Raw genomic sequence first — 144,179 nt, 5'->3', positions numbered from 1 at the left:
GGACTCCCTTCTGTAGAAGTCAGTGACAAGAGAGTTTAAGCACTCATAAACTTCAAAAGAGTTATGTCCCACATACTCTCAACTATTTCCTGTGAGTTTCATCAGATAAAGTCTTCGTTTTTTTTTTTTCTTCTTCATTAAGTACGGGGGCATGCTGTTTATGCTGCACACTGTACGTCAGCATCTTTCAGAGGGTCTTCAGATGGTCTTCTTTGAACCGGGCCGAGAACACGCTCATCAGATTTTTTCGCTCAAGAGGGCTACAAAACACTGCTGGCTGACTGGCTCTGTTACTGCCATTGCATCACCTTGACTTCCCCACTTTAGACTATTTAATTGCTGCTCGTGCCTCGACTGTGAATGAGTGGGCCGGGCATCCATCATTGCTGCCTCGCTTTACGCTCAAGAGCCACTCAACACTTCTATGTTCATGCACGACTGTAAGAACGAGATGATGACTTACATTTAGAAATGTGGGACATGTTAAATGATAATTTACCTGAACAGGTTAAAAAGCAGAGTTAATTTGAGATAAAGTATAACAATTATTGACTCTTGCAGATTATTTTCCAGCTTTATTTTTGAGTCCAACCTCTCCTGTAATTTCCGATTTGCACTCATGTGTCCCTTAATTATCCGCACCTGTTCTTATTACACACCTGCCCCTGATTATCTCAGCAACTTGAATTATTTTTTGACAAACAGTTTTGACTCTGCCTGTGTCCGGTTTAAGATTTTTGCCTTTCCTCTATAACTTTTCTCTGACGAGCCTTCTTTAAACTTAATTTTGCTGCTTGTTTTTTCTTAGTCTCTCAGTGTCTAGTACCATTAACAAATATATTAGAATATCATACATTCATGACGACGGCCCAAAATCATAAAATCCTTAGAAAATAGATGGCTGGGATTCCGGTATCCTAATGGTTAGTGCATGCCCATGTTCAGAGACTATTGTCCTCATAGCAAGTACAGCCCGGGTTCAAATCCGACCTGTGGCTCTCCCTCTCTCTCTCTCGCTCTGGACTCTATCCAATGTCCTATCTCTAAATAAAGGCATAAAAAGCCCTCCCAAAAAATACACCTTTATTTGAACGCTTTTGTGCGTAAACTGAGCCCCTGCTTGGAAACTGAGGAAAACCTGTAGCTGTGTCAGTTGAGGTCGGGGGGGTCTGATACGAAGCAGGATTTGGGGTTATCAAAACAACGTCAGGGTTAACTTTGGGTTTTCAGTGCTCTGGAGGTAGAAGGTAGGTCACTTCTTGCAGGATCCAGCTTTGTGTGACTGTTCAGCCCAAAGATTCTCGGTTATGTTGAATTTGCTTCGTGGTTTAGGCCCCAGATTTGTGTTGACGGGGAATGCTTATGTACATTATATGTTTTGTGAGTGTTTACTGAGCTACTTTGTGTTCAACAGTAATGTGAGAGCTGTCAGAGGGGTCTTTCTATTGAATTTGAAAGCATAAAAATACAACTTTATTGATCCCTAGAGAGGAAATTTGGGCATTGCAGCAGCACAAAGACAAGTAGAGGTAGGTCATACAAACTAAAACTCTAAACAGAATAGAAAAATAAATATAAATAAATAGTAGAAATAAAAATAGAAGGTTTAAACAAGTAGAACATAAATGCTGAATTGCACTATTCAGGACAATTAAGACATTATGTGTAGTGAATGGCAGGACAGTAGGTCCCACTGCCTGACGCTCTCTGTTTTGCACCTTGGAATGAGGCATTGGCTGAAAGAGCTGCCCATCTGCCACAGTTAGTCATGCAGTAAATGAGAGGACTTATCAAGGGTGGCTATGATTCTGTCCCTCAAACTCCTCTCAGCAGTCTCCAAAGTGTCCAGATCTAGTCCAACTACAGAGCGTGTCTTCCACACCAGCTTCTAGTCAAAATAATTAGAATGTGCAATTTGTGAGCTTAAATGACTACAACCCATTTTCCATGATCATTGCCCAGCTTTTTAAGTGTATTTTTCTCATAGCCCAAGCTCATGTCTACCGCATGTGTCGTTTAGATCGTCTCCCCCGTCTCCCTGTTAGTACTCGTGTTCTTGCCGTAAGTGATCCCCACTGATATCGATCAAAGTGAAATGGCCTTTGACTTGAAGGTGGCGCTGAACCAGCAGTACATACCGCTGCTCTGTATTGATTACGGTCCCTCCCATACTTGTTTATTTAAGGCCTCTGGTGTGTTCACAGAGCAAGGCAATAACGGGCCAGACACACAGGGCGAGCATGTCAGAGCAGGTGAGGAGAGCTCAGGAGACCCCACGAGTGATTAAGCGTGATGCATTCAGTGTTGTCACGTATTGATCGCTCATGAAGCCACAGCAGAAAGATGTGTTGCCATAAATAACCAAGAACTAAATGTAAAAAAAACAACATATACATTTTAAGGATTTAATTTGCATGCTTGCATTTTGACTTTTTATACCATGCCCTTGCATACTTCAGTTTTAAATCCTAACCTATTTAACACTGCATCGTTCACATTAAGAGAAACTTTGCCGATATACTCCTCTCTAATCTAACACATACACATACTATATAAAAATATCACCAAACCAGGGTAGTGTATAGATAATTATATCTTCTAGAGAGAGTTACTGTAGCACACACTTTACCTTTTAAGATATTCTTTGTTCGCATAAATCTGAAAACAACATTTAAAATTTGGTAAACTGAAATCAGAAAACTCAAATAAAAGGCAGGGTTGGTAATTTTCTCCAGATACACTTTTTAAGATATTGGTTGAAATTGTCTTTAGGTCCTGACAGAGGGAGCACAGAGGGGAGGGGGTGGGTATGCTACTTTATAATGTCACAATTCACTTAGCAGATGCTTTTATCCAAAGCGACATACACCAGAGAGTAAGTACAACACTAAACCATTCATACACTGCCACTGAAGCAGCGGGAGCAATGCAGGGTTAAGTGTCTTGCTCAAGGACACATCGGACATGTTGCTCAGCTGGGGATCGAACCCTTGACCTTCCGGTTGAGAGGCGACTCTACCAACTGAGCCACAGCCGCCCATTTCCGAAAATGCTAGTTTCCAAAAACTACTAAACTTGCCTTTAAACTGATTAATCAGGACAGTTCTGATGAGTCTGCGAGCCGTTTCACAACATTAGAGACTTTTTTAAAGGAGGTATTCACACATCCAACTATCTTGTAGATCTACAGGACATCCAACTATCACTGAAGACTTATAAGAATAAATCTGTAAAACCCTCAAATGTTAATTGTGGCCAAACATCTGTAACAAGAACCCTAACAGGATTCCATTGCAGAGTGTCATGAGGGAAGAATCAGCTTAAGGTAGTTCTGATTCTTGTCGTCTGAGTCGGGTCATATTTGATAACAGATTATTTTTGTGCTCAGGAAGGATGTGTCAGAATTTTTGCATCACTGAGTTTTATTTTATTTTATTATTTCCTTGTTAATTGTTTAGCACCAATACACCAAGTCAAATTCCTTGTATGTGTAAATGTACTTGGCAATAAACCCCCGATTCTGACTCTGATTTACACTGCACACACAGCTCATTTCAAGCCTTCACTCTTGATTCCATTGGCTTCAATTAACAAGGATTATCCACACTTAAACCTGCTCTCCAAGCAAGTACTTTCCAGGGAGTCCTTAGTATCAACATTATAAAGGGATGTTGATGGGGGCAATTTGTATGATGCAAAGTGAAAGTGAAATGTTTTTAATAATTAACTGTATGGAATTATGATGAATTCTTATTCGTCATCCATTGCATGGTTGGATTTACAATGTGCAAGCCTGCATTTTGACATGGGTTTTACCACACGTAACACCACAACCTGACAGGGATTGTGTGTGATTCATCCTTTCACTCCAAGAAATCCTCATTTCAAGACATGTCTTACCAGCAGGTGCTTTTCCAGGTTATCACATAGGGCTGTCAACTATTGTGACATTCAATTACTCCTTCAGTGGCTGCCATCACAAAAGTGCCTTTCTGTGGCATAGTAGGTCACTCTATCCCTGCTCTGGTTGGCTGATTTCGAGCCCGGTCAAGAGAGCAAGTTTAGCAGGTTGAAATGAGACGCTGAGCACACCTGACAGGGATCACCAGTCTGGTGCGACGGGACTTTTCAGTTTTGCAGTTACAGGGAAAAGCTCTGTATACATGTGTTCTGGCTCCTGTGTGTGTTGCTCTGAACATTTGCAGTCCCTCAAGGTTCACAGAACACCGGAGTTAGTATTGTTAGCAAAAAGCAAACAATGGAAATGCTCAATAGAATAAAGTCCTTACTGTTGTCTAATAGCCATCATTGTGTCCATACCTTTTTCTTAACCATCTTCTAGTGTGAAGTTTCTGCCTGCTTCTTATTTGTATGTTTGCTTATTGATGCTGCAACGGTTTGGGTCCATGCCTCTTTGTTTTTGGGGTTTGTGACAGCGTTAGCCAGAAGTGCACAACCACAGTGCCTGGGGTTTCCACAATGCTCGTCGTTCATAATGAACTACACATCAACCTTCCAAAGCCCGGTTGTACGGCTACTATTTTATCATACATGAGCAAAAATAGTGTCCAAATGAACCCTAACGTAGCTGTTGAGTTGAGAGGCAGAAGGAAAGTAGGCGCTCGGTTACAGCCATCCAACCATGGCAGAAGCGCCACTCAAACTAGCGTCAGGGCTAAAAACAAGGCACCATGTAGTGACGTCGCTCCCCTAGTAACTTAGCAACACAGTACGTCTTAAAGGTCGTTCCACAATTTCAATTTACAATGCATAATGGACAGAGGACACACTCTCTATTTTTTTTAATCTCTGTTCACTTCTTCATTTCGTGGTGATAAACAATATGCTAATGGTAATGTTGATTTCTGTGAAATAGCAAAACTAGGGCAACTAATAGAATATGTGATTATATGGCTTTGGACTGATAAAACTGCTCTCCCAGTTTCTGTCCTTTGTGTTAATTAGATTTGTATAATGCTGAACCAGTGATGCATTAATACAGCATAAAGATGTGCTTCTGAGGCAAACAAGCTGCATTATCACACCTCCTGGGGCTTTGTCAGTACTAAGATTACATGTTTAACCATTTAAGTCAACATAATCCACGGAAGAGAGGTTATACAAGTTATAAACCAAAACCTAGATCTGACTTTAAAGGCTTTATATGCAATTTTTTGATCCAGCAGATGTCGCCCTTGAGCACCAGCATGAAACCAAAACAACTCGCGCTGCATTGTGGGTTAGCATGCTAATGCTAGCGATCTTTATTATGCTCGTATCTTCACACTGCACGTGAATTTGCCCGAAACAAGCGTGATCTTGAAACACAGTTAAGCAGTGAGTACAGTATGTTATTCTTCTTTTCTCTAGTCCCTCAATTAAACAACTTTTATTCGCGAGGGGAGGAGTCAGCCGTCGTGCCAGCAATGTCAACATACAGAAAAAAAACTTGGAAAACATCACAGACAGTGGGACTCGGGTGTTACACCCATTGTAGACAGTCATTACTCACAGAGTTATTTTCAGAGGATATACTTGATTTGTATTATATTTAAGTGTGAAAAATCGCATATAAAGCCTTTAAAAAAAGGAGCCCTCACATGAAAATGTTGTGTCCATTATGTAATTTTCACGAACATCACAGCTGTTACTTACACCCGACCTCCACCATCGGACTGTGTCACACCCGCAATACCGCCCTACGACCAGCAACCACCATCAAACTTTGTCGTCCCTCAACCACCGTCCGACAACCAGCCTCAAGCTTCGGACTGTGTCGTCCCAACCACCACCCAACGCCCAGCCACCACTGTGTTGTCCCCAAAATCACCGCCGTCCTCATTCATTCACGGCCTTCTCCGACCTCATCGACAAGGAAGTGTGAACAACAGGAACGCAAGGAATATAAAAGATAAGTCCTTCCAGCATATGGTCTTTTGTAAAGCGTCTCAAGATAACACTTGTTATGAATTGGCGCTATACAAGTAATGACTGATTGATTATTTGTGCTGTATAACCTCAGACTGTTTGATTTAAGGGCCAGTTATTGACAGGCGACTTCAGATTCCATAAGTAAACAGGAATCACTGTGTGAAAACTGTCAGCATGTTTTCTTACAGATTTACCTCAACATAGTGTGTTATGCTGAAAATGCTAATGGCTAAGGACTATCATCACCTGTCATATCGTGCTTAAATCAACCTCCAGCTTGGTAGAATTTGAGTTATCAAACCTTAGCTGGATGTGGCAGTGTGACACATTTGGTACAATCAACAAACACACATCTGATACCCGTATCAGAGCTCATTAGCTCTGAATAAGTGTGAGCTGAGTTATGTCACAAACTGTTTTTAATCAATCCAAAAATAGAGTAACAGCCGTGTTCATGTGAATTGTGTTGCTTGCCAACACTCGTCAGTCAGACGGACCGCAACTTTGAGACAAGTTAGCGTGTAAAAAGCTGTCATTTTTTTACCTCAGGAAAGCAGTTGTCGTTAAATGTTCCATTCTCATTTTGTTCCAAGTGCTTCATTTCCAAACAAGATGTCCATCGATGTGAAATAAAGACTCAGAGGGGCCAGAACTTATATTGAAGTACCAGTGTCCATTTCAATTTTGGCTCGATTTCAGTTCACAAATAGAAAGTCTTTTTTATTACGTCCTGAATTGATTATTGCACATCAGACATCTCTCAGTTAGAGGGTGAAGACGATGTCCTAATAAAGAGTGGCGTGTGGTGCCAAATATTTTAATTTCAGAGTTTCTCAAATGTTGCTTTCCATCCTCGCTGAAAGCAGAACAAATGTAAAGCTACCACAACACAAACCAACTGAGTTCAAAAAGATAATAGTAATGATAAAAGAGAGGTATGTAATGTGAATATGCAACAAAGCTGCAAAGGTTTAACTAAAATAAGACCATTTTGATCATCTGAGTTTGGCATGTTAGCATGATAACATTTGAAAACATTTTGGATTGAAACATGTAAAGTTATGGTCGCGCTATATAAAGACACCACAAAGCTAAGTTCATCCTGATTGGGGTGTGAATGAATGGATGTAAAAATCATGAAAATAGGAAAATACCAACCTTAATATTGGTGTTTATTGGGAATTAAATTTGTTTGGTTGAATCTATGACTGTATCTTTTTTCCATCAAACTTTAAAATGGTCGTATCAGCGTCTGGTATTGAGAATGATCAAAGTATCCAACATTTTGACATCCTTAAACAGACATATGAAATGCATTGCAACTTTTAATGTTTCACAAAGTGAGTTAAAATGGGCTGATTAAGAGAAATAGGAATAAGAGTAGCAGAAGGAGTGTGTGGGCTGGTCGTCAAGTAAGGCGGTAAAGGTTCTGTGGCGGGAAAGTTTAAAGCATAAGGAAAGAAGTGTGCAGGATGCTAGAGGAATGAAAAAATATAGAAAATACTTTTTGTTGACTTTTGTCTTTCCATTTCAAACCTACAGTTCACAATAGATCACATGCAAACTGATTCATCTAGAAACACAGTAGATTCTACATTAGAAGGTGTGTCACACTCGTTGGTGAGGACTAAATCAGAGTTTAATTGATGATGAGAGTTAAGGGCCTCATGTGGACGGGAAAAGTCTGCAGGCATCTGGTGGACAGGTGGAGAATGATTGGGTTGGGAGAAGAGGAAATGTGGCAGCAGGGGGGGAGAGATGACAGACAGAATGTGACAAAAGCTCTCTTTGATGTACGATATTTGGTTTCCAGTCATGTGCGATTGGGGACAAAAGGGTTTAGCTTTCAATACATTTGCAACATTTTTTTTTTTACAACTTGCTCCAAGTCCACAAGGTAGAGGAATTCTCTCTCTGTGGATTTTTAATTTTCATGCTTTTCTTCAAGATTACAAGATGTTTATATACCAGGTTGCTTCTACTCGTATTGGAAACTTGCTTTGATATACTCAAAGAACGTAACAGCTACAATTCTGCAGGTGAGGTCAAGTACCACATTTGCAAAATATTAAGTATAGTCACCACAGTAGAGTTTAGCATCAAAATACAACTTAATCTGTTCAGTGTTGGGGATGTTCATCCAAAACTCATAATTAGTTTTCATACAACCCAGTTCCTCAGTTACATTTTGTCAATTGAATTGCCTTCTTTGGCAAGGTAACCACTGGTTTGAAAAAAAAAAAAAAAAAAAGATTAAAATGGACGAACTAGAAGAACAAGCCATAATCCCTCTGTTGCATTGCAGACACTTCACCATAGTCTGCTATATCTCATACGCCCAGACGAACCCGGCACATTAAAAGCCTCTCTTGCCAATGTGTTCAGTAGTGACTCTCAACATGATGAGGTTTAAAGAAGTCATTCCTAGCTTTCCAAGCCCTTATAAAGCCTCTTCAGCCTACACAGTATTAAGATGACAAGCACTTGTATTTATAATACAACCCCCTCTAATTAAATGACACTAAATGTGTGAATCTGCTGGAGCATGCAGTTAGGCTAGCTTAGAGTACGTCAAAAGGGTGATGCTAATGTCAACCTGTGTGATGTCAAAACATGATGTTCACATTCTCTTTTCTAAAGTCTTGTAGTGGAGAAGGTAGTTATATTTAGGGTTTAAAGACTGGCTTCCATTAATGTGATTGAGGCTCTTGAGGAGATTTCCTCTGTTTTAAAATAGCTGCACACTGAAAACACAGCAGTGAAATAATGTGCTCAAATATTGCTTTAATGCAATGAAGCCATGCTTATTTGTGTAGGACAAAATAAGTGTTTCACTCAGCATGCGATCTCCTTTCTTGTATAAGTTTAAGGGAAGAGCAACATCATGAAGAGACATATCCTCCTAAAGGGAACCTTTCAAAATCAGTAGAGCTGTAAGAATATTACAGAAAGCGTTGCTCAGACAGAGGTTCTCTGCAGGTTTGATTTTGATTCAGTGGAATGAAGTTGTAAACCCACTTTGGTCAGGAAAGTTGAAACACAAAACACTTGAGAGCAGCAACAAAGTATTACCCTATCAACTTCTGTGTACTTCTCTAGGAAACTAAAGGATTTAAAAACAGACAGACCCCTGATACAGCAACACCTGAAAAATAAATACACGTGGTAAAAAAAAACTACTGACTTGTAGTCAATTTCAAGGCAGCCAGGTTACAAAGTATTTAAAGTTGAACCAGCAATTTTTTTTTACAGTGTACTGAACCACGTGAGCTAGAGGAAATGTTTATGTTATTATAATTAATTATATTTGTGGGGCGGCGGTAGCCTAGTGGTTGGTGCTCGCATTCCATGAATGGAGGCTGTAGTCCTCCAAGCGGGCAGCCCAGGTTCAAATCTGACCTGTAGCTCCCTTCCCACATGTCATTCTCCACTCACATTCTTCTGATTTCTGATTTGGTCCGATGTCCTATCTCTACAATAAAGGCGTAAAAAAGCCCAAATAAACCTTAAAGAATATATAAATAGAACATGATATTTACAATTTACAGTAAAAATGATACGATACATTTTATTATACCAAATGGAAAATTAGTTTTGGACAAGAATGCTGCAAACATTTGGCTGCCTCCACAGCACTATAATTAAGGAAAGCTTGATTTTGTATAAATGCCTTTACTATAGGATTTAAATGTTTGCAGTGGTGCACAGATGTTCTAGGCCTGCAGCAGTTTGCACATTATAAACACTGATCTCCTCTGATCATCAAGTGTATTTTTGCTCTTGACTCCCAATAAGAGATCATATCTTCTTGATGGCAGTATTAATAATACTGTTGAGCAGAGCTGAGAACAGTATTCTTATAGAGCCTATCAGCCATATTTAAGCTAGCTTTTACACTGACTCACACTGCATGAGTTCAGTCTTATATGATTAGTTAGTTGACATAAATGACTTGAACTTGTCCTTCCATATGTTTAAAAAAATCTTTAGAATGACTACCACCAGCCTCACAAAGCTCTCCTCAAACAACGTACGCCCAATGTAAGCACTCGTCAAAAGTATGACAGTGGGCTGTCACTGAATGGTCACTAAATTGCAGGAATTATTCCGTTCTCAGAAATGTGCTTCAGTGTGTTTGCAGGCAGACTGCTGACTCAACATCACCTGAAGGCCTCATGTCAACAACACTATAATGTCGGCAAAAATCTAACTTTACTCATTATTGCACTTTAAGGTTGGCTCATGCAACATGAATGCTTTCTCATGGGCTTAAATGTCACATATGCCTAAACTTGAAGTGCACAGAAATGCTACTATTTATAAGTAGCTGCCTGTTTTCAGCCATGATGTTGAAAAATTAAGCCAAACATTTTCCAAGGTACCTGTCTACCTTCCATTTGATGTCTTATTTCTCCTCCAAATCAAAACACCTCTTGAGAAACCAATGGGTGAAGTAACTGAGACTACGTCCATGTTGTTTTATACAGGGAGTCTATGGTATCTGTATATATTACTCTGCAATAACAGAAGTCTCACTTGCTCTGGAACATGTATTTTATAACCTACACATTTCAGGTGTAGCTTTACTGCATCAAATTGATTCTATAATTGCATTATTATTTGTTTTACTCAAATGTTTGTTCTTCAGAATCTCAAACCACAGACTGTATATAAAAAAAGTCTGATTAGCGTCACCCACTGGTTTCTGAAGGGCTATATTAGAAGCCCACCCGTGGTGGTTGCCATATTGGAAATGCTGAGTCTCCCAAACGTTCAGTAAACCTAAAAATAAAATTTAAAAAAACAGCTGGAACTGAGGCGGGCCTTTAGCCTCCTGACAAATCACTACAATGCCCCTAATTAAGCTTAACTTATATCCTTCATGAAATCAAAAAGGGTGAGTTTTTGTAACATGCTGAAAACACATTGATTTCAGACATTCAAATATGGGGTGTTTATGGGACTTTTAGGTCTTTTAGAGCCAGTCAGCCTTAAATGTCCTTTGAAGTAACTACAGTCTTTTGCTCTTCTGCATTGGCTTCATTTTTCCACACCAGTGCTTGCCGCTTGGGTCAACGTCTGAAACATCCATCCGAGCAGACAGCTTTAGCAGAGTTCAGCCACAGGGTCTGAAATCCCTCCTATCCATATCCTCCAAATGTCCAACCTGTGGGCACAGCACAGCAACCTAATGCAGTTACCAGCCAAATGTATTAAGTTGTGAGAGTATTCAGATTCTGAGCTCCACTTTCAAGTTGTCCATTATCTTAACTTTAACACATAACTACTGGAAATGCAAAATGAACAATGGCTTTGAAGAGAGGCAGTCGGAATGATTTTACAATTTATCCCATTTTACACTACTTAATCAAATATTCCTTAATTTTAAAGACCATCTTTTCATCAGCTTTGATCTTTAGTTTTCATTTGCATTTTACCAAAATCAGCAGAAACACTGAAGTTGGCACACACAATAAAAACAGGTGCTACAAAGTGTTAGGAGAGTCATAAATAGCAGCTCATGAAATATGGATGGTCTGGATTGTAGATGAGGAACACGCACCACCAGATGCCATTAATTTGGTCTGACGAAACTATCAATAGTAATAAAGTCAGCATCACAAACTACTTCTCTCAGCTTTCGTCAGCAGCCTGTTATCACAGAGAGCTGCTTCCTTCATTTCAAAAAGTAGGACAGGAAACATGGAAATATGATTTTGTAATTGGCTGTTCTCAACATTTTAAGAGATAGCAGCGAGCGGTAAAGTGATTACCTACATATCTCCATGGAACATTCTGTGTATTTCAGGACGTCGTGCATTGGAGCATATCAGGAAAAAGGCTTTGGAAATATAACATGACTGAAAAGGTTTTACGGCACAACCTGCTTTTTATTTTGACTTTCCTAAAATGTATTCTTTAGATATTAATATTGAAACTTCAACTTTAAATAAATTATCTTACATCATGCACTTACATTCAGGCCTTGCAATTCCTCGTTTGCCCACCAGTTGTTTGTGGCGCCACCTTTGTTTGTCACCTGATTACTCACCAATCCAATTGACCATGCCCCGGTTCTGTTCAGACTGCACTCACATTAAATCCTTCAGTGTGTCCACCTGCACTGTTTCTTTAAAGTGATTGATTGGGTTTTTGTTTCCAGACCTCAACAGCCCATTAGCATTGATTGGTTACAATGTAGGCATCAGAAACTGAGTGCAATGAAGCTCCATCAGCTTTCACTCCAACCTGACAAACAGCCAGTGGCTGCGAGTAGCAGCATGGATTCTCTGATGTACTCTGTCAATTGGATTTGATGCTGTCTCTTTGTGTTACATTCTTATTGACATAAAAAAAAACCTGGAAAATCTGAACTGCAGCAGTCAGAGCCTCCAGGTACATCTGTGGAAATCAGAATGGAAACCAATTCAAAATATCTGAAAATCTGTCTTTCCAAGCTTTCTCAAATCAATATGAGTACAATGGATGTGCCAAAATAACAATGGGTTTTGGCTGGTAGTCCGAACAAGGCCTGAGTTTTGACCTCTAGAAGGTACCTCTCTTTTGTTTGTCAGGTCGCCAGGCCAACTGAATAGGTTATGGCTCTTCCCTTTGGCAAAACCATGTTCTTTCAAACGGCAACGTTTTGACCAATCTCATTCTGCCTCTAACTTCAAGTTCAGACACTAAATATCTGAACGAAATGTAGAAAGGAGTGCTACTCAGACTCAAAAAAGGATGCACTGTAGGTTTGAGGTGCTCTTTGGATAGGGATGCAAACAGTCAAAAAAACAAAACAGAAAAAAACTCCAGGGCACCCTCTTCTCAAGAGTCTTTTGATTTTCTGATGAAGGCTTGATGCTGAAAAAGCATTGAAGTTTGTTTTTGAAGGTCCACATGACCGTGCCAGGAAGATAAAGGCATTTTAATTGTTTAAAAGAGAGTGCCTCAGAGTTTTTCTTGTTGGTTTTTAAAGACATAACATCTGAACTTTGAATTAACGCATGGGATTCATCTGAATACAGACATAATTTTATAAATGATCTTGTGCTAAATGCAATATAAACATTATAGCGGAAATAGCAATCACTCAAACAATCAATCAATTCAGTTTTATTTGTACAGCGTCAAAGCATATTCAATGATATATAAAAATACTTAACCAATCAGACCAAGCAGGTCTAGGCTACTTTGTTAGAGACCCAACATGAATTCAGCCCTATTGAGCACTGGCAACATTTACAGTGGCAAAGAAAAACATCCTTTTAACAGGGAGAAACTTCGAGCAGAACCAGACTCATGGTGAACAGCAATCTGCCGCAACTATGACCAATAATTAAAAAAGCGTTTGCATGTAAGACATACGGTCTGTCATAAAAATATAATAAAATAAAATATTTATAATCCATTTCGCAAGGCTTTTCTTTAAAGCTTATATCTGTTATTGTGTTACTTACTCATAAAGCATTATGTGTACAAATTTTACAAAGTTGCAAATTGCTGCAGGCCAAGTGTGACGACCCCTCCACACCTATTAGTGTTCCCGTGTTGCTGGTTCCGGTCAAGGCGGGGTCATAATCAGGGGAGCTACACAGTGTAGTCTTCATCCATATATTCTTCCTCTCTCGACAGACGTCTTCTCTCCTCTTGGTCTCACACCCTGTGTGAAGATCACAGCGTGGCTGTTTCTTTTTGTTTCACAATTTATTGTGTTGTAAATACATTTTGGTGTTATTTTGGGTATACCTCATCTGTAACACCTATTTTTGTTGCAGCCGAAGTGCCTGGTTGTAACACAAGCAGGATGTTTTCTTGTTAAGCTTGTATTTTCCTTGGTGTGTTATATTGTGATTTTCCTGTTTTATTGTCATTTCGCATTTTCACCTTTGTGTTTTAAATCAATATAAAGCTATATATTGTCAAGGATTGATAACGAACTGGACCCAAGTGCAGATGCTTTACAAAAACTATTTATTTTAACAACAAGACTAGATTAAAAATGTGCAACAAAAAGCCAAAGGGGGAAAACAAGGAGCCACAGGGAAACACTGGAAATTCTGACATAGACATACAAAATACACTCTCCTTACACCATACACACCAACAAACAACATACCACAATGAACTGACACAGAAGGGAAGAAACACAGAGACTAAATAGACACAGGGGTAATCAAACACAGGTGAGACTAATGACACAGGTGAAGACAATGAGGGCAATCACACTGGAGGGAAACACACAGAGGAAGGACTGAACACAAGACAAGAAACACTGAGGACAACTACAAAATAAATACATGAAACACTAAAGACACACAGAACTCAAGAATGAAACAAAACACACTAGAACATAAAGAAACACTAACTACTGAAATACAAAACTAAATAAGACCAAATCATGACAATATATAATAGTTTTGTGTAAGCAACCAAATGAATGGAGCATTCCTGTCCAAGACAAATCTTCTACTTAGTACACTATTCACCAATTTCACCAAACTACTCAAATCACCAAGTGAGCTTAAAAACACGTTTATGATCCTGCTGCAAAAGTTTTTTGTTCTTTAGATTATGAGCCTCTGGTATATAAATCATTTCCACCAACAATTGCTACATCTTCTATTTTTCCAATTTCATGCTCCATCTTTTGCACTCCCATAAATTCAATCAAATGACATCAGTATGGATGCACTATGCAACAAGTTAATGGAAAAGGATAAATGATGTCTTGCCTGATATTTGTGTGTCCTACGTAAGATCACTGGAAAGTATTTGGGAAGCATTTTGATCATTCCTTTTTTTCCCACACGCTAATGTTTTTGAAAATATATTGTGAAGGATTCTAATTGAAGAAGACTTTAATTGTAAATTAAAACACAATAAAAAAAAGGGGCCAAGATTCCACAATATATCAGCTGTTGACACAAACATTTAATTAACAGAAGCGGGGAGGGTTATTTTTCACACTGCCAAATGAATGCAGAGAGCAGAACATCATTCTTCTGCTGATCTCATTAACACCTTCACAGACATAGTTCCCAGAGTTCACCCTCAGAGAAAACAGAGCGCAGCTCACAGTACGTGAGGGTTCAATATTATGCAGCAATATTATGCATGCACTCTCCTTCTCATATCTGCAGTGGCTTTGCATAAGCCAAGCCACATCCTCCAGAGCTGAAGAATAAAGCTTACATATATACATGTATGCACAATTTGGAGTTTGGTCAACTTGAGTGAAAGGTGGATGCTGCAGGTGTCACCTCAGCTCATCAAACACAAAATAGGGATTTCTGTGCATCATAACCTGGGATATGGCTGAACTAAAATCGAGTAAAATAGCTCATCTGCCATGCAGCTGACCAATCAGCCACATATTGAGACCATTATAGCTTTGATAGCTTTGCGTCTCACTCTTCTACAGCACCAACTTCTCCTCCATAAAGCTATGTCCAATTCAAAGGGCTGCATCCTTTTACATCACAGCGGTGAAGGCATTCACATATCGAAGGCACAACTTCAAATGCGGCTGACAAATGTGTTCTTTTTTCCCATGGGGACAGCGGGTGATGCAAATAGGAAATCCTCTGTAGACCAGACCGTCTCATTTCAGGCTATGAAGGCTGGTCCTTCTGAAGGATGAATCCCTGAATTTCAGACAGAACTGTTGTCACTTTTCCCTCCAGAAAACCAAAATAGACATTGCCAAATGTTGCAGTCTAGAGGTGTGTCTCATTTCAGGGGGCTGCAGCCTATGAAGGACCTTGCCATCGTAGGCTGTGTAGACTGCTCAGATTCCCCGTTTGGGGGTCACCTCCTGTCCCTACCCTTACCCTATCATTACCCTGTCATTTTAAAGCGCCATCTGTTACAGCCAAACAATTCATCCGCAATAGATTTATGAAGACCACTCCACTGTTCTTAATCTTCATGCATGAGCAAACAAACTTAAGGGGAAATTAAATGTTAATAAACAAGACTTAGTGATTTATGAAGCTATAAGCCTACATGTCAAGATTCCTAATAGGACTTATGACTCTTTTTTTCCCTTTGCTTTCTATTTATTTTATTTAGGCTTTTGTTTCTTTAATTAACTCATGCTTATTCTCTTTGTTTAATGTATGCCATTTCATAACTGTAACATCACACTTTGATTATAGAAAAGTTTACAAAATAATTCAAGAAAATTGCTAGCGATGAATCTAGCGATACGCTGGGCCACCAAGTCCGGATGCACCGGATGGATCCTTCGTTGGACGTGGCTTGTATGCTGCATTTGAAGGAGCCTTCGAAATGGGACAGCATGCACCTTCAAATGCGCTCCCCAAGGGATGCAGCCTTTAATTTGGTACATATCCTTCAAAGAGGCAGTCAACAAACCAGTGAGTGATACCACGTTTGCTGAATCAATTACTTATACAGTCTGTGGTATAAATGTTGTTACAGCCAGTCTCTCTCTAGTTGTGTTCAATCCATCTTCATGCGTTTGTACGTTCCACTTTATCCTTCATGTTCTTTACAAGCCACAAATCTATGCGCCTTGAAAAAACTCTTTAAGATTTGCTGACACCACATCCATTACAGTCAATACCAATTTCAGAAGGTAATCAATATAAGCAGAAAGAGATAGCTCAACAAGCTTAACAGTGAAGGAGAATACTTTGTGAGGTGTGGGAACAAACCAAACATGGAATGAAACGATATTTCTCCCTATCATCTTGATGTCATGGTTTACGATATGGATCTGGTTCCCGGAGTCACTATAAATTTTCATCTATTTGCAATATAAAGCTTATTTTTTGAGTCCAATACAGCTGAAATAACTGCAGAAAATTGGTAGATGCTGTTAGTCAATCTAACTTCTTTCCCCTCGTCCTTTGAAGTCCCAAACTTGGAATTTGTAAAGGGGGAAAAATGTGTTTGTTGGTGAGTGCGACATGGCCGAGCTCAGCAGGCAGCAGACAGTGAGAGAGATGACATTGCTGGTGGAAATCAAAACCAATTACAGCCTGGGGATATTGGTTTTAGATGTTTTACAGGTGGGCAGCAGTGAGTGGGGAAAAGATGGCAGAAGAAAAGGGGTGGGATGGAGGGAGCGAGTGATGATCAGGATGGCAGAGGAAGGGAGTGAGCTCCTAGAAGCTTCTGTGAAAATCAGTGGCCCCCTGGGAGACCAGCTGAGCTCAATTACCAGGAGAATACAGTCGCAAAGGGAAGCCGAAAGGATACAGCATCGATCTGTCACACACTGACAGTGGGGAAGAGAGCGCAGGCGGAGAGGGTGGGAGGGAAGGAGGGGTGGGCGGCAGACTAGTGAGAAAAAAAGATGAAATTGGAAAAGGAGCGAGCCAGAACAAATAGTGCGGTTAAGGAAGGTAGGCGTAAGTGAGAAAAACTAATTCTGTTGTTTGAAGGAGGATTGTTCTTGCTTAAGTATGTGCATGTGCTGCATTTATAGTCTAAGACAGAATACTTTGTGTGTCTGTTTATTTAAATAAATGACCCATCTTCTTCCAGACTGCAGTGTTTATGGATAGAAAGAAAGCGTGTTCAATCTGATGCTGGTAAGAATGATACCCAAAATGTCAGTGTAAGTCTTAAAGGAATATACACAACTTTAAGGGCATATGTTTAGATCAAAACAATGCTCTAGTCAGAAACACCTCCTTCTTCTCCCAGTGGTCTGAATAAGTCTTACAACACAGAGAAAATTGCTCCGTTTCAAATTTGCATTTAAAGAGACACACACACCAAAACGGAGTGTTCTGAGAGAGCTGGTTTATACAGGGTCACAAACCTCCTCTGGTGCTTGATTCATGTTGTATTTTGACCAAAGCACAGTACAGATATTTAATTTAGACCACACGGGACTGTTTGAAAAGTTGGAAAAGGGGTTTAATATGTCCTCTTTAACATTTGTAAATGACACATTAAAAGTAGTTACCTCAGTTGATTGTTCATTTTACATTAAATTTGCGAGGTTTCTGTTACAAGCACTTCACTATCAGTTCTAAATACTGTGATTTTTCTTTCTACTGAAACTAATACAGAATTTTAATTAATACCAACGAAACTCTCCTTCAGTTCAGCAAGTTTCTATCATTTGCATAGCCTTTAATAATTAACATAACACTGGTAAAATACAATGAACAGTTATCATATGTACACCATGTAATTAAATCATATAACGGTACAAGCTGACTCTTATCTCATTAGCCATTCCTGCTACAGAAGTGACTTTTTCATGGTTTTATGAGCAACACTTTAATATTATCTGAATATATACATAATTCATGGGTCTTCCTGTTGCTGAATCTCTGTCACTTTAAGGTACAACTCTATGGTATATGTCAGTTGGTTCACTGTGCAAAGAACTCGTTTTAATGAAAACAGCTGCGTGCTTGTTATTGCACACAAAACAAATATTTTAGAAGAGATGGAACGCTTCTGAAAGCTGTCACAGGTATACACTGCAGTGATGTATAAGCATGTGTATGCAGCATGTAAATAAACTCTCAAAGCTCGATATGACCTTTAAAGGCAAATGGTATGTTCATATTGAAGATAATGTGGTCTGTAGAAATGAAAGGGGAAGGAAATTGGAAGGGAAAATTGTAATGCCGGCTGTGCAAGACAAAAATCTAAAACAGGGATCTTTATGAATTATGTAAAAGAGAAGCAGGATCAGAGCAGATCGCATTAAAATACAAGACTGCAGAGGGAAGGGGTGAGGAGACCACAGGCAAAAGATCTGAGAAGATGTAGATGTGGAGAGGTTGAGGGAGCAACAGTTAGTGGAATAAACAATTACTAAATGATTAGTTACTGCAGGCCTGCAACAAGTAAGTCCTCATCTGGAGGTTAAGTTCTTTAAATCTAAACATGTCTTGATTTATAAGTGCTTTCATTTTAGAAATTTGAACTTAAAGATACAATATGTAGATTCCACCACCAGGCTCTCTCAATCAATACTACAATAACAAAAGATGAAGTCGAGGCTGGCGGAGAACCATGGGAGGTCTCTCCGCTACTCTACTCTAGAAACAGACCTGAGGAAGAGAATATGTTTACCGACGATGTATCCAAGTATAATTTACATGACTTTTTTTTTTTATCACAGCAGCACATACAGCAACAATACGGCAGCTTTCAGCAGCAATTCCAGCTTCCTTATGTAGCGGTCTTTGACGTGACATCCGGTGTTTCCACGGCAACCATAAACATTTTGTCTGTCACTGTGGCTCATCATGGCAGCCCCCTCGACGCGACATGTCCCATACAACTTTAAAATTACGGATTTCTCTGGCTTTGATAACTGTTGGAAATATTTGAGGTAATGTAGTACTCAACAAAAAAATATATATATAACATAGGTTTAGGCAATTTTTTATTAATTTAGATATTTTAATAACAGTAAACATTGTCATAAAATTCTACATATTGTACGTTTAAAGTATGTAGAGTCCACATGTTAGTCTGTGAGTCTTAACCATAGACTGTATAAAACATGGAGGTAGTAAATGGTAAATGGACTTGAGCCAGTCTTCTAACAACTCAAAGCGCCTTTTACACTGCAGGTCACATTCCCCCTTTCACACCACATTCACTGATAACAGAGGCTTCCATGTAAGCTATCCATCAAGGCTACATGAACTATTCCCATTCATACACATTCACACGCCTGCAACACAGGAGCCGGATCAATTTGAGGTTCTGTTTCTAGCCCAAGAACACTTCAGTATTTGGGTTTCAGGAGCTTGGAATCGAACCCTTGACCATCCGTTTCGAGAGACGGCCGACTCTACTAATGATCCACAGCCGACTCAGCGATGTCTAACATTTGTTTGGGAAGAGGTGTTTTGAAGCTCAACAATGGTGGTCAACGTATTGAAAAAGCAATTTCTACCTGACCTTCAATCAACAAAGGAACGGGCAAGGAGGTGAAATGAAGTCGGAACTCAAACCTTGTGGCTACAATGTGCTCTCCTGTCAGTCAATGAATAAACCCTTACAAATGTTTATCCTGTATCCTGCAGAAATATCATAAAACAAGTCTTCCTTTTTTGCAAAGAAACTGACATTGTTGATGCTGATATGATGGAAACATTGCGAAGGTCTCTTTTTAGCCTTGGCTGCATTAACAGAGCTCTTGCTGCTGAATATGAGTGCGATGAGTTTGCTGTAATGCCTCTGGATGAGGATGGGGCTGAAGATCTACACCTGCCTGTTACATGTCTGTCTGCTGATTGGCCCACAAGAGCTGAAGGATGAATGTGACGTGCATCCTGCAATTATTTCCTGGACATCATTTTTTTTTAACAGAGATCCTTTCAGACAAATGAGCGCTTTCTATGCTTTATCATTCGCATTTGCTATCAGTGAATGTGGTGTGAAAGGGGGAATGTGACCTGCAGTGTAAAAGGCGCTTTGAGTTGTTAGAAGACTGGCTCAAGTCCATTTACCATTTACAGTACTACCTCCATGTTTTATACAGTCTATGGTTAAGACTCACAGACTAACACGTGGACTCTACATACTTTAAACGTACAATATGTAGAATTTTATGACACTGTTTACTGTTATTAAAATATGTGAATAATAAAGCATAGAAAGCGCTCATTTGTCTGAAAGGATCTCTGTTAAAAAAAAAAAGATGTCCAGGAAATATGCATGATACCTGCTAACTATAACAAGGGCCCAAACAGATCCCACCCCCGGTTCAGCTGTCATTTTTGTTCAGGAGCATTAGAGAGGCTGTAGAAATTGGAAGGATGCGCAGGAGAAATTAATTTCGCTAATTTAAAATGAATGGAGGTGTCGTCGCCGCAGGTGTTGGCTCCGGCTCATTTTCAGATGCAATTATTAGATTGGATCAGGAGGGTACGTGAGTAATCATTTGTGGAAAATCAGTTTTCACAGGATTGTGATGGCATCCTCTGTCTCAGTGGGCTAAAGCAGCAAGATATTCAATTGTTGACTCGTAGGAGACGGTCACACTTGATTGGTGACTGATCCCCTGCAGCATGTTTTTCTGGCTGTAATGAGGTTGTTTTTTTTATGCAGGCAAATACCAAAACTGTTTCTATTTGATTAGCTTTTTCAAAGTTCTTAAAATGTTTGCCTTCAGTTGGGATCATTGCAAAAATGCAACACACACACACACGCACGCACACACACACACACACACACACACACACACACACACACACACACTGTTCCAAATCTTTGAACTTCCAATCCAAAATTGTAGAAATAAAACTTTGAGATTCACTAAGAAAGTCTTTCTGAAGCTCTTCCAGAAACTCCAAAGTTCACTTAGTTCTTTTATTTTCTATCTCACTTTTTTTTTTTAAGCCTCTTGTGAATTTGGTTATTCTTCCTTTCAGTATTTTAAAACCTACTCTACACCAACAACAACAAATGGCATCATGATTAACTGTTTGATTTTTACAACGGAGATTTTGAGATTTAAGTCGTAATATTACGAGAATAGAGTTGTACCTTTACCAGATTAACTTAATTCTACATTGATCAGTAACACTTTAAATTAAGGTCACAGTAGTTGCCATTAACTCATTAACTTATGCTTATTAGCATGCTAATTATAGCACACTGGCTGCTAATTAGTCAGAGTTAAGCGCTTATTAGTATACCTTATATGGGCCATACTAAGCAAAGCATATTAAGATCATAATTCATGTTCAACAACTTCCTAACTTACTATCAATAATCAGTAATTATGAGGATATTGAGGGAAACCTCTTATTTAAAGGCCTATTAGCTTTAGAAAATGGTCATGCAGAATAAGGTACTAATAAGCCCTTATTAGCGACTAATAGTTAAGCCAGTATGCTACTAGTTAGCATGCCAATAAGGAACAATTTAATGGTCAATATGATGACCTTACGATAAAGTATTACCGATAGTTTGTATGCCAAGTGTGTGTAGTTCTGATAGACAAGCTAAAATTATTAACTTCAGCATCATTTCTTCTCATTCACATGGGAAACATTAGTGTCTTGTGAATAAACACTGGTTGAACATGTTTATACACTGTTTGCACATTATTTGCTAGATGTTAGTCCCTGTTTCTACAATGACTTGTATAAAAGATATTAAAGACACAAGAGTAGACTTTAATCTAAAAAGATACTCATTTAAAGATACAATATGTAGATTCCGCCCCACCGTGCTCTCAATCGATACTACAATTAAAAAAAGATGACGTCGAGGCTAGCAGGGAATCATGGGATTTCTCTTTGCTACCGTAAAAATACAACTGTAATCTCAAAAAATAAGACTTTCATCTCAAAATCTTGTTTTTTTTTTCCTTCAACATAGCCCTAATACTCAATACAAAGATTGATACTAAACAATCTCAGCCAGCTCCTTAACCACTTAATAATAATAGGTAATAATAGGAAATAGGTGGATGAAATGTTTTGGGAAGTAGAGTCCAGATGCTTTGTATGCAAATGTGTTTATTTGAGGATAAACTGCTTACAAAAAAATACAATAGCTTCACATTAAACTCCAATTTCAGGTAGGTATAACTCTGTTCTGAGACTTATGATCCTCATTACAGGCTTTATTACTTTCATACAATATTTTTCCTCTGAATACTCAGAGCTAATTCTTTTCCTCTTTAATCATTTTTTTGGGAGAAGAATTGAAGCCCATCAAATAAAGGCCTTTTTTTATTGGAGAAGAGAGCTCTCCCAGGTGTATAAATGTATTAGCTCCTGTTACACTGAGTTCTTTGGCCTCCTGCAGTGAGTCAGATTACCATTTACGGAGTGATGTAGACAGCCACTGATACCGTGGTATTCAGTTATCTTATTTGAAGACACGAGCCTTATTGCAAAGGTGTTTATTCATTGGTTTTGCCTCGAGGGCAACTTCGAATGTATGGACATTTGTTATGGGTGCAAAATATTCTTTACCACGCGGTTGTTAGGTTCAAGATGTGCTTGTTTTCATTCTGCTGAATTACGACTTTGACTATGATTCTTATTGTCTAATAAAGACAGGCTGTTTCAAGCACAGACTTTCTCTCCCCTGAATAAGTTTTAAAGTTTCAAGTTTGACATCTTTCTCATTTCCCTGTGTCTCTCTCTCGAGTAGATCTACTTTGCTTATTATTTTTTATATTCCTCTGCTGAAGAATCTCACAGTTCCCCAATCAAATCTATGCATATTTTTTTTGGAATATATACTTTATTTAAAGGAGCTGTATGTAACTCTGACACCTAGTGTTTAAAATGGGTACTGCAGTCCAAATTCAAAACATTAAAGAGAGCTGTCTCCCCCCCCCCCCCCCCCCCCCCCCCTCCTCTCCAGAGTCCATATGTATGCAAGTTGCCATGTATCAGACGCTGAAGCTTCAGTGTTTAGCCAGCTCTGCAACGCTCTGGAAACCTTCTTGCATTCTTACCTTGCACGCTTCCATCGCTGCAACAACCAAGGGGCGTCCAAAACGGCCATGTGGGGGAGCCTTAAAAAACTCTACCTTATCTGGTCAAACAAAAACAGACCATTCAGGACCGAAATCAAAACATACTGTAGATGGAGGACAAACTGGCTGCTGCATTGTTGTCAGAGAAGACAGCACTTCAACATGGCATGTTTCCTTAATGTCTAATTATATAGTAAGGTCATTTTATGATTTAATTCAGAAGATATCTTACATATTGCTCCTTTAAGGGGTTAATTTAAACAATTCAATGTGGCACAAAAATAGCCAGACTGTGTAGAAAGTCCCTTAATGACAGCAGCAGCTGGGCACCAATTAAGAGGACAAATGGGGCTTTTAACTTCATTGCTCATTAAAGAGCTAATCTCCCATCGCATATTAAAATAGCATTGTAACTGTTAAACCATTCTGTGCAGAGATAGTCTAACTGTCAGAGATTGATGAACATTAATACACAGCCACAGATGAGACAACACATCATCCCGCAAAGCACGCTCTACTTCATTTATCCCATCTTGATGCACAAATTACAGGGAATTTGGCCTTCAGCCTTTAAATCTGACATCCCAACACACCCATCTCCTAAACCAGACAGCTTCAATGGCTCTGACCGTGTACAAGCACAATGTAGTAGGAAGCATAACAGCTAGTGACAGTCCTGTCTAGTTTTCATTATGGTGTCCTCGGGAAAGAAGTAATTATGCGTGGAAGTAATGTGACATCTCCCGAAAAGGGCTGTAAGACTTTGAAGAACACTGTTTTCATGCACGGGCGGAACAAATGAAGTTTAAATCCGACAATGGGATCCCGAGCTTGTGCTGATAACACCAAGTGCAGTAAATGGGATGAGGTGCGGGGTATTTGTGTGGCACATAATTGGACTGGGAGCTTACTCAGGTTTATGTCAACAGAATGTGTCATTAACAATCACATTATTTAAAAAGTCCTGAATACATCACAAGCCGGGCTGCAGCAGGAGTCTGCAGTAAAAAAAAAAAATTGTAATGCGTGATTCAAGCCTCTCCGAAGACGAATGACTGTGCATTTTTTTTTTTATGTGTGCAATGCTTAGTCACAGAGTGCATGAGTGTGTCACACAGCCTAAAGCCAAGCTCTTTAACATTAAAGTGGAGAGACAATAACATATCATCCATACATTTTTTTGATTCACTCTCCTCTATGTGCTTTGTGGTACGCAGAAAAGGTCATGGGTCATTTATGTGTGTAATGTGATCATTAACATTTCGCATAGCCATTCCATGATGACTCCAAATGGACCATTTAAGAAGATATTAACAGACTCAGCCAGTGCCAACGACACATAGATGCACCCACTGTACAGTCACACAGGAGGAGATCTGTATCAGCTCTTGTTGGGATTATGTTTTGTCAAGAGAAAAAGAAGTAAAAGAGCAATTTTCATCTCTCTATGTGATAACATGACCCCCCCTCTGGCCTCTCTGTTCTTTGTTACCTTTTTTTTATCCTCCCCTCTTTAGCTCCTTCTGGACCAATTTCACATGGCAATAATTACAAAAACAGAAAGCATTTTGGAGCCTCTCAGCTCCTGGACAGTGGCAGATAAGAGAAGGGTTCTGAGCTGCATAATGGTCAGGATTAACCTCCCTCAAACTCTCTGGCTTCCCCTAAAAGCAGAAGGTGTTGACAGGAATGCAATGACTTCTATTACACAGCACATCACTTATTATGAACTCGAGTCACATTGCTGATACTGTTATTTGCCTGATGAGTGGTTTGACTGAACAGCATTTTAGCTGACGACAAAAGCAAACACAACTGTGAGTTGATTATTGATTCTTACCAGATCTGCCAAGGTTAGTAACAGCAGTGGTTTAAGATGCCATTAACATTTTAGATTCCATGAAAGTCTGTTTAAAAATGTATCCAATAGGGGCAATATTTAGGAAAGAAAGACACGTTTGTGCAAAATAAAAAAAGCCTGATGAATAATTAAAGGAATGATGAATACTAGAATCAATTGAATAATTGATTACCCTTTCAGCGTTATTTATCCCTCAAGTGCCAGAAAGTAGTGCTTAAATATGCAGATTACTCTGTACGCATGATGTCTTTTTCAATATGGGATTTGATTTCAGCCGTCGACTTCACTTGCCCCGACACTGGCATGTTATACCCCTGACTGTCATGTCTTTCTCACAGGGGTTGTGATCCAAAGTCATGCTAATAGTATGATCTCATTTTAAGCCAACATTGACCTTATTATGTGCGCCAAAATGAATGTAATTTATCTGTTTTAGTTAAAGGCATAATATGTGACTTTCAGAGTAGATGCACTTTAGCACCAGTCTCTCAGACCAAAACAAAGATTACCTTTGGCCACACCCCCTCTCTGTCCCTCAGCGCCCTGCCTCCCCTACTCCATCACCCCTTTCTCAGTGTTTCGAGTGAGTGCAGTCATGTGTTACACTGATCTCCATTCACATATGCAGCACAAAGCTGATTTTGGTTCTCATTTCTTTGAAGTATTGCAGACCAAATATAGGCTTTTTTTTTTTGCAATTTCGGAAGTCCGTTGATTCTCCTTCAATTGTACTCTTGCAATGAAACTCCACCATTGTGACTTCCCATGCAGCGTCTCTGAGTGGGTGGGACCATCTCTCTTCCCCAACATGATGGCAGGGCTAACAGTTGGACAGGGGGGGTTTAACAGTTTGTGGCCTCCAGGTTAACACAGTGCTGATAATAAAAACCCAGAGGGGAATTTTACTTCATTCTTGATTGATGATTCAACAATATATGTTGATGTATCTGCTGTATTCATTTTTGAAATGTGGCATGTTATACTTTTAAGATATGAAACTGAAACTGGGTTAGTAACATGATTCATAAGCTCTCCATTAAAGAACATAGCAGGTTTTCTTACCTCTGTCTCTCTTCAGATGCTTTATTACTTTACATTAAACATTATTACTTGAAAATGTGGCCAAATGGATATCAGTATAAGTATACCCACTGACAGACTGTTCCCCAGGATTAGCAAAATATCTCTCAGCAAAGAGAAACCAGCAGCAGAAAACATGTGTTTAAATAAATATCTAAAAGGGACGCCGGTAGACGAGTGGTTAGTGCGAGTGCCTCTTGTACAGAAGCTATAGATCTCCTAGCGGGCGGCCCAGGTTCAAATCCAACCTGTGTCTCCTTTCCTGCATGTCATTCCCATCGCTCTCTATCTCTCCAATTTCATGGCCCTATCCACTGTCCTATCTCTCATAATAAAGGCTTTAAAAGCCAAAAGATAAATCTTAAAAAATAGTTCAGCCATACCCCACTGATATTTGTTCAATATTTTGAATTCATACAGTATAAATCTAAAAATATTAGAAAGTGCACCACAAAATGTGGAGATACAAGGTTAGTCCTTGTGGTTGTTTGCATCTTATGCTTAATGGAACAGCATAATTCTGACTTATTTTTTATTCTGCACAGCGACTGAACATCTGCTCAGTGGAAACCAGGTTTCCACAACCAAGTTGAGAGTATAATCAATACAATCTGTGTTCAGTAAAAAATATCACAAAGTGCACCACAAAAATGTGAAAGACACAATTTAGTCCTTGTAGTCTTTTGCATCTTATGCTTAAAGGCTTTATATGTAGATGCCGATCCAGTAGATGTCGCCCTTGAGCACCAGCATGAAACCAAAACAACTCGCGCTGCATTGTTGTGTTAGCATGCTAATGCTGGCGATCTTTATTATGCTCGTATCTTCACACTGCATGTAAATTAACCCGAAATGACCGTGATCTAGAAACGCGGTTAAGCAGTGAGTACAGTATGTTATTCTTAAACAACTTTTATTCGCAAGGGGAGGAGTCAGCCGGCCGTCCCAGTGATGTAAACAAACTGAAGACAGGACTCGGAAAACTCAAAAAGTATCACAGACAGTGGGACTTTTCAGAGAATATACTTGATTTCTATTACATTTAATTGTGAAAAATATAAAGCCTTTAAAGGAAAAACAATTCATCATTTTGACTTCATTTCTATTTTAGATTTTCTGCACAGCGACTAAACATCTGCTCAGTGGAAACCAAAGGGGAAAATACAGTTGAGAGTTCCATCAATAAAATTTTTGATCATACATGCGCAGAGGTTTGTTGCTGATGTAGCACAGATACACACGAACCAATCCTCCATGTTTTTCTACAAGCTTCGTTGAATGTTGCAGATGGATGTTCAGTGTTTCCAGGAAACTGTCACAGGACTTTGTCTCTGACCTTGATCATTGACCCACAGATTGTTTCCAGAGACAAAGGACATGATGTACAGATAACCACCATGGGTGTGTTCTCTCTCTCTTTCTTACTCTCTCTCTCTCTCTTACTCTCTCTCTCTCTCTCTCTCTCTCTCTCTTACTCGCTCTTTCTCTCTCTGCTTAACGGTGAGGTCGATATTCACTGGTGCATGTCATTGTGTCTGGGGAAGGGAGACAAAGGTTAATGATGGGGTAAAGGGCGAAACCTTTCTCCCCTGTGTGCAGTTTGTTGGCTGGAGAGGAAACAGGAAAACACAACAGACAATAAATGTGTACAGTTTTGATCTCCTCTAAATGTTTGTGATAAACTGTTGCTTGGACCATGTATTTGATGTTAGGCTCACTGTGTTTGTGTTTTTGGGAACACATTGGCTAAACTTTTCTTTAACCTGTCCAAGTTGACTTTTTTTCTAAGATTGAGGAGCTTTGTTCTTCAAAGCACCTGTGCAGGATTTGTAAATGTTTATGAAACATCCTGAAATTAAAACTGATGTCTCTTTATGAGATATGAAAGCAAATCAGACCATCAGCGAGACTATTGTTATTTCTTAAGGTTATCATTAATGTTTAAAACTGCAGCCACAGAGAAGGTGTATAGCACACTGTAGAAACTGCCTTTGTTTACATTTTTTACATTAAAATTCATCATGAGCGATACATTTGCCTGTTCTGAGCAGGGCTGAAATAGAGGGGTTTATAGGCATGACCAAATACAGGATCAGAGTGGATTTTTTTTTTTTTACGAGAAACTTTACAGACATGTTTCGGGGCGCTCTGAGAATTAGTTAAACTGGTTAAAAAGGAGGATAATATGTGAACTTTAAATTATACTTCTGTAAAAACAAAATAAAAAATGTATATTTCACAAAAGACACAAGAAATCCAACTACAGCTAACTTTTACTAGGTGTCACAGTTTTTAACAATTAAATAAACCATTTATCAATGGTGGTAAATTTAAGATGACATTTTTAGTTGTTCATCATGTGTCTTGCCGTGTAAGCACTGGATATGTTGTAGTCAGGTTGAAAGAAAGACCAAGGTGTAGTTTACTGAAATATATCTGTTCTGTGTTAATGACTCCAGGGCTGCAGTGAAAGCAGACTCCAGCTGAAACTGTGATGCCTTTAATCCTCTGGAACCCGCTTCTCTCAGCAAAGAGAAACCAGCAGCAGAAAATCATTTTTCCACTGCACAAATCACCAACAAAGGCTTACATTTAGCTCAAGGCTCTGCGCAATGTACTCATGGAGGGCGTGAATTTGCGACACAGAGGGGCAGAGAGTACAAGAAAAAAACAAACATCAGTAGTTTGTCTGAAAAAAAGTTTCTATTTCATCTGCATTTTATAAAAACTCCATAACTCCAAGGTGACACAAACGTCCTGCATTTGATCAGCTTGTGTGTTAGCTGCCAGATCATGTTAGTTTTTTTTTGTGTACGCCTGGCTCCCCGAGTCGAAAACTTGATGTATCAACACAGAGGTTTTGGTGAAATTATACTTTGGATGCATTTTTTTGAATGTTAATTGAAATCAAATCCTGACTGATCCTGATGCCCTATAACACAGGATAAAATAAATGTATGAAGTTAATTTTGCTTCACCAAATTCTTTACCTCCATTTAGACACATGTAATTTGTTTGACTATCTATAAACTGTCTATTTACAGCCAGTTGAAAAAAAAAAATGTTGTTTTGTGTTTTTGGAAATGTAATTGTGGAGCAGGATAGCTGAGAAAAAAAAATCACCAGCAGATCATGAGTAGATGTCGCCTCTGTGTTCAAAAGTGAAGCCAGTATGAAAGTACATTAAACCTGCATTCATCGTGATGGCCAGCAGGGGGAGGCTGCAGTTAGACTACACAATAGTCAAATTGTATGAAACCAGATGGGTCAATGCCCCTTTACTGTACCTCAGTAAACATTGAGAGTTAATAGACTATATTTCTAATCTCAAATCTACATCAATACCACATGATTCCAAATAATGTCACTTTTGGTAAAATAAATATTTATTGGCAACATTTCGGTACGAGACCTTCATCAGGCAAGTCTAGTACCAAAACGTTGCCAATAAATGTTTGTTTGCAAGTTAGACAGTGTGCAGGAGTTTACCTTTAACTGTTTGATGGGCACATTGCTGTCCTACACACCAGTCTTACGAAATGGATGTGCAAAGGTTTATCCTATTTTGCTTCTGATAAATTTAAAATTAAAAGAAAAAAACATAATGCAGAACTTAATGCTTCAAACAGAGGCTCATAATCCATTTCTTTACTCTCTACGCTGTTCCTCCACCTTCCCACAAACTGTCATACAGTCACTGGACATTATATTTTTATCTGAGGAGACGTATAGGAAACAATAACCATCTTCTCCTTTTTGAATTTCATCAGACTGTCTATATTTTCACAGTGAGCTTTTTTTTCTTCTTTTTCTCTTAAACTCGCTGAGAATTATCTGAAGGGCTTGAGCACAATCCCACATTTCCAGAACTAAGATTTACCTCAGGCAAGGAGGTTATGTTTCTATCCATTTAATTAGTCTCCATCTGTCAATAGAATATCTCCGAAAACATTTGACAGTATTTCAGTGAGATTTGGCAGACTTATAGGCCTTGGGGCTAGAGAGGATCTCATTAAAGTTTGGTGTTGATCTGGGGTTTGTGCTATTAGATAAAATATATATCTATATGAAAATGAGTGACTAACATAGATATAGACATCATTCCAAATCCAGAGGGGGCATTTCAGGAGATGAAATCAATAAACTCAGACTAAAGATGGAAATGTTGTTTTTGAGAGAAAAAGGATGTTCAGTACCGGCCAATGTTTCTGCTCGAGTGCTTTTTTAGTTTGATTTGTCTCTGCAGCCTCCTCCAAATACCTATGGATGTTTTTCTGGTTCAGCTCAGTAATGCTGCTGGGATCAAACTGTATAAATGATTCAGAGTTTCTTATAGCTCTCAACCCAAACTATACTGCTTCCCCACAACACGGTGTGCACAGAAATACACCATAAACACACACACACACACACACACACACACACACACACACACACACGCACACACACACACACACACAAACATTCTCTGGCACTCCTAAACACACAGCAGCATCCCATAAGAACTGCATTCACTATTTAGAAGGCATCAGAGGTGCTTGCAGGCCTTTGTAGAAAATGAAACGCTGTCCCAAAATGGAAGTGGCTGTAAAAAAAAGAAAAAGAAAGAGTGTGCACTAAACTTCTACACTCCTAATGTATTGTTTTAATTGTTGTTCCGGGCAACTTCTGAGTGTCCCTCTCATTAGAGCCCTATGCACACCATTACACTGTGTGTAGGGAAAACAGAATTGGACATGCCTAGTTACCATCAGTAAGCTGTTATTGGACAATCACAGCGATGTGCTGGAGTTTATCAAACAGTCAATAACTCTTCTCTCTCAGGGCGTCAGAAGTCTATCTCAAAGAGATCTCAAAATCCCAACACACAACACAAAATCCTTGGCAAGAAACAAACAGGAATAAGAGGAACTGTGTTCATTTTCTTCTTTGTCTTGTCATCTCCAGCCAACACTACCCTTATTTTTAAAATGCAGTGCACCGAATTAAACAAAAGTTACTGAAACATTTAAACTATTATTTGACCTAAACTTGAAGCTAAATGTGAAATATATCAACAGGTCCTTCCTTCCTTCCTAACAATGTGAAACCTCAGATGTTGGAAAAACAAAGCCAATACATAGGTGCAAAACAAATGCAGTTCCTCGAGTGTCCACTAGAGGCTGGCTGCAGAAGCCAAGCAGTCCCCATCAAGTGCTGTGTAAAAATCCAATTTTTTCAACAAAAATAAACATGCTTACAGTCTGGTACAAAAGGGAATTTGGTATCAATAGCTCACTTCTTCACTGTACTGGGGATAAGTAGTTTGGCAGCACTCCCCTTCTGCAAACCGAAGCACATGTTTAACTGACGGTGCAAGGAGCCAATCACTTCTACTCAGATAAACAAACGCTTGTATAAAAAGCAGCACGATAATAACTATCACAACAGAATCCAGGTTTGACTAATTTTTTATTTGCAGCAAGAAGGAGTCCCCTGCCAGGCGGATACCTTTCTGTGTGGAGTTTGCATGTGCATATAGTATGTGGATACCTCCGGGTACTCCTGCTTCCTCCAGCAGTCCAACGAAATGCTTGTTAGGTTAATTGGTGACTCAAAATTGCCTGTAGGAATGTGAGTGTGGCTGGTTGACTGTCTCTATAGATAATGGATGGAAGGATGGATGTAGTATAACTTTATGGTTTGACCAAAGTCCCATCCGTTAACATAGAAGAAAAAGGGTTTATGACCTATACTGCAGGCAGCCAGCGGGTGGCGCTCAAAGTGTTTTGGCTTCATATCCGGGCAACTGTTTAGTTGTCTATCTTAATATAAAGTCTAAATGTTGCTGCCTAACTATGAACTATCTATATTAATCAATTTCTCTTTAAATGACTGTATCTCAATTGATAGATTGATTTTGATGATCATTGATTTTTAAAACCCCACGACCTTTCTCCCTCCATAAGGCCATAATTAGACAGCAGTGGTTTAACTATTTTGTCATTTAAGCAGACAACATTTACAGTTCATGTAGTGTCAAACTGACAGGATTATTAGGCCTTTATTCCAGTCTTCAGTGTGTATTTTTTATGTGTAAGCCTGTAATTTATACAGTCAAATAATTTCCTTTTTGCTAAAGAAAGGGAATAATACATCATACAGAGGTGGTGTCTTGACCTAGGAGGAAGGGCTTGGGACTTAGAGGAACCAAAGTCACCACCAACTCTGAAGTTTATTAGGTATATTGTTCAGTGTCACCCGTTTTGACTGCTGGTCATTGCACATGAGAAATGGCTATGTGATAGAATTGGAGAAGGACTGAGGGACCTCTATTGTAAAACCAACATGAGGATTCATATACCCCGTCCTTGGGGAACTTTGTGTGTGTGTGCATTTGTGTCACTAAGAAAAAGAAAAGGCATCTAGAAGTACGAGGACCATGTGTTGACAGAGCATCAAGCAGTGAGAAATTAAAAATCAATGTGTCCTCCTATCACCTACCATGTCCCCTTTCTTCTCTTCACACACACAGTGATGACCTGCGATCTCAAACACTGTTCATTATGAGGTACGAGTGGGGTCCCACGTCCCCACACAGCATCGACCTTGATTTCTTTCTGTGAAACGAATGATCAAACCTGGCGCTAACTGAAGGATCAAAATGAACCTCTGTAGAAAGCAAAGCATACAAATGAATCCACAGGCTCTTTAAAACAGAGTTTGAAACACGTTTGTATTAGTGATGTGTCTAAATGATTAAATGTCGTTTTCGTTGCTAGCTGACACAAGAAGTCGGTTAAATTTAATATTAAACTTTTTATTAATTCAGGCCTGCAATGTCAGTCAAATGTTGTGTCTAAGCTGCAAAAGCAGCCACCCACCCCTAGCTGGGGCTGTAGCTTAAGTGTATGGCTAGTGCCATTCTGCCATAATGCTAGACTTTTGATCCTAAACAAATCAGCACAGTGGACGGATGGTATCTCGTTTTGGAGAGCAGTTTGGCAGTATTTTGATCCAGAAAATGGAGATGGTATGTGGAAGCTTAAACCGCAACATGGGAGGACCATAGGTTGGCTGTGCTAGCTACTACGTTAGCCACAATGAGCAAACCAGTTTGACAATTTTTAACTTCAGACGCCAGATTCCACGTAAAGCCATGTTAAAACGTGTTTTTTTTTTTTTTTTTCTTTACAATAGGCTACTGTACTGTATGATGATGCAGCTACTTGCAAGCAGAATAACACCATTACAAATATTTCATATCTTAAAATATGCAGCTTTACAGCAGGAATGACATAGAGAGCTTTTTACACATAGCAGAACCAAAGCCTCATAACGTGCCTTAAGACTGATGGTTATGCCCCTTGATGAGTGTTAGTCCAACATCAATATCTCTTTTTAAACTTCTGGCCCAATCTTTGGGCTACTTGTTGCTACTTGTTCGCCAGCTATTTGCTAACTCTTAACTCTGATGTTTTCTGCTGTACATGTGTAGCATAAAATGTCTTAATCAGAGCGCACTGATGCTGCTGAAAACTAAATTTTGGTCCACAAAGGCTAAACAAAAAAAGATTGAAGCTAAAAAATACATGATTCATAGAGCTTTAAATTGAACAATAAACAAAGGAGGTAAAGCCTTCTGTTAGCCAGGACTTTTTTGTTAACTTAGAAAATATGAAAAATCCTCCTTTTATACATTTTGATGTCTGGTAATACTGAAAAATGTGCAGATTAAGAAAAGCCACTTATTCATTTTTAATGTAGTTATTGCAACCTTTGTTGTAATCTTATTCCTACAATCTTGATGTACTTGCTCCCTTCTGGCTGCTTTAATAGATTTCAGAAATACAAAGCTTTGAGAAATGGAGGACTACAGGATCCCATTTGTTGGAGTGCACCTGAAGAGGATTCCTCCTGTGAAAGTGGCCTCTCACACTGTGGAGGACATGAACTTTGGAAACTGTGAAAAGGCTCAAAAATCTACACAAAACCTCCCAAAGAACAGCCATGCCCCTGACTATTGTCAATCCTGCCCCCCTGCACTGCTCCTTGAGATGGAAAAAGGAAATACATGCAGTAAATTCCTTATTTCTGCTCGCTAGTAGGGCGCGACCTAACCATACACAGAGAATAAGATGCTCAAGTTCAGAGGTAAATACAAGAAGACGTACTTTACTGTATGACTGCCGAGGTAAATAATTCATTGAGATGTATCTCCTGACATGCAAATAACATCCTGAAACTCGTGACAACACCACAGACTCAAGAACATCGCATGTGCTGCAGTGATGTCAAAAAGCCGTTTTCACATATACACTCCTGAAAATATCTAGATCATTTCAGAAAGGACTGCTCCTGAGATTCTCCTGACCTGGCTGTTCACGTATGCTCCTCACGGCGGGAGACTATCCCTGTCAGACGGGAGGGGGGACGGGAAGTCTCCTGAGGTAAGACGTGAGGTAAAAAAAAAAACAACGCAGAACTAGCGGACAAAGCAACAGAGTCCGCTATACAACGCTGTAATGAGAATATTTGCCTTTATATCAATGCTATGTGTAGTCCAACATAATGACAACATATGCATATTCAGATCATAGTGCTCCTGTGTATACATTCTATACACACCTGCAGCCGTCCCAGTATATTAGCGTCACTCTCCCCTCCCATTGGCTCGAGGTGAATTCTCCAGAGAATATCCTGCGGCGTTCTCACATCAGCTCACTTGGACTTGCTGCGGAAAAATTACTAGTGGTCTGGCAGGAGAAATTAAGCTGTTTGCGTTCACATATACAGCAACTCCTGAAAATATCAGGAGATTTGTGTGAAAGTGCAAGTGTGAAAGCACTAAAAGTCACATTTAAAATTAAACATAATATAATTTATTATTTATTATATTTGGGGGTGTTAAGAGTGGATTTCTCTACAATATATTGGAGGCAAAAAGAATTATGGCCAACTATTAGTCATCTGAACCCTTCTAGCCTGCCTCTGTATTGACAGAAGGTAACAGATGGAGGAAGTAACACAAGCAGGAACAGAAAGCTCTTAAAGATATGAGTAATTGATAAAAAAAAAAAAAAAAAAAGGTAAGATAAATGGCACTTTGGTGCTGCTGTTGATGTGATTCTTTTTTGCTCCAATCACTGGACATTCAGGTCCAGACAACATGAAATAGCACTGAATCACCGGAGAGCAGAACAGAGAGTTAGACCAGCACTCACAATCTGGATTCCAGTGCATGCTGCAAAAGCCCTTTACGTGTTTAACTGATGCTTTGTAGAGGCCAACATACAACTTGTAAGTGGCTTTTTATTTACTGACGTAATGGGATAAGTTCAATCATATGATTCTGCCTTTATATCAGCCCAAAAAAATGTAAACTAGAAAGATTATTGTATTCAAAATGTCAGATCCTCAAACATCTGTTTTTCAGAGCTGTAATCAAGACGTGTTCTGTACAAGTTTTAGTTTCATGCAGTCACAGCTGCCCATCTTCCGGGAAAGGATGTGAGATGTGGTTAGTTTCAGAAAATAAAAGATTGTTAGAGGAATATTTTTAGCAGTTTTTAATTAGTTAGAATACAGAACACTGGCAACTATTAATCAACTATAATTTTGTTGTAAGTGGAAGAAGAATTTAAGATAGAAGATCAACTTTGTCCTACACAGTGAGACATTTGTCCTGGGCTCTTCATCCATGCTGCAGCCATAAAGAGACAACAATCAGCATCATTCCCATTAAACATAAAACAATGAACATTATTAAATAATGTCCAGACAAAATGTAAATAACATCATGTTCTTAAAATACCAGAGCAAAAAGGAAAAGACAAATTATAATCAACTGGCTATTTGTCTCATGTGCCACTACTTAAAAGCCGTGTGCAGTAGACACAGGGATAAATGCAAATGTTCTAACTGGTTCAGTCTGCAACAGAGAACGTAAGAAATGTAGCCGTTGTTGTAATCTGCTACAAAGACTGTCTACATGTGTACTCCATGTCAGTTCATTGTCAATAAAAACACTAAGATATTTATATGAGGAGACCTGTTCGATAGTTTGGTTGTGGATGACCTCAGGCCTGTGGTCACCGACTCTTCTCTGGGGTCAAACTCCATCTCCTCTGTCTTATTGACATTCACGACGAGATGGTTCTCCTCACACTGATTCACAAACCTTTTAATTGATCAAAAGGAGTCAGAAATGTCACAGTTGTTTTTCATTAGGGATAGAATTGCAGTGTCATCTTGGAATTTGATTATGTAATTGTTAGAATAAAAACTTCTGCACTCATCAGTATATAAAGAGAAATTAAGCTGTGAACTGACACAGCCCTGGGGGGCTCCTGCGCTCTTCTATAGGTTCAGATGAAGTGTCATTCACGCTGACCTGTTGTTTACGATTGGTTAAAAATGAATGATCCCATTAAATAATAAGAGGGTACACATCTAGGTAATTTAGCCTCTTAAATAAAAGAGGACATCCAAGGATACCAAGGCAACTATTTTCTCTAAAACAGTGTCATCATTATTGGCTGGGACAACGCCATGAGACAAAAGTGACAGGACCTTTAGGTCTATAAATGTAAGGTATGTTTAGCAATACAGTACAGTATGGTACAAAACAATGGGATATAATGTGATGTGAAATATGATAGACTCTTTTTTTGTCCACTTGGGAAAAATTGGTGAATGCATTTAATTGCCTATATAACAATTAAACTAATAGAAAATACAACAATTCACATGAAAACATAGAAGCACATATCAAAGTTAACCACAAACAAGGCGCGGCTGTGGGTCAGTTTGTATAGTCGGTCGTCTCTCAACCGATAAATTGGGGGTTCAATCCCTAGCTCCTGCAGCAACATGTCCGATATGTCCTTAACTCTGATTTGCTGTATGAATGAGACTATTCACTTCTGATGGTCACTTTACATAGCAACCTCTGCCAGCAGTGTGTGAAAGGGTAGGTGTGACATGTGGTGTAAAAGCGCTAAACAAGGTCAAGTCCATTTACCGTTTAACCTTATCCATATTGCACTAGATCTGACTGATTTCAGAGAAAAAGATGAGAAAAGACCAGAACACTGTGAAGCTATTGCACAACCCACACAGCCTTGAGAAACATTATTCAGAATTTTGATTGATTATTACTACTTAACAGGACATGATGCATTTATTATGTGATGTCATACAATAATAATAATAAAAGGAAGGGTTACTGTGACATCAATCTAATGCATCAATTCAAGCTTCCATGTATGCTCAAAACACAAAGTCAATTGGAAGAATTGAGATGATTAAAATCTGAGAAATTAAGTTTATTTGTACTTTTTGAAGGCTTTCACACATGAATTAATAATGGCATCTAGTACTATGCTGATGAGTATTTTTAACAACTGACCACAATGAATTGTTAATTCTAAGATTTAATGTGGAGGACTCTTTGAATTCTTATATCATTAAGTAATGGATGGTTTTGATGAAACCGTTTCTTTGTTGAAATATTTTCACAATTACCTGGATTCTCATTGTCATTGTGCACCCACTCTGTGTACTCTTAAAGTCACATGAACCAACATCGCCATCTAGTGGATGGAAAATAAACATGCAGTTTTGACAAACTATGATATGTATAACATTATTTACTAATTTAAATACTCATAACAAGGTCACCAAAACATATTGTACAGGTTAATACAATAAAAAGGTCAAAACATGTTGTTACTAGAATATTGAACATGAGTGACCTTTGACCCATTGTTACATGGCAAGTATTTTTAATCCAGTTATTACTAGCTTTGTGTTTTCTCTTTATTCTCCATTTTTCCCACTCACTGCTTATAATATCACTACAAAGCATGGGGGGACTAAAAGTTATTCTGCTTTAAATGGACACATATTCTGCTGTTCTGGTGTTGAATGCATGCAGCAGAATAATATACAAATGGTCACTACATGAAAGTAAAGTCGGGCGATGTTTAGGCCTAATTATAATAAGAGACAAATACGAGAGTGCATTTGAGGTCAGCCAGAGATGTGGAGGTCAGGCCCCTGAGGAGGGATTCCCTCCGTCGAGATCCTAATCCTATTAGGCTTGTTTAGGCCCTGTAGGTTAGTTATAATTGACGAACTACACCAACAAACCACAAACCCAAACATGAGCATAAACAAGCACTGCCTTTTCTGTTACCTTGAATTTAAAGCTTGTAGTTTGTTCTTAATTTATTTGAGATCTGTACACTCAGAATAGTATTTTAACTTCCCACAGGAACATGTATTTATACTAACGGCTTTAACTGCTGTGGCATGTTACTTTGGTTCATGCTTAAAACTTGAAATTACACATTTAATAAAGCTTTCTAATAAATCAGTGAAAATCCATGAAGTGATAACATGCATATAGCATGATAGCAAATAAGGATTCTTCTTTTCTTTCTCTTTGTTTGTTTTCTTTTTCTTGACAACTTGAAGACATGAATAGCAGAGGCACAGGATTCCTTTAAATCCTCTTAGGGTCACTCTGACTAAACCTCCTCTTGGTTCTAAACTTGGCCAACGATTGAGCTGATAATTTAAGATCCACCTTTTTGGTCGGCCTATAAACCTCCTTAACTCTCACGGTAGTTTGTCTCTCTGAGGCCTTTAGTGTGCATTTGATTTTTTACAAAAAATTGTACAATAGAAATTTGTGTGTCATGTGAAAAGGGTGAGGAACTAGCAGCAATACACTTGTAACAAGTAAAGGTGAAGGAAATAATCATAAAAGTCAGTCACAAAATGATCACATATGCAGGTCTCATACATTTTTATGACCACTAAAGCCTGGTTTACTTCGAGCTAAGCTGTAGTGGCGTTCTCCGTCCTGAGCACATACCTGTGCGGTGTTGTTTCTGCGTAACTCTGCAACACTCAACCTAAAAACGTTAGTTAGCAGTGTGATTTCAATGCCTGTTTCCGGTTCTGCCACATTCTCTGCTTGTTTGTGTACAGGAAACTACGGCGACTGAAATAGAGTGTAAAATGTTGGATTTAGAGCTGATGAATAGGGTTCTAGCATTTTCTTTATGCATAATTGTGCATATAGCAGCGATGTGGTAAATGTTGTAAATGCTGGAAATATGATGCTACCCAGCAGTCCAATCCCAGGTCTTGAGGTCTGTGTCATTTCGCCATGTCTTTACAATCCTGAGAAAGTGCTCATCGGGCTAAATGTAAGCTTCTAAATCGTTAAAGGGCTAAGCTAACGTACAGCGCATGCTACTGTGTAGATTTGATGAAGTATAAGTAAAGGCTTTACTGTGGGAATTATCAGGAGCCAATTTCTCAATTCAATCTGTATGTAATCCTTTTTAATTAAACTGGTTGTCTCATCGAGGTCAAAGTTTGTTTTTCTAGAGATCATATGAGCGCAGATTCAAACACAGAAAGTCTTACATTTGGTTTATTATGGCAGCAACTTTGGGATTAGGCCCTTTCAGATTTGGGATATGTTGCAGAAGACAGACTCTCTGAATTAGGCCTACAAATTTGTTAAATGTATTTCTAAATACAACTTTGGTTATGCAGAATATACTTTAAATGTGTGTCTGTATGTGCATGCATCTTTTAAGGATGGAATAGTCTCCATTTTTTGTATTCATCATTATTCACCCTTGTATGCACAAAGGAGTGCATCCGACATATAGGTGGAAACCCATTGCTACTGTAGGCTTCTCTGAGAAGCAGTCCTAAGTGTATCATTCTCTGTGCAGAAAGATTTAAGGATCAAGCCTTACGCAGCCATGTAATCAGATCAACAAAAGCAATAGTTTACATCAAGAAACTAATGCACCAGTGAAGTGACCACATACAGTAGGTAGTTCGCAACCTCTCGCAATGAACCTTTGTCTGCTGCCTAACATGAATCATTACGACGATATCCATCACTAATTTATCAGATTTGTGTCTGATACATGAGGCCAGAGATCATCTTCTAATGTGCCTCGTGTTGTGTAAGCTCTAATTTACTCTCGAGGGATTTCAATGTGGATCACTTTCTGAAAGCACTGCTCACTAACCAATGAGTCGCCAGCCGGGTTTTAAACTTTACACTTAGCATAATTAACTGACTACTGCTTTTTTTGTACAAGCACATTATTCATGGAAAGGTGAGAAATAAGCAATTAAACACATACTGTTGGCATAAATACTTCAGCAGGGTCACATTACAATAACTCAGGTATTTTAGGGCTTGTTTTGTATCATTTGTGCAACTACACAGAGAAAGACCGAAAAAAATTAAACATTCATGAGAGAACCTTTTTACCCAACATAATTGTATGGTTGTAGACGGAGCAGCTTTTATTTAGAGTTCAACTCAACTGTATTGAAATCATCTAAAGTGCAGACTGTAACCCCCTTTTAAAATGTAAGTACTCATCTAAGAGTGTGGTAAGACACTTAATGTCAGTCATTTCTCAATTGGATTGGATGCAAGATAATTGAGTTGAGTTAAACAGCAGCCAACAAGTTACCATCAATGATCCCCAAAAATGTATTCCACACTCATAGTTGATTTGAACACAATGAGGGAGCGACTGAGTCCACGGCTTCTATAGGACTTGTCTACGTGGCCTATTAGTACTCAGAGCTATTGCAATCTAATTAAAAGAGATTGATATGCCAGTCCCAAATTAGCCTGACCGAAAGCGTCTTAGTCCCTTAGTTTCTTTTTCAGGACACAAAAACAACACTACGACTAATTAGGGACAGCTATTGGTTTGGATACCAGCCATTTGGCAGATACATTTCACTGACTTGAAGCCACAACTGAGAGCTGTCAAAACAAACATAACTTACTCCTCTGGGAAAAGTTCATTTGTTACCTTTTTACAAGTTACCAAGACTGGCCAGGACAATCCCATATTTCATTTAATCTGTTTTTTAAGGCATGAAGATATATTCAGTCATAGGCTTGCATTAGTATGCAAAAAGTATGAAAATGCTAACATGCTGATGCTAAGCAGTGAAAATGTCCATAACCATTCTCACCATCTCAGATAAGCATATGGCTTTTCAGATGTAAATTGATATAGAATCATAATATAGAACGTATTTGAGAGCTTATTTTGTATGATGTCGTTCATTGTTTGTACATATTACTTTCTTTCCCTCTCCTTTTTTTAAGTTTTCTTTTCTTCTCTCTTTTTTATTTTTTATTTCACATTTCCGAAAATAAACTCAAACTCAACTCATAAAAGCTGTATTTCATAATTAGCCCTCAATGCAAAGTACAGCAGAGGCTCGCAGGGATGTCATCAATTATAATAGTTGTACAGTATACAGGGGTATGAATAACCAGGTTTCTCTGTGTCCATGTGAACACCATATCGCAAATATGATCAAAACCGGGTAACAGTATAACTGCGGTACTCAAGTCCATGTAAACGCAATGTTTGAAAATCTCTTGCATTTCTTAAAACATTGCACAGCATTGCTATTTAGTGGTGATATACCTATTTAGAATTGTTAGAAACAACCTCCAGACAAAACAACAATAAAGCTTTAGCTTTTTCAGCCTTTTTTTTCCTTCCCAATCCATTTTTTATGTTGTGATTTTTGTCCCCTAACACAGTGGTTCAAAACATTGCTCATTGGAGCCCCCTTTCTTGTATGTAAAAAAGATGATTTAAAAAGTGCATTGCAGTGAACATTACGTTCACTCATTCATTACAATTTGAATTAGAGTAGTGCTTTATAATAGTTTTAGATAAAACGCACAAATCTAATTTTGCTGACCTGAGAGCACACAGAACCTTGTACTCCCCTCCAGGGGCCCCATGTCACACTTTTGGATTTGAGATACTGTACCTTTAACTTGCATGTCGGAACAAAACCTGCACTGTGAGTTTGCTCTAGTCCTACATTTAGCTTCATTCCCAATGCACTCAGAGAGGAAACCTCTGCAATCTAATTCCAGAGTAATCCTGAGGCCACACTAATCACGTGGCTCAAACGTAAACTGTAGCTTTTGGATTTCACAGGGTATTAAAAAAAGACTAGAGTGTGAGATGTACGTTTCAAGTCAGGCCACTCCATAGTGGACTTTATCCAAAGGCTGCAGGAATGTGGACTGATAAATGAAAAGCCAACAATGGGACAAGCACAGCCAAAAGAGCACAGTGAGGAGATTGATATCATAGCAATTCAGGACATGTATAAAAAATTTGTGAATGAGTGCCCGAGTGGACGACTTTTTCTGCACGAGTTTAGGCGCTTTTTCGGTGTGGATCCTACAGGGGAAGCGTCTGACTATGCGGAGAACATGTTTCGAGCTTTTGACAACAATGGGGTGAGAGAGTAAAAGCTGTTGCAGCTTTGTGTTCTGTACTGTACCAAAATGTGACAAAAAATAACCCAGTTCTTACTCCCCCCCCACCCCTTCACATTTAACCAACCTTTCAGGACAATACCATTGATTTCCTTGAGTTTGTGGCAGCGCTTAATCTGGTTTTCCGGGGAAGTCTGGACCATAAACTGCGCTGGTCATTCAAGGTGTATGACAAAGACAACAACGGCTCCATAGACAGGAAAGAACTACGTTCAATAATCGATGTAAGTCTAATGAGATTTAAATAACAAAATGTCTTTTGGCTTTATGGATGCAACTACTTTTCTAAACTTCAAAAACTGTTCACAATCATTCTTTAAATCTACTTAATTTTGTAATTTTAGAAACTTTTATTTACTGAGTAAACTTATTGTAAACATGTTGATATTATAGTGAAAGAATGGGTGTTGCTAATGGCATTAACAACGGCTCTGTCAAGTGTCCCAGTAAGCTATGCCAGTGGCCAAATAAAACTCATCCATAGTGACTTCACCGAAAACATCTTCCCTCAATGAAATGTCTCTTTTGAATCTAACTGGATCCAAACATAAATCCATCTTAATATGGTTAACTTTCAGCCTTGAGACTTGACTTATAATCTAACAATGTTTACTCTCACCATTTAAATCAGTGTTCCCAGTATTTAGCAGGAGAGGTCAAGAAAAAAACATTTAAAAATGAAATATTCATATTAGATGTGGACAAGTCTGTTTCCCTCTGGACAGGATAGTGGAGTGTCTTTTAACTAGTCATGGCAGTTGTAACATTATGTCGATGTCTTGGCATTTAGCAACACGTTTTTTTTTCCAACAAACAATCACCTTGCTTTTTCCTAAACTACTCTGCGACCATAGAAGCATTTCATCTGTTGAGTGGTTGTACTGGTGATGAACACTTGTGACTTGATCGCAGTTTGGTTAGTTTCGAGCACCATGACAACTATTTATTACTGAAACTACTTTGTAAAATAGTATTATTAGATATGATAGCTTGATTCCTAATGTGAAATATTTCATGCCAGAAAGGAGCCGTTGTCAGTTGTAGTTTGTACTAAAATAGGATTATGAGTTATGTTAGCTTATTTGCTAACGTTAGAGCTTAAGGGCCATGGGCAGTTGCAGTTCGGGTTAAAATCGGATCATTAGTTACGTTAGCTTGATTGCTAAGGTGAGTTTTGGTACATGACGTCTTGTACCGCTATATGGCGTTGTGCACTAAACTTAAGATGAGTCATTGCTGAGTTTTGGTTTCACTAGGACTTGAACTGTTTTCTACAAGGTCGTGTGTTTGTTTTAGCCATAAACACCAATTATTCTATTTTTAAGTTGTGTTTTTGTTTCCAATGTTATTATTTTCATTTTTTCTTCATTTAAAAAAGCACAACACTTATTACATTTTCAATCCATTTGAAAATATGTCAGTAAAAGCTTACACCTACATGTATCTTGACAATGTAATTTATTAAAGTCGATAGCATTACTTTATGCTTAAGTGGGTTTATATGGACAAAAAATCATCATGTACAAAATACAACTGTTCTCTTCTTTTCTTCATCTAGAGTATCTATCGATTAAAGAGAGGCCAAACGACAGGGGCAGATGATGAGCGGCTTACAGTTGATGAGGTTGTGGATCGAATCTTCCAGGCAGTTGATCGAGATGGAGATGGTAAGCATATATGTGCTTTTATAGTCTGAACAGAAACACTGATTAGTTTTATGTCGTTTCAGCAAAGAGGAAATTACCTTTATGTTTTTATTGCTTCACAGGTCATATCAGCATGGACGAGTTCATAATGGGCGCGAAGCAGGACCCCTGGCTCTTAAACATGTTGAAGTTGGATATGAACCCTGCCAGATGGATTATAGAACAGAGGAGAAAGAGTGCACACTTTTGACATTTAATAGCCAATACATTTTTACTCTGAACTCGTGGGATTTGGCATATATGTCCCTTCTTCTTCTTCTTGATGCTCTCGATATTATTGATGATGATGATGGTTGTGACGATGGTTTTTGTTTGATAACGATGACTTATAAGATGGTTTCTATACTGATTAGAGCTCTCTAGAACTGCCGTCAATGTTGTGTTTTGCCTCTGTGTAATGCCTGTGTGTCCACAGGTGCTGACATTGTTCCCTTTTTTCTTGATCCTTGCTTGTGTTCTTCTTACTCTCTGATGTACATCGCTTTGGATAAAAGCGTCTGCTAAGTGAATTGTAGAATTGTAGAATTCTTCCAGTGCAGCACTAATAACTAAAATGTAATTTTTTGGTTTGCATTTAAAAATACAATGGTCAAGTAAATTATTATAAAATAAGTCAAGTAAGACTTAAACACATTGATAATGTTGCAAAATGTTTTTTCCTTTATTAGGCCTAGCCTACGCACAAAAATGAATCGGTTATCTGTAAGGTCTTTAAGTTTGGTTTGGGTTTAACTAAGTTAAACTCTACATACCCAAGGTATAGTACTAACTTACAAACTTGGAATGACTTAAAAGAAGTACACTCTCTTAAAGGGCCCATATTATGTTTTTTCTGGTTTTATATGCTCTTTCGTGTGTTTTCCATGTGTCCTGTGCATGTTTAGGTACATCTATTTGCAAAAATTCAAAGTCTGCGGCTTCTCCTACGTTCCTCCTGTTAGCTGCAGCATTAGCTGCATGTAGCGCTCGGTTCTAGCCCCCCTCGAAAAAAATTTGTCAGTGTGACGTCTTGTCAGTGTGAGATCACTGATCTAAGCCCATTGGCTCGTTGTGGCAAGCCCAGCAGCTCATGTTGCACGTCCGTTAACTTCTGTGGCACGCCCACGATATGCCGTAGCCTGCGGTAGCACAGCAGTGCTAAGGTGCTAATGTCTTTGCTCCCCGGCCCTCGGCGCCAGAGTGGCTGAGCGACTGACCAATTACGGCAGAGCCGACAGGCCAACCAATCAGATCAGACTTGGCACACATGGGGACTCTGAACGTGGGCACTTCAGAGCCTTAGAGAGAGAGTCAGAAGCGAGCCGGTGCATGGAGCGGCAGTACATGAAAACAAACACTTTTTTCGAACTTTAGCTATTGTGAACATACTTTAGTCGGTACATAGATTAAATATATGAACCCCAAAAAGGGCATAATAAGGGCTCTTTAAATGAAACCACAATTTTCAACCAGTTTCACACAAAAATAAAACCCCATCCATGCACCTTCCAATCTGTTGCACTAAACCGCCACCCAAAGTGACTTTTATCATCCTTCATTACCAGACATCAACAGCATCAAAGCAACAAGCTAGATGCAATAGCTAGAAATAGAGCCTCAGCTCATTTAAGGATACCCATTTTCATATTTTGAATTGGCAGTTATCGTACCATGCTGCCTCATTATAAAGGTTGGGATAGAGAACTGGCTGTGGAAAGATATTTCCCATGCGGGAACAATCCTAAAAAAAACATTTACGGCTTATATCCAAGCTCCTCAAAATGTGTTTAACCACATCTTACTATTAGAATCTCAATATTTTGTGCTTATATATTAAAATATATGAATGTATTGCTTTCAAGCCACAGCCTTCTTATTATGCAGTGTCAATATGTAAAAAGTGAATAACTGTAATGCCTGCCTTTCTATTGTTGTTGTTTTTTTTATTGTTTTTCTTTGTTAATCACCAAATATTAACCTTAATAGCACACAAATGTTTTTCTTACTGTGTATACTGAAGTATTCCTCATATTGTTTTAGCTAATATTGTTGTTGTTAAAGGAACATTTTATCATTTATTAATTTAATTTAACAAAAACATGATAAGATGTCATCATGTGCAGCTCTATACCCTTAAATGTGTCTGTTTTGACGACCCAAACCCTGCAATATTTAACTCAACAACTCAATGTCACCTGTCTCTTATACAGACCCCGTCGCAGAGACCGTGGGTTCAAATCCAACTTTGGCTCTTTGCTGCATATCATTCCCCACTCCTCCCTCCTGTCTCTCTTCCGCTGTCCTATCCAATAAAGGCAAACAGTTTAACATTAAAGTGCTTATTCTATATTTTACACAATCTAGCTGACATTCAGTCACATACACTCATGAACCCCATGAATTTACCCTTTTACTAGCTCTAGTGCTTTACCATTACCACTTACTGTCATATTTTTCCTTTACGTAAATGAAACATTCTGTCACTCAATAAAGTTAAAACTTTGGTCTAAACTCCTGAGAAGAAATGGGGCATATTTCTCTACAAAACAGCCTGTGTTTTGTACTATAATGGTGTTATTTGAGTCCGCTACCAATAAAGTGTAAAAATTATCTTCTACAGTGTTTTTGAACATATATTTGGGTAACCTGAGTGTCTACCGAGCCACAACATGTGAAATAACCCATCCAGTCATTTGTTTGTGGTCTGCAAAAGTCTTAAAACACAGAGAAAATTTTCTCAAAGCAAAGTTTCAAATGTGCTCTCCTTGTGACATCATAGTGGGATTCTGGTAAAAAAAAAATCCCCTCCCCTCCCCTGATATTGCCACCCATGGACTCCACCCCCAGACTAGAGCAAAAATTTTGCGCAGGTCTGCCATTTTTATTCTCACTAGTGAAGGAGTGATGTCTACTGGGAAAACTCAGGGTGGGGTTCTTTGTATTTAAAGAGACACACACCAAAACTGAGCTCTGAGAGCTGGTTTATACAGGGTCACAAACCTCCTCTGGTGCTTGATTCATGTTATATTTTGACCAAAGCACAGTACAGATGTTTCATTTAGACCGCAGGGGACTGTTTGAAAAGGTGGAAAAGGGGTACAATATGCCCTTTTTTACCCTACTATTAAAATATAAATCCATTAAAATGAAACAAAAAGACATCTCTTTCCAATTGTAAGTAAATCTGTGACTTTTTGTGGTGATTTGAACAGTTTTGCATAGTGACATAATAGATATTATGGATGTTTAAGGTGGTGAATGTGATGGGTTGTGCTTTATTCAAAGAGAAATTTAGGTTGTCAACAAAGATGAAAAGTATGTGAAAAATAAATGTGGGTAAACATTTTGATTATCATTTTTCAGGAGTTTTAAATTGTTTGGGTCCAATTCATCACAGATAAGTACATTTGAGTATAACAGGGCGGTTAAATAACACAGTAAGAGCAAATAAGTGAATAGCAGGAACGTATAGTTTAATTTCTAGGACACTCGCCCTGAAAAAGTAGTTTAAGAGATTGATGTTTAGATGGATAGTATTGTAGGAGCTGAATTATTTAAAGCTCATATGGCTAGGGAAAGCTCTTTCTAAAAAGAGCCTTTCTGCACATGTGCAGTCTGTACCTGTGTCCAGAGGGAAGGGGATTAAACTGCTGGTAGAGTTCACGCCCTGGATCATGTATAATTATGGTTACTTTGTGGATCAAGGATGAAGCGACACAATCCAATAAGTTGAGGGTGGGAATACCAATGAGTTTGCTGGCTAGATCGTTTATATTTTAGGGTTTCTTTCTATTGAATTAATGGCGCCATAAAGAAGAACTGTCTCAAAGATGCTGAAGTTCTAGACGAGAACATGGGTCAACAAACTATTGAGATATTTAACAGAAAGCTCCACTGATTATGCTTGTAAATATCCATTTTAATTAATGAATAAGGTTACTATCCAGTATAATGCCACTCTATTTGAAAGACTCCATCATCCTTAGTGTCTCTCCTGTGATGGTGAAACAGTGGATTCACCAAACTTTTGGGTGGACTGAAGAGCATGTGAGTTGTTTTTTTGGGTGATGAGTGATGTGAAGATGGTAACATCATCTGCATATTGTAGTGGATGGTTAAATAATCAAACTTAACTCATTTCCTTTTTTCTGGTAAGAGCTTTTAATTTGAATTCAGCTACCTTTACTAGCAGTGAAGAGAGCATGACATAATTCGGACATTATGAAATGCACTACAAAGTACTACAGTACATCTGGTTATATACAAGGGCTTTAAGTCACATTTTCGCAGTTGCCCTTTCAGTAAGCCAGAGCATAAAGGGAACCAGTGACCCTTGGCTGCTAAAGGTTCAAGATAGGATAAGGCGTGTGGATTAGCACTTTAAAGACAGCTTGCCAACAACTCTGGCTAAAAATAAGCTTATTGGTAGGTCGTGGTCCAGCATCACATTATTACACACCTCTCAACTCTCGACCCCTGAGCTGATGCAGAGACCTTTGACAGCAGCCATGAGGACACTACCGGACGATTCACTGCAGGATTTCTCTGGGATACTAGGATAGTACTTTATTGATCACCAGAGGGGAAATTCGGGCAATACTGCATTGGTAATGCATATGTATTTATTAATTTCGCACACAAAAGATTATTTTTTCGGTTTTGCTGGAGTGGTAGGATTTGGACTAAACATGGGACAAAACCAACAAGCACAGTACCAGGATGTCGAACTGGAGTTAATAAGCATCCAGGACCTCTATAAGTCATTCATCAAGGAGTGCCCCAGTGGATCTTTGTACCTGCATGAGTTCAAGAAGATGTTTGGAGTACAGACTGGAACACCCGAATCTGATTACATGGACAACATCTTCAGAGCATTTGATATGAATAACGTGAGTAAAATGTTTGAGTCCTCAAATAAATGGGCAATATGAACAACCACCATAATCCCCTGTATAATTGCATGTTTAGGTTTTGATAATAATGTTTTCCTGTTTACAGGATAACACAATGGACTTTATAGAGTATGTGGCTGCACTTAATCTTGTCCTCCGAGGAAAACTTGAAGATAAGCTGCGATGGTCCTTCAAGGTGTTTGACAGCGACGACAACGGTTATCTTGACAGAAGCGAACTACGGAAAATTGTTAAGGTAAAAAGAAGTGATGATGCTTTTCTGAGGAACTTTGCTTACACTTAAGGCTTGCTTCAATGCATTTGTGGCTGAGATACAGCCTTCGGTCGCTTTCACATATAAAGTTTGGTGGACTTGGAGCCATTTAGGGGTGAAGTTGCGACAGTGTTGCATTTTTAATTTGGTTTGGTTTGCTTTCAGACTGAACTTTGTCAAGCACAGCAAAGCCTGTCAAGTGTTGTGTGTACCGTAGCCATTCGTCACAAGTTGGGGCTGTAGCTGCTTTCATGTGGTGTCGGACACATCTGAAAACGAGTTTCGGAGTTGGAAAATGTACATGAACGCCTGCTCAAGTCGGAACAACCCGACCTGGTGCCCGACTTTCCGACATATTTGTCATAAACATGGGGGACAAAAGATGTTTTGATGTTTTAATGTTAAGATGCTTTTTAATATACTAATTCACATATTGCACATCAACTTTTTGCGCAAATAGAACGTGTAACAGAGACATTACACACATTGTCTTCATAGAATCCAAGTTCTTTGTTGTTGTTGTCTAATGCTGCACTATGACCTGAAAGTAGACAACAAGACAGTGGAAGAATGGCATCCTGTGGCGCGACACAGTTTTGCAGTATTTTCATCTATAAAACGGGGATAAAGTTACATGTAGGCTATGTCAGGGTAAACTGGCATATCGTCGGGAGTGATGTGTAGATTAACCACAGTAAGCACAGGCAGGAGCATGTTAACCTGTAAGGAGGACTGAAGGTTGTTACCAATGCTAACATAAGCACGAAAAACCTATTGATATCGTTTACAGACGGCCAAATTCAACCCACAATGCACTGCATTTTAGTTCACTTCACTCGTTTGGTCCGGAATGCGTTCTCACCGACGGCGAACTAAACTCTGGTGCACTTGGAAGACCCTAGTTATGCTTTTAATAAATGCCAAATCTAATGTCTTGTATTTGGTGAAGAGATGATCTGATAGTTTAAATATAAAGATGAATCATCCATGTCAGTTCTAAGGAAACTGAAAGTGTTTGAAGTTCCTGAAAAAGGTGGGTCTTAATGAACTTCACCCAAGTGAAGCAGTTGGAATTGGATTTAATATAAGATTTGATCTTTCAGAAAATGTTCAAATTGAAATCAAAACTTTTCAATGTAGGATTTTATACTTATATTTAATACAAGTAGAACAGTTCATGCTTATTCTATAATAAGCTATGTTGACAATAGCTTAATTAAACTTGTTCATATCTGGTGTTTAATATGAACACCATAGGCTACTTGCTTTCACGACAACATGGAAGTAGTTCTATTGAACAGCTTAAGCAATCTCAGTCACAACCCAACTTAAATGCTAACAAATAGCCTGTAGCTTGGTTAAATAGGTACAGAGATGGTTTAAGCTCAAGGCTAACATGCTGACATCTCAATAACTTAAGGTTAGGGTAACTTAGTGAACTTAATGTTTTGAAAAAAATAAATTCTTATTTGCTGTCCATCAACCTACATGGTTGAGTTGTAGGGGCTAGAAGTGGCCATGTGGTAGGGTAGGTAGGTGGTATCGACATTGTCATACCTAGCTCGCATCAACACAGCCTGGGTCAGTTGAAGGTCGCAATGACGTTTTGGTTTGCAGTGGCAACTAAGGGCCATAGGGTAGATGATAACTCTTCAGTAATGTATAGGGACATACAGGCCATTTGACTGACTTTAGTATCTCTTGACCTAGCTATGTCACTAGCTTGACTACAAACCACACAATTTGTCAACACCAGAATAAAATCAGAAAAAATCAAATTGCTGATTTGTCTTTCAGATTATTTACAGGATAAAGAAAAGCTCTGTGCTTGATGAAACAGGAACAGTGACCCTCACTTCTGATCAGGTGTGTGACCGCATCTTTCGAGAGGTCGATGTGAACAGTGATGGTAAGTTGACTGCACACTCAATCAAAGTCCTTTAAAGATGTTTGGTTCCCTTCATGTTAATAATGACCTCAAAGCTGTTCTGTTTGTGCTGCAGGTGAGATTACACTTGAGGAGTTTGTGGTGGGAGCTCAGAAGAGTCCGTGGCTACAGAGCTTCCTAACACTTGATGTCAATCCTAATGGATATGTCCACAAGTTCATGTGTGACAGAAAACTCGCGGAAAACAATGACTCCTGAAGAAGACCATTTTGTTCTGCCCAGCATGCCAAATGGAAAGGAAACTAGTTATGAACTGGGAACCAGCAGTGTGTGAGAAGACTTGTGTTACCTTTGTTGAATTACAGCATTGTGCGGACTCTATAAGCACTCTGGAAAAGTCTTCAAATGAACTCACATGTGCCCCTCTACACTATGAGTGTGTCAAGGAATTAATTCTGGTCCATAACATGAGATTTCAGTGGAAATCAGATTTAATTTTATGGGAATTCAACTGATTGTGTGGCCTCAAGTTGCTTTTAAATGTGATTATGTCAGTCATTCTAAAATATATCCCCATATTTTTTCATAACAACTGAATGGAACCAGCCGTAGCTGTGGCTTGGTATTTTTTTGTACTTCTACAAATGGGAAAAGAGAGCAGTCATGCTTGCTTTATGTCTCTTGTGGCAACTTGAAAACAGCCAACAAACAGAAGCTGCCTGTTTAAAGGGACACTCCTGCCAATAAACATTTCAGCTTTCAAGAGGAATCAGTCAAAAGTCTAAAATTGTATTTGATAAATACACTTTTAGATAGACATGTCTCCAAACTCTACTCCAGTGATTGTTATATAGAACTTAAAGTGTTCAAGCCTAGTTCAATTTGATGACCATCCTTTCTTGACAAACCATAGCTCCTCCAGCAGCACAGGAGAAATTACACATTGTTACCACCTTTGACTACTCAGCTTGACGTGTTTGGGTGCAGTGTTGCTTTCAATTCTCAAAGGATGATTCAATAATGTAAAAACAAAACATCATGATTAAGTCCTAAACTCCCTGAATCGATCCAGTCTTATCCAGTCTTTTGTGTTATATTAATGTTTGGTTAAAACACGAAACACACACAATGTTCTAAACAAGCTGTTTACTAAACTTTGCCTTTTTCCACAATAGTGTGACCCATCGAATAATGAATTGTGATTCGTTGTGTATTTTTTGTTGCTGTAGATATTTGTTGGCAGCCATGATGTCTGCTAAGTCGTTTTGCATAAAGCATATATTGAGTTTCAGTTCTCAGATGGTGCTTGCATTAAATAATAACTACAACTTCCTTTTTATGTATGAAATGTGTGTAATGCCAATGATTACTGCTGTGCAGCATTAAAATAGATCTATTGAGTCATTTTCCCTTGTTGTCGTACTAATGCAATGGTGTGTGATGCAGCAATGCAGTTTCCCAGTGACGGTGCTTTTACACATTTCACACCAATATCTGTACACCTGTTATGATCACTAAAGATGACTTTGAAGTAAGCATTTCCCAAGAGCAGAATTGGAGGAATACGTAAGTAGCAACATCTTGTGTTGACAACAGGCACTTACTGGTATCTATAAAACAATCAACTTTATTTCCCCCAAGGGAAAATTTGTTTTGCAGCCAGGTGAAAACAAGAAACCCATAGAAACACAGGTACATAGATTCAGACAATAGAAACAGCATACTAGTTCACCGTGTAACGGCAGGAAACGTTGAATGATTAAAAATGTGCATTGTGTACATTTTGTCCCCAGCGGATATAAAATTAATTCAGCAGAGGCAGGGATATGTAGACCCAACCATAGACTGTAAATATTACTGGACGAACCCGGACCCGTCTGTTACATAGGCAGCAAATGAGTCCAATCGACGGCCACATCCATATTGGATTTGCAGTCTCAACCTAACTTCGGATCAACCTAGCAACAGCAGTAAGGCGGGACCGGCGGGACTTAACTCCGCCCATTCAGCGCAACGTTAGCAGTCCACTTCACAGCATAGCTAACGGCTAGGCTGCTATCATCCCCTATTCCTGCTCGTCCTGAGAAAACTTGATAAACAATAAGTTAACATTTAACTTTTCTACAACACAGTTAAAACAAATTATCTTCAACCCAAATATTTAATTAAAGTCTTAAAACTACACTTTTTTAAATATACAATTATGGTTATTAGTTACTTGTCAGAGCAGTTACTAGACTTTGTCCAGGTTAGCAGAGCAATACATTAGTAAAGTTTTATCCATAAACTGTAAATAAATATGTTTATCTACATAAACATATCTGAATGAAAACATCCAGAAGAAATCAATATTACAAAGCATACAGTTCATGTTACTGTTCTAACAAAAAGAGGAATGTCTGTGTCTTATATTTACTGATGTCAACAGCGATGTGGGTGAACATGACAATTGATAAATAATTATTTAGTATTTATTATAAGACATTTGTTTTCTATAGAACCCCGTGAAGTCATGGAGTCTGTGGACAGTGTCAGCTTCACACCAAAAACTTTAAGTATTAGAAAAAATAGTGTTTAAGACTGGCATCTATTATTATTATTGCAGCTACCTTGTTCAATATTATTCCTGCAGATGTGGCTAATAACAAAAAAACACCCTGAACTGTCACATGTAGTTAACTGTACATTTTGTCTTGTCTGAGGCATTAATTGAACACCTTTGTATTTCTCCTATAGACACAGTGTGGATTATTGGTGACTTGTCCGTCGAGGTGCCCAGAGAGAAAGAAACCTGAGCCTCCACAACATCTGCATTTGTTGGTTCTTCTGGGGTGGACTTCGGTTGCTTCTCTTCAACAGCTCGCAGCGAGGGAGGTCTCCCCCGGATGGCCTGAGTGATGTCATCCACAGGCTGAGAACTGGAGCTGAGGCGGGTTTTAAACCTCCTGACAAAACGTTACACCGCACCCGCCTGTCAAGCTGGTCAGCTACACGCCTTATTGTGAATAACTCTTATCCTTCATCAAATCAAACGACCCCCGTACAGTGTGTCGATCGAGACATGAGCTAATCAGACCTATTTGTTTGTTTTGTACCAAGCTGTAAACATGTTAATCTCTGCTGTAAAAACAGGCTTTTTGAATGTGGTTTTTCAGATTAAATAAATATTTCTATATAAATGCACTCCTTTGTCTCTACTTATGAGTATACATTTCAGATTTGAAATGACAAGACTAAAATGTGCATTAATGCTCAACTCAATAGCTTAGGGAAGGAAGTCTACTTTTACACAACTTTTTATTCTTTTGACATTTTTTTTTACCAAATACTAATGTAGTTCATTTCTGAAAATGGGATGGAACAGAGTCATTGCAAAATTTGCCCTTAAACACAGCCCCATTCTTAAATCAAGATACATGGAGAGTAAATAAGATCAATAACTTGTGAATAAACAGTTAAAAATGATTTAGAAATGTAGTCTTCCCAGATCAATATCACATAATATCAACTTCTCCCATCTAAACTGGACAAATGGTTTTAAAATGGGAAGAAAATGGTTTGAATGTAAGTTGTTTGGAGGAGATCTATTTTTATTTGAACAGCTGAAGCATGAATACAGTCTTCCAAGGTGCAAACCCTCCTACTCCTGAAGCATGTGGAGCTCCTTGATGTACTGCTGTCTTATCTGCTGGCCATCTTCTCTCACCAGAACTTTGACTGTTGAAAAGTCATTCTGAAGAAGCTTGAGCATGTGACATGGATCCAGGAGAACATGGACTTTTAGTGAGGGGTCTTCAGGATGGCAAAGAAAGAGCGAAAATAGCACTTATTCATTAAATCATTTTTCTGTATTCATCTGTGTGTAAGAGCACATTTATAAATTCAACAGTACTACCCAGACAACAAAGGTGCAGTATTCAGGTAATCAACATCTATTCACAGTTAAGAAGATAAACCTTATTGTAATCATGCTATTTTCAGCTCTCTCACTCACTTGCACAATGATATTCCACATCAAATTGCCTCAGATTTTGGAGGAAAAATTTAGCAGTTTATTGTGGATAGTACTTCATCTTAACATGAAACAAATATAACCTGAATTATTTAAATCACTAACAGGTCCCAACTCTCTGTGCTTCAGTACAGAACATACAGTAGCTCATCTGTTATTAACATGAGCTCGGTACGTGGCTGTATTCTTCAAACTATTTATTGTACTAATTGCTTTATATCTTATTTTCATTCCATATGTTATTTATATTTTATATTTCTACTGCTATATTCTGTATAAGAGCATCTGTAATGATTAAGAACTATATTAATAACCAGATTCAATTTTCACTGAACTCACACAAAGTGATTTTTTTTTTTAAATTTGGTAACAGTTTGCACAAATCTTAAGACACTACATCAACCATGTAACTTTAATGTCATCCTCTATAACCTACACAGCATATTAGGTTCAGTTGAGTTCAGTTTATGTTACTGGCGGATAATTACTACACAAAGTTAGTTTTTTAATGTCGACATTTACGTGGAGTATAACATTCATCATAACGTCAGATAACCATATTTACAGTCTGCGGTTAATCACCGAGGTGAACCTTTAGCTTCTAACATCACACAAACTCATTATTTTCAACAACAACATCTTAACAACAAACATTTCTAAACCATTGACTGTAAATAATGGACTACACCGAGTACAGTTAGCCGACTGGTTTACAAGCTAACGCTAAACAAGCTAGGTCCGTAAATATAAATACGGACACGAGTAAGCAGTAAATATAACACTACTATATCACTTACCGAAAAAAACTGAAGCATCAACTTCTTGGATGGTCTGTTAACCGCACAGCAAGCCATGTATGTTGTCAGATATGTGTTAAACAAACTCTCCAAACGAAGTAAAAAAGAGGAGAAATCAGACGGATCAAGCTGTTAGCCTCCTGACCTGCTGACCTGACAGACAGATGCAGCGCGCTGAGCTGTCAATCAAATCTGCCACAACCCTTATATGGGCATAGCCGTTTTCTTTAATAGAATAAAATCCCATGAGTTATAAAAAAATCCCCACAGTGTGAGGAGAGGGGGCCGTCAACTTATCAGATATATCTCGTTTTTTGAACCAAGCTGTAAACATGTTAATTCCTGTGGTAAAAATGGGCTTTTTTGGCTGTGGGCTTATGGCACTTCCGGCGCTTCTGCAGCCAGCCTCAAGCGGAACCTCGAGGAACTGCAGTTTTTTGTACTTCCGCATTGGCTTCATTTTTCGAGACCGGGGGTGCATTCGAATTGTCCCTCCTCCTTTCACTATCCACTTTACCTTAACCCCGGGGAAACGTCATGAGGTTAAGGAAAGATGTTAGGAGAATTCATAAAGGACTTAGGGAAAGGCGATCTCGTTGCTCTGACAATCCGACCACATTTCCACTAGGCCACGTCATTAAATGCGACGGGCCGGCAGAGGTTAATGACGTGGGTCTGCCGTGTTGAAACGACAATGTTCCGAAAATGGACTACAAAAAGATCATCTAAAAAACTTTCCCCTGTGCCTTCTTACCGGTGAAATAATCCTAATCACCACAAGGTTGGGATTGAAATAAAAGCAATATAGACTACCAAGCTACGAGTAAGAAAAGTGAAACCATCAGCTTCCTGTCCACTCAGAAATCAACATCAAAATAAGTATGATTGTATGAAGTGAATTGTTACATTTATGTAAGATATAACCTACACATAATGTTTGAAGCATACAGATGTACAACTGCACAAAGCATTCTTAAGTGAATTAAATATGTTGAATAAAACATCATCTTGATAAAAATGTCTCTTATCTTTTATCCCTTGATCTGTGTCAGTTTACGATCATCGTTCATTTCCGTGAACGGTCGGATGCGCGACTTGCTTGAAATGTTGCGGCCGTAAGGAATTGTGGGGCGGCATATCTCATCTCCTTTCGTAAAGGATGGTCCGGTGTATCCTATGCTAAAGGAGGTTATAAAGGAAGCACTGACCCACCTTTCCTTAACTTTTAGAGAATTCGAACGGCTCTTATCATGGCCACCACTTAAATGCTTCTGGGGTTAAGGTAAAGTGGATAGTGAAAGGAGATAGGAGGGACAATTCGAACGCACCCTGGAGGTTGCCCCTTGGACCAGAGGGGGGGAAATCCCCCTCCCCCTGGCAAATCGCAACCCGGAATGTAAACAGCCATATTTTTACCTCTGACTTTACCCGGACATGTTTCTGCAAGTTCCCTGAGGTGAGCTGAAGTCTGAAAGCAGCAGAAAATACTAGTGATTCACCTTGAGCGAGTGGGAGGATACTAAGGAGTATTAGGACCACATTAAGGGGTTTTTTTGGAGGGTTTTTTTGCTTTAAAAGTCGCTACTCTATAAAAATCTTACAAATTGAAACTACCACCTATTCTGTAAATGTATCGACAGAAAGCTGTGGGTTTTTACTTTTGGGAAGTTATGAGAAGTTCTGCATTTTACTTCTGCTATCCACTGGTGTTTTACACTATGAGCCAATAATCAGGCAGACACCTTTTTGTTCAGCACACTAAATATCTGAAGGTTGGAAAATGCTCCCAGTAAACGGTAAGCAACTTACTATCTATTTGGATTATTGATAGAAGTTTGCGATTAAAGTTGGTGGTGTTGGCTTCTCTGTTTTTAGGGACAGTAAAAGATACTGTGATTTCTACATGAGGGCATAATGCTTTCACAATATCTATACTCACTAAGGAACTTCCAGTGATGCCTCATGTCTTGTAAAACATGATTTCAATTTCATTTAAACAATAGCCCGGGAGCTTTACAAGAAGCAGGTGGACTAGACTCAAAAACAAAACAACTACTATGTAGGTGGTTAAAGTTAGTGAGAGAACATTTGATTCTGTATAATCGCAATCTGTGCTCCTCACTTTTAAGGGTTGAGGTTGAATACAACAGCGTCAAAGATTAATCATGTTTAAATGCTGAATCCCCTTTTCCCCTCAGTTCAGTTTTTTTCTTATTTTTACCTAAGTGATTGCATCACCAGACACAACCGGACTGCTGCAGTTCAGTTTTAAGTGTCATGTATATCTTGCTCTGTCTTTTATCCAATTGTGGATTATTAGGGTTTTACAAGAACAAGAGTATCCTAAATAGTAATGACTTATAACAACCTCCAGGTTTCTGATCATTGTCTAAAAACTGCGTTACTGCGAGTTAAAATAATTGTCGGCGATAATTAATTAATTAGTTAACGCGAAAATAACGCGTTAACTTTCCCAGCCCTAAAAAAAACATCCCAAATATGTAAACTTCAAATGAATATTTTTTATGCGTGAACTGGCGGAGGCACATATGCATCATAGAAGTCAAGAGTTCAACATTAGTTGAACTAAGCACATTAGAGTGCTGACCTTTGAGGAAACATAAACCACAAATAACAAAGCCATAAAAACAGATGTGTGACACCATTCAGTGTTATATAACCCATGGCTAACAGCATTGTCTGCATTTAAGCCACACTTTGCTTGTTGTAATGGGTAACATTAGTCGTACTGTAGGTATCCACAACAATGACTTTGAGTTACAGTAACATTTGATTTGTCATTTTCACCACCACAGAAGTAGACCAATGTATTTAAGTGATACTGCCACGTCAAGATATGAGACTATGCTTCCCAATCGCAAGTCTCCCAACCCCAATATCATATCTCTGTAGCTGGCCTTGATTTAGAGACATTTTTAGAAAGTGCATGTCAGTTACAAACTCAGTGGAGGTGTAGTCCTGGAATGTACAAAGCCTAGAGCTACAGTCTAACCAGTTTACATGTAATCCAGGTCAAAAGCCAGGTGTTGGCCAATTCTTGATTCAAAAATGAAAATAATTCTTAGATGAGAAAGAGAATCAAAATATTAGCTGTTACCGTAACTTTAAATACTTAACATTTATTTTCATACTGAATGCTAGCAGATTCTCAATGTCCCTTATACAGTACAGCTGCTTAAACCGTTCTTCCCTCAGTCTGCCCTGCTGCAGATAACAGACAGTGATCAGAAACCTGGACCGAATGGACGATTATCTCTGTAGTTTACACAGTGGTTTGTTTTTAGAAAAAGGGTTAACTGAGTTTTGTGACAGCTTGGCTTTTAAAGGTCCCATATTATGCTTTTTCTGGTTTTATATGCCTTATAGTGTGTTTTCCAAGTGTCCTGTGCATGTTTAGGCACATCTATGTGCAAAAATTCAAAGTCCGCGTTAGCTGTAGCATTAGCCGCATGTAACGCTCGGTTCTAGCCCCCCTCGATAAAAATGTGTCAGTCCGACGTCATTGTCAGTGTGAGATCACTGATCTAAGCCCATTGGCTCGTTGTGGCAAACCCTGCAGTTCATGTTGAAATTTCCGAGAAACGTGCTGAGCAACTGACCAATAACAACAGAGCGGATCGGCAGACCAATCAGAGCAGACTTGGCCCACGTGGGGTCTAACAGTGGGGGCTCAGCAGAGCGTAGCTGACGGACTCAGAGCGTAGAGGGAGCAAGGAGGAGCAGTACATGAAAACAGACACTTTTTTCGGACTTTAGCTATTGTGAACGTACAAAAGTAGGTACATAGATTAAATATACGAACCCCAAAAAGGGCATAATATGGGCTCTTTAAAACCTTCAGTTCAAATGACTCATTAAGAGTGAACTATTGTAAACCTGCTAATTGAAACAGTGCCCATATCTCAAATATACTGTAATTCTTTTTACTAAGACAAAACAACCAGTTGGGAGTTTTGTGACCTGTCAGGACAGAAGCGCAAGTTCCTTCCTCAGGATGTTCCAGTACATACTAGAAGTATGGATTTGCAGAGGAACAAACTGAAACGGGTCACCGGCATCTCCAGATTCCCCTTCCTCATTGAGCTGAATCTTTCAAGGAACAAGATAATTGAGTTTCCTCATGAAATGATCAACCTGCAGAAACTTGAGGGACTCTACTTGAACCAGAACAACATCAGATACATCCCAGAGGGAATCTTTCCAAATCTCAGGAGGTTGAAGTTCCTCAAACTCAGCACCAATCGCCTTGCCAAGCTTCCTTCAGACATAAACCAAGGCACCTGTATCACTTACTTGGATCTTTCCAAGAATTGCCTGAAAGACATCCAACCGCTCGTTGGTCTCCCAAAATTGAAGGAGCTTTTTGTTGAGAAGAACGAACTGACCGAGCTCCCGTCCCAGCTCTTTCACAATGGTACCTGTGAGCTGACCGTGTGCAAAGCCTTGGGAAACCCACTGAGGTGCCCACCAGAGGAAGTCTGCGCTGGAGGGGTCATGGACATCCAGAGCTACTTCCAACATATGGATGAAAACCCTAACACACGCAGTGCCTGGACAGTCAAGACCATGTTCCTGGGCTGCTCTATGGCAGGGAAGTCCACACTTTGCCGCAGCCTGAGGGAGGGCAAGCCTGTGGCCATAGCAGTGGAGGACCGGACTGAAGGAATAGAAATCAGTCAACTCGACGCTGAGGGAATCCGCTTCCTTTTCTGGGACTTTGCTGGGCAGGAAGAGTACTACCTGACTCATCATGTCTTCATCACACCACGAGCCCTTGTCATCCTCACTGTTGATTTAGCCAGGTAAGCTACAATATCAGGTCACTTCTCAATCTTTAGATATATACATTTGACCTGAAATCGAGCCATGACATGAACTTGTTAGGGTTAGGTTAGGGAAAGGGTACTTTTAATAAATACATTTTTAATATGCAAGCTAGGACTAAAGCTGAGCTGTAGCTAATTGTGACTTTGCTATTGACTATTAAAACCAACCCCATCGACTCGAAAACCATTTTTAATATGTCAAGGTGATTCCATGACTTGTTGATCCTGACAGTGTAATTATGAACTTTCTGTTTTTCTAAACGTTTATGAATTTAGGACAAAATCATCAAAGGGACAATTTCATTGGTAGCTGGATGTTTTTGTAGGTCATGTCTGTACTGCAGCATAGCACACAAAAATAAATCTTGCAGATTGATTAGTGCTGCCACCATATGAATGTACAGCTGTACAGGCAGTTTGAAATAACACACTAGCATGGTGCTGTACTTAGATAACTGTGTTCTCCATGAAAACACCCATCAGACTTTGACGAGACTTAGGGGCGTTAAAAAAATTTTGATGGAGGAAAAACCCTGACTAAGTAGTCTTGCATAGTCACCAGCATGGCTGTAGCCTCTTACAATGTCACAAGCAGATAGCCTCTAAGTCCTGTATTACTTTTATTTTTTTGGATTGTAAGTCCTTTTATGTGGAAGTACTAAACAACAAACACTATTGTGAATAGTTTAGCCTACTTATTCACTTCTGCACAGATTCTGAAATGAGCCTTTTATTTGATTTTTGTTGTCTTTCATCAGCTACAGCATTGTAGACCCGCAGTCCTTCAACGACCAACTTTGGTTTTGGATAAACAACATACAGTTGCGTGTGCCAGACTCGGTGGTCCTGCTGGTGGGGACACACTGTGACCAGTGCACAGACCAGGAGGAGGTGATGGAGAAGAAGACAGACATTGAGGAGAAGGTGAACAGCAGGTTGGCAAACAGGAGGACAGTTTTAAAACAACAGAAGAGAAATCTGGAAGAAAACGCAAACCCCTCTCTCTTCACAGACCAGCTTGATGAGCTGGATTGCCTCTTGGAATACAATTTGAAGGTACTTAATGTTTTTTTTTTAACTTTCACACCATTCAAAATATTTTAAGTTTAGTTAATATGCTTGCTTGAACAGGTCGCCAAATGAGAAGCCAGATCTATCCATCCATCCATTATCTATACCGCTTTTCCCGTTCAGGGTCGCGGAGGGCTGGAGCTTATCCCACCTGTCATTGGGCGAGATCATCCAGTCAATCACAGGGCTGACATAAAGAGACAGACAACCAGGCACACTGGCAATTTTAGAGCCACCATTTCACATAACGAGCATGTCTTTGGACTGTTGGAGGAAGCCAGAGTACCCAGAGAAAACTTACTACTTACTTTTATTCCTATTTGATCAATATCCCTTTTCAAAAGTACGCCCTTCATCATAGCAGTTACTTTTTAAAACAACTCTGGAAAAGCCCTAAAGAAAGGTGCTACTCTTAAAATGCTAACATTTTCTTTCCTTGCATATACAGACTTTCATGGCTTTATCTCCACTTTAGGTTCTGGATCTTATAACCATCGACTGCACAAAGATGGAGGATATTGGAAAGCTCAGGAGTCATGTTTTGACGTGCATTCAGTCAGAGAGTGTGTTTCTTTGTTCTGGGTGCATTTTACCAAAAAGTTATGAAACAGTGTCGCAGGCCATTCATACTCTTGTTGCTCTGCAGGAAATCCCCCAGCATGGTAAGCTAGTTTCTGACTCAGAGGAAAAAATACAATATACAGTAGTTTAAAGAAGAAGAAAAAAAAAACCTTACGTTAATTTCTATTTTTCCACACTAGGTATTATACAACTTGAAGAACTGAGTGATTTGATTCTAAACCATGTTAAATTAAGCAGTGAGAGCCTCGACTGCATCCTGCGATCCCTCCTGCGATATCTGCATCGGATTGGAGTGATCATCTGGTACGAAGACATCAGTGTGCTCAGCGACAGAGTGTTTATCCAGCCCTCATTCCTCATCTCCATGTTCAAGGTGAGCAGTGTTAAAATTTACCTAAGAGAAAAAATACAACTCCTGTAACAGATCCCACATAAGCCGTTTTCCCCCGCAGGCTGCTCCTTCCTTCATTTTTCAAATGCACCTCTCAGTGATACAGGCTATACATATTTTAGCCCAAATGGCTGAGTTCACATTTACTACTGTTGAGAATACTGGAACTTCCTGTTTGGCTGTGTATTTCAATTAACATTGTTTTCCTTTTTCGGAAGGATGGGGAGCCTGCGAGGGATATTAATATGTCAAAGAGGTTGGCAAGAAAAGGGACTGCACTGTCAGCTATCATAAAAGCAGATGAACTCTTTAAGATTCATCCTATATGTAAATAATTAATTTCCACTCTTTTCTACTCTTTCTCCTCCTTCTTGCAGACCATTGTGAGACACGACCTGGTGCAGCAGCTGGAGGGAGTCTCCAGAGACCTTCTCATGCAGGAAGGTGCTCTGGTTAAAGAGAAGTTCACCTGGGTGGACGACCTGAGGTGCAGAGGCACCCTGCACAACGCAGCCATGCGCATCTTGGTCCGCAGAGCGATAGAGAAACTGATCGAGGATGACGACGACTTGGTTGAAGAGGTGGTGGGAACCAAAAGAGAGGAAGGCGTTATTCTCACCCTGCTGCAGCATTTTGAGGTCTGCCTCCCCACACTTGTTGGAGGAGGCCTGAACCCACAAGCACCAGTGTTCACCCCTGGTGAGAAACAGTGGAAGTCAGCTAGTGAGGCCAAGAGGGATCCAAATGGAGCCTGTCTGTTCCCCATCTACCTGCAGGATGAGCTCATAGTGTGCCAAAATTGGGGTGAGAACAGACAGGATGACCTCAGTGTTCATGTGTACTTCTTACCTGAGATTCCACACGGCTTCTTTCACAGGTAGCATACTTCTGTGTATAAATATTCTAATGAAAAGTTCTTAAAAAAATGTGCATTTCTTAACTTTTAGCACTCATAAACATCCCTATATTGTCTATCTACTGTGTGTAACCATCAGAGTGATCGTCAAGACGTGCTCCTTGTACCAGACTCACTGGGTGGGAAGGGAGCAGTGTCTCCTCTGCTGTGGAAACAGACTGTGTCTGGTGAGACAGAAGAAGAGAGATGAAGATCCCTTCATAGAGATACGCTGCAGGAGACCTGAGAAAGACGAGGGTAATGATTTGTAATCACTCTTTCAGAATAAGAGCGAATACTCCGCTCAGCTGCAGGACAAACGGCTGTTTTCCCCTCCTCAGAGTTTCGGCAGTTGTGGGATCTGATCTTGGCCGTGATTTCCAAGCTGTTTTTGCTGTCCAGGCAGTGGCCAGGCCTGACTCAGCAGATACACACACCCTGTCCAGAGAGAGGCTGTCCGCATTACTTCACCTGGAGGGACTGGCAGGAGCTCAACAACACTGACTTCTACAACCTGTGAGTGTTTTAACGGTTTCATTAGGATAACCCCCGTCACAGTGTCATATCTGTCTGTGTTCTTTTCTGTAGCAGTGCTTTCAAACTTGCACAGAACTCCCGAAAAACTCCTGATTTTTTTTTTTAGGAGGAGCTGCATGTGTGAACGCAAACAGCCCCGATTTTTCATTCTGAATTCATGTAGAGTTTCTCCTGCCAGACCCCTAATATTTTTGCGACCGGAACGATCTTTGTGCACATAAGTAAACCGCTGCATTACATTTTCTGTTCGCCAGAATGTCCAGAAAATCTCTGACCCTTTGTTGATATTCTAATTCCTGTAGAAATACACACAGCATTGATGCAAAGGCATATATTGTCATTATAGAGTCGTATAGCGGGCTCTGTTGCTTTGCCCAACTCTTCAGCATCGTTCTTTTTACGTCAAGTCCTTCCTCAGGAGACTACCTCAGCCCCTCCTCCCGTCCGACCGGGATAGTCTCCTGCTGTACGTGGTGTGAGTGTGAACAACCAGATCCAGGAGGATTTCAGGGGCAGACCTCCTGAAATTCTCCAGAAAATGTCAGACGGCTTGGGAAAGAAAAATCCCTTAAGAGACCTAGAACATAAATAAACTAAGGTCATCTGACTAAATCCTTCTGTCCATGTCTAGATCCAGGACAAGGGATGGGGATCAGACTTTTTTTTATTGCTTGACCAAAATTGTGAAACTCTCTTCCTCCCAACATCTGCCTCTCATCCACTATTGGAATTTTTAAGACTCACCTTAAAACATATAACCCTTCAAGCTAAGGGATCCATTGCTCTGTAAGTTTTTGTGTTTCACGGTACAAAATAGTTACCTGTTCTTTCTTATTGTTGTTGTTCCTACTTTTTTACATGTTTTTTTTCTATCTGAGCTGTTCAGCACTTTAACTTTAACTGTGTTGTGTTGTGTCGAGTTAAACAGCATGTGCAAAAAACTTTGCAGCAATGATCATTTTGTTCAACACCTGTACAGTAGTTATACTTAGTTGTTGTTGTTTTCTTTGTGTCTTTTTTTTAGGGTGAAGGAGGAGAAATTGGTGTGTAAAGGAGGACATACAAGAAGAACAGAACTGCTTTTCCCAAAAGATAAATACATGTCTCTTTAAATGAACAGTTCATCTTTAAGGATCATACAAAATGTGTTGCGATAAGAAATGTCAAGAAAACACGACATCTCTCTTTATCATCAGAATCGCACAACAAATCCAACCTATTACGTTCTATTGTCTTCAAGTCCTGTACAAAATATCACAGTTATTGATTATTATGACAGGCTACCATTTAGGATCAGTCACAGTACATTTTGGGATAAGAGTCTAGGCCTGTGAAGACTGTTTCGTCATGAGCCGGGGATCCGGCCGAAGATTTCTGCCTTTTAATAAGGCAGTTTTTTCTTACCACTGTAACTTTTGCTGCTTTGCTAAAGTGCTCATGATGGATAGGCCTGATCTTTGTAACATAGCAATAAGTAAGGTCTTTTACCTGCTTTTTGTAACAACAATGAGTAAGGTCTTTTTACCTGCTCTTTTGTAATGTTAACAGACAATGAGTAAGGTATTTTACCTGCTTCTTGTAAAGTGTCTCGAGATAACACTTGTTATGAGTTGACGCTATACAAATAAAAGTTGATTGATTAAAGAAGATGTAAATGTAATGTAAAAATGTATAGATTTTACTGCAAAAACATTTTCCGGCATGGCCTGAAGGGGGCGATAGAAACGTAAGAAGTGAAGCTGAATTTGAAGCTGATAATCTGATTTTTAAGTTTACCCAGTGTATTAAATTCGCTTGCAGTGTGAATTAACAGACGATGTGAGATTAACAAATACAAAATATGTCAACGAAGCATTTGTTGGATTAATTCCTGGGGTTATGAAGGGAAATATGAGGATAAAACAGGCATGTGGGATGAAATACAAAAACAAAGCAGAAAAGGGAAGATAAGAATAAGAAAGAATAGTAAATGTAAAGTTTAGGAGCTCCACATAAAGACAGAAGGAAGAATGATTTGTGTGTTTTTGTCTTTTCCTGCTACACTGTCATGTCATCACTCAAACTTCCTCTATGGCAGTAAAACATGAGGTTGTTTTTCTGTATACAGTGTCGCCCTCTGCTGGATTCTTACTGTCATTACAACTCTGCTCTAAATTCTCATTCAGAAACAGAAGTATTCTGTCTCTAAAGGGAATGCTATTATTTTTTGTAATATTTGTTTTAATCTGACAGCTATTGTATCACTATAGCTGGTTTTCTCTGGGGATTATAAAATGACTGTCTGTACTTAACCTGCATTTTAAACTGCACCTGTCACCTGCAGACCAGCTATTCAGTTTTATTAAATAAATAAGATCAGATACTAAACTCATGATACTGACTTCTGATAACCAGTGTTCTGCCACTTGTATCCTCCTCTGTATTTCTCATCTCTTTATTTTCATTATCGCGCTCTGCTCTCTGTGGGATTGCCTGCTGCCTTCATGGTCTCCTTGTGAAGTCCAACTTCTCATTACTCACACTGAATGTTTCCCATGTTGGCGGATGGTTTACTTTTTATGTTGTTGATGTCTTGTTGAAAATGGTTTGTTCAAAATTTGATCATACCATCAATTAAAAATAAATAAAAAGTAAATATCAATCTTATGTCTATTATGATAATCATAAATAGTCATGTGAATCTTAAAGCTGCTAGACTTCAACTGCGATAATTAACATCATCAATATTGTCGTTGCTCTTGCTAATGTTAAAGGTGACATATTGTGCGAAATACACTTTACTATATTTATCAAACACTTATATGTGTGTCTCGTGTCCGTCTACAAACCCACCAATTATGAAAAAGTCAGTCCTTTCCATTTTTTTCCTGCTCAACTTTTCAGAAAATGTATTTAAAATGGCTGTTTGGAGATCTTCCCTTCATTACGTCACAAAGGGAAGTAACCCCTCCCCCAGATGGGTGACACTCCCACAGCTGAGTGTTTGTTCTGCCCTCTGAGTCAGCCTTCTCACTTTAAACAATAGGGCACGATGTAAGAAGAAGGCCCAAGCAAGAAACGTCTCACAACTTAAGTCATTTTTTACACAACTGTCTTGTGATAGCATTTTTATCATCACCTTAGTAATCGTTGAATTCACGTGCAGGTGCCACAAACAAGTCCATTAGAGTTGTGAGCACATCTCAGAGTCGAACTCAGTTCTTGTGTTGGAACAAGTGTTTATGTAATTTCAAATAAAGTAACCTAGAGATATTTTTTTTAAAGAAGGGAGACACATTAAAGTCCAGAAGTCCAGTGGTGATAAGGAAGACTGATTGTTGTCCAAAAAGAAAAGGGGCAATTATTATTTTTGAATTGATTCAATGAATAATTATTTTTATTAACACTTAAAGAAAATGCCACGTTATATGCCTTATCTTTCAAAAAAAAGGAGGCCCTCAGGTGATATTATGAGCTATTCCAGATTGTGGTTGCCATGAAATTATTTAGATGAGAAAGAGCCATCTCAAATAATTTTGACTGTATTTTGGCTGATTCTTCAGCAGGCCTATTCAATACCTATGCAGGCTACAGTCAACAAAAATAGCGTCTGGCCCTTTAAGAATGAATTAACCTGCTGCTCAATTTTAAGCCCCTTTAGTCCTAATATAATTTGTTTTTATTTAAAAAAAAATCTGTGCTGTAGGTTAATGTCCTAATAATTAAATAGACATATGTTTAACCGCTGTTGCGCAGCTCAGCTGAGTTCCCATGTTTCCCACTGTCCTCAAAGGCAGCACCCTATCGCAGCATCGGCGGACCTCTTCAGGTGTCTCTGCTGGGCGGCCGCACGGCGGAGCCAATGGAGGACTGCTAACGGGGCGGCATGGCGGACCGAGAGAAGAGGAAAACCAGCCCGCCGCCTGGCCGAAACATCCGGGTGAAGTCCCCGGCAAGCTTCAGGTAAGAACCCGAGCAGGGGGAGCTTGTAGAGTGGAGGGGAGGGGGGGAGCCTGAGCATGCCGACCCCCGCAGGCTGTGAGTGAGCGGAGAGGCAGCGGGAGCTCTGCGGGGCTGAGAGCGTGTGATGCTGGCTGCCCGGAGCCGCCTGCAGCTGCGTATGGCTCCGCTCAGCTTTGCGGTTTAAAGTCGCAATGTGTTGTTGAGTGGCATGTTTTGTGTTTGGGCGTGTCTGCTTCCCGGAGGGGTTGGGGGACTGAGCCGTGCTGTGTCTCTCCCTTCATCCACTAGAACCATACATTTTTAATGTGACACACTTTTTTGGTAACCTGCTCCAACCAAAACATCTCCCGTAAACAACTGTGCGGCTGCTTTACGAGTTTCTGCGACGGTGAATGAGTTTGTGTTGGCCTTGTGTCCAGCTTTACGATGGTCTTTAAGGATTGTTTTCCTCCAATATCCTCTAGACTTGTCAGGAAAATACACTTTAACTGTCGTGATATATTTCTAGTGCAGCAAGTGACTCAATCAGTTATGGCACACGTTAATTATATCATCTCTAATCTCACAGCCTATTGATCTCCATAATTTGAATAGGATTTTTTTTTTAAACACTGAGATGTGTGGGCAGGACTCATACCTAGGCCTATAGGTTTTGTTTAGATGTGCCTTTTATTTATTTATTTTTTTCCTTTGCTTTGTTAATCCCAAAGCTCTGAATCATTAGGCTATAACTGAAAATCGTTTTCTTAGTTTCACATCAGTTTAGATTCACTTTCTCTCCTTTCTTACTAGAGTGCACTTTGGACTGAAATTGTTCATTTACGAGTCACTTTGTGCTCGGGCAAGTCAATAGGAATTGTATTACATAGAATCAATTAATAATGAGCTGCATAAATATAGGCTTAATTGAAAGGGTGGTAAATAATGAAAGTGCTTCAGAGCAACAGTTAAGCCCGGGCTCTGTCAGGTGAAGGTTTTAAGTCCGAGCTAATCAACCTGCAGAACAGCTCAACATAATAAAGCAGTGAGCAGTGTGAGAGGGGATTAGCTGCATGCTGCACATATGCTGTCATACTCACTTTCACACACACACACACACACACACACACACACACACACACACACACGTAAAGACCCAGAGAGCCTTACAATGCTGCATGGGGAGAAGCTGTGATTTTTCTCTTGCATTACTGGGTGGATGAAGGCCTGTCCTCAATATTCCCCAGTGAGACAGCAACACACACACACACACACACACACACACACACACACACACACACACACACACACACACACACACACACTCAGGCTCAGTGTGTCACCGTCTCATTAACTGAGCTGCAATCCACAACCATCTTTCTTTTTCCTTTTCATCACAGTGGCTTCAAAGTTGCTCCAGCAGAGTTTGATTTATCCGTCACATAAAATACAAACACAAAATAAATCACTGGCCTCGGAGTTACCTGGCACTAAAATCAAGCCGCAGAGGGGAAAAACGAGCGGAGGTGTATGTGATTCAAAAGAAATGGACATTTTAATTGCAGAAATAAAAAATAAAAAAAAGCAATCCTTACAAACAGGCTAGGGCAAGTGAATCAGACTTGATCTTGTCCATCAATCCTTCCATTATCTATCGCTTTTACCCGTATGGGGTCACAGGGGGCTGGAGCCGATCCCAGCGAGATTGGGCGAGAGGTGGAGTTACACCCTGGACTGTTCTCCAGTCAATCACAGGGCTGACATATAGAGACAGACAACCAGCCACACTTACGTTCACACCTACGGGCAGCTTTAGAGTCACCAATTAACCTAAGGAGCGTGTCTTTGGACTGTGGGAGGAAGCTGGAGTACCCGGAGAGAACGCACGCATGCACGGGGAGAACATGCAGACTCCACACAGAGAGGCTCCTGTCAGACGGGGAAGTCAAACCAGGAAGCTCCTCGCTGTGAGGGGGACAGGGCTAACCACTGCACCACCATGCAGCCCACTTAATGTTGTAAAGAAGTTATAAAAAAGTTGTTGTAAAAGAATAATTAACTTCTAGGTCCTCTTAATATGATTCATCATGAAACACTCCTCATCTTTTCTTCTAATTAAAACTCATAGCAGCCTTGATTAATCTTTCGGAGTGGTCGTAGACCGGAGAAAGGAAGCAGGGTAATCCACAATCTTGGTTTTTGGCCCAGTCCCAGAGCAGCCATATGTTGGCATGGTTTCCTCCGGCGCCCTTCCCTGATCCGCACACTGCGGTCCAATCCTCCGCCTCCTACTCTCAGTGAACAGACTGTCGCTATGCTGCTGTCTGCGGAAGCTCTGTGTGTGGAGATATTCAGTGTCCGAGATACAGGAACTCATCCTCCAATTTGGATTCAGTGAACGGTTTTCTTTAGTCTGTCTGCCCATTCCATTTTTTTTTTATAACCTGTCAGAGAGTTGACATAGAGAATAGAGACTATTTGCATCCAAGATGTTACATTGTCGTGATACATTTCTTAAACAAAATCAAATGATTTAATCTCATTTAAAATCTTTAAAACGTGCACTAACACAATGCCACTAAATGTTACTGACTGCCACATTGCTTCAACTCAGATATATGGCTATAATGTGAATCACAATGCTCATGTATAATGTCAGAATATATGTTATTCTGCACAGTGAGAGTCAAGCAGTCATGTTCCAGCACTGCACCCTTTACCTGTAACACAGCACTGATTGAACATAAACACGCAAGGACAATGAACAGCAGCTGGCTTGAAATTCACACTGACAGCTAGACAGTAAAAAAAAAAAAATACTATAAATGATGTTTCTTGTGTTCACACCTCCGACAAGATGTGCTGGCTGATGAATGCGTTCGATCAGAAATCCATTTACAAGCAGGAGGTGAAGAGAGAGCATTCAAACTGATCACAAACACCAAACAACACAAGGTGTCAGGACATATAGCCAAACAAGAGTGGACACGATCATGAAGAGGAAGAGGATGCAGGCTGTCGTCATCATGTTTACCAAGTATGCAATTCAATAGATTAAGATGCACTGTACCTTTAAATTCTCCAACACTGCATTGCTCATATGATGCACGAGAGGGCGTCACAGGAGATCCCTTCACATTAGCATTGTATATCCCTCTGTTTGTGTGTGTGTGTGTGTCTGTGTGTCTGTGTGTGTGTGTGCAGTGCAGCATGCACAGTGTGGAGCAACAACATAGTGTTTGTAGTCTGCTCTGTGGTGCATTATGGGGGGAAAAAAAGAGATGACTGTAACATAAAACCAGGGATTGATCCATCCTCTTGCAAAACTTTTCCCTCCTTTTGTTTTATGCAGTTCAATATTTATCTCATTTGAAGTGACAGCTATGGCTCGAGCCTGTATTTGATTGTGATTTGTCAGGTGTCGATGCCATTAAATTCATTTCAAACGATTGCTTTCAATACTTAGCTGTTTGTCTAAGCTTAAATATAGTACAACACTCATCCCAAACTCGGGATAATACTCTCGATGATAGATGCTGTTAGTTTGTCGGTGGTATTATGATGCCTTTATACTTTGACCTGGACCCTTGGATGTGTTTTTCATAATAGACAATAATGACATAATGTCCTCTTTCTCATAATTCCCCCCTTATCAATGAGAAATATGTTTGTATGCATTAGATTTGCTGCAGCAAAAATAAGTGATTTGTGAATAAAGGAACTGAAAGAGGTTAGAAGGAAATGCAATCACGCTTTGAAACACCATAATGAGTAAATATTATTAACCTCGCTAAGGAGGTCACGTTTTCAGTCAGTGTGACGACAATATGTGCGGCAAATACTTTGCTTTAAATCCCTTTCATTTGAAACAAAAAAATTCAGTTGGTCTTTTTTGTAGGATTTCAGAAGGGTCACTATCTACCAAAAAAATGTTTTATTAGTAAGTATACAACTTTAAAGGCAGAATGAGAAACAACTAAAGTGCTTTAAAAATGTAATTTATATAGGAGACATGGTTGGACAAAGAGGGTTATAAACTTAATGAGTCTGTGACATGAAAAGCAGTTGTTAGGTCACACTTTGTTGTGTGCATACTTACAGTCTGCATTCAGCACTACATTCAGAAAATAGACTTTTACAGTGTATTTTATAGATCACTGAATAATCTAAATCAAAGCTCAGAAGTGTCCATGATCTCTCTCTCTCTCTCTCTCTCTCTCTCTCTCTCATTAATTCATCAGCATACCCTCTTTCTTTCCCCTTTCATCTTTTCTCTGCAGCTCGCGCTCTGACGTGACTCTGCAGACAAGATGTGCTCAGGCAGATGGATTCACAGGATGTAGGATGTGAGAGGAAAACTTGGGAGGTTAAGCAGGTTTGGAAGTGTCAGTCTCCCTGAATCACTGCTTCTGTCCCTTTAAGGACTTTGATGTTTTCTTATAAGCGTGGTTTTTTTCGTCAAAGAGAAACGGGGGGGGGGAAAAAAGGAAGAGAATTTGAAATCAAGCTGATTTGAATTTCAGCCCCGTCTGAAGCTGACACAGTGGACAGTTAGTGCTCTGGTTGCAGTCGTCCACCTCCCCCCCCCCTCGCTGATTATTTACTGCTGTCGATCAGTTCTGCTGACTCGGCACGTTCCATCTAATGGCCCCTCCCCTCTGCTTATACAGTAACCCTCTCTTTATCTCGCTCACTCTTTCTCCCCCTCTGGTGTTTTCTGTCCTCTTTCCTCTGTGCACACAAGCCTCTTCCCTTCCCTTTTTACATTTGGACTTGAATACAATTCAAACAGTTCAAGAAAATGCTTCTTTTAAGATTCATTGTTGGGCTGTTTGTGCCTTTATTTGTGAGACAGGACCGTGGATAGAGTCGAAAATCAGAGAGAGAGAGAGAGAGAGAGAGAGCTCGGGGAAAGACTTGCCGGAAAGTAGGCCACCTGCACCCCCAGAAAAGGCTTTTAATGTGCAGCCTTTCGTCTTTGCACTTTGCTTTACTTGTGTTTTTATTTTTGTTTTTCTGGTGCTGTGTGTTGTGTTCTGTTGTGAATTCATCTTTTGTCTTGTTTCCTTTTGTAAGGACCTCTGGGAACGTTTTTACTGCTGTAATAGCTGATGGGGGACCCTGAATGAAGGAATGAAGGAATAAGAAGGCATTGACTTTTAATGTGAGGACAAAGTGTCTATATGGTTGTTCCAGCCTTACGTTTCATAAATAAATATGTGATATCAATATTTTGTAATCAGTATGATTTTTGGACCAACTGCTGAATGACGTTTTTGAGGGATGAATTCAACTTGTTTTCTGGATCCTCATGGCTGTTACAGGGTTAAATTTGCTCTTCTGATGAGCTGAACAGGGATCAAACAAAGTACACACACACACACACACACACACACACACACAGACACAATCCAGGGATACCTCTCTCGTTCTTGTTTCTGCCTCTCAGGACTAAAATGAATATGCCAAACCCTTTCTTTCCCAGATAAAGAATGAAAGAATGTTTCTAATTATTTTATATTCATTTCATCACATGTAGAACGACATGTTTGAAGCCCCCTGACGTGTGTGAGCTCTATAGGTTCTGGCCAGGTGCCCAGGTTGTGCTGTATGGCCATATGGCTTTATGTTTGTAGCTCAAAGTGTGAAAAAGAAAAAAAATAGTGACCTTCCTGAATGGAATGTTTTATGCCTGGAGTTTGGATTTGGAGAAGCCAAAAATTTGCCTTTTTTTGCACGATATTAGATGATGATGCTTTAATTATGGTCCAACTGCTGTGTAATCTGTCACATCTGTCACCTGCACGACCGACTAATCGGCCGACCGATAGCATTGGCCGATATTGGCTTTCTACTGTTTTCGGCTCCTTTTATTGGAATTATGTGCGGCTATTACGAGATTTATTCACCAGTCAAACAGCATTTCATTTGTGTAACATTGTATTACACTAGCAGTTCTCTTTCTGGTCGTCAGCAGCAGAGTGTGCTTTATGCATTACACCCAGATTTCCCCCCGCTATTAATAAAGTATTTCTGATTCTGATTATCACTGCAGAGTGTCAAGCGCACGTACAGACACAGCTACTTTCCAGTTGAGTGACCATCTTATCTTCGTTATCTTTTCCGTCAGGTGTTTGATAACTGCATTTGCAGGACCAACGCAATAAATGTTTTTATCTTTATCTATCTCTACAGAATGAACATAGATCTAGGACAGATATCTGCCAATATCGGTATATCGGCAGGATCGTTGATCCAGAAAATGGAGATAAAAATGTATGTAGGCTGTTCAGGTTACACTGATATATCGACCAGAGTGATGGGTAACAACATTTAGCAGAGGACTGTGGACGTTAACCTGCAAGGAGGACCGAAGGCTGGCAGTGCTAACACTGCTAACATTAGCGACACTCAGAAAACCAAATTACACTGAGCTGCTGACAATTTTAAATTATTTATTTTTTTACTGTTTTCTTACCTTTAGACTAGTGAGTCTGAATTCAAATGTCTGTTTCTAGGAAATAAGTCACCTAGGAACATCCCTAGCCAATTAATTTGTTAAAAAAAATAATTAAGAACAGAATTGTTTTTTTGTGAGTATTCCTGCAAATATATATCCGATTGTTAAATTATAATGATGATACTTCTTGGGTAGAGATATTTTAAATTCTAACCTTAAAATCATTGGTTTAGATCATCTTTTCGAGCTGTCGTCTTGTGTGAAACTCTCCCGTCCTTTGACTGCTGGGGGCTTTTCATTACAGTGCATGTATCACAGGTTTTAACTGGTGCTTTTATCCAAAAGGATTTACAATAAGTGCATTCAACCATGAGGGTGTATCCTTTGAAATGCAAGGAACATCAGCTCCATGAAAGATGCGGAAATGCTTCAGGTGCAACAGTTTTAGACTGCAGCCCTTACTCTACTGCGTGGTAAAAAAAATAAATACTCACTTATAGAAACAACATACGAGAATAAGAGCAAATTTGTAACGAAGAGGAGTTTTTTTTTAAAGGGATGAGCAGAGAAGAAAGACAGAGGGAAAATTCGGTTTCTCATGATCAATGGGCTTCATGAATAATTGAGGATGAGGGTGTTTTGAAGAGAGAGAGAGAGGGATGGAGGGAGGAGTGTCCTGTTGAGCCGACGTTCCTCCTGCTTGGGCGCACCGTGGTGTTAGATGTTCTGCAGACACCAGCACTTTTCTGCGGTTGTGTAGTAAATCTGATGCTTACCGGCCCGGAGTGGACATCAAAGAAAGAGAGAGAGGGGGAAGGTAGAGAGAGGAGCATATTATATAACACTACTCCTCTGTGGTAGATTCAGCTCCTCTGCTTGAAATAATTTCCCCCCCCCTCTCGCTCTCCTCCGGATGATGAGCGGCAGCAGCAGCAGGGCTCTGAAACGGACGCTTTTCCCATCGACCCGAACGAGCTGCACCCCTCCTCCTCCTCCTCCTCTCCTCTCCTCCAGCTCTCTTACTGCCCGCTCCTCCCTCTCTCCCGCCCACCCATCTTTCACTTTCTAACCCCTTCTGCTCCTTCTCTTCCTCCTCCTCCTCCTCCTCCTCTTCCTTCTCTTCTCTCCTGTCCTCTCGGCTGTGGATGCCCTCCTCACTTACATTATGGACTCGGGAGGGGAAGGAGAAGAGGGCTGGATGGAGGACCAGTGGGAGAAATGGTAGGGAATCTCTCTTTTTCTTATCTCGTTCTCTCTGTGTTTTTTTTTTTTTTTTTTGCAGCAACATGGCTGTGTGTGACCTTGTGCGTGTGTAACTGCTAACATGCCTGTTTCTGGCTTTCATGTCGTCTCCTTGCATCTTTAAGCTCAGGGCTGAGATGCCCTTGAAGCTGAGTGGAGGAGGCATATGGCTGTGTTTGTTTGTGTTTAAGGGAGAGTGGTGGTGCAGGTTGCTGGTTTATGTTGGCAAAAATGAGCACCTGGCAAATGCTGATGTTGGAGAAGCAACCTGTGAATAAATGTGCTTTTCAGAGTTTGTTTTCATACAGCACATGATGATGTAGGAGGAAGGTGGTGGGGGGGGGGTGTCTTATGGGACAGTCCTGATCCTCGACCTGGTCCTGTCCTTGCAGGAGGATGAGGCTGATGAATGACAGACAGCATGTAGTCGTGTAACCTCTCATTGGGAGCATAAACATATGTATTATTGGGGTTACATGTTGGGGGAATAAAGATATACATGGAGCGTGGAATGCAACTGCTGCTGTGACGTTTAAGTACCGGGCTAAAAGTGCACAGTCGCAGATGATCGAATGATAACAGCACATCATACATGCTAGTCCTATGAGCCTTTAGCACAGCGTGAAGCGGCAAGTGTAAGATATAGTCAGTTATGAGGGAAACCTACGACTGTCCTGGTTGAATGCTTTTGTTAAAAAAAAGAAGAGAAAAAGTATAAATGTCTGGGTGGAATCAAGATACTGTTTTCATCGGGGTTTTTTTGGTTGTTTTTTCATCTAAGGGGAATTTGCTCCAAAATGTGCTGCTTGTTTGCATTTTCTTTACATTTTTTTCTCCACATACGACACCAGAAGCTACTTTTTTTTTTTTAATCAGGCTTCATCACAATGCAACCTTTTTCCACTGGGACATGCAAAACAAGCTCTGAAGCAGGGAATACAACAGCTTTGAGGGTCCTAGTGCAAATCACAATAATCTATTTCTTTCTAAATTTGTCTAAAATGACCCCTTGTGTATGTTTGACCTTGCATGCTACATGTCAGCAAGAACTTTGACCACATGTGCTACCAAAAGAGTTAAATCTAGTGCTGTTTTTTTGTATCAGGATCATAGTTGGGGACTCAGATAAAGACTAATGAGCTGGCCGTGCCCATCCTGTCCTGAGCGCGAGGTCATGCTGTCCTTCATTAACACAAGCAGAGAGGCAGGCTAAGGAGGCACAAACAGGCCTGCGGGATGCCCTGTCACCCCCCCCACTGCACGAAAAATGCAGGACTTTAGCCCAAATCCTCAACGAGAAAAACGGAAACATCCGTCCTGCAGTGCTGGTGCGCTCTCATGTCGTGTTACAACAGAAACTGTGGACATGACGTCTGGGAAGTCACCTTTCAGAGGGCATGTTTTTAAACCTTTTAATTAATCCTCCACCTGTTATTTAGCCGGTATATGTGGATCCAGAAATCTAATTTTTGGCAGCAGATGATTGCTGTGACTCCAACTATGGCAGTGTTTTCAAACCAAAAATATATCAGTTGGAGAAACCAATCAATACCCAGATTTGACCGTCTTAGAGCTTTAATACCGACTTTTTATCCATGTGAAGTGACTCATATGTCCATTATACCCCCGAAGCAGTGTGTCTTGATACTTTGACAAAGTGCAATTTCAAATCAAACTTACTGTTAATAACACTGAGGTCGTGGGAAAAAGATCACGCATGGTAAGAATGGCTTCAGAATCACTGGAAAGCTCATGAAGTATTCAAATCACCCCTGAGAGGCTGACTCGAGACTTAAAGCTCATTACAATTCAAATGATCTGACAAGAATCTCGTAAAAAATAATCTATATTTCAAGAGCTGCTCGGGTGGTTGGAGCCAGCACCGAGTGGCTTTAAAAACTCCATTGTACTGTAAGCTGTGTCTGCAGTGGTTTCAGCACTTAGCTTTTTACTAGGGCTAGCAGCGTTAACCAGTGAATCCTGATGCAATTCAGGTCAGAAATTAATGCATTCACTTTTTTTAATCGTGTGCTATTTTGCACCGTTGGGCTCACCATTGGTAAGCCACCAGTACCACTCCCTGTAGTCACAGTGATGGAAAAGAACGACACTTCTGGCCCTTTGAATGTCTCATTTCACTTTAAAAAAAAACTGACAGCTCGGTTGACGAGTCAAAAGTAATTTCCACCATGTGACACCAAACATTTCACTATTTTACCATTCCCTTAAGCAATTTGAAGCTATGTACAGTTTAATTTATAAATAGCTTAGCATAGTAGCATATAGCATCTGAATTCCTGCCCTCTTGAGTTTTTTTAGCTTCCAACCAGCTGACGGATTATGACCTCTTGTATAGCGACTGATCTACGATCAAATTCTTTATCGTCATCCACACGTTACTCCAAACATGTGGTCAATGGTTTTGATGTATAACCAAATCCATCTTTCTCCAACTTTATCAAGTGTTGAGGATCATTTAGAATGCACATTTTCTATTAGTGTCAGAATATGTGCTACCGAAACAACCTCACAAACCATTTTCCAAAGACTTGTGTGATGAAATCCAGACGGCTTCTGAGTATTTTCTTGAACCTTTTGGTGGATGAATTTGATTGAATTCAGTTCAAACTTCTTTATGTATCCCACAAGAGGCAAAACATTTAAAGCGTGGAAAGAAAAACACATCTTCTGACAAATACGAAGAACACATAACACATAAAAAGATGGTTGATAATCTACTTATCAGATGTGTCATTAGTGTCTGATCCAATACATTTCACACTTTATGATATCTGTTTATCAATGATTTTAAAACATAAATCCCTCTAGTCGGGTCAAAAGCCAAATTAGGATTGTTGTTGAGGGTGCTGGATAATTTTGAATGTCCTGTGAGGAGGCAGCAGTGTGACAGCGAGGATGTTGTTTGTGTCAGCGTGTTGTTACTACGCTGACTGATTTGTAGAGTCTCACTTTCAGTCATGATGACACAGTGGATGTGCCACAGAGATCTCTGACCTGCACATTCATGCTAGTCTGCTGAGTCAGGCACGCATCGATCGCTGAGGACGTTGTGAGTGAGTGAGTGAGATGATGTGTATACATCTCACACTGGGAAAAAAATCCCAGAGGTTACCGATGAGGTTATTTTAGGTTCATTCCAGGTCCTGAATGGATCCATGTGGTGACCATTCAGGGGGTAAATAAGGATAGTTTGCATGAATGACTGAGCGATTTGGGCTGTCTTAGTGGCATTGGGGGCGGGTATTTCATTCAACTGATATGCGCCATTGTTGGATGTCATCACCTTCTCTACTTTACTGTATTCTATAGACCTAACGTTTCATGGTTTACCAACATCTCTGGCCAATAGTCCAGTCTACTGCTTTAAGCATTTCTTTAAAGGTACAGTCAGTAGCATTGTTGCTTCCGGACACATCATTCAGACTGGGCCCCTACTTCTTGAGTGATCGCCCTCAGAAGCACCTACTCACTGTTGTACATACATGTTGTAACTACACTGCAAGCTACTGCACACTAGCATAAGCTAACCGCCAGTGTTTGGCACAGGCCTGTCCAACAAAAAGCAGGCAAACTCTACATGCGTGGGTAAAGCCAACTGAAGGTTCACCCTTGTTTTTTTAACAAGCTTTACCCGCTCTGACTTTCTCTTCTTTACCACTACATCCACGTCAGTCAATTTGCCAGTTTGAATCGTGTCTAAACGTTGAATCGTATCCACTCCAAAATGATGAGCTATGAGAAACACACAAAGCTCCCTGGCTGGAAACGTCAACCAAAACAAAGCAAAACATCAAAATCGAAGCATAGGACAGAGTCTCTGCAGATACAGTCACCACAACAAATGTATGGAGGCTCATAAGTGATGATTGAGCAGCATTATTTTTTGTAGAGGTCTATATTTCATTTGTTAAGAAAAAGCTGACCCTATCTTTAAGCACCACTATAAGATATACGGATGTCTGGATCTATTTCCAAAACTGTTTGAATCATTCTTTACTTTGTACTGAGTTTGATCAGCTATAGTCACTTGCATTGGAGTCGGTTGCAGATCCAAAATCTGTCGATTAGTCCTTGGCCATACTACACACTTTCCTAACTTCAGGAAAATCAGACTGGTAGTTTTTCAGTCATGGCTCAAAGTCTGGACGTTTCTGTTGAGCATCCATTCTAATGCTGGACTCAGATTCTCTTCCAGAGCTCTGGTGCTCCTTAGTCAGATTTTTTTTCTTCCATCACAAGCAGCAGACCTCTGGAAAGTCATTTTTGCTTTCATCTCTTCACAGCTGGATTATTATAATTCCCTGTATTCATGAGCTCAGCCAAAAGGCCATCTCTCATATCCAGCTCAGTCAAAACTCAGGAGCCAGTTTTGTAGAAAATTATGACTATTAAGACCAAATCAGTCCCAACCTTGCTACACTAAACTGGTCACTTAAGCTTACCAATGTAAACTTTGACTAATAGCGTTTAAAGATCCACATACATTCCATTTGATTGAATACTGTAAAAAGGGGCTCCAATAAGTCTGAAGGACTGATTAAAATTTAAATACAAAATTTACATAGTTCCTCAGACGAGAGATTTTACAGCAGTAGGTTTTAACAGGAAACCCTTGGTGTCCTTTAGCCGGATGAATTAGAAGTGTTCAATCTGCAAAGAGCAGTCGGTGGTTCACCTTATAAAGAGAAAGTAAATATATGATATATGTATATATATATGGGCAACTGTAATCCTCTATTGCATTACACATAGTACAAGAGATTTTCTATACATCTCTAAAACAGAAAAATAAAATTCACCTCATACCCAAATCAATTCAGCCAATACACATACTCACCAGTAAATGTTGTTCAACTTAAAAAATGAAGTAAAAAATCTTGTCTTCATTATATTTATTTTGATATTTAACTGTATTTAAGGGATCGACCCAATAAATGTGTTTGTATATCTATATATGTATATCTCTTAAGATGGAAGATAGATCTACAAAAGATACCTGTCGATATATCGGTATCTGAATTTTTTCTCTCCCTAATGTCAGCATCGGTATCGGCCCCATGTCATTCGGGCCCTAGTACTAAGGCACGTCCTAGATTGCTCCAGCATCTCTCAGAGACAACACAGCACCAGAAACACGTACAAAGGTTTTGCAAGATTGTTGTCCGAAATGTTTATATGACTTTTCTTTTTTTAATTCTTGGATTCGGCACAGTGTACATAAACAAACAAACTAGGTGGCACTAGTTTAACCAAGACGTACATGATAAACCGAGCGTGTTTACCTGAGATTACGAGAAGTATTCCGTATCGAACGAGAAATCCCAACAATGTTCAAAGATGATCTTCTCCACCTGCAGAGCTTCAGCTGGTTGAATGCTCTTTAGATATTTAACTGGCAGTGTAGGTGGTGGGAGGCAGGTAAGGGATCATGTGGCTGCACTAAGCAGCTGGTGACTTTGCAGAGGAGGCAGAGATCTGCAGCATGGGATAAATAAAAGAGAGTCTTATTTCCTATATGCCTCATGTATTTGATTATTAATATGCATTCATTTATTTGTTTACTTCTTCACCATTCTGAATTTAGCTTTCTGATGGATTTGTTCATTATTGTTTGAGCTGAACAACATTACATTTTTTTTTAGCTATTACACCTCAGAGTGTGTAACAGGCATCAAGCAGGCTGTGACATGACAGTGCAGCCTGTTTGATGCAAGCGTGCTTGACATTGTCCGCCCTGTGTGTTACCCTGTAAAGTCTGAGCCGTGATGTGTGACAACCTAATTTGCTGTATTATACACTCTGTTGGTTTTCTCTGGTGTCTCCGTCCCTGTTTACCCATAATTCCCTGCAGCTAAAGGGGTCACCCTGTCCGGTTAGGTGGTTTATCTCTCTGCACTTAATTTTCTCCTGCACCTCCCTTCATCCATTCATTTTTTTTGTCCCCACGACTCCCTCCGTCCTGTCACTGTCCGCTGCCTCCATTAAGACTTTCCACATGGTTTGATCTACAGTCACGACATCATTTCCTCTCACCTCTTCTTGTCCTCTCTTTAAAGCCTCCTCTTTGTTGTGTCCTACTAAATATTAAAACCTCATGTAGAGAACAAACCATATGACTTACCAACCCGGAAGTAGCATCGCCATGGGGTCTAACGAGAATTCGCCCATGGGATTTTTGCATTGGATTTTGGATCATTGCAGAAAATAAGCTCTGTGGCAAACGCACGTTTCTGAAGCGTAGGCTAACGTTTTGCTACAAGCGAACTACACCACGGCTGGATGATTGTGACGTCACTTGCGTTATGCTTCAGACGATCTCCGGCATGACTCTGTAGTTCCAGGTAGCATCTCTCTTTTTTTAAGATAGCTGCTCTGATTCTCAGGCTGCACAATGACTCAATGGTTAAAGTCATGCAGGCGTAAAAGGATCACATATTATATTTTCACCTCTCATGTTGAGTTTGTGAAACCTATGGAATAGCTTTGTATGCTTTACAGTTCAAAGAATTATGCGTCAGTAAAAATCCTTATTTCAGCCTCTCCCTAAAACGTTTTTTTTTAAAGTTACTGTCTCTTTAAGGCCATCCTCCCCACATGCCCACTTTCTTCTGATTGGTCAGCTCTCTGGAAGCCCGCTGCAGGGCTGCCAGGGGAGGGCTGCTCTCCAGTGCTGGGAAAAGAGCCAATGAACGGTTTCAACGGTTTCAACGGTTTCAACGGCTAAGGTAGCGGTTTGCAGCAGTCTTGTTAAATTCTCAATTTCAAATCGGGGATCTATCGCATGATTTTGCAGAAAAAGCTGTCTAGCGCCCTCTGCAGACTTTTCCTGGGATTACTCCAACACATGTTTACCTCATGATCTAAAACTTTGCCCACGCTTAGTTTGGGCATCCAGCATTTAAACACTATGGTGAGTTTTAAAACGGGGATCAGCATGAGGTCAACTCTAACAATCAGGAATGGCAATGAATTTGTTGCTTTTTTTTTTCAGCTGCAAATAACTTGACATGTCATCCGTCAGTGACAATAAGGGTTAGGTGTTGTTGACGCAAGCTGTTGTTTATAGCTGGGGTCATGTTGACGGAGGAACATGTCACCTCAAGCAAAAGTGTGCCTCATTAATTTAATGTTATTTTAATCATCAGAGAGGTCTGCGGGAAAGAATGAAGCTGTTTTGGTTTTCGGTGCTGTGGCAACACCATTCTTGTGAGTTGGATCCTTCCATTGTTGGTTTTTGGTCGGCATTAGTTCAAAATGATAAAATCTAAAACATTTCTGGTCTCACCCTTCCACACAAAGTCTACAGAGTTTTATCATCACAATTTGAATCCATTAGCAGGATGAAATGCAGTCTGAATTTGCATAACGGGTGCTGCAGAACTTTGCTCTCAGTTTGCAATAGGAGGAAATCAACCCTGGATGACAAATGAAACGAACATTAAAATGAAGTGATGCTGCTGCAGTTTATTTTATTTTTCAGTGAAGGTGGATCATTGCATTCCACTGTGGGATCTCAGGTCTGCTTCTTCTCCCCCTATAGTTTCTATCAGGTGTACATTTATTCCCTTCTGAGCTCAATCACTCCCAAATGATCGCTGGATTCCCATTTTTCTTGTCTTCTTTCTCTGACTTTCCTTTTCTCTCCTTTCATCCTTCAGCCCTCTCCTGCCTCCTTCAGGGCCTCATTATGGAAGTAAACAGCTGCTTCTATTCGGGCTATTTAACTCCCGTACCCATCGTTCGACACGTGACAGCTATACAGTCACAGATGTGCGTGCTTTGGCAAGATGAAGCAGCTGCAGCATGGATGGAGCTTAAAAATTGACACTATAGCCGAAAGCAACAACAGAAGGATCCCGTCCCTCCAAATTCACAGGTTTCTCTTGTGCACATAATGACCACTGTCATCTTCTCGTTCAACCCTCTAATAACATTTCCCTGCCTCCTTGACTGTGTCTGTTATGCCCTGGAGGCTGCAGGGTAAATAGATAAAAAGCGGACATAATTACAGATGGGGAAACTGAAGCATTGTTTACTGGAAGATAATTGAATCCTGCCACAGACAGCAGGACACTTACTCTCCCTGCCTGACACATGAGTGATGCTAAGGGTTGCTTGTAGAGCAAACAAGACTTTATGTTCTTTCTTGCAAAATATCAATTCTACTATATCATCAGACATGAAGGTAACATGCTGTGTTGAAGTGCTGTCTTCTCTGGCAATAATATAGCACCCAGTATGCCCTCATTCTAAGTTGCCCGCAATGGTCTGTGTTTTTTTGACCAGAGAAGGTAGGCGGTTTTAAAGCACCCCCAACCCTTGGTTTGCAAGGCGATGGTTTCCATATTATTGATGATGATGATGGTAATGCCGATGGTCTTGTTTGATAACGCCGATTTTTTAAGATGGTTTATATACTGATTAGAACCATCTAGAACTCAGCACCTGTGTGTCCAATCAGACTCAAGGCTGATCGTTTGCACTTACTGACCTCGCTTCCTCTTCTAGATCCTTGCTTGTGTTGTACTTACTCTCTGATGTACCTCCATGACCAGAAACGTGGTCAATCTAGGATAAATATTGGCGATGCTTTTGAAAAACGCAGAAAGGTTTTCAAGGCTGGCTAAACACTGAAGCTTTTGTTTCTGTGACATGGCAAACCAGCAGGGTAGCAGAGAGAATCACTCTCAGGATGCCCCGATAGCCTAGACGTCATCATTTCTTATTGTAGTATTGATTGAGGAATCTACATATTGTATCTTTAAGTGATTTTTCTTATTAGAAATGGCTATAGGAATATGTTTTTAATTTGTTAAAATATACTGTGGTTGTGACATACACTTTTTGAGTTTGCGACCCGCATCCACATGTCTGATGTGTCACTGGGTTTGGATTTTGGATTCGCCTGTGCTGTGCCACCCTGTTTGACAGATAATTCGTTTAATGGCAGATTTTGAGACGTACCTCGTTTTGGATTGAGGGCTGGAGGATTAACATTGATTATTTCTTTCTCCCTCGTCTCTCTCTCTCTCTCCCTCGTCACCTTAATCCCCTCCCTCTCTAACCAGGTTGACCCATGACATCAGCCTGGATGAGTTTGAAGATGACGACCTGTCCGAGATTACGGAGATCACAGACGAGTGCGGGATGAGCCTCAACTGCAACGGCCCCGATCTAAAGGTAAGCCGTCCTCACTGAGAGTCTGTTCTCACCAGATTTTAAAAGGAGCTTTTCCTTCCCACAAGGAAGTCTTTAACCACTTTTTAAAATTACATATAGAGTGTAGTTAGAGCTGATTGGTCGATTTCTCACAAGTTAGTGTAACTTTTGCATAGCCGAGTGTCACATTGTGTCTGCAGCGTTAGCTTTGCGATTCCTCCTCTTACTTCTTATTCCTCTGATCTTTCCTCTGTGCCATTACACAGAGACGTAGGTCAGTTGCACATTAAAGTCCACCATGTAGCAGAAAAGTGTCTTTGTTCAAAGTGGCAACCTCGGTAATGAAAAATGAAGCCAGTGTGGAAATGTGAAATCCTGCAGGTTTGTTGAGTGTCCACTTGAGGCTGGCTGTAGAAGCACCGGACATCATACTTGAAAAAGACAGTTTGTACTGCAGAAATGAACATTTCATGACTGAAAGTTAGGTTGAGACAGCATTGCGACTCCAACTGCAGTAACAGATGGGTGACGTTACTCAGGCTTCATCCATTAATATTTACAGTCTATGCTTTGTTTACAATATACCTATTCACACGTATTGTTTCTAGTCTTATATATAGTCTTATTTGAGAGATTCAGGTTGCATCACAGACTGATGTAATCACATTGGTTACACTCAGAAAGACAGCTGGCAAACAAGGTTTATACAGATGTTGAGTTCAGCAGCAGGAAGTCAAAGTAAAGCTGCAGGACAACCCAGGCTGTGCCCTTCTTGACTTTTGTCACCTGCTTGTTTTTGTAGACAACTATGTCTGTAACTGTTTATCACGTCTACACAGATGAAACTATTTATGGATATGGCTCTCTTAGGGGGTTTAAATTGCATTGACCCCCCTTGTCCTATTTTTGTGTCATCAATACCTCTTATTTTAGTAAAATGCAAAAGCATGAGTATGGGTATCCTTACTTTGAGCTTGTTGCACTTTAAGGTCATATACGCCGACTTAAGTCATTCATCCTTTGTGTGTTTGGTTTTGTTTGACAGGGCGGCCTTTGTCAGATTAAAACCTGTTGAATCATCAAAGAAAAAACAATAAAAAGTGATTGCACAAGAAACTGCCACAGCACTGTCACGTCGTGCAGTTGTTCAAAGTCAAAGGGATTGTTGTCAGCAGCACATAATTCAAACGGACATTAAGGTCTTAGAGCATGCTTTCAGTTATATAAAGGAAGAAGAAAAGAGGATGTGAACAGGGGAGCTGCTGTAAATGCTCCAAAGTTCCTCTAAAAGTGCAACACATTTCAGAATAATAACAGATGTGTACATACAGAGGACTCATTTAATGTCCACTTACCCGTGGCTATTTGTTTGGTGCAGCTTGAACACAACCATGACATGTACCATGAACAGCCGTACATCAGCTCACCTCATGCGAGCAGAGAACTGTCATCATGATAATATCTGTCTCTCCATACTGTAATCTGTTCTGCACATGTTAAATTTACAAATTATCCCTGCACTCATGTTCACTTCATTTGGCTGTCTACTCGCCGTTATATTGTATAGTTTCTCCTTATAATATGTCTACACTCATGCACTTTAACTTATGTCAATACTGTCCATTTACTACTCTGTTTTTGCACATTTACCTTTAATATTTCATATTTAATTTACTACTCTGTTTTTGCACATTTACCTTTAATCTTTCATATTTAATTTATAATCATCTACGACTCTGTTTTTGCACATTTACATTCAATCTTCCATATTTAATCTTCCTATTTAAGACTAGTAATGCTTAGTTAAATCCTGGTTTTATATTTTCACATTCTTATTTTTGATATCTTTTAGTACTTATTTACTTTGTAGTTAATATTATATTATGTTTAGATTTGCTAACATTGTGTTTTTTACTCATGTTGTGTGTTGGATAACCTGCTGCTGTAACGCCACAATTTCCCAGTTTGGGATCAATAAAGTAATTCTATTCTATTCTATGAATCTGAATATCTCAATTAACTCTCGCTTTCAAGTGTGTCCTTATTTATGAGGCAAGACTTCATTGGCGTCCCTCATACTTGTCTGATTATATGCATGTGAAAAAGCCACTGTCTTTGCTCTGTGATCCTTTCACAAGATATACTTTTGCTATCTGTCCCTAAAGTGCATCTTAAAACGGGGAAAAGTGGTTTTAGGTACGCTACTCCTGCAGCTTAGAATCTGCTGCAGGAGCACTTGTGTCTGAGGGAGCTGGTCTCTCTATTTTTATCATTATTTTTATGCATCAGGTTGTACATACTTTCACTAATGACTTTCTGCTCTGTGACTCAGGATTGGCTGATCTGTTTTTTCTAATTGTTTTGTGCTGTATGTCTGTAACCTGTTTTAGCCAGGACTCTTTTGAGATACGAGGTGTGAGCTCTGTGAGAGGTGAGACTCTCCTCTCTGTCCCATTTTGTCCTGAACAGCTGCTGCACTCAGCTTCCTGCCAACAGAGGAGTGAGGCCGGAGGCAGCGCGGCCTGACAGACGGGGACAGAGACGTTTGTTTTTGTGAAATAAAACTCGAATCTGATCACACACACGTTCCACCTGCGTTCTGCCAATACATTGAATAATTCAGTATGAGCTGTTTGCTGTTTGATTGAGCCTCCTTAAGCCACCGCTGTGAGCCCTCTAGCATCCTGGTATTCCCAACTTGTATTGGTGTATAAACTAAAGGGTCATTAATGAAAACTGGAGCGGGTGAGAAGCGAGAGAGAGAGGGGGATGTGGAGTGGTAGAGTGGGAGGAAATAAGCAGAGGTGAATTTATTATGCTGTCAGATCTCTATTGCTCTGTTCCCAGTGAAACCATCATCACCTCCTCCTCCATCCAGCTCCCCGACCGTAACCAAGGCAACAGGAGGGTCGAGGGGCTTCAGTGTAGAACAGATAAGAGATTTTTTTTTTTTTTTCTCTCGTGTGACTTGTATTTGATTATTTCAGTGACCTGACGGAGGAGAAATTCCTCGGGATTATTTTTAGGTTAAAAAGCCAGATCTCGCTCCCGCTGCTGTTTCTCGTCTTCATGTCCGGGGAGCTAATTATAGCTCGGATTATTGAGCGTGAGAACTCTCTGCTGGAGGTGTGTAAATGTGTGTGTGGACATTGATGACTCATACTCCTGCAGGGGGCTCGCAGTCATCAGAATCCAAAATGGCTCCCTGACAGCAAACATGAGAGAGTTGTGACGGCGATAACAACAACAACAACAACAACAAACCACACGTGTCACCGAGTGTTGTCCCTGTCAGGACATGAAACTAACTGTTTGGATTCTGTGTATGTGGAGCATATGAGGAATATTTCAGCTTAGGGATTTATTTTTTACATCATCGTATTATAGAGAAAGAGCAGGCTCTGCTGGCTGCTCTCAATAATGTGTTTTTCCCCTCCATCCCTCCCGTCTCATGTCATCCTGCCCGTTTGATGATTGTGGGTTGTCTCCCTCTGTTAGCTCTGTTAGCTCTGTTGCTCATCACACACAGACGGTATTTCCTCTGTTCTTCTTTTCCACGTGTGAAGGTGCACAAACATTCATTGAGCAGACGCACTTTAAAAAAAGACAAAGGCAGAGGTTTGCTTTGAACAGGAACTTTACAAACAGCCCACACATCTTACGCAGAGAGTGTGTTTAGAAGCTTTCCCAGTGAAATAACACCTACCTGTATATTGATACAGGACCTGCACAGAAATGGAAATCTAAAATTCAGACTTGTTGAGCAGTTTGAAGTTAAGAAAAAAATTGAAATTGAGCACAATGTATTGAGAACCTCTGAATGCACACAGCATTTGCATTGCTCAGTTGGGCTCACTTTGGCAGTGCCTGCACCACCAGCCACCGGACCTCTTCACAGGTTAACATCCACATGCCTGTGCTGGTTATACATTTCCCCGATCAAGTGGTTAATCCAGTTTAGCCTGTCACAGCCTACAGACAACGTTACCTCCATTTTCAAGAGCAAAATACAGCCAGCTGCTCAGCGTAACAAGATACCATCCATCCACTGGATGCTGGTTTACATCCAGGTAGTAGAGCATTTTGGCAGGATTAGGGTATAATTAGACCTACTGATTGTTGTTGGTGTTTAATTGTTTATTTGGCTAATCACTTAAACCACCCTATCACAGTCACATTAGGGCTCGCAGCTTAGCTTTTATGCTATTTTAGCTAATAGTTTTGGTTTTCTAGCTGCTCAAAGAAGAGCAAAATGCAGAGAGTGTTCTTCACATAAATCCATCTGGTGGACACCAACACAACTCACTGCTGATGCTGCTCTGCCTCTGATCGAGGGGAGCTTTCTCTTGAGCCATTACAAATGAATAAGCTAGTAGTTTCAGTATTTTTTATTATGTACCGTCTTACTTTTTCTGGGTTTCCTTGGATATCATGAAGTTAGAATATCTCTGAGATGATGTGGATACAGAAAGCTCAGATCAGGACCACAGAATGTCGGACAAACTCACGTACTATCCGCTTCTCTGTCATATTTGAGTTGTCATCACAGACCTTAATGTCACAGCTGCATCTCTGCTTTCTATTTTTTCTTATTTCAAGTGCACTGTCTTTGATGGAGTCCAATTTAAAAATGCATGAGGAGGGGGTGCAGCAGCAGAACGTTTTGGGCCGGCAGTGGGTGGGGTTGTGAACTGTGAGCACTTTATGCAGAGGCCTGACTGTATATGCTGTGACTGTATACGCCCACAGAGTGGTGACCTCATCATCCCAGGGGGGCTTCAATGTGCATCTTATCTCATCAATAATGGACAGCCACATAGAGGGAGCATCACTCACCACAGACAGGCGTGGTGTCTGTCCCAGCAGGGGGTTATAGGGAGGGGTCAGAGGGGACGTCCCATAGGATGCAGACATTTGACAGAACTGTTACAGGTCAATCTGTGTTCCAATCACATTTTAAAATCAAACAATACAAATAATGTTGGCATTCCTTCATTCTTACTGTGCAATACATTTAATTGAATCCCACTTGTTGTCCTTAATTTGACCCAAAAAACTTGTTGTTATTGAGCAGTGGTTCTCAACTGGTCAACCCTTACAATCGCAACCTATGTTCAAATATTTTCAACCAATCAGATTCGTTTAATGAAAAATGAGGAAGGTTTTTTGCATCTCGGGTGCAGGAAGATTTGTTATAGTCCCTGTTGCTCCAAAAGGAATCCTTCCCAAAGATCCAAGAACTATTGAGCCAAGAGTTTGTAGATCTAACAATGATTGACAATTCTGTGACATCTCCTTCTTAACTCCTGGACTCTCTTAAGACATAAGGAACCTCACCTGAACCTTAAATAGAGGAAAAGAAAGAAATGCTGTTGACATCCAATTTTCTTTAAGGCAAAGGAAAAATGGGATTGAATGTAAATGTATTAATAAGTGTTGAATGTGTCTTACAGAGAGAATAAAGCCTGAAAACACTCAGCTGATCATTTCAACCTATGCAGACACATGTATCGCCTTTCAGGTATTTGGCTTTTCGATCTCTAAAACCACATCCAACATATTTTTTAAATGTTTCGTTAATTAACTGTAGATTGTTGAAAAGGGAAGCAAAAGCTGAGTCTCTTACAAAGCTGAGGCTTTTTGATCCAGTTAAAGTCTATTCCTCTCATCTCTTCAGCTCCTTAGATCCTCAAATGTGATGGAAACACGCAAACAAATCCACCAAAGGGAGCGTGTGATCCAGAGTTCAGTATTTGGCTGATGAGGTTTATTTATTGTGGGGAAAAGCTGAAACAGAGGAAAGAGATGGAGGTCCAAATGTACTTCAATAAGTGTGCACAAAGACATTGTTATAAAGGGTCAATACGGATCAGCTCAGGCACACATTGAAACATAAAGATGTTTTGTTCCCCAGAGACATGTAATGGCAACATGACCACTTTGTGTGTGAGAGAGGTGAGTGCCTCTATGTTTGCGTGCAGGGTTAATGGATGTGATCAGCCGTCATTTTGTGGTGTGGATGGCTGAAAAAGGTTATGTCGAGGTGAGGTCAGATCGAATGACTAGCGTCATTAAACGTCTGCACACAATGTAGCGCACTACACAGACACAGACACACAAACACTGCGAGGAGAACATTTAAGGCTTGTTCAGTCAGGCAGCTGTCCATTATCTCCTCATGTTGAAATATATAGTTCGACTTAATTTTGTCATACCCCTTAGCAAAACATGTTTGTAAAAGTCTCAATGTAGACCTAAATTGTGAAATCATACATGACTTTCTTTTCATTGTGGAAAATTAGTCCATTAAAAACAAAGGATTTATTTTTATTCAAACATGCCGTTCTTCAATCTCTGAATGATTCAGTTGTCTTCATAAGGGGCTTATATGTAGTTGTTTTCTTCTTCTTGAAGTTGGATTTCATCTTTAGATTCTTAGACTTGCTAATCTCCATAAAAAACGTAAGTTATTAAAAACAACATTTTAACAGTCACATGCAGTCGGAACTTAGAATAAAATAAAAAAAATAGAAAGTGTTTTAGATTGTTTTATGCCAACAGAGATAATTAATTTATGCAAATATTTGAGAGTCTGTATTAGTGCTTAACTACATCTGTAAAAATAGACCTCATTAACCCAGAGTTACTAAAGAGAGAGAGGGGGGAGGGGTATATACACCTAGGAGAAACAACAGTAAAACAGAGTAAGAAAAAAGAAAAGACAGAGTGCTGAGACGCATAGAAAGGAGGACAAAATCTGAACGAGGGGGTGCAGGGGTCCAGCAAAACACTTACAAGAGAAGAAGAAGGAGGCTATTGCCATGGCAACAGTGTCTCTCTCACCTACTGCATGTGTCAGAGCTGAAAATACATGCAACACAGTGTTGGCGTGCCCCCATGGTTACTGCTCGCGTCATCTGGTCTACACATGGAAACAGCAGAGAGGAAGCTGCCTCATCAACACAAACAGACACCAGAGAAGTCCTTTTTTTTTATTTCTGGACCAGTTTACAGACTCATCCCCTATTGGATGTTTTGTCTACATACACTCAGCTGTTTGCTGTTGACTGGAACCGATCAGTTAGAGAAGAAGCAGTGTCAGCAATTGTCTTAAATGTTATGCTGTTTAACTTAACTTAATGCTGCGATAGGTGATTGTATTCTACGTTGGTCCAATCTGAGACAGAGAAGTAGAAAAAGTTAAATGGACAAGCTTAAGGAACATCCCGTCTGATTCATTTCTGAGTTTTGGTATGGTTGCATTTTTTTGGGATCGTTTGGGTCTGATTGTCCACAAAGAGATAAGGGTCACAACAGATGATTCAAAATTATTAGAGTTGTCTTGATAAGAACGGTATCTTTAAGTGATGCTCCTCACCAACTTGTTTCCTAGATGGATAAATGGAAATTTAAATTCAGACTAAACTACAAGTCTAAAGGTAGGAAAACACTCAGTAAACAGTCAAATTGAGCCCATTTTATTTAAAGTTGTCTGCAGTTTGTGGCTAATGGTAGCAGTGCTAGCACATCAAGCCTTTGGTCCTTCCTGCAGCTTAACAGCCACACACATGTGCTGAATGTGGTTATGCATTGCTTCGGTCAATATGTCAGATTTACCTGACACTGCCTACATACTGTACAACGTTATCTTCATTTTCTCTATCAAAATATTGCCAAACCAAGCTGCTCCGAAGATGCTATCCGCTCACTGTGGTTGTTTACTTCCGGTCTAAAGAGCGGGAGGAGCAGGCCCATTAAACGGAGCTACAGTCAGTCCATGGCTTGAGCATTACATTCGACCGGCAAGATATTAGCAAATTTGCTTAAACGACTAGCAATTCTGGTGCTGACTAGCGTGGATGATGGTGTTTGACCAACATGGACATCCTCAGTCTTTTACAGGATGACCATCCATTGATGGCTACTGAATGGTTTGATGAACATGAAAAGCTGTGAATCATATCGTATCGCTTGCTTGATCTCGACCGATTCAGCACCTTTGGATTGATGTGTTGGATATTGTTCGTTACCACTATCCTCTGAATACCAAATAAAGGAGTCTTTATTGGAATCTTATTACTAGAGCTCTGAAGAGTTGTAGAATCTATGTCGAGGATCATTGAAGCTTTTCTGGTAGCTTGTGGTGTCCCAACACCTCACTGAGATACGTTTTTAATGGTATTTTATTTATTGTTCAGCTTTGTAGAGAAGAGTTTTCTGGCACAACTTCTCCAACTACAAAACGTTCTTCAAGAAAGAGGGAGGTTTGACGAGGTCAAAAAGCTCCAGCTACACTTGTACTACTTTCTCACTTTGCCTTGTGGCCTTCATCAGGGTCATCATTACTCACTTTAGTATCCAGCACTGTAGAAGTTAGATAAACCAATATGTCCCTCACCAGCTAGTTTCTACATTTTTGTGGACTTCATTTCAAATGGGCATTCAGAGGGTTTGTCAAAGCCTCTTAAGTGCTTCATTATTATGCTAGAAATAAGGTTTGTGAGTTTGGGGTTTCTCCAGAGATTAGTTTAAGAACAGAGTAAAATCATAACTTTTAAGTTATACAGCACATACATTTTGCTGTATACCTTTAGATACTTTCAAAGCTTTAAAACATGTATAATTGAGATACTGGATTCTCTGTCAATTGAATCATATGTCCAATTTATTCAAATAAAATTGCAGCCCTGGGTGTTTTATATTGTCTCACTGGACTACTTGTCTTTTTCTGAATTAATTTAATTTAATTGGTTATGATTTTCAATAGTCCGATAAAACTCACCAGCTGGTTTGGAGTATTTTCAGCCTTTTCCCCTTTTACTGAGTCATGTGTTGATGTATCTGACCTGTTGGCTAGGTGATTGCCCTGCTTGCGTCGCTCTGATTGGACAACAGTGGAGCATCACAGCAACTACCGGGCAGCTGCATCTCTTCAGCCTCCTCATCGTCACTGAGCCCCTTGTCTCCTAGCAACAGGGGCCAGGGCTCTCTTAAAGGGGACACTCGTTTTTTGAGGTCATAAAATGAAGGAAAGAGTAGAAGCCGCTGCATTAGCAATTATTGATCTTCAGCAGGTGAAAAGGTGAAGAAAAGCAGAGAGGGGAGATTAATGTAAAGGTGGGGAGAGTGTCTGTGGTTTGATTACCGACACAGAGTCCAATGGGTTTGATGTGAGGCATCTGCATCTACAGGAGGAGGAGGGGTCTAGAGCATCTTCTGACAGCTCATCAGATTGGAGAGTGAAATACAGGTAGTAAATGTATACGATTGATGGACAGGAACAGCAAATGGATGGATGATTGAAAAGATGACCAGTTGGGTGGACAAAATAATAATGGGCAGAAATATACATGATTTATAGAAAGATGGATGTATAACTGGACTGCTGGATTGATGGATGGATGGATAAAAAAGGTCTTGTTTGTTTGACATGGAATTCTTTTTAAAGCCCAATTATCATCCATGACATCTTTAAATACATTTTCCCCACAATATTTGGGCATGGCAAACAGTGGGTTTGATTCAGTTTGGGCAACTAAACCTGACAGAAATATTGTCACTGCAGAAGGAGTGTTGGCATTTTGTGTAAATCATTTCTCGTCCAACTGAGACATTCAGCGAATGGGCTGGAGCTTTTATAGCATTTTTTTAGTCACTTTAACGCGGCAGGTCACACCTACCCATTCACACACTGCAGCAGAGGATGTTATGTTATGTTTCCGTCTATATTAACTCATCTCATTCACATGAATACGCCGCCATTTCAATATTTAAATTGAATGATCTTCTAACCTGTAATGGAGCATTTCCATGAAAACCAATAGACAGTAACGAAAGGGTTATGTGATATTTTTGGAAGTTTACTTGACAACACCCAGATGTTTGAAACAGCAAATCCTGGCTATATTATAAAAGGGATCAGATTTGTTTTTCTCTCCCAGAATTGAGCTAAAAACTGGACTTTCGAGGATGTTGGACCAGGAAGGCAGCAACACAATAATGTCCTATTGTAGTCCCAATTCAAAGGGATTCTGGCTTTTAAGCAAATTATACCAGCAACCCCCTCTCAGATGCACACAAGCCTCTTCTTTCTTTTCAAGTGAGAGACCTCTGGATATCTGTGATCTTTGTTACACTGCATACAAATGTGCTTGAAGGCAACAATTATGTGGTGGAATTGGATTAACCTCCTTTCTATTCACCAACGGGGAGGTGCTTCACTGTCTGCAGTTGCGCAGATGCATGTTAATACCCAATCTCTACTCCATTTAAAAAGGAAACCACCTAGAGTAATCTTCATAATACAATCATTCACAATCGTACAGTCCAATATTTAAGTATTGCATGTTTGAACAAACTCAAATGCTCTATGTAATGACCTATAAGCCAAGTTTAAGGCTTCTTCCATTGACGTGAGTTCAGTTTAGATCAAAGCACTGCTATCAAGATCTCCTCTCCTGATGTATTTCAAATGTAGTAAATGTTTTAAGGCTGCTGGGTATTGAATGATTTCTGATTTACCGCTCTAAAAAAGGCTTTTCTTTGCCCTTTCATTTTGTTAGTTTTAATTGTTTTATAAATTTGGATTATAAGATTATGATATCGACACATAATATTCTCCAATTAATTTAGTGAACCCCTCCCATCTGTCCTTAGTTACCATAATTAAGCAGATTTGATCAAATAAACCCCCAGCATCGGGGCAGAGACCTAAAAACAGCAGCATACTGTCTCAACATGTGTTAATGTTGTGACTACATGCTGAGCGCAGACGGTCCTATAGACTGTAATAGGCTTAACAGTGACTCCTGTGTCCATGTCAAAGCATCAGCTGACAGGAGGGGTGCCCATGCGTGAGTGCGTGGGCGTGTGTGTGTGTGTGTGAGAGTGTGTGCGTGTGTTTGTGTGTGTCGCTGAAGGCATAGTGATGCTAAGTGAAGCAGACAGAACTGTCCCAGTGCCCTCTGACTTCCTCTGTCTCTCAGATGATGTGTTTGTTTGCCACTTGCTTTGAAACTCAGAAGCAATCTGAAAGACGGTCAAAGGGAATCTGATCACACAGTAAAACAACTTCTACAGTTTCCATGTCACGTCAGCCGCTTGAAGTTTTGTATTCAGGGTTTTGGAATGGGACTCGCTTTGCTGGAATGAAGAAAACACGAGCAGGCTGCTATGCCACAGCTCTGACTTGTTGTGAGTCCACATGCAGGAATAAAACAAAAAGCAATCCTGTCATTTTTCTCTATCAACATGACATTTTCGTCTGCTGATCATATCTACAAACTTGCTACTGCAGCTTCCACGTCAAATGCATATGATGTCATTGGGCTAGATGTATCAATCATTGATGGAAAACAGCATACACACAAAATCAGAATGAAAATCTTAGTGATAGTTCACCAGCTGTTGTCATCACAAGACTGAGTATGTGAGACTGTGCTCAGCAGAGCAGAGGGAGAATACATTCTCACACTGTTACAGATAAATGTTGCCGTGTGGAGAGGCTGAAGTGGGAATATTCTCTTTAAGCAGCTCAGCGTCGGCAGTGATAGTGTTACAGGCTGGAGACAGAGCAGCTTGTAATTGGCCGGCTCAGTCTCCTCATCCCCATCCACACTCTCTCTCTCTCCACCTCTCTCTGTGTCTGCATCTCTCCCTCTTTCTTTCACACGACTGACAGCGTGTTTCCACCAATCCCCGCAGGGCCATGTGAGGCGAGGAACCAATAGCATGTCGGGGAGGGCGGAACTGGGTGCTGTTGGCCAGCTCCAGGCGGAGATGTTGCACTTGGAACTCATCGACGGTGCTGACGGATACCGCGGTGAGAAGGAGTCCTTGAAGGCGTCTGCCATCACACCCCAGCCACTCACCAAGGACCAGGCAGCACCTGTTACCATGGATACCTACCGGCCCAAGAGACCCACAACCCTTAACCTCATCTCGATCGTGCCGCGTACACAGGTAGAGAATAAATTAACCTTATCCACACACTCACTCAGACTGTTTGTATTAGATGACAGAGTATTGATCATATTGATCAGCAGCAGGAGTTGAGGTAAAGATTTTTCTCTTCTCACTGTGAGTGTGTGAGTGTCTTTCTGATCATCCTCTCACATGTGTGACATTTAAAAACGGAAATCAAAGAGATTGTACGTGACATCAACATTGGATTCACAACAATTGGTTCTCAGACAGGATGTGTTTACGGACCTGAACAATGCCTGTAATTGTCCCGACTCACAGAGAGACAGTGATTTTTTCTTCCTCGGTGCCCATCTCTGTTTGTGTTTGAATGCTGCTTGAGCTCGTGACTGTGTGTGTGTTCTTGTATTTCAGTCTTTGTGAGGACTGATTTTCAGATAAACCGCAAGAGCAAGACATGATGTTATGTGTATGTGCCGTGTTATGGATTAGTTTAAGGATAAAGATTAGAAATAGGTTAAAGTACAAAGATAGAGAAATTACCGTGTCGATGAATGTCCTCTCACATATAGACATCCAAACATGACCGTGTGTGTTTGGGTGAGGCTGTGACAGTGTAGTCATGACTAATGATGACCGTCTTTTGATCTCGAGTGTCCACCCTGTCCGCCAAATTAAAAACCAAGATACATCATTTGTAACTGCATTCTTGAACGACACATACAATCATTTTCTAATCTCCCAATTGGCAGGAGTGTAGCCTTTGATCCCCATTAGAAATCACAGTTGGAAAAAAAAAAAGCTAACGCTAAGATTTTGTCACGTTTAGGCACATTAGCTACTTGGTTAGCTAAGGGAAAAGCTAACCAGTGAGGGTAAAATTAATGCTTTGGTAAGGGACGGAGTTTTGTTGTATTAGTTACATAAAATGGTTACACAGCCCTTTTTGCGCTGACTGTGCTTTTTGCGCCGCTTTTTGCGCCGGCAGGGCCAACGACCTCCATTTCAGAGGGCTTGTCGTCAGCGCTTATTGTCGCTAGGTTACAAAAGTTACAGTAACTTTTTCTACCCTAGGTAATGTCTGTTATCTGTGTTTATATTGTTTAAAATTGGCTTTAATTCAAGGAAATATCAAAAATAATCTCACTGTTGAGTGGCCAGATATTCCCATCTCAGCTCAAGCTAGTTGCTAACATTGTCTCTCTTGTGTTTGGTCCTGTTGTTGTAAAGTCGATTTTTCCGCATTATTTTTATCAAACAGATGTTTACTGCTAATCAGTAAATAAGATAAAACAGAGTGAACTTTGAGGGGAATATTTGGCTATAAATTCCTTTAAGTTGGGCGCTTTGGTTAGCTTAGCATAGCATATCTATCTATATATATATATATATATATATATATATATATATATATATATATGAAACACATACAAATAACTACCCTGCCCCTTCTCAAGCTTGGACAGAGACAGGCTCTTTTCAAAATATGAGTCTGAAAGAGGCTAAAATGTTCTTAAGAGCTTCAGAGTTGGTGGAAATTTAATCAGTTCAACACTTGGGTGACTCATTCCTCATTACCTAGACATCTCAGTTTATACAAACCATTGCTAATTAGTCCAGGAGAATAAATGAAGTCATTTCACAGACACATCAGATTACTGATTCAAGATCGGGAACTTTGTCGACACTGGTTGACACTAATATGACCGACTAATCAATACTAATACAAAGCTGCCTGCCAGCTGCCAACCTGTCCGATCTACTCGTCGACCTGTGACTAAAGTTCCTACTTCCAAATACTCTTAAATCACAGAATGATTATTTGTAGAAGAAGACAATATACTTTATTAATGTTGTGAGGGGAAATTCAAATTTACACTCTGTGGTTGAACATGTTACATACATAGGCTGAAATACACACATGCACAGACAGGATCCCATGCATATCCACTAATGGAGTGATGACAGAGTAAGTGCAGGATTCAGTCATTGATTGTTTTTTATTTGCATGTGTTATTCATACTCACATGTGTAATACCTTTACAGAAAATCTGCTCTATAATAGCTGTCGTTATCTGTAGACATGTACATATTGTGATACTGTTGTTATGCAATGTATAAAGAAATGTATACGCTAGTGAGTCACTCTAACATGCACACACTCCCCCACAGTGCAGCCTGTAGACATGACCAACCAAGCAGCTCTGTGTTTGTCTGGGCTTTGTTCTTTTCCCAGTTTCCATCAGGCGGAAACAAGCCTACCGTTCTTGCTGCTGTGCTTTTTTCACTGTGTATGTGTGTGGATGTGTGTGTGTGTGTGTGTGTGTGTGTGTGTGTGTGTGTGTGTGTGTGTGTGTGTGTGTGTGTGTGTTTGAGCTGTCAGAACTGGAAAGTGTAAAGGAAATAATTGCTCTGAAACGTATCCATTCTTGGAAAGTCTTCCTGTCTCCTGGGTCATTGTTAACTTTGTTCACTCAGTATCTGGAAAAAAACAGAGTAAAATATGATTTGCTGAATGGTTGAGTGTTTCCTGTAAGTGGCCTTTTCATGAACTGTGAAGCACATCTCATTAACATGACATCCATCAGCTGCAAATTTCGAATTCCTCTGATGGATCTCTACATATTTGCAGATTATATCTGAATGTTCGTATTAATGAAGTGCCATAAATATCAAACTTACTGAGATTGTTATTTCTAAATTTCATTCAGGAATGTTAAAGAAAAAAAACACTTTATTTACAGGTTGATAATGTATACAATGAGAACCTGTGGGGATTGTAAACAGTCTTCTTGAAAGCAGATAGATGGGAACAGATACATCGGATTGCTCTTCAGACCAAATTGCAGCGTTTAGTGCATTTACATCAGTGTTTCCCCTACCAATATATCAGCCCCCCCCCCCCCCCTCTTGACAGGTCAAGTAAAAAAAAAAATATATATATATATATTTTTTTTTAAGATTTTTTGGGGGGCTTTTTGTACCTTTTTATTGTAGGGATAGGATAGTGGATAGAGTCAGAAATCAGGGAAAGAAGTCATTTAAGGATACCTTTCCGATAGAAAAGGACAGCTGTCATTAAAAGTAACGCATGAACACCAAGATTCCTTCAAGTGTTTGTGTCGGCGTGTCGGTGTATCCCCCCCCCAACGCTGTAAACCTAGGGGAAACACTGTACATCAAATATAATTAATCGAATTAGGTCTAATGTAAATGCCTCACATCATGGCAAAACACTGAGTGTTGCTTTATAGCAAGAATGTGCAACTTTTTAATCCAGTAGATTTCTTTCCTTGAGCACCAGCATAAAACCAAAACAAACTGATGTTTGGTGACACCTCCACTATTCTGAAGCCTCCGCTCTCCTCCAGCAACACACCTCCAATCCTACTCCACTCAGGTTGACACAAAGGAGTTAAGCGCAAGCGGCGGACAAAATTGACCTTGGCTCGAGCTGCAATTGCCTGTGGCCTGCATTGTTGTGTTAGCATGCTAATGTTAGCACACTTTAGTTAGCTCGTAGCTTCACTTTCTACAATAACCACACAGGACTCGAGCTTCTCACTCATTGTAGACAGTAAAGTGAGACATTTAAAGAGGATATACTTGATTTATGTGTCAAATGTTGCACATTCTTCCTTCGGATTGCTTTTTGTTGGATCTGCCTTCTCTTCTCATCTAATGCTTTCCTACATTATCCCAGGTTGCACTTTGGAAACCCCTTTTGCTTCTTTAAAAGGTGTCTCTGCTGCGGATGACATGAACAAAGAGAATTTGTAAGTCTAGAAAAATGAAGTTGAAACAACATAACAAAGAACTTTTGACAAAGACACTGATGTCAAATGTAGCATTATATATATATATGTACTTCTTGGTGTTGTGCTTCTTCAGGTGTGTCTGCAGAAATGAGTCTGCCTTGTTAACCCTTCTCCATGGATTTCTAACACAAGCAGAAAAAAAGGATTGAATCGCTCTAACTACACTCGCAAAGAGCCACTATTCCATGTGAAGATATGCAAAATATTCACAATCAATTTACATTAAAAACATGTTTTAATGTTGATTTTATTCTTCAGGACACTCATAATTGATACTATAGAGCAGCTCTTCCAGCTCCACCTGACAGTGATGTCTGAGGTTTAGTCAGGCGCATCACACAAATTTAAATTTCAGCAGCATTAATTTCCTGAGAGACACAGGGGGAATTTTCCAGGACAGTGAATTTGTAAAAATGCAAAGTATACCTTTAGCTTTGCATCATGTGGCTGTGAGTGACAAGAGTTTTGTAGTTCAACAAAAGAAGTTGTGGGCGTTGATCAGGAATTTGACAAAACCTACATTTTGTTTTAGATCCAATATGTAGTGTTTTATTTGTGAGGGATACAAGGTAGGATCTTGTGTAAGAATACTTTTTGTTTCTTTAGAATAGGAGTAAATAAGATGAACTGACTGCAGGTACTTGAAGAGAAAATTACTTTTCGTCTTGTAAATAAAGCCGACAACTATGATATAATGAACTCTTCGCAAGAACAACGACAGGTTTTATTTCACAGATGGTCTCCTCTGACGCTCTTTGATTAAAACACATCAACAGACAGACGGACAGACAGACGTCCACCTCAGGAGGGATTCCTCCTTCTTAATCTGTGTCAAGTTCTAATCTCTCACCTGGCGACACGGACACTCCTTATGTTCAAGTGCATGTTCCCATCGTGTGTGTTCAAGAATGAAGGAGGTAACGTGGACGACTCATGATGTTACAGTATTTGAAAATACATTTATTTATTTTAAAAAAATGGATGTGTTCATGTGACTGTTATCTTTTACCCAGTGCCTGTTCATAATGCAGAACACCAGAACCACCAGATGGGGGCAGTAGTGCATCTTTAAGCTGTGTGTTAGAACTGCATTTAAATAACAAAAGAGGAGGAAACGTAATGTAGTCATTTAATCATGTGCACAGAGATTGTAACGGCCGTGTACATACACACTATGCACTGTGCAGCAGTCACAGGATATAAATGTCACCACCCTCTCCTATTGGCTCGAGGTGAATTCTCCGGATAATATCCTGCGGCGTTCTCATATCGGCTCACTCCGACGTGGAAAAAATGCTAGGGGTCTGGCAGGAGAAACTCCGGGTGAAGTCAGAGCAAAAAAATGTGTCTGTTTGCGTTCACTCATACAGCTCCTCGGGCAAATATCAGGAGTTCTACAGGAGTTTTCTGCAAGTGTGAAAGCACTATACTGTATGATACACCCAAATATAACGACTCACAGCAGTAAAGACCATACCAAGACATTTGTTAAAAGTGGCATTGAACAAATGTGTTTTTTATTACTCAGAATCATCTAACTAGAAAATAAACCCTCCAGATTACTCCAAGTTTGATAATATATATATTTTTTGTTTAACCATCATTTCTGTCAAAATAAAAAAGTTTGGGTACATGATTGGTTACAAATTCAAATTCACATGTTTAGGTCACATACACAGTTATTCATAGTACAAGGTGTGGTGAAATGTTTTTAAAAGCTGTCCAGCAAAGGACATAAAAACAAGAATGTGACCATTCTCGCAGGAGCTTCAAAAAACATCAAGTAGTCTTAATGGCACACAGTCACACTAAATCTGAGAGTTAACTTTTATTAATGTGGATAAACAAAACTCAGAGCTCCTCAGATCAATGCTGCTATCTCTCCCTTGCTGATTCACCCGTTACCATGACAACAGTGTTCGTGTGTGTGTGTGTGTGTGTGTCTGCCTGGTACACGTAGATGGGAAGTGAGTCACGGTTGGTGGGTGGACAGAGGAGGACGATGTGATCTTATTTTGGATGACAAGTTGCCGTCACAGGAGTTTCCAGCTCTCTTTCTATCAGTTAGAATCTCACTCTTCTCTCTCTCTTTCTCTTTGTGTTTCTGCTCCTAATCCACAGCGAGGTGACCTGTAATAGTGTCGTGGTATTGCATCTACCTATATATTGGCTCAATCTATAGCATCTACCTCTTTAACTTCTGAATGTTGCCTCATGAGGCTAACTGTGTGTGGCTGACCAAGTATATTGTTCAGCAGGTTTTTAGTGTTTGTGCTGCTAAATCAACACCTGCTGTGTGTGGCCAAAAATAAATAAACAAAAGCAGTGACAGTGATTCCACACAACAAAAGGCTGTGGGCCAGACATCTGAACTATGCTTTTTTTTAATTTTCATTGAATACAATATTATCAAAATATCGATGATAGCTGCTTTAGATAGAATTAGTTTGTGTATTAAAACTAACATATGAACACAGCTATGTGTAATGTCTGATGTCTTATTGGGTGTTGTCAGAATGACTACTGACTGTATGTAAAGGGTCTCAGACTAACCCGTTCTACAAAAATCCAAATACCCCCTGTGACAGGCTCTGACATCTTGTGCGGGTGACGTATTCTGGAGCCAGAGCCTGTGCAGTTGGGATCACCTGGTTAAGCCACAGGATTTATGTCAAGCACCTTCTGCTAACCAAAACACACATTCATCACAACAAAAAGAGCAAAGGTCCCTGAGGTCGGCAGAGTCCACAGCAGAACAGATTGTTGTGTCCGTTTGAAGCGAGGCACTCACAGTTCTCAGTCGTCCAGGTCATGGTAAACCAAAGGATGATCCAAACCGCCAACTGGACTTAGAAGAAGAACTTGAACAATCTTTCAGGAGCTTCAACTAAGTCTGGTTGCCTTTGGATCAATCTTTGAATCCTTGACTCTTGTGTCACTACACGTTCACACTGATCCTTGCATACCGTTTTGAATGCACACTGTACTATAAAAGAGATCCATTTTGAATGCACACTGTTCTATAAAAGAGATCCATTTGTCAACCTAACAATCATGGCCTTTTAGTCCTTTTTATATCATCAAGTCACTAATTAATACTAAACTCAGAATTATGAAAAATCGAGCATGAATCAGCATTAAATGACAGAAAACATGTTTGAAAAAATAGCTGGTGTGCATTTTATTGTTCGAGGCAGGTGGTCATGAGCTCCAGAACATTGCAGCCATGGGGAGTTCTAAATGTTTTGGCTTCACTTTTGGGGGGCTGCCGTGTCATCCTTTTTATTATACAGTCTTTATCCCTTTTCAGACTGCTTTTTTGGCAAAAGCGCCTTAACTAACTAAGCTTAGCGATCATCATGTCTTTGTACATTGATATTAATTCTGCAACGCTGAAACCCAATATCACGGCGTTGTGGAAGCACGGCACTGTGGGAGCGCCACATAGTCTCACAGTCAGACATGCAGGCACACACAGCACTGCACTCCCCCGCTGGCTCTGCTGCAACCGTCTCGCCTCTGTTACTACCTCCGAAAAAGGTGCAGAGGGGGGATCATGTCGTCCCCCTATTACGCCTCAGCAACATTAAGATCGAAGGCTAAACGTCACAGGGGTGGAAATATCAGGGCAGCCTGAAAGGGGCTTGTGATTGTACCAGACTCAACAGTGAAATCACTGAATATAAACCACATCCCCTGTTCCTTTTTTTTCATCAATCTACTTGACAGCAATTTTTTTCTATTCTTGATTAATTGTTTGTGAATATACTTCAACCTTTTTACTTTCTGATTCGTTTTTATAAAATTCAGAAAAGGATAGACAAACTACTGATGAGAAAAGTTGTGAAAAGAGGGGAATGCTTTTTGTGATTGTGGGGTGAATTGACCTATTAACTAGAATTTGAAAGAAGGAGAAAGAAACAGGTCTTTGAGAAGTATCATGGTTTCTAGAGTCCCTCGAAACATCCCAAAGAGACTCACACTGGTTGTGTGTGTGTGTGTGTGTGTGTGTTGTGTTCCTGGTAGCTTTGGTAAAAGGTCTGGTTCCCTTTAAATGCACATCACGGAGCACAGACAAAAGATTCCCTGCTCATTCAACAGAATAAAAGCTTTGTGTGTGTGTGTGAGAAGTGAGCAAAAGAGAGGGAGAGAGAGAGGGAGAGAGAGAGACAAAAGTTGTGTTTATCGAGTGTCTGGATTCGGAACTCTGTGACCAAACCTCGCTCTTTCCTCTTTCCTCCTGCCTTTCCTCTTTTTTTTTCTGCTCTCCATCTATTTTTCTTTCTCATCACTTCCTTCTTTTTCCTCTTCCTCTTTTTCTTCCCTCTTCTCCACAGGACACATTGAACAATAACTCCTTTGGGAAGAAATACAGTTGGCAGGAGAAGGTGTCGGGGTCGTCCTCTCCTCTTAAAACAGGTGAGGCGTTCTATCTTTCCCATCAGATCTTCTTCAATTTTGAATGTGTAGATTTTTGCCAGAAAACTGTCTGAATGTTCTAATGTTGTTCATGTTAACTAGAAAAGCTCTAAGGTGTTATTCACACTCATGTTACTCACACAGCAGCTGAATTCACTGGTGATTTGCATTAAGTCTGGCAGGCTGTGGGTCGGTCTGATCCTCAGAGGACATAGTTAAGGCTCAGATTAGCTTTACTCCGCTAATTGTAGCTAACTAAGGCAGTGTTATAAACTGTGTGTGTGTGCGTGTGAGTGTGTGTGTGTATGTGTGTGTGTGTTAGCCAGCTCAAGGCTTTAGCTAGCTGGGAGCTGTCATAGCTCATTGCTACAGCTCTTTTCAGACCACCATGTGAGGCGAGAATAACCAAACTCACTGCCAACACCTCTCCGACATGACGGGAAACTGTTGCAGAACATTAAATGTTGTCTCAGTCATATTAAAAAACCCACTGAGAGTAAAACCTTTAAAATCAGGATTAATCAGCTTCCTTGTTCTGCTTCATTCATGCCTTGTTGGCAGAACTATTTCATGCATTATTATCAGGTGGTTACCTCATTTCTAGTATTGTGTTCACATCAAATACGATTAAATTAAGGACAGTGCTAAACTAAAATTAGAATATTTTTTAGAGGTTTATTTTTGGGCTTTTCATACCTTTATTTAGAGATAGGAAAGTGGATAGAGTCAGAAATGAGAGAGAGAGAGGGGGGAATGACATGTGGGAAAGGGGCCACAGGTCCTGTCAGGAGATTTTAGCTGGTTATGAAACAGACTCAAATGAATATTGATATCTCTTTCTGTACTGTGAAAGCAAACGAGAACATCAGCGAGTCTGTTAAAAAAAAGTGTTTTCAGAAGTGATTTAAAAGAAGTTTCTGATTCTGCGCGCCCCGAATCCAGCGAGGTCGTTCAAAAGTCGAGGAGTACAGACAGCAAAATCACTGTCGCCTTTAGATTTGAGCCTGAACATTTCGGATTCAGATAAACTACTATCTAAACTGTTCACACCTATACAAGCCGTACAGAAAGGCACTGAGGCCCTTCTAGAAATATCTAGAAAACCAAATGGTGATGTGCAGTGATGTTCAATAAATACAAACTAGCAACATTTTCTTTAAAGGAAGAATATACGACTTTTTGATCCAGTAGATGAGCACCCTTGAGCACCAGCATGAAACCAAAACAACTCGCGCTGCATTGTTGTGTTAGCATGCTAATGTTAATCTTTTTGCCAGTATCTTCACACTGCATGTAAATTTACATGAAATGACTGTGAACTAAAACCAGCTTATGTGACATTCATATAAATGAGTGCAATAGTTATTCTTCCTTTCTCCCTCAATTAAAAAACTTTTATAAGCAAGGGGATAAACACTTGTAAACATGGTGTAGATACAGCTCGGAAAGCATCACAGACAGCGGGACTCGGGTGTCACACTCATTGTAGACAGTCGTGATTCACAGTTATTTTCAGAGGATATACTTGATTTCTGCTACATTTAAGTGTGAAAAATCACATATTCTCCCTTCAGAGCAAGAAAAGCTCTAAAGGGAGTTTATAAAAAAGCAATCCCACTGTTTTATAGCATCCAGCAAAGAGTGGAGAAACAGAAAGAGGCATTTGTTTTTTTACCAAATCAATAGAGGGATACCAATAATGTATGTTTCATTAGGATACCGTATTCCCTCCTTACACCGTTTCTGTACATGAACTGATCAGACGTATTTTACTTGATTAGAGACTTGTGAGAGTACGCTCTGCTCTTAAGGAGGATTGTTAAGACAATCTCTTTATGCAATCTCTTAAGATTTCTTGGAAAGAAAATCAAATTAAATTGAAGTCTGGAAAGAAGGAGAAAAAAAAAGATGATTGACCTTCTGACACGGCATTATGTCACACATAACAGATTACATCATGCCCAGATAACAATGTGTCTGTCCCGGTCAGAGATTAGAACATCGGCACTTTGGACAAATCGGACAAATATTTTTATGTAACAGAGAAAAGCTGAGAGGGGATTATTTTTTTTTTTATCAGAGGGCATTTTTCAGTAGCTGCTTATCTGATAATATAATAATGATATAGATATAAATAATCTTTTAAAACACTCAAGGTAACCTTACAAAGCAGTAAGGTTATCAACAAGAAATCAATAAAACTATCATTAAAAAGACACATTTGCAGTTTATAAAATCATTGTGAGACAAGATGGATGATGATCAGACTGAATATGGCAATTTAGAAAGATGTGTGCGAGTTGGAATGGAGAGAGAGTCAATGTTCAGGACCAGGTTCAGGTTACTTTATTTGTACCTGAAGGTAAATTTGGTGGCAGGGAGAGTCACTTAATACAACACAGACAATACGTAAGTGCAAATGCACGGTACATGGGTAAAAGTGCTCAGGTTCCAATCGTACAAATGATAAAACAAGTTGATCTGTCAGAGTTACAGAGCCGAGAACAACAAAATAAAGAATAAATGAAGAAACACTAAGAAGCATGAAAATAGCTTCCTAGCCTGCTATCTCTGTCCCTCCATGCAAGACCTTTATGAGGATCTGCTGAAGGTCTCTGGGCCCCATGGTGGCGGTCAGGCGGGTGGGCGGTGCAGTGAGTTGAATGGAAGAAGACCTGAGAGTGTGGGTGAATGTGTTGATGCGCAGGAGTTTAGAAAGCTGGGTGTGGCCTTAAAGGTGAGGAGCAGAATCTTGAAATCGAAGCGATATTTAACCGGGAGCCAGGGCAGCTGCTGAAGGAGACAGGAGTGATGTGATTAACCCCGTTTCCACCAAGCGGTCCCGCTTGGTTCAGATAGGCGCATCAGCTAGGAAAAAGGGTTAGCAGCCCAACACAGTGTAACTTGCTATTAATTAAGTTCAATGAAGAAGAAGAACGGGACACAATAAACAAGGGATCATTGATCGGTACCCTTGGCACCCAAACAGAAAGGTACCAAAAAAGAAGGAGGGTATGGATCCCTAATTTTGTTACCATTCCCAACTTTTGACGGCGGAAACGCCAATAAATGTTACCGAGCCGACCTGAGTCTGACCGCTTGGTGGAAACGGGGCTTAATGGTGGGGGTTCTCTGGAGATGATGTGAGCAGCAGAGTTCTTCACCAGTTGAAGTTTGTGGATGGAAGAGGGAGTCCAAAGAGTAGCATCAATGGGCGATGTAACCATAGAGACTTTCCGTGGTTCCTTAAGTATGTTTAATATCATCTTAGACCTCACATGTCTTGTGACTCCTGATCTCATGCTGCTTTATTGACGGCGAGAATATTATCCTTGGATGTCCTGGCCATGGATTATGACGTAACACAGCATCTACCTTCTCCTGGCTGCACTGGGATTGTGATGAGTCACGGGGATTTAGCTGTGTAATCCTGACATCCGTTACCTAACCGCTGCTTCTCTCCTCTCTTCCTGTTTGGCGCTTTCATTTATCCGTCTACTCATTCGCTGACATGTCTGCCTTCACATCTGCGTCTGCATTTGTGTGCCGGTCGTGTCTTCAATTCTGCATGGTGTATATTTACTCTCTGCTGCTTTCTGGCTTTTGTGCGTGCTTGTGTGTCTGCGTGTGTGTCTCCGTGGCCGTCTGCATGTTGCTGTTTGCGTCTGCTCTCCCTCCAGGTGAGCTCACGCCTCCTCGTGAGCACAGCTGTCTGAGCGACGAGGACAAGGTGCAGGGTGGGGGAGCGCAGACCAAAGACAGGGGGACCTCCACCGACGCCCCCTGCAGGCACAGCCACACATCTGGACACTCGCACGGATCCTCCACAGCGGCTGCCACGCGCTCAAAGGTTTCCGAGAAGCCCCCCGCTCCACCTCCACCGCAGAACTATACGCCAGCTCCTCTTTACCCGGCGGGGAAGGCGGATGGAGGTGGAAACCACCGCGAGAGGATCCGCTACCACACGGACGTTCATTTAGAGCCCACAGAGGAGATCTATCTGACTCCTGTGCAGCGCTCTGCCGACCCCCTTGAACCCTCCAACTCACAGGACCGACCTTTCCTCTCACAGCAGACCGAGCAGGGACGCATGTCCATCAGCTCCGACACAGAGGGCCCGCCTCCTTACCAGCCCCTCCCAGACCGGACAAACCCCTCCATCTTTGAGGAGGACGAGGTCTACGTCCCCCCGCCTTCTTATGCTTCCTGTGTAGAGTCCCTCATCACGCCGCCCAGCATGTCTCGCTCCTCCCTCGCACTGGACCTCAGCCTGAAGGGTGCGGGAACAGGGGCCGGGGTCATGCTAAGAGGCGGGTCGTCAGTGGAGTACGTGGATGCTACAGATGACAGCTACTGCGGGGAGGAGGACGAGGATGTGGACAGGATAATAATGGATGTAAAGATGAGGAAGGGTGGAGGAAAGGGGGATGGCGTCGGAGGCAGAGGCGCCCCTCTGAGGACTTCTATGAGCTCGGAGGCCAGCGGGCTCTCCTATGACTCAGTCAAATACACGCTGGTGGTGGACGAGCACGCTCAGTTGGAACTGGTCAGCCTCCGGCAGTGTTACCAAGGCTACAGTGACGACAGTGACTCGGCTACCGTTTATGACAACTGCGTCTCGTCTCCCTACGAGTCGGCCATCGGGGAGGAGTACGAGGAGGAGGGGGAGGAGGAGGAGGAGGAGGAAGAGGACGAGGAGGATGAGGAGGAGGACAGCTCTCGGATAGGAGGAGTGAGGAGAGAGGCCACGGCGTGTCTGTCAGAGGACTCGACTCCAGAGGTGGACCTGCACTTCTCCAAGAAGTTCCTCAACGTGTTCATGAACGGGCGTTCTCGCTCTTCCAGTAAGTCTCTGCCATGATTACAACACATATGCAGTACTTTGACATTTACCAAACATGCATTTCATTCATTCACTGGAGCACTGAAGTTCTATTTTGAAGTTTTGTTTGATGTTGCATTTGAAAAGTACGCATTTAGAAGTATGCATTGAAGCGAGGTGTTTGTTCTGCCCTCTGAGTCTGCCTTCTCACTGTGAACAATGTTGCAAAAATGCCCATGCCACCAAAGCCCTTCCAGAGAGGGGGCGTGGTCAGACACAGCTCATTTGCATTTAAAGCTACAGACACAGAAACAGCCTGTTCTGAGCAGGGCTGAAATAGAGGGGTTTATAGGCATGATCAAATACAGGATCAGAGTGGATTTATAGGAAGAACCTTCAAAGACGTGTTTTGGGGAGCTCTGAGACTTTATTTAAACGGGTTGAAAAGGAGGCGAATATGTGACCTTTAAAGTTTAACTGCACATGGAGGTCAAATTGTTTGTAAACATTTCCTCTAGAAGAGATAGGAGATTCTATCTTGTGGATTTGTTGTAATTCATTTGTCATTCATAATGCACAGAAATAATGGAGGCACATTTTCCAAGTTAAGATTTCTAAGTCCATGATCAATTTAACAGATAGCTCACATATAAAAAGTATATCCCCGAATGCAAGACGTGTTTGGTGTTTGAAACAGCAGGACAAAACGTCAGAGCTGCAGGGCAGGCTGCTCTTCTGTGTGATACTCCAGAAACATGGAGTGACACAGCAGCCATTGCTGTCCAGTTCAATTGGCAGCGTGGTGCAAAAGGCTTAAAGTAATGTGGCTGATTAAGCAAAGCTACAGAGAGTCCAGAGCTGGAATATTCTCTTTCAGTTCAGGTCATCACTCTCATCATGTAACTCTCCATAGTGTGACACGTACATTTCACTTAGAAAGCTGAAAATGAAAGAAAATGATGACAGAGGACAAACGCTTTGCACTTTTTTTTGTTGTTGTTGTTGTACCCTTTTAGAGAATGTGAACTACTAAGAAGTCAAACTAATTTAGCCAGTGTTACCCAGCTCAGCTTTTAAATCTTTGAAGTAAAAGCTGCAGTGTTTGCTGCTTTGTTGATATCGTTATCAGCGCTCTGACAGCGAGCACGCTGAATGCAGAAACACAGCTGGATATTCTGATGCCCTGCAGGGTGGGGGGGGGGCACTCAGCCAAAAACACTCTGCAGCTTCCTGGATTTGTCTCCAGACTCTCTTTCCCCTCAGTTTTGCAGACCTAATTGCATGCTTCAAAAACAACGTTAGTTCATGTTTAAGTTTGAGATTTGATCAAACTATGTATTTTTTTTAATGTTTTTTCCTTTTTTTTGGGTGGGGGGGGGGAGACAGTGAGACAGTGGATAGAGAAGGAAACCATGGAGAGAGAGAGTGGGGAATGACATATGGAAAAGGAGCCACAGGCCGGACTCACTCACCTGGGCTGCCCATTTGGAGGGATATACATGGGATGTGACCTAACCACTAGACCATCTGCGCCCCAATCAAACCAAATTCATGTACGAATTAACAAACACATTTAAGTTCTGTAAAAGATGAGGGCTAAAATGTTTGGAATTGTATCAACATTTTGACCCTTTGATGTGAATTTGATGTTTTTTGTCCTTGTTGGGCCTTCAGTATCTTCAGAAATTGACCTCTTGGAGCCCTGACATTTTGAACGGTTTATTTGTGATCGATAGTAGATTGAAATCTGAGAGATTTTAAGCAATTTGAGCAATATTTGTGCTGCAGAAATTACTGCTGAGTCATGATAGGTTTCAGGTCATCTCCAGTGCTTTGATAGCCTGCTCCTGGTTTCCAAACTTTATTTCTTTTTTGGTCTCCCATTGAACAAGAAAGAATGAGTCAACGGAGGAGTGAAGTATTTACCTTCATTAGACTGATTTAAACCTTGGGAGGGAAAAATAGTACACATCTTTGGTAAGACGTTGACCCTCATTATGATGCGTTTGTATGTGTAAATAAAGCAGTCAGCAGTAATGTGGCTGAAAAAAGAATCATAAACAAGACACAGACAGAGAGTAAGAGATCCCTCTGTAATGTATGTGTGGTCATTTCCTCTTAATAGACCTTGAAGTCCAGTTGGAAGTCGTCCATGTGTTTAACAGACTCATTAGTTTATCTGAGCCGTGCAGGCGGGGATAACAGATAACTCAGGGGAATGCAGGTAAAAATACACAATGCTCATGTGTGATACGCCTAATTAAGGTGTGATTCATAGCTCCTGATGAATGCATCTGCTATAGAGTAAACTAAACGGACACTAAGTGTGTTCACTGTTTGTTTAGGAAAGAGGTTTGTTGCTGTATAAAGCAAATTCATTCATCTTCTTTTACACTGTGTAACATGGAACTGCCCCTTTTCTTTTTCAAGGTGCAGAGTCCTTCGGCTTGTACTCATGTGTCATAAACGGAGAGGAGAGGGATCAGAGCCACAGAGCTGTGTACAGGTAAAAAGAGCTCCACCACCTCTATCATCATCAACATCAACATCATCATCACCAGTCCAACGTCTGGGTTCATCAGTTCTTACTGAATATGCAAAAAAATGTCTCAACACATGCTGTCTGGAAATAAGAATAATAATAATAATAATGCATTGGACTTTTCTGACTACTTAAAGAAGCTTAACAAAGAACAAGAAAACAAAACAATGAAGAAATAGTCTTAAGAGAAGGAGGATAAGAACAGAGTTCGTTAGTGGTTGTAGGCGATGTTGAAGAGGTGAGGTTTTAGGGATTTCTTGAAGGTGGAGAGTGACGGGGAGTCTCTGATGTTTTTTTGGGTTTGAGTTCCAGAGGGTGGGAGTGGCAATGGAGTAACTAAAAAAATAATCTTTATAAAAAAAAAAAAGGGAAAATACATGATTGCTATTTTGTTCATCTAAGTTCAGTTTTCTCTTATAAAAATCGGAGTTCTTGTTGGTTTGCTGTCAGGTCAACGATCATGGCTGCTTAGCTTTGACTTCCATCTCTTGTTCATTTTTAAGTGCTACACTGAGCATCAATCAATCAGTCTGTGTCAGTACACTCCTGTCCCTTGATTCCTCTAGTCAAACATAAGCCTCATTTCAAGATGTGGTCACCTTTATCATAGCTCATCTACACTAGCCCTTTTTTTTTTCTAAGTTATCTTTTGAAGCAGAAAAATGCTCCATTTCTTCCTATTTCCATGGTAACATTCACACTCCAGCTGGCAGCGTGCAGTTCCAGCTGCTGATGAAGACCTCCGGCTGTTAAATGCACAGAGGAGGGAGGGGGGGGGGGGGGGGGACAAAAATAACAGCAACGCAGTCATGTAGAAAGCAGCATCTCTGCACAGTGAGCTGGAATCATGTGACGGAGCAGGACATGCAAAGCTGACGGCGCACAGCTTGTTGAAGTGTTTCTTTAACTCGAACGGCATTTGAAAACTGCATTTATAATCTAATACTTCTATAGAATATAATTGTATGGTGCCTCTTTGGCCGTTAGTACAACTGACATGCCACTGTTAGGTTTATTAGCTAGGTTGTATCATTGTGCCATTATCAGTTATCAGTTATATTTCTGAAAAGGTTTACATTTTTTGTGACCAATGTAAGCAACCCCACATGCTTCAGGCTAGCAGTATTTTTGCCATACCGCGGTGAATAGGCAGTAAAATAAAAAATAAAACGTGATGAGAATTTTGAGCCATGTTTAGATGAGTCTTTGCTTTGCCATGAGATTTCATTTCAGACCTCCTATTAAAGCCTCAAATCATTGAGGTTCTTCTCATTTACATCGAAGACATCGAGATACAAAAAAAAAAGCCCAAATAAATCAACAAAGAAAAGGAAGATTCTTGGTAAAAAAAAAAAAAAAGTTGCACACTTTAGTGAAGTCTGTCTGAATTTGTCCCAGAGACACAAGAGGGTCCATCTTGAGAGTGGGTTGTCAGTTATTCCACATTTTTGGAGCGAAAAAGCTGAATGTGGATTTTCCAAGTTCAGAGTTAAACCGTTGGGACCTGAAGCAATAGACGGTCAGTCAGTAGGTTTTTACACTGGAATAAATGTGCATCAAAGCTGACTGCAGTTGTCTCCTCTGTGAAGACACATGCCACCAATTACTTCAAGTACACAGGGACCAAAAGGGTCAGGAACACACACTAAAGTGTCCTGAAAATAAATCCAACATACAGACATGAGACAACATCAAAATAAAATAAAGGAAAATAAAAGCCTGTAAGGTGCCTCCGATCCTCTACATAACCACATGTGTGTCTTCAGGTTCGTCCCTCGACATGACGATGAGCTGGAGCTGGAGGTGGATGATCCGCTGCTGGTGGAGGTGCAGTCAGAGGATTACTGGTACGAGGGCTACAACATGCGGACCGGCGCCCGCGGCATCTTCCCAGCTTACTACGCTATAGAGGTGGCCAAAGACTCCGACAGCGAAAAAGGTACCGACACTATCACAGTGATCAACATAAATGTGATGCTGAAATACTGACTTTGGACTTTGGACTGAAACACTGCCTGGAAGTGTGAACAAACTGTACAAGTCGGGATACCCAAGGCTTCATTTCTAAGTAATTTTTCTTTGAAAATGTAAAACTTGAATTTGACAGTGTACTGATGCTCACTTGAAATTCTCACTCCTATCACACCACATCATCTAGATTTGGTTGTCTCGTTAAGCTACACGATTCAAGGTGTCTCCCTCTGCTCTGTCATTGCTTTCCTGTCTCGTAACAGTGCTGCACTTACACTCTCAATTCCCCCCCCCCCCCCCCCCCCACTACCCCAGCCTCCACCTGCAGGCTCCGACTCGGGGTTTAAGATATTATTCCAGCCAGCTTACTTTAAATTTTTAGGTTTCTGCAGCCGTGATACACTATTACACTCGTGCTTCTTTGAGTCGCTGCACGCAAGTGAAGCTGAAAGCAATCTAAATTTAGAAGTGATTCATATTCAGGAGAGTTTTTCTAACAAAGAGACAAAAGAGAGAGAGGTCATGGAGTAAAACAGCAGCAAGCAGGATAAACAGCGAGAGATGAGTGTCCGTATTCAACTGATATAAACTGTTTGTCCAGATTCATATGATGCAATAGCTAATTTATTGATAAGTAAATCAACAAAAAATGTATCATCAGCTATTGTGCAGAAGATATTAAATTGAAAAATCTTGATATGTGAGTATTTCCTTCTTAGTTTTGGTTAAAAGGATTAATTAGTTTTGGTTTTCACCTCCTGATTAAGAAATTAAGAATACATTGACAGGACTTTTCTCAACTTTCTGACATGATATATACCTTTAATTTAATTAAGTAATCTTAGAAAATATATTTCAGATTACATAAGAACATTTTTTTGTGTGTCCTGGTTGAGGATTACGACTTGATTTAAATTTTAATGTCACAAAGATTACAGTGTGGAGGAACCCACTAACACAGAGACTCAGATAGGTAAAACAGACCACCTCTTACAAACACTGGGATGTTTTTGGATGGGAGCTCTTTTTGGGATTATGTAGCTCCATGCTACATTGGGAGCTATATACCCATCTGATAAATCTTTTCTTCTGCTGCTGCTGTTGACAAGGGTGCAAATATGTAATGATGAATATGAGAACGAAGGCAAAGCCATAACAGTGTGTCACATGCTGTAAGTATCCACAGTTATAGATGACAGTATGGGGGGGTGGGTGGGTGTGCCAATTACTGATCAGTCGTCCCCTTAACCAAAACAATTTTGTACTTATTGTTTGCATGTTGGTGTGGAAAACAAATTAAAAAAAAATGTTGTTTAATGTCTCCATTATGATGCTAATAAAATCCCACCTGGATTATAGTATCTTAATGAATGCCTTGTATCCCTGTTATCTTTCTTGTTGCCTCTGATTATTATGTCCTGGGTGTTTCCTCTAATTCCATGTTTGCCTCTCTCTTTTTAAGAAGTGAAAAGCAGCGAGTGGATGGACAGATACAGGCTGAAGTTCCTGGGCTCAGTTCAAGTGCCCTTCCACAAAGGAAACGATGTTCTGTGTGCAGCTATGCAGAAGGTACAGTACAAAGTGCACATTTCTGCATGTTTGCATGTGTGTTTGAGTGTCTCAAGCATTGCACTCAAGCCGCAACCTCCGGTGTTGAAAAATGAAGCCAATGTGGAAGTGCAGGTCCTCGAGTGTCCACTAGAGGCTGACTGCAGAAGCACCAGAAGTCACATACACACCCATTTAAAAAAAGCCAGTTTCTACAGCAGAAGTTAACATGTTTACAGCCTGGTACAATTTTAAAAAATGGGTCTGATTAGCTCATGTGTCGATCGGCTCACACTGTATGGTGGGTGAATTTTATGATAACTCATCAGTTTTGATTTGATGAATTATTCACAGTAAGGCGTGTGGCTGACCTGATTTACAGGTGGGTCAGCTCCAGCTCTCATCCTGTCGTTACATTGACTGAAAGTTAGGCTGAGACAGCATTTCCAGCATGGTGACTTGCTGCCCATGGGACTCCAAAACCCCCTGCAGTAACAGCTGGCTGACATTACTTAAGCTTCATCCGTTAATATTTACAGACTATGAGAACAATGCTAAAGTTACTGCCACAGATGCAAAAAGACTTTGTGTGAAATTGACTTTACAATATTTCTTCATTTTAGCCACCTAGGTCCACCTCAGCCAATTCTAATAAACAATCATTAAGTATCATTAAAGTGCATTTTAAGTAAATATAGTATCAATCTATCGCTCTCTCTATTGATTATCAGAATTGCTTTGTGTTAAGTTTCCAAACATTGAATTGACAAGAGTTCAAGAATCACATTTTTAATGTTGTCAAGATTAAGAACTTTTCCTTTGACTGTCGTATTATCATTCATAGAAGTTAAATGTAAAACATCATTTGTTCAGAATATTTTTTTACAACTTCATGTTTGTTTTCCCAGATTGCCACCAACAGAAGAATGACGGTGAAGTACAACCCGCCTTCCTCCTGCATCCTTGAGATCAGTGTGAAAGGCATCAAGCTCGCAGTTCAGGAGGATTATTACGCCTGTGACAGAGTGAGACTCTTACCATCTCTCTGTCTCTGTTATGTGACAGAAAGGAAGTCTTGTGTAAAATAAAATTCAGTGCATCTTCATGAGGTTTTGTCAAATAAGAGCCTCTCTGTGTGTCAGAATCCTACAAAAGATGTGAGGCATGTGGCCCTCATGTGGTGGCATATTAGGTACTGCATGCAGAGAGAGTTTTCTTCAAGCAGTGTTGGCTGGACCTTTTTTGGCTGTTACAACCGGCTGCCTGTAACTTTTGCTTTTTGTTTTCCTCTCAGAGCAACGAGTGCAATCACTTCTTCCAGCTAAAGAACGTCTCTTTCTGCGGATATCACCCCAAAAACAGCAAGTAAGTGAAAACAGACACACACAAAATGTATTTTTCTTTTTATCTAGGATGAGGGAACAAACAGTAACTGACCACAAGGTGTTGCTAGAAATGACTTAAACGTTCCCAATTCTGACCTTTTGACTGCTAACTGTTTAAAGGCAGAGTTCGTTTGAATAAAACATTCAAATTGAGCCCCTCCTCCTGAGCTCATCCCCCCCCAGAAGCACTCACTACTGCATGCTACTACAAGCCAACCACCATTGTTTCTCACCTGCCTTTCAAACAGAAAGCAGACCAACTCCGCGTCCGTACTAAAAAGCCAACACAAGGTTCATCCCCGCTTTGGAACGTGCGTTTTGCCTCTATGCATTCATTTTCTCTTCTTTGCTGCTACGTCCACGTCTGTTATATTCGCTGGTTTGAATCGCGTTCAGTCGCTGAATTGTATCCACCTCTAAATTCATCTGCTCGCTGTCATTGGCCGGGGGAAGCATATCAGCTCCCCGTTCAGAGCCAAACCAAAACCAAACAAAATCACACCACACATGTATGGAGTCCCAGAAGTGATGATTGAGTGGCATTATTTTGCATAAGTCTATATTTTTTGTTTAAAAAAAAGCTATGGACTCATCTTTAATACGAATTAACTGACTGTATTATTATACAATAGAAAAGAAGTATTCAGTGAAAAAAACATATTTCTGTCTTCAGAGTATCTCATCTTTCTTTCTGTGTCGTCTCTGCAGATATTTTGGTTTCATTACAAAGCATCCAGCAGACCAGAGATTTGCCTGCCATGTGTTTGTGTCTGAAGACTCCACCAAACCTTTAGCAGAGTCAGTAGGGTGAGTTGAACTTCCTTGTGTTAGAGATCATAGACTTCATGCTTCATAGGGAGCAGGTTTGTGCATTAATTTAATCTCTGCTGAAAAATATAGAGGCATACAGTACATGCTCCCATTAGGCTTTTTAGTGGGTTGATTTTAGTGCATTATGTGAGCTGATCTGGTCGAAGATCACTGCTTTCTTCCTGGCTTTCTTAACTTACTTTGAGGATATTGCATTATTTTCCTTTAAAGTCAGGAACCCGGGCCGCCCGCTTGCAGGACCAAAGCCTCCACACATGGGGCGCGCGCACTAACCACTGCGCCACCAACCCCCAAGGAGCATCCTTATTTTGACTCTCAAACATCCACTCTAGTTATCATTTTTATTTATTAAATTTGAATAGTTCCTCAACTTGAGAGTCTTGGTTACTTTCACCACACTGCAAACCAGAATCATTCAGGTCGTGTAATCTGAAAAACCCTGATAACCACAGATTCTGAATGCTTACTAAACAATTAGTAATTCATTTGTTTCTTTGTTGTCGTAGTGACCGGATCAGGTTCTACTGTTGGTTATTCAGTTTAACTTGAACTTGTTAAGGATGAACAAAACACAAGGATCATGAGTTTTCTTTTCTTTTATGCTTTCAGTATGATCTTTAAATGACGGATGTACATGTGTTTATGTCTTTCAGGAAAGCGTTCCAGATTTACTACAAAGAGTTTGTGGAGTTCTCGTGCCCCACAGAGGACATCTACCTGGAATAACCCCACCCTGCCTTCAACCACAGCCCTGTACAGTACACTGTATCATAACATAATTCTGCATGAAGGACAGATATATCTACAGATTCAATTAAAAAAAAAAAGACAAACTGAAAAAATTAACACTTCTGACAAACAAGAAAGCAAAGGACGATAAAGTACTGGAACTGTGGTCTGCTCAGAAAGAAGAGAGAGAGAGAGAGAGAAAAAATGAGCCAAAGGAGGAGCGTTGTGAGGAAAGAAATTATGCAAAAATGGAGTCAGTGATGAGGTGGTCCAAGGCTGCCTACGGAAAGCACAAACATTGTATCACCACAGCCTCGACAGCGCAAGCGAGCGAGTTAGCCTGTAGCATCGTCTCAGAGAATGAAACACTGAAAGTCCGTACCGGACCAAACCAGCCTGTACCTACACTTTATTAAAAGACAAAACAGCAGCTGAGATGTGAAAAAATAACAACATGATTAGTGTGCATTGACCTTTTAATATCAAAGGTCAACGCACAAGGGAGGTGTATATTTACTAAACAACATCCTCACACTGAAAATGTACACTTAGTAAAACAGATCCATGTAGGAACAGTGGATTGTATCCTAATAGCACACCTGATATGAAGGTGAGATTCTCATTCTCAGTGGAAACAATAACACCCTAAAACACTCCAGCTACAAGTGATGCTCTTTGCATTTTGGGGTCTCTTGTTGTAAAATCTTAACAATTTCATCAGATACAGCAAAAATGTTGAATATTTGAGGACAATTTTACAGGAAACATCAGGTGTCGGTGTCCTTAAGGCTCCAAACATATGATCTGTGGTATGAGTTGTGCTCACTGCAAGCTGCTGCTCAAAGTATTGTACAAAGAAACGGGTGCAGCATAGGTTTGTGGCAATATTAATGCAAACAAAAAGTTCCATACAGGAGCTTTAAAGTATAAACGTTTTGTTGAATTGTAAAACAAATGTCAATACTTTTTGGAAAATTGCTGAATTAATCAGCTCTGTCTATGATAAACTACATAACTGGTGTATGAAACCTTGAGACAGGCAGTCCTGTGGCAAAGTGTGACTGAAACACAGCAGCTCTGAAACTGATCATATGTCGACGTCCTTAGAATAATAGACCCACCAACTTTCCACAGTCAGACAGAAAAGACTTTCAAGATAGTGCAAAAAATCCCTTTTTTCTGTCTCTAAGTAACATCTTATTCCTGAAATGCATTCAGCATCACTTTGTGCTCGACAAAGACAAAACAAATTGTGACGGCTGAATTGAGAGAACTGAGTGTGGATTTCTCCTTTTAGAACTTTCTGCAGCTTCTTTTGGTACAGTAGTGCTACGCTATACCGCCCCATCACAGTAAAGCCTTAGTTCCCTAATTCTGAGACACACTACGCTTATTCACCGTGTCTAAGTGAAGAAGATGTTGAATATTTAGAGAGAGAAAAAAAACATCTCTTTGGCTCTTAAAAGGTAAAAGAAGATGCCCGAAATGCAAAATCTACGCCATGGTGGTGTTCTAGAAACGTGCTCCTCTTGCTTTTTCCACATGCAAAACATCAAATGCTCTCAGCGGGGCAGAAAGAAGACGATAAGGCAGATGTTCTTGTTGCAGTAGGTACAGCACAGGGAGCAAAAAGCTAAACTCTGGTGTCTTCATATCTTCACTAGTAGTGCCTCTTCTTCATCACATCATTGTGACCTTCCTCAGTCGCCATCATCACAACATTGAGAGGAGCTGCCATTGAGTGTGTGTTGAGTTTTACGAGTTTGAATGCTAATAGGGATGTAGGAGTATGTTTGGTGTGACCTGTGCTCTTTCCACCACAAAAAGAAAATGCTGTTCTGTACCTGTGGTGCACATTCATATTCGTATTGATGTGCATGTGAAGCTGTGCAAATGTGGACTCTCAGTAGGAAGCTTAATCAAACAAAGAAGGAAAGATAAATGGAAATAATGTTCCACTTCCTCCAAGATGATTACATGACTCATCGCTGCTCCCCCCCATGGAGATAATGCACATTTTCTGTAAATAGACTTTGAGAGTGTACGCATTCACTCTGCAGGAAGTATTAGAAATAATTTCCAGATTGCTTTAGTGAACGGCCACACATTGGTCTACACGTACATGTCCTATAAAAAAGGATAAACTAAAGTTGAAACATTTTGCTCATGGCTTTAACTGTGTCGGATTTTAGAGGCTGTTGCAGCACCCGCTTCTCTTCTACTGACTGTGTGCTTTTCAAAATGCATCAATGCTGGATCCTTTATCACGTAATTAGAGATGGGACCGATCTGATTTAATATCTGGTCAGATATTGACGTAATTTACATGTCATGTATCGGACTGACGGAGCCGATCCACGGCACAGATCAAGAAAGATCTTGCTTTAAAGACATTCAGACTGAACTTCAAGTGCCCACAAATGCAAACGGTGAATGCAAACACAAGTGTTGCACCACCTCAACTACAACCGTCATCTTAGTCAGATGTTTTTTTAGAGCGAGGATGCGATCAACAGAAACAGGAAACCAAAGTTCTGCCGCATGTTTTGAATCGTCCTGGGTGCAGCACAGGTACAGAACATGCTTATTTTTCCACAGTGGAAAACAAGCAAGAAGTGAGCTTCCCCCCCCCCCCCCCCCCCCACACACACACACACACACACACACACACACACACACACACACACACACACACACTAATTTCTAACACATTTTTTATGTGCTCTATATTTAACAGAAGAAAAATGTCTGAAAAAGAGAAAATGATCAATGAAGAGTTTGTAAATTGTCATTCAGCCATGTCACCACTCCCCATAGTTTGCTCCTTTCAGTATAAGAATCATGAACATACTAACCAGTTGTCTGCTGTTGCTGATCGAAGCCATCGTGTTTTCATGAAGAGAAAGACAAAACTTTTTTCTATGAGTTCCCCCCTCAGAAGGCCAATCCGCCACACAGGAGACAATGTAAAGAAGTGGGAGCTATACAAAGGGTGTATAGAAATGCCATATATAAATAAATAATTTAATATCTGTAATTATAAATATGACATTGTATTGATTCGACATGTAGTATGTGACATTTCTCTTTTACTTTGGAATTTTTTTAGGTGTGAATTTTTCTTTATTTAAAAACTTTAATGCAGATCTCAGAGTTTCCTGTCGTTATTGCATCTGACATCTCTTGCACTCACACACACACACACGTTTACGTAGCTCAGGTCTTGACACTGATTCTGTTAGAGTCAAATGAGCCCGCCCATGCTAGTGTCCTACTGCATCCCTAAATCAACGGGGTTAATGTGTAAAATGCACAGTCATTCCCTTCTGCTGAAGTAAAACTTTATAAAGTAAGTTGTTAATGATATTATAAAACTGTTAGTCCCAAACAAGAAATCTGATTGGACAAGAGGCATTCCAAGAATTACGATATCCTTGGGACTCCTACTATGTGTATGTAAGCCAGCAGCTCTGAATACATTTACAGCTTACAGTGTTTTTCTTTATTCATCAATCACACACCTCAGATTTACACCGACTCTAATTTCACTGATTTAGTTTTCAAATTAATCTATTTTAACATACAAGTGAAGGTTCATACTACAAAGTAGCTGCTCTGTGGTAACCATGGACACCAACAGAGTAGCAGAGTGCATTATAGAATAGAATGTTTGGGTTGCTTGGCAACAGTCTAGTTTAAGTTAAAATATAGAACTAGTTGAGTTGTTGGAGTAAAAAAAAACTGTTGATGATTTTTACTTTTTCCTACTTGTATTACTGTCAGACAGGAAGATTTTGCAAGAATGTTTTGTCCTAATTTTATTCTCACATGCTCATTTTGTCATGTCAGTTTCTTAATATTGTATCAGAATCTGTTGTGTTTTTGTTAGTAATATTCATCCTCCAGGTTTGGTTCATAAGGATTTCCAGTGCCCGGTGGCGGAGGAGGCAGAGGAATCTCACCATAATCTGCAGAAACACATTAAACATAATGAGGATGGAAAGTATCCAAGAAAGGTTTGTGCTGAACCAATTAAGACACTATTTTTTTACCAAGTTGGGTTCTGTACAGTGTCCTAGATTTTAAGACACTTGATATCCTGTTTTTAATGAAAAGCTCAGTTTTATTATGGTTTGCTTAATAATCTCAATAAATTGATATATTGGTACCTTACCGTCAGTGTAGGTTTCATGCTGTTTGAGGAGGTCAGGGTCAAAAATAAGTTTTAACTCTGCTGTACCATCATCAGCTCTCCTAGAGGGACACACAACAAAGCCTGTGTGATCATTTTGCAGGAGGATTTTAAATGATTTCATTGTAAAAGAGATGAACATACTAGCTCTAGTCTAGATGAGATATTCTGAATAATCTGTGTATACTGATCAGCAAATACAGGAGATAATATAGACCTGTCAGAGCGGTCTTATTACATCGTCAAATATTTCTTAAGTTTTTGTTGATGAATATAAAGCTTTAAGTCCTCACACACCAAACCTTACTAAACCACCAACACACTAATATGGATAATTGACCATCACGTGGCGGCCATTTTTATCTGTCTCAGGATCTGAAACAAAGCCAACCCTGTGTGTTCCAGGTTTCCGCCGTAAATGTTGGGAATCTTCGTAGTCATATTTATGATTGCATTGCCTCTTGACTGAACAACAACTCAAAAGTTAAAGGTAGAGTGAAAATGCAGAGCAACATAAAAGGCCTATATCGAGTTAAAGTGCCAACGTTTTTTTTTCAATTGACGTGACAGGGTTTGCTTGACGTCAAAGGAAAAGTACCATTTTGGGAACTTGAAGAACACTGTATGAAGATGCTTTTTCAGATCGGTAATACAATCGTAATACTTCAATAGAATATCCTTATATTGAGTGAAATTTTTACCGTTGAGAACAGGAAAAACATGAATGGCCATTTTTCAGCAAAACCCTGGGCTGACACGTAGACATCCATCCTTATCTATTTGAATAAGATCATGAAATAATTCAAATGTAAATAGACTTTCAATTGTTTTGGTGGAAATGATTTCAGTGGAAGAGGCAAAACTCACGTCACCTCATCTCAAGTCATAAAAAAGGACAGCATGAGCGTAAAGGTAACATACCTGCTCAGCACAGATGCAGAAACGCCTCGACCAATCACAAGAGCGATAACGATGATAAGGACAAGCATCTGTTTAGTTATCATGTCTGGCTGCATTGTGAACAGAAAAACCTTTGTGTGAGGTACAAGATTCAAATCACAACAAAGTCATGTTCTTTTGGAATTACTTTTGACATTTGTTAGTTTACAAAATACAAAAAAAACAACTATTTCTAAAAACTTTTAAGAGCTGCAAATTACAATAAATATAGCTGTATTACACTATGTCATCATTATCATCATGGGAGGTCACTTGTGGTCTTCAAGTGGGCGAAAAAAATAAATTCTTGTGCCACGTATTTTATAGAAGATATGTTCCAATATGGCGCTCCCCTGTGGGCGACATAGCGTAGCTCTCCGAGTCAAGTTTTACGTAGTTTTCGCGGTACGGTAGGACTAGTGTCACGTATGATCGGGCGACACTGATACAGCTTGGTGAGATGAGTCAAAAAGGACATTTTAACGCCAAACTGCTCGACTCCTTCCCTGAGCTATACCTTGATGCCGGAACAACGCAGGGCCAGGCCGCAGTCGGGGGTTTGCCTGGCACCCCAAGACCGACACGGAGGCGAGGCGTTGAGCGAAGACTCCGACACCTGGTTAGCAAGGGTAGGCTAACCCTCCCGGTTATACTTCTCGCCAAGTGTGCTCATGCTCTGTTCAGATGGAAGAACTTGGGTGTTATGATAATGCGTTAGGAGGATTCACTTCAGTGTCTTTAGCGGTAGGCGTGGTTGGTAGGAGGAGAAGCAGGGTCAGTACTGATGACACACCTGAGGGGGGGGGGTGTGGTGGCCCTGTCTCTGTAACCTTCATTAGCAGCTCCTGCGGAGGAGCCGGCGGAAATTGGTTTTGAGTCGAAGAGACGCCACGAGGAAGACGCGAGGACGCAAGACACCTGAGAGACTGAATCTTAAGTAACATTTGTTTTTGTTTCAACACTTCACGGGTTCTTTTTGCACATGAACTAAACTGATATGAAGGAGAGGGCTGGCGGAGGAGATCGTACCCAGGTGACTCCGTGGATCGGGCTGTCTGAGTGAGCTGGTCGCGGCACGTACGAGGATCTTTGGGGTGAGTCACCTACACGCACCCCTCAGACAGACAGGACAGTTGCACACACATTCAGGTAAGGCAGGATACACATTCACCTTTATACAACACGTAAGGAGCATTAAAGAGCCCATATTATGCCCTTTTTGGGGTTCGTATATTTAATCTATGTTCCTACTTTTGTACGTTCACAATAGCTAAAGTCCGAAAATTGTCTGTTTTCATGTACTGCTCCTCCTTGCTCCCTCTACGCTCTGAGTCCGTCAGCTACGCTCTGCTGAGCCCAGACTGTTAGACCCCACGTGGGCCAAGTCTGCTCTGATTGGTCTGCCGATCCGCTCTGTCGTTATTGGTCAGTCGCTCAGCACGGTTCTCGGAAATGTCCCGCCTCTTTTACCATATTGGGAATGCAGCCACTGGCTCCGTCTGAGGGGAGCATAAACATTAGCACCTTAGCACTACTGTGCTACCGCAGGCTACGGCATATTGTGGGCGTGCTACAGAAGTTAACAGGCGTGCAACATGAGCTGCTGGGCTTGCCACAACGAGCCAATGGGCTTAGATCAGTGATCTCACACTGACAAGACGTCACACTGACAAATTTTTTTCGAGGGGGGCTAGAACCGAGCGTTACATGCGGCTAATGCTACAGCTAACAGGAGGAGGTAGGAGAAGCCTCGTTTCCGCGGACTTTGAATTTTTGCAAATAGATGTGCCTAAACATGCACAGGACACTTGGAAAACACACTAAAGAGCATATAAAACCAGAAAAAGCATAATATGGGACCTTTAAGTTACAGGCTCACTGGCCTTAGCGTCAGGCGCAAGGATAGCATTTAGCGGTGGGTTTGTGTAGCGGCATAACACGGGCTATAACCTGCGAGACCACAGGCCAGAGAGCATCTCCACCCAAAAGGCCCGCTACCACAACAGCTTTTTCCCTGCTGCTTTCCTTTTCACCCCACACCTCACAGACTAAATGGACAGCTGACCACCTCACAGTGCAATACAAGTGTGCAATATTAACCTTAAAAAAAAAAAAAACAGTGCAATTATATAATTTGAAAAATATGTGTGCAATAACCTCAGGTGCAATAAGAGATAAGTGCAATAAGAAAACATATTTATATTTTCATTTCATTGTACAGTGTTCCCCTTTGTTATTTTTTTGTATTGTATCTTTGCTTTAATACAGTGTATAACTTCTGTACAGTTTATTTCAATTTACTTAGCTGTTACTACAACTTTTTTGTTTTGTACTTTTCTACTCTTTTTTTTCCTATAATGCTATTCTATTTTATATATAATTTTAACTTTCTTGTAGAAGCTGACTCAGGGAGAAACACTCAAGAATTCCAATGTACCTTACTGTCCTGTACCTGTGCAAATGGCAATAAACATCTATTCTATTCTATTTTGGTGTTTGGTTTGGTGTTGTTCAGTCTATTTTGGGCCTAGTTTGGAGGATCTCTTCTTTCTCTGTTTGAACTGATTGAACCAGGAAAAAAATCTCTAAATTTGAGATGTTAAAAGTCTTAAAATTATTTTTCTGCTGTGTCTGAAGAACGACAAACACAAGTGTTGCAAGTCTGCCGAGCTCACACGTGGGTGGTCCCTCCCTTGGGCCCGGCATGAATCACAAAGCAGCCACCTGTGTCATTCAGCTGACCTCAGATCAGCTTGGACCTGTCTGACTGAAGGCGATGATGCATTATTCATAGACTGCCACCATCTGGCACATCAGCGCACCCTGCAACCTCAGCCCTCACCCTGTCAGAGACATGCAGGCAAGAAGAGGGCAGTTCATCATCAGAGCAGTCCTTTCTTTAGTGCCAACATAAGAGATAGAAAGGTTTAAAAAAATTTAATTCCAACATTTTTTGTTAAGATGCCATTCCAGCGTTGGGAACTGTAACTTACATCACAGACTGACTCACAGGAGGTTTAATACACAGTATGGAACATATTTCCTGCTTGGCGAGCTAACATTATATGACAGAAAAAAAGAAAAAGAATATGCAGTGCAGTTTAGGCTTTTACCACTAGAGGGGGCTAGGGTCAAGTCTACATTTTTTACATAACTATCCACACAGAAGACGTCACTACAAATGATTGAAAAATCAATAACATGAAGTGTCTTAGTAAAGTGTGTCAAAAATAGGTTAAAGCAGCTTCAAATTGATTTTATGTGCATCAGAATCAGATCTATTGTGAGGTAGGTTTTCACACACATGGAATTTGTCTTTTTGTGTGTTATAGTTGGAGCTTTTTGATCATCAACAATTGGACAAGAATATCAACAGTACTCCTACTGTCGAGAACTACAATATATAGAAAAAATACAAATATAAAACACACCTTTTAGATGTATGTTTAATAAAGGTGTGTGGTGTAAAAAAGGGGGTAAGGTTTTTTCAGAAATGCGCAAGGTGTTGCAAAGGAAGTGTACAAAACTGGTTGAACTGCATGGACAATGTTTAGAGATTTAGAATGTAATGCATGGAGGCAGACATGGTGACTTTTTTTGACAAGACAATTGAAGTCACCAGCCACATTTATTTATAAAGCACATTTAATTACAGCAGGTTGCTATACTACCTTCAGGGAGACAATCAAGATTGCAATAAAATCCCAATAAAATACTAAAAGCATCCACTTAAACACTCATACTCAAACACTCACTTCAACTTCAACTCCATCTTTAATGTCCCCAAGGGAAGATTTGTTTTCAATAGGATGTGTAATAAAAACTATCATCTGCAGGGATAAAACCAAAAACAGCTTAATAAAAAAATATGTGCATCTCAAAGAGAATATAAACAAGAAGTGTCAAGGTCAACTTGAATTAAAGTTCATACAGTAATATATTTGAAAAATAGAAAGCACATCCTAATCTTTAAGTATTGGGTGCTGGTCAGAAATACAAAAGCAAAAGGAAGACTGAGTCCACACACCATGGAGCTGCTCCAGATCACATTTCTTGAAGTTTATAACCACATGTGATATTTGGGGAGTAGCTCTGGTGTTCTAATTGCATTCTCCCTGTTGATGATTTGATTTATATTTGTGTAATTTCCATTTGCTGTGGGACTGATTTTGACTTTCTATTCATGTCGCTTGTTTTATAATAGAGACACAGCTGGTATCGGCTCCAGCCCCCCTGAGACCCCGAACGGGAAAAGGTAATGGATCGATGGACTACAGGCCTGTATCTGCTAGACTTTGTATTGTCATTTGTATGATGAGTTAAGATCACCTCTTATTAATGAAATGTACACTCAGAATCCTGAAATGTGTTGGAGCTCTGATGATGACAGGATGGAGTGGTGGTTTAATTTCAATGTTTAAAAGTCGGCCATGTTTGTGTCAAAAACCTGGATGACGTAGTAGTATTAGTTTACCTTTGGTCTTTGGTCTCTTTGTATTTATATATTTACAATGTAAGCCTGTTTTGGGTTGGATATATTGTTTATGCATGACACAATTATACAATAAAATCAATCAATGTATTTAATTACTATGATGAAATAGGGCTCAATGATAAAATATAACACATAAATGACTTGACTGTAGTCTGTTCTCAATCCTGTGTTGGTGACAGTGTTCACACACTTGCCACTTTGGAAAAGATTCCACATGGTGGCGCCACAAGCACACAAAGGCTGAAACAAAAAGGTCAACAAGCTGAAAGCACTTTGCTAAACATTAAGAGACGTTACAGGAATACTGAGATAACAAACAGAAGAAAAGGATTAAAACAAAGCAATAACTCATCAGAAAGAGATTTTCAAATAAAAGAATCAACCAGTTTGTCTGTTGATGTCAGAACAGGTTTGGTCAGGTGTTGTGATGCATTCAGAGAGTTTGTTTTTTAAGCTTTAATCCTGTGACAATTAGCACATCGCTCCAACATGCTCATGGAACAAAGGCAGTCACAGCTGTCTTACCACATCAGTACAAAAGCTGCTGCAGCTCCTGAATGGGTTTGGCAGCTTTGATGACTAGTTGATCTTGTAATTCTGTGGACAAAAGAACCAACATGAATAATAACAACCGCTGTAACTCTACAATAGCACATGTGCTTAACTATATCACAAGCAATACCTTCTCTTTAACTCCTCTTCACTGAGTTTTTAATCCAGTGTTATTAAAAGCAATTCTGCCCTTTTCAAGTGTTCAATATAAAGCTCACAACACACTTCACACCGGTTGTGAAAAACATATCTACTTAATCTCACTTAAAACCTGTTTGTGTCCAAGCTATACAAAGAGAAAAAAAAAAGGGGGTTTGGGCTTGGTGACTCTGAGTGTCTGTTGTCTTACAAAACCCAACGTCAGACATGACTGTGCCAAAACAGAGCTCAAGAAGAAGAAGAAGAAGCAGCTTGTAGAACAAATAGACTGTGCCTTCAATGGTGCTGTAAATAGACTCAGTAGAGGTCTGGGTGAGGGCAAACAGACAGCTTCTAAAGGGACTCAACAAAAGTCGAAGATAGTTGTCACATCAAAATATTAAGCCATGTAGAGTTGGTTGCTATTTTTGAAAAACACAGCCTTATTGAACTGACATATTGTGCACAGAGGTGAGGGGAAGTAATGGCTCAGATAAAGTATCATTTAAGGCACTTGTAATAACTCTTAGCAAATGAATCAACTTTCTAAAAAATTCCAGTTTACCCAACTAATGGCCGGCGCTACCAGTAAATATGCAGATTCAGATGACACAGTCAGTATTAAAAATCCCCCTCTCTTAAAAGCACAACTTATATTTAATCTAAAAATACATGATTAAGATGTAAACCCAAGCTTAACTTTATTGTAACTACTCTTGTCCATACCCTGTCATGGACGAAGTGTCAGGGACATTCACCCAATGGTTATCTGAAGGGCTGTCTTGAAGCCCATACAAGGCAGTGGCCATGTTGGAAAGGCTGACTCTATCAAACGTTTGATCAACCTAACAACAGGCAAAGAGCTGGAGCTGAGACAGGCCTTATGTCTCCAGACAAACCACTACAATGGAGCTGCTTGCAGTCAGATTGGTCAGTCCCTAATTATGCATAACTTGTAAATCCCCCTCCACCGTACATTGTGTTCTGATAAAGACATTCATTAATCCTATCAAAATATATATTTTTTTGTACCAGGTTGTAAACATGTTTATTTCTGCTGTCACATTTTAATATGGGGTGTGTATGGGATCTCTGGGTCTTGTGGAGCCAGCCTCAAGTGGATCCTCGAGGAACTGCAGGGTTTTTTGCACTTTGCTATTGGCTTCTACCGTGGATGTTGCCACTTGGTCTTTTCACATGCAATGTACTTAAAAGCAACATTTTTTTCCTGCTGTGTTTATTATGTTTCATAAGAACAAAACAAAAATAATGCCACTTTCAGTCTGAAATGGAGTCATGAAATGTAGCTGGATCAAAAGGCCTGCCTTACATACAGGGTGTAATTTTTGTGATTTTTGAAGGTTTTCCTTGTCAATATTTATTAAGTTCAAGTGAAGTCAGAATTAACAATACCTCGGTTGTCGTTTTTTCCAATGCCAAAAATGCTTGTATGGTAATTATATGTGTTAATTTATCTTAAATCCCATCAACCCAGTACTTTTGTTTCTGTAAAACTGAACTGTCGTGGTGACAGTATTTTTTAGAACCTCTTCAGGAAAATGGAAATGTGTGTTGTCAACCTATTTTCCACCTTGTTCAGGATCTGGAGGTACTAGTTCTAGTCTTCGGGGTTCACCTGGGTGTGAAGCAGGTACATTTATCTCCCAGCCCACCACCTTTTACACAATCTGTCACAGAATGAGGCAGCAGCCTGGTCATGCATGGTAAGAAGTGAACACACACAGCTGTGTTTACACTGTGTGGTGAGTCTGGTGCAGTCATTAAGTGTTCCTCTGGTGTCCTCTGTTATTAATCAACAGATCTGTAATTATGCTAACTGCTAACTAAATCATGAAGGTTTGTTTAATGTCTGTATGATACGATTCATGGCAGCGAGGCTGAATGATAAATGATTTAAACACATTTGATGAAACAGTAATTTAGTCATTTATGCCCCATAAAACAGAAGCTTCCATTTCCAGTGCAGAAATGCACAGTGAACTTAGCAATAAACCCCCTCAGGCATACCTGCCAGAAGTAGCTCGATTGAGAAAAGTCCAACAAAATCTATTGAAGATGATCACCCCCAAACAGATTAACATGTACTACCTGTTCACTACTGGTGCAGGATGAGTCCAAGCCCTCTGGATCCACTCCTGAACACAGTTAAGGAGAATGGGCGTAGTGGTGTGGGGAGAGAGTGGGACTGACTACCCAGGGAAACAATGGAGGAAGGGGCCCTTATTATTGAAACCATAATTCTGAGCGTTGATATAATTCTAGTAAAAATCAGATGAGATTTATTCATATTTGATACCAAACAGTTGTAGATGGATTGCACGAACACACTCAATGCATGAAAACTTCAGCAACTGTCCATCATTGCTTATCTTGTCCAACTGCTTTTCTCTGCCATTCTAAATGTGATTAGCTTGTGGAGCAAATACTTTTAGTTTGTGGAAGGCTCCACTTTATTAAAAGAGTGCACAGACAGATTGCACAAGGTAGACAGCTGCCTTCGGGTTAGACAGTCTGAATAAAGCCAGTCGTACGACAAATTATGTACAGGATATTTAGAAAATATGTTTACACATAAGTAAATACAAAGAAAGAACAGCATGCTAAAGAAAGCCCTAAATATGGACTTCCCAGCATAGAAATTAAAATTCAAAAGTGGAAAACAAAAGGTCTAATAAACTGCAGGAAGTCGTCACTGAGGTTAAAAAAAAAAATCCCCTTTTTTCTTCACGTTGTTCATTAATCACACTCCTCCAATCAATCAATAGTGTGAAGTGTTCTCACTTCGAGAGGCTGTTCATTTTCATTTTCAGACTGTGTTGTTTGAAGCAGCACTCTCAGGAGGGAACAGGCTGACATCATGTTGCTCTCGGGTTTTACGAGAGGTGACATCTATGTTGAAACCCAGCTATGAAAATAATGGAGGTGAGCTGGAAACACACAACCCATGGCACATAAACATCACAGTTAGCATGCAGTCAGAGGTAAGTGTATATACACCTGCATGCGTCTCTGGTCGTTTGACACTTAGTGTTTGCAGACCTGGCTGGCCTCACGGTGCCCTTTCCTCCTGAAAAGCTGCATTCTTAAAAAGTACTTCTGAACGGCTCACTCAAACAAAGAAGCAAACATGGTTAAAGGTGTGAATTACAGCCTCTTAAGGTACTGCAGGCCCTGCCCTTTTGGCCTCAGATAACTGCAAAAGTCAGCAGAATAAGGTGGGGTTGGCTTCTAACACCCCCTTTCTGTTTGGAGTCAGGTCCAACATTGTGAAAAAGAGAAGATGAATCAAGGTTATGCAGTGATATATGATAGTAGCATGGCTTTTGTGCTGGCAGTGTCTGTTGTTTATACACCACGTAATGCTAGAATTAATATCTGTTAAAACTATTCAATGGACTTCAATTTAGTGGTCATTTACTTTGTGTGATCTCAATAAATACTCCACAATTAAATGTCCATTTATGTCTGCAAAGGAAGTTGTTTTTTTCACTGATGTATTTGTCTGAGCCCAGCTTGTCCAAATGATTACAGAAAAACTGGTGGGAAAAAGAATATGTTGCATTGGCCATGGAGGAATCCGTTAGATTCTGGACAAGATCCACATCTGACTCACAAACAAGCAATAATGGTGGATCAGAAAAGAATCTTACAAAAATGTAAAAGAGTCACATCAGGCAATCTCCTCTGGACAGAAAGCATGAAGAAAGGGGGGGGGGGGGAAGCTTTTGAATTCTTTCTGTGATTTTGTTCTCATTAGAAAAATGTCTGAGGCTTTGTGTGGGACTACACAAAAACAAAAACTGATCTGAAAAGACATTCCTGTGGATAACCCCCCTTATTTGTTCCTTTTTAAACTCTAATAAGCGACAACACTACGATATTGTTTGCCAAATGAAGGGCTTTACCCCCTGACTCTCACATTGATCTCAGACTTTGATGAAACTGCTCTCACAGAGCTCTAAACACAATAGACCCCCCCCCAACCCCCCTCAAACCCAACCCCTGCATGCCCTTGTCAGAGGATATATGTCAAAGCTGTAACATCATACTCCTAAGTATCTCCTCAACGCTCCATGGGTCACATTCTTTCATGACGGTGGAGGACGTGTGAATGGATTTAACCTTTTGTGAGGTAGGACAGGAATGAGTTAAAAAAAAAGGAGGTGGAAGAGGAAGATGAAAAGAAAAACTGTTGAAAAAAAAGAGATATAAGAGGAATATCAGAGTTATGAAAGTGAAGGCCGTTAGACACACAGCAGCATCTGGCATGGCTCATCTTTACCATCACACACATTCCTGTATGACACGCTCACAAAGCACCATTGTAATGAACTGGATCTGACTCATATCCTCGCTGCTACCTAGCCTTTAAGGTGTGCACACACACACACACACAAAAACACACGCACGCATACACACACGTTTGGCCTTGAGCCACCCCTATTGTGCAGAGTTATGGGCTGACAGTTATAGTACCACCTGTAAATGATTCTCCACTGTACAGAGAGGTGTGAACTTCAAAAGATAACGAGAGGAGGAGGACTGATGGGCCGTGATATAGAGTTGCTCACGTGAACCGAGGTCAAAGGGGACACGGTGTGTGTGTGTGTGTTTGTGTTTTGATGTGTGTGTGTTCGTGTGTGCTGTGTGGCCTTCATATCTGTTTGATAAAAAATAACCAGAGCATGTTTTTAAAATGATGAAGAGTCGAAACAGAAATGAAACAAAATAGAAAATGGCCATAAAATGCCAACTTAAGGGTAGTGAAATGAAGCAGAAGATCAAAACATGAGATACATGCACAACATGCTCCTCAACTTCAGTGTTTAAATACCAACATTTATGTCATTCATCTCATTGTGACCTCTGTCCTCTTGATGAACCAACGCCATGCTGTCAGCTCAAAGAATTCAGAAGCTGTTTGTGAGGGAGATCAATCTGGTCACTCACTGAGTGTGGGGAGGTCATCATCAGTGTCAGGTATGTGTGTGTGTGTGTGTGTGTGTGTGTGTGTGTGTGTGTGTGTGTGTGTGTGTGTGTGTGTGTGTGTGGCTGATTGGCCCTGATTTGAACCAGGTGTGTTAAGCTTATACATTCCCTTGAGTTGCAGCACTCTCTGCTCACTCATTGTCTCACCATCAGAGATAGTGAGAGCGTCTCTCTGTGTTTCTTGTGTCTTTTAGATGTGTGTGATTCTTAATAAGCACCACTGGACTTTCTTACTTTTTCCAGCAGCTCTACAAGTTTAGTTTGTTGGTTGCTGGGACTGTTGTAACCCATCCTTTTTGGTTTCTTTATACAGTAATCACAGTTCTGGTGGCCTTTGTGTCTCAGCTCTAGTGAGTTTCTTTGTTCTTCCCTTCAGGCTAGTTTTTTTTATCAGCTGCTTGGCAGCGGTGGTTTAGTTTCACCTTAACTCAGAGCTAGTAAGAAAAAGGTAGCCTTTAATTTGGATTGTAAATATTTTGGTTATTTCCCCCCACTCCTTTTCAATTACTTCAGTGGTTATCCTTCTACTTTAAGATATCCGGGGTCCACAATTGTGTCCCACTCCTCTGCATTGTTGCACAAATATGGACCGTTGTTCTTACATTATTCTTACTGTGCATGCCTGTTCGCATACCATGACAAGTTTCTACTTCTATTATTTCTGGAATGGATAGAAACATGGCAAAGGCAAAACGAGACTCGTCTGTAGCTGAAAAAACTTCTATTTTGAAAGAGACTTTAAAGGAAGTCAGGATTGTTGCACTTCTCAGCGTTTAAATGGCCAGAAACAACTAGTTGTTAAATCAAGTTTTAAAAAAGTGAAACAAAGCCTGAATCCATCAAACCATAGAATGAATCAGACTGCTGGTAAATTTGAAGGGTGACTTTTATAAGGCTGAAGGTCAAAATGGGGAAAAAAGTGATTCTGACCATTTTTTACAGTTTTACGTATGACCTGATAGAAGGTCCCTGATGAGGAACACGTCTTACAAAGGAGTGGTTGTTGCATTGCTGAAAGATGGTGATGATCCCTTCCACGTATTGCATTTGAATCTTTCACTCTGAACGTAGGCAATAAGTAACAAATACATGAAGATTAGTAGATAGGACAAACAGCAGTGGAGAGCAGTAACTCTTGACACAGCGTGTTTGTTATTCTGCAGTTGTCATGGTGAATGAAAGCGGATTCTGGCTACTTTACACTTCTTCCTTTTACTCTTTCTTTTATTTATTATACACGTACAGACGTACAGGCTCTGAGTCTTTACCCTCCTTCAGGTATAGCAGACTTGTCTCCTTGAAGATTTTCACAGACAGCGGATATTTTTAGGTTACCATGGAGCCGCATGAGGAGGGTGACGTCTGATCCTTTTTATCTGCCTTGAACAGAGCCGGCTCCGTGGGTAGTCAATATTTTCTCATACAACGTCCATTAATGAAGCTGGAGGCTTCTGATGTTCATACCACACGGGGACAGGAAGCATCAGGACAGAGATGGTTTCATAACTGATCTCTCTTTTTTAACTGTTAAAAGTAAAAAAAAACAAAAAAAAAAACAGCTACTTTCACATTGCAGCTTCACTGCATATGTCATAGGTTGCCAATGACTTACAGTACAGGAGTTTGGATGCTCATTACATATAAGGTCATTCCTTTATTGTCATCCAAAACTAAATGAAATGCAAAAAAAAAGTACTCTATGTTTGGGATTGTTATCCTGAGCCAGTTAATAAATTAATGCAAATGGGACAGCAGTTTGTGGTGTAATTACAAATACAGACTATGAGTTATGGAGCTTAAATGTTAAGTACTTAACTTTTGACCTGATTCTAATGAGATGCATCACGTTTATGCAATAGTGTGTGAACTACATACTCGGACAAGACTCAGAAAATACCTCCCAGATGGACTCTGAAGCTCCTTTGGACTCTGAAGCTGCTTCAGTGAGCGACTAGTGATGCCTCATGTTCTACTGAACGACTCAAGAGGTCCTTTCTTCCAGCAGCATGTCAGATATTTTATGAACATTTTTAGTTGTGGCTCAGATTCTTCTGTAAATGATGCTGGGCTTTAAAGGCAGGGTTGATCATTTTCTCCAGATAGACTTTTTTAAGATTTTGGTTGACATTTTCTTTAGGTCCTGACAGAAATGAATAACTGCGCATCAAGTGAACTACAAGCTTCCATCATGGAGGTCACGTTAGCAATGGTTTTGCATGTGATGTATTCCTCGTCACATTTACACTTAAATTCAATACGGAAGCCTTTGCCCCTGAGTCTTGTGAAAAGAGCGGGCAGGTTTTCTTTGAGAGTTGAGCGTCCTCGGGGCAGAGGTGTGTGTCCGCTAAATGGAACAGGAGAGAAAAATCCCCAAATTCCCTCTGTGAATGGAGCTGAGTAATTAATCTCCAGCAGGGGTTTGCCCTTCTCTGACATATGAGTGACATGCAAACTGTGTGTGTGTGTGTGTGTGTGTGTGTGTGTGTGTGTGTGTGTGTGTGTGTGTGTGTGTGTGTGTGTGTGTGTGTGTGTGTGTGTGTGTGTGTGTGTGTGTGTGTGGTGTTTGATTGCCTCTCCCCCGGGCCTGCTCCATCATGTCCTCTTCTTCTTTTGATGTTTCCCTGTTTCTTTCTTCTCCGCTTTTCTCCTCTGCTGCCTGCTGTGCTCACTGTTCTTTCATTCTACTTTCCTTTCTGGCCTTTTATAAAAACGCATCATAAAGCGAGTGTGAGCACGTCGAGTCAGAGCTGGCAGCAAGGTGCAGTCGGTAAAGAAACAACACAATGGACAGGTGGTTCTCGATTAGTTGATACTAATCGACTTTAAAGCTCCTGTGGGAAACATTTTGATTTGTGATGATGTTGGTGTTTTTGATATTGTGTGGTTTCTGCCTTTTTTAAAGGACGTTTCTCTTCTACTTTCTGTAACTTTGCTAAATGTTGCTCAGTGCTCATGTTGGATTAATGTTGGATCTTTGTGAATAATATAAAGAGTAACAGTCTAGAACTGCTCTTGTTGTAAAGTGTCCTGATAACATTTGTTGGTTCAATACAAATAAAGATTAAATTATATAAGTAAAGATTGAATAATGCAGACTGACACAGAAAAAAATATCCTGAAAATTAGGTTAACGTTACCAGTGAAATCTTGTTTGTTAAATTACCACAAACCGACTCAACAGGACAGATTTCAGAAAGTTATTCCCCAGAGGTCAAATCCAAACATTTTCCAGGAGTTATGTTGTAATTTAAATCTGAGTGCGTCTGCATTTATCATCTGCTGCTGGGACATTTTATTTCCTATGATTGTGCTTCTTTAAATAAAATCTAACTGGTGAAGCATCAGTGACAGTCTATGGGCCGTAACTCGAGCTATTTGTGAGCAGCAGCAGCAGTGTGTGTGTGTGTGTGTGTGTGTGTGTGTGTGTGTGTGTGTGTACAGTGCTTGTGAGTGGTGCAGAGGATGAAGGAAGGAAAAGCTGCCACATTAATGACGACCACACTTATGTAAAGCTGCTCACAGTATTTATAGAGTCAGCTGGGCTTCAGAAGGCCACGGTCGTAAAGTCCACGAACCACAAGCGTCGTGGCACACAAAAATACACACGCGCACACACACACACACACACACACACACAGGTCCACTCATATACTACACGTGTTAATTCATGTGTACGACACAAATAAAGATTCTGATTGGCACTAGGGATTGTTTGTCATGTTGTTCCACAGTCCTCACTAAAAGTAACGACTCAGTCTATTGCTCTCAAGATGTTTTCATTATTTGATTTCATTTTACCTTTTATTTTACCAGGGAGTCCCATTCAGGTTAAAAAATAACTTTTGGAAGAGAGCCATGTAGCACACAGCTACAGGTAGCAGCCATCTAATATCTCAATGTAAACAACATAAAACACAGGAACGTCGCACAATTTTTTAACTTATTCAAATACTCTACATTTGTTAAGCAAGATCAGTGATATTTATTCTAGCTCTCTTTGCAAAATATTCCGTGCTCAAGGTGCATTATAGTTGACTTCCTGCACTATAAAATGAATAACTCTTACTGGAGATATTTTGGAAGACAAAAGGCAGGGTTAGTCATTTTTTGAAAACTAGCATGATTCTGAAAGTAGCATTCCCTCAGTGCGCCGTCTACACCCACCCCCTCCCCTCTGTGCTCCTTCAAAAGCCACGCCCCCTCCCTTACATGCACGATCGCTGTTGCTCAAGAAGCACACCTCAGCTCACCGCTAAGTAAACACCAAACTTGATCATAATACATTTTAAAAAGAAACGTGACTATTTTACTACTCACAACGTCCAACGACAAACTCACAGGATAAACTCTGTCATGGGTGACGCACTTTGAGTGTGGGCTCGTGCGTGCAAGGAGTACAGAACAAGCAGGTAGACAGGGAGGCGTGATTGGTTCATCAGATTGGTACCTCTTGGCAGACATTGGTGGAAGTTTTTACACGCTTACAACTGCTACAGATAACGGATTTTCTTCGTTCCTTTTTCAGAGCACATGAGTTATTCATTTCTGCCAGGACCTAAAGACAATTTCAACCAAAATCTTAAAAAGTCTATCTGGAGTAAATGATCAACCCTGCTTTTTTTTAAATGTATTTAAAAGATTTAAATCTTTTCCTATAAGTGAAGTTATTCTCTGTTGCACTGTACATCCCAGAAAAAAGAAGAAAAGTACTTCAGCTCTTCAAAGTTTCATTCTTCCATACTTTTCCTGTTAGAACAACACAGAGGAAAAAATGAGACTGCTTGTAATTTTACTCACTAATCTATACCAGGTCAATACATGGGGCTGATCAGTTTCCATATCAAATGTAAGATTCTGCATGTGTGTGCAGAGTCAGCCCGGCTGTTGTGTCTTTGAAGTCTTTCTGTAGAACTGTTGTGAGGACAAAGGTTCTCTTTACCAGAGACCCATCTGTGTTTACGACGCTGCCAGGGCAACTATACACACAATATACAGCATTAGCACTGACACATCTGTATCTGTATACATTCAAAGAACATGGATATGAATGTGTGTAACGCTCCAGACAGAAAGAAAGGGGTGGTGATTTCAGAATTGCCTTTATGCCCTTTAGGTTCCTCATCGTGTGTTCTGCTTGGTCTTCGTTTCTATAGGATATCAGTGCAGGTCTTAAACCTGATTTAGTGTCAAATCATCTTCCAAAAGCAGAATAATAAACACGCACAGCATGTCCTAACAGCATGGGAGCCTTAGGTATCACGTCTTAGCCTCATGAGTCCTTAAGGACGTTAGGACCTGGATGACCAGAAATGTTTTGCTACTTAACTCAGACAAGACTGAAGTTATTGTGCTAGGCCCTAAAAACCTCAGAGACTTTTTCTAGTGATTTGACTGTCCTCAATGACATCAGCCTGGCATCTAGCACCACTGTTAGGAATCTAGGAGTTCTATTTGATCAAGATATGTCTTTTAGTTCTCACATCAGTCACATTTCAAGAACAGCCTATTTTCACCTTCGTAATATATCTAAGATCAGGAATATCCTGTCGCAAAATGATGCAGAAAAACTAGTTCATGCATTCATTACCTCCAGATTGGATTATTGTAATTCTCTTTTGTCAGGGTGCTCTGGTAAGTCTCTAAAGACTCTTCAACTAGTCCAGAACGCTGCAGCTCGTGTACTGACCAGAACTAGGAAAAGGGACCACATTACTCCTGTGTTGGCTTCTCTGCACTGGCTCCCTATACAGTCTAGAATAGAATTCAAGGTCCTTCTTCTCACTTACAAAGCTCTAAATGGCCAGGCACCATATTATCTTAAGGAGCTACTGGTGCCGTACTGCCCCTCGAGAACATTACGGTCCCAGAATGCAGGCCTACTAGTGGTACCTACAGTCTCTAAGTGTACTATGGGAGGTAAAGCCTTCAGTTATCGGGCTCCTCTCCTCTGGAACCGCCTTCCAGCCGGGGTCCGGGAGGCAGACACAGTCTGTATTTTTAAGAATAGACTTAAAACTTTCCTTTTTGATAAATCTTATAGTTAGGGCTGGTGCTGGTGTAGACCAGCTCTTAGTTATGCTGCTGTAGGCTTAGACTACCGGGGGAACTGGCACCCTGAGCTCCTCTCTTTCTCTCTGTGCATATACAGTACATCATATTACTGATACTCCCTATCCCTCTTCCTGCATCTTATCCCATCTCTCCCCCTATCCCTTTCCAAGCCCGGCGCAGTCTAGGCCTGTGAAGGCTGTTTCATCATGAGCCGGGGATCCGGCCGAAGATTTCTGCCTTTTAATAAGGCAGTTTTTTCTTACCACTGTAACTTTTGCTGCTTTGCTGCAGTGCTCATGATGGATGGGCCGGGTCTTTGTAATATAGCAATAAGTAAGGTCTTTTACCTGCTTTTTGTAAAGTGTCTCGAGATAACACTTGTTATGAGTTGACGCTATACAAATTAAAAATTGATTGATTGATGTCCGCATTGTATCTGTTAGCTATTTACTTCTGTTCTGTGTATTTCAGTCCCCCCTTATAATCAGTATGACATGACATTTGAAGGAGGAACAACAGAAGTGTGGTGCTTTGTAATGACGACGTCTTGACTGTGGTGACCTGAACAAAGTTTTGCCTCCATGTTGACACAAGTCAAAGCAAAACTTTTCAATTAAGAATTCACCACTATTTCTTGTAAGAGAAGTGAAAATGATCTACAGAGTGAGAAATGTGAAGGAAAACAAATAAAACATGTTCCTTAATGACGCTCCCAGCACCTTGTCAAGTTCCTTCATCCCTCCTCCATGTTAATGCAAGCAACATAAAGGGAATAAAAACAGTGAGTTGAGGTCAAAATGGCACACGTTGCATTGCGTTGCTTCACGATGCATCGCTTACAGGCTGTTAGGACACAACAATTGAATCAAGCTGATTTTTATCGCTGATGCTTGCTCACATCGCCCGTGGCGTTTTGATATGCTGTTAATAAATAAATAAAACCCTTACCTTGAGACTTTTATGCACTGTACAAAAATGATGCAGGGGACACTGGGAAGCAGTGCTGTCAGGGGCTGAGTGCTATAATGTGTCATCATTCAGGGTTGTGGGGTTGGAGTTTGACAGCTGACATTTGAGTTTAAAGTCTTGACCTTTCATCATTGCATCCTCATATGGCCAATTATTATCGAAAGAGTTTCTGGTTCTTTGCTAAAAGCCATGTCAATTCACTCTCAGGTTTCCAAGAGAGCAATGGATTGATGCATTGTTTTTGTTTTACTTACGGTAGTTGTTGGAAAACTGCTTCCCATTTAAAGCTCCTGTGAGGAGATTTTAGCTGGTTATCATTAATACAGATGCATCAGGTCTATTTTTATATCTTCTTCTCCATCAATTTTAAAAAATATCGTTGTTACTCTAACTGGAGCGTATAAAGGAAGTATTTCCTCTATTTCAGCCCTGCTCAGAACAGGCTGTTTCTGTGTCTGTAGCTTTAAATGAAAATTAGATTTGTCTGACCACGCCCCTCTGGAAGAGCTTAGGTGGCTTATGCATTCTCGCTCCATGACCAAATGTTGACGGTGAAAAGGCAGACTCAAACACCTAGCTGTGGGAGTGTCACCCACCTGGGGGAGGGGTTACTGCCCTTTGTGATGTCATTACGGGAAATCTCCAAACGGTTTGAGTACACATTTTCTGAAAAGTGGAGCAGGCAAAAGACTTAGAGGATATACTTTTCTCCTAATTGGGGGGTTTGTAGACAAACAAGGGACACATATTAGAGTTAGAAAACCAGGTGAATTGAATTTGGCATAATATGTGACCTTTAACTAAAGCACATGGAAAAGGTCAGTTGCATGTCAAAACTGGTTGTACAGGAACTACCCACTCTTTTTGGAGCTATTTTAGTTTTTTCAGGATTTTTCGGCATCGAAACAACTGTTATTGTGACATCATTTAGTCAGTGCCCCAGTTTTAGTTGAAGTTAAGACAGATTTAAAAGTTTCCAAAGTGGAAAGTTTACAAACATTCCCACATCTCCAAAGTCCTGATTCGGGCAGCTTAAATTTTGTCAGTCCTGACACCTCTTCAGAGGGATAAAGGATGCTGCAACAGCGGGGGGTCTCTGTAATTGGCCCAATTCGATGGAATAGGATTATATGGGGTGTGTGTACGATATGTGTGTGTTTTTACGGTGTGTGTGTATCTGTCAGACGGAGTGCTTGCTGGCCCACAGAATTTACCAGAAAAACAGTAAAAACCTGCACACACAAAACCTTGTATCTTTGTATCACAGTCAGTGAACAACCTTCTGTTTGTTTTTTAATGTGTGTTTGTATGTTGTCTGTGTGTGTTTCAGTGTGTGTACTTTAGTGTTTCTGATGAGTGAGTGTGGGTTTGTCCCTTGTTGAACGCTCGGGTATCATAAACTCACAGAGCAGTTTGATGATGAAACAGATGCTTCTTATCACAAGCTGTTGTGTAACAAATGTTTAAATCTTTTTCATCTTTCGCTCTACTTTTTCAAACTCACAACAGTCCTTCTAATAATAGCATTTCATAATAGTGCTTTGAACAAAAAGTTTTAGGAATGGAAAAGTCATGATGCCCTGAATTTCAGCAAAACATGACTCTTACATCAACAGCAATCTTAAAATGCAAGCAATGCCACTGTTATATCACCGTATTAAATACAGTCAACTCAGTTTTGTGTGCCGTATTCTTCGTGCATCCATCAACAAAACATGCACAAAACAAAGGGCAGAATTAAACTACATTTGTATATATTACACAGCTGAAGAGATTGTTACTCAAACCCCTGCATCTTCGGCCAGTGCATTTTGGCCTGTCCCATCTGTTTCTTTTTCTGATCAAATTTAAATAAAAAAAAATAATAATTTACATTTTATATTATTTTGGCAGGATTGGCAGGAATTTGTATTTTTTACAAGATTGTATTACTATTCTACTACTATTTTATCAAAATAAAATTCTGTGCATTGGTCCAAAGATCTAATTATACAAGTTCACTTATTTTCTACCTTTGATTTTCAATATGTTAAATGTATATAATGGGAAAAAAAACCTCTCTTTATGATTTTCTTTTTTTTCCCAGTTTCTCTTCTGCACAGCTTGAGCTTATGATTTGATGTAAATTATTTGGTGCACAACTTCTGGTTGTTAACAGTTCTGATTTCTGGCACTGGTCTTTCCCTTGTATTGCAAACTAGTAACAAAACTGCACTATGGTCCGTGACAGCTGTGTCATAAACACAAGTTTACAGGATGATCATTTAGCAGCACTTTTGCAATCCTGACTGTCTTTATTCTTCAGAGAACATGACTGAAGAAATGCAAGTGAGGGCAGGAGCTGCTTATTATCACCTGCTGGAACACTGAGGTACTGCAGGCTTGTTATAAAGATAAGCGCAATAAAACAAAAAAAAACTCAACAAGACCCACTCGGAGTATGGAAGACATTATGCTGAGCCATTTAACATAAACACACACTTGAGGCAGT

The 144,179-nt window shown here is 40.2% G+C and overlaps 4 protein-coding genes across 6 annotated transcripts; all 4 read left to right on the top strand.

The window, feature by feature from the left end:
• Nucleotides 1–42,362: 42,362 nt before the first annotated feature.
• LOC132992703 (guanylyl cyclase-activating protein 2-like) lies at nt 42,363–44,786 on the top strand. The gene is made up of 4 exons (XM_061062213.1): nt 42,363–42,642; nt 42,756–42,905; nt 44,240–44,348; nt 44,450–44,786. Exons 1-4 carry the CDS (start codon nt 42,445–42,447, stop codon nt 44,575–44,577), a joined length of 585 nt encoding a protein of 194 aa, XP_060918196.1. The 5' UTR covers nt 42,363–42,444; the 3' UTR covers nt 44,578–44,786.
• Nucleotides 44,787–48,967: 4,181 nt separating this feature from the next.
• On the top strand, nt 48,968–52,813 carry LOC132993981 (guanylyl cyclase-activating protein 2-like). The gene is made up of 4 exons (XM_061064058.1): nt 48,968–49,255; nt 49,365–49,514; nt 51,330–51,441; nt 51,536–52,813. Exons 1-4 carry the CDS (start codon nt 48,977–48,979, stop codon nt 51,676–51,678), a joined length of 684 nt encoding a protein of 227 aa, XP_060920041.1. The 5' UTR covers nt 48,968–48,976; the 3' UTR covers nt 51,679–52,813.
• Nucleotides 52,814–57,756: 4,943 nt separating this feature from the next.
• On the top strand, nt 57,757–67,193 carry si:ch211-210p4.6 (malignant fibrous histiocytoma-amplified sequence 1). The gene is made up of 9 exons (XM_061062114.1): nt 57,757–58,025; nt 60,182–61,052; nt 61,835–62,132; nt 62,623–62,809; nt 62,909–63,102; nt 63,498–63,997; nt 64,116–64,273; nt 64,357–64,531; nt 65,577–67,193. The coding sequence occupies exons 1-9, from the start codon at nt 58,010–58,012 to the stop codon at nt 65,662–65,664; spliced, it is 2,487 nt and encodes an 828-aa protein (XP_060918097.1). The 5' UTR covers nt 57,757–58,009; the 3' UTR covers nt 65,665–67,193.
• Nucleotides 67,194–68,337: 1,144 nt separating this feature from the next.
• On the top strand, nt 68,338–120,293 carry mapk8ip1b (mitogen-activated protein kinase 8 interacting protein 1b). 3 transcript variants are annotated; one of them, XM_061061820.1, is made up of 12 exons: nt 68,338–68,494; nt 85,265–85,376; nt 97,059–97,316; nt 105,433–105,514; nt 109,195–110,358; nt 112,767–112,842; nt 114,645–114,817; nt 116,312–116,418; nt 117,306–117,422; nt 117,692–117,762; nt 118,491–118,589; nt 119,267–120,293. In XM_061061820.1, exons 1-12 carry the CDS (start codon nt 68,418–68,420, stop codon nt 119,337–119,339), a joined length of 2,409 nt encoding a protein of 802 aa, XP_060917803.1. In that variant the 5' UTR covers nt 68,338–68,417; the 3' UTR covers nt 119,340–120,293. The 3 variants fall into 3 exon arrangements, with proteins under 3 accessions (XP_060917803.1, XP_060917893.1, XP_060917978.1); XM_061061910.1 differs by lacking the exon at nt 68,338–68,494 and adding an exon at nt 75,648–76,154; XM_061061995.1 differs by lacking the exon at nt 68,338–68,494 and adding an exon at nt 90,809–90,876.
• Nucleotides 120,294–144,179: the final 23,886 nt, after the last annotated feature.

The sequence above is a fragment of the Labrus mixtus genome, chromosome 1 (assembly GCF_963584025.1).
Source record: "Labrus mixtus chromosome 1, fLabMix1.1, whole genome shotgun sequence".
Taxonomy (NCBI): domain Eukaryota; kingdom Metazoa; phylum Chordata; class Actinopteri; order Labriformes; family Labridae; genus Labrus; species Labrus mixtus.
Note: the sequence above shows the minus strand (reverse complement) of the source record. Positions and strands in the feature narration are given on the sequence as shown.

Excerpts from the sequence above, each read along its gene's own strand:
- si:ch211-210p4.6 (XM_061062114.1), top strand. Across the intron at positions 62,133-62,622 it reads TCTTGGAATACAATTTGAAG|GTTCTGGATCTTATAACCAT; the intron begins GTACTTAATGTT and ends TCTCCACTTTAG. Across the intron at positions 64,274-64,356 it reads GAGACCTGAGAAAGACGAGG|AGTTTCGGCAGTTGTGGGAT; the intron begins GTAATGATTTGT and ends TCCCCTCCTCAG.
- mapk8ip1b (XM_061061820.1), top strand. The coding sequence starts at position 68,418 with ATGGCGGACCGAGAGAAGAGGAAAACCAGCCCGCCGCCTGGCCGAAAC. Across the intron at positions 117,423-117,691 it reads ATTATTACGCCTGTGACAGA|AGCAACGAGTGCAATCACTT; the intron begins GTGAGACTCTTA and ends TTTTCCTCTCAG. Across the intron at positions 117,763-118,490 it reads TATCACCCCAAAAACAGCAA|ATATTTTGGTTTCATTACAA; the intron begins GTAAGTGAAAAC and ends TCGTCTCTGCAG.
- LOC132992703 (XM_061062213.1), top strand. The coding sequence starts at position 42,445 with ATGGGACAAGCACAGCCAAAAGAGCACAGTGAGGAGATTGATATCATA. Across the intron at positions 42,643-42,755 it reads GAGCTTTTGACAACAATGGG|GACAATACCATTGATTTCCT; the intron begins GTGAGAGAGTAA and ends CCAACCTTTCAG. Across the intron at positions 44,349-44,449 it reads AGTTGATCGAGATGGAGATG|GTCATATCAGCATGGACGAG; the intron begins GTAAGCATATAT and ends ATTGCTTCACAG.
- LOC132993981 (XM_061064058.1), top strand. The coding sequence starts at position 48,977 with ATGCATATGTATTTATTAATTTCGCACACAAAAGATTATTTTTTCGGT. Across the intron at positions 49,515-51,329 it reads AACTACGGAAAATTGTTAAG|ATTATTTACAGGATAAAGAA; the intron begins GTAAAAAGAAGT and ends TTTGTCTTTCAG. Across the intron at positions 51,442-51,535 it reads GGTCGATGTGAACAGTGATG|GTGAGATTACACTTGAGGAG; the intron begins GTAAGTTGACTG and ends TTTGTGCTGCAG.